General features: G+C 38.6%; 2 protein-coding genes across 9 annotated transcripts; one reads left to right on the top strand and one right to left on the bottom strand.

Annotated features, from left to right (window-relative positions):
• The first annotated feature begins 51551 nt into the window (after window positions 1-51551).
• CUL1 (cullin 1) lies at window positions 51552-101646 on the top strand. 3 transcript variants are annotated; one of them, XM_062510182.1, is made up of 23 exons: window positions 52309-54702; window positions 55611-55946; window positions 64486-64782; window positions 77069-77243; window positions 77950-78117; window positions 79154-79204; window positions 80143-80233; window positions 80922-81085; window positions 84263-84425; window positions 88009-88139; window positions 90820-90927; window positions 91017-91123; window positions 92256-92304; window positions 92699-92830; window positions 93372-93489; window positions 94459-94535; window positions 95308-95439; window positions 96259-96351; window positions 97509-97556; window positions 97650-97732; window positions 99210-99315; window positions 100069-100182; window positions 101107-101646. In XM_062510182.1, the coding sequence occupies exons 3-23, from the start codon at window positions 64643-64645 to the stop codon at window positions 101185-101187; spliced, it is 2331 nt and encodes a 776-aa protein (XP_062366166.1). In that variant the 5' UTR covers window positions 52309-54702; window positions 55611-55946; window positions 64486-64642; the 3' UTR covers window positions 101188-101646. The 3 variants fall into 3 exon arrangements, with proteins under 3 accessions (XP_062366174.1, XP_062366166.1, XP_062366184.1); XM_062510190.1 differs by lacking the exons at window positions 52309-54702; window positions 55611-55946 and adding an exon at window positions 51552-51581; XM_062510200.1 differs by lacking the exon at window positions 55611-55946.
• Window positions 101647-103813: 2167 nt separating this feature from the next.
• Window positions 103814-132533, bottom strand: EZH2 (enhancer of zeste 2 polycomb repressive complex 2 subunit). Of its 6 annotated transcripts, XM_062497705.1 has the most exons (20): window positions 132417-132533; window positions 131790-131918; window positions 128911-129027; window positions 127370-127490; window positions 124980-125123; window positions 124333-124435; window positions 123714-123881; window positions 120218-120228; window positions 117185-117276; window positions 116021-116261; window positions 115431-115600; window positions 114978-115072; window positions 109254-109294; window positions 107981-108106; window positions 107430-107608; window positions 106526-106621; window positions 105813-105894; window positions 104974-105054; window positions 104777-104861; window positions 103814-104026 (listed from the first exon to the last, which is right to left on the bottom strand). In XM_062497705.1, the coding sequence occupies exons 1-20, from the start codon at window positions 132531-132533 to the stop codon at window positions 103966-103968; spliced, it is 2259 nt and encodes a 752-aa protein (XP_062353689.1). In that variant the 3' UTR covers window positions 103814-103965. The 6 variants fall into 6 exon arrangements, with proteins under 6 accessions (XP_062353689.1, XP_062353673.1, XP_062353681.1 ...); XM_062497689.1 differs by lacking the exon at window positions 120218-120228 and having other exon boundaries at window positions 123718-123881; window positions 127352-127490; XM_062497697.1 differs by lacking the exon at window positions 120218-120228 and having other exon boundaries at window positions 123718-123881.
• Window positions 132534-136237: the final 3704 nt, after the last annotated feature.

Below are 136237 nucleotides of genomic sequence, written 5' to 3'. Positions count from 1 at the left end.
ATCTGAGGCATGTGCCAGGTTAAACTCAGCTCTGCATCATATTGACATACACTATACATTGTAGTCGGGAATTAGAGCCAGACTTTGTTTGCCTCTTTCTTCTTAATAGGCTATCATAGAAATATTAGTACTGCTTTTAATACAGCATTTGAACCCATAGACTTCACATCCTATTTTTTTTCAACTTGAGAGTAGCAATTTATTCCTTAAATCCCTTTTTTCAGTCCTTTTGCAAGGAAAGCCTCCACTGGCAGTGTTTGCACAGTCAGGAAGGTGAGGCAGAGGCTTGAAAACTGCCTCCAGAGCATATGAGGAGCACACAGCACATTGGAGAGTTAGTTTTCAATACAGAGATTTACCCAAACTATTTTACTGTCTTTGTAAGGAGTTTTTAAGAATAGCGAGTCAATGCCAAGTACAGCATTGTATCCCATTTTTCCTCTCAAATCAGGAGTGTCATAGGTGTCACCTGAACAGCAGGCAGGCAGCTAGAAGGAAAGACAAAGGGGCAGCTTGAAGATTTAATGTCCTTTAGTGGCAATAACAAAGCTTTAGCTTGCCCTCTGTGGAGAAGCATGGTTCTCCTGGGGTCTTAATTGATAGGAATTTAAGGCCTTAATGGACAGGTTTTGCAGTGGAACAGAATTAAGGAATGAATATACTGCAGGGCTTTGTCATTTGCTGTTTAAAAGAACGGAGATGATACCAGGAATTTCCCTTTAAAAGTATTTATTCTTGTGGCAGTTCTAGATTTGCTTTGTCTTTAATATTTCTGGGTTTAGTAGGCTCAGATTTAATTCATTTTTCTGTGCAAGAAAGATATATTTTTCACCCACACACGCAATCTACTACACTGAGTGGTGCCGGTGATTATTTCCTTATTTCTTTGGTTGTAACTTTCATTATTCTAATTGACACTTTAAAAATTAAAAAAAAAAAAATCACGTAGGGGAAAGAAAATATTGGAGTCTTACCAGACAAGACATCGATAAGCACAATTTGTCAGAAAGGCAGATAGCTTGGGTTTTAAGGATGGCAGCCTAAAGTCCTGTTCTGGAGGAACATTATCATTGAACATAGATATCAAAGCAAATAATTTCTTCTATTTATGGATTTGGAACTAGCATATAAAAAAGTTGCCAGTTTTAAAAGCAATTACTATTTCTCAGGTAACATACATGGCAGAGAGGTTCAGGTAGGTATAAAAATCACCTCTGTCACTCTTGTGCTCTGCAGTCTTTTGCCTTTCCTCCAGTATCAACCTCTCCCTCTCTTGTCTGTAATCAAACAGATGAATCCTGGTTTTAATCACAGCTGTAAAGTAAGTCTTCTCTCCTTGGGGAATATCAGCTGGAGATGGATCTACCCTGTACTACCACTCAGCAAACTACCTAGCAATCACAGATGTCTCTGTAGGATTGAAAAGGCATTAACTTTTCTCTATGATTCTATCTTTCATTTTATTTTAATGGTATTTTAGTCCACTCCAAAAAGCATTCTTGCCTGCAACTTCAGGTTACCAAGACAAGTGAATAAAAGCATCATTTGCATAGATTGGCATTTGATTTGCAGGAAAAAGCTCCTAATCTGAATTTAATGTCTGTAAGGAAGATCAGACTTAGGTGTCCTGAGAGACTGGAGTACTCTGCTACTTTATGTGGGAGAGGAAGATTTAACAGACAGTGCAAACTGCCAAATGCCTCAGCATGGCATTAGAAGGGAAAGGTGGCTTGGTTTCCATGTCTGACCATGTCTGACTTGACAAAGCAAGAGACAGTTGTCTCTGATTATGGTAGTGAGGCCTGTGATACCTACTCATGGATTTTCTAAAAAACTACCAGCTAATCTCTCGCAGTCATGGGAGATTGAGCAAGAACTTCTGGAAAATAAGCAATAGTTATAAATTAGTATCTTAAGTTTGAAAAACAGTTTAAATTTCTGAAATCAAGTCAGGGCATCTGTACCTCTCCATTGACTGGATACCATGGACCTTTTTCAGTGAAATACATTAGTGCTGTGTTAAAATACTTTCATAACTCTAGAAATTTTGAAGTATTTGAATTCTTGTTTCTCCTTAAACTGGACCTTGGATACAATTTTATCAACAAACAGCTGGTCTTTGTGTAGGGATTTGGTGACTTAGGGTGAATTCCTGCCTGTCTGCTTTGTGTTTCATTTCTGATAATTTTTTATGTTTAATTATAGGCACTGGTGATTCAGCATCCTGTGAAGTAGGAGCAGACTCATAAATGTATTTTGCTAGCACTGTATTTATTCTGAGAATTTCTTCCATTGCAAGCCTATCATTGAAGGCTGAAACATTAGTTAATTTCACCCACTCTTGCTTGTGCCAAAAATCCATGTTGTTTAACAGGTATGTGGGAAAATCTATCTGAGGGGAGAGTGGATCCTGCTTTTGTAAAACTCTGTACTTTCCCCAGAGAATATTAAAATAATCAGTCTTTTATCACCTATTTTTTAGCTGTTTCACCTATTTGAACTGTGCAGAAAAATGTAGCTTTCTGTACTGGTTTGGGAACCAAAGTGTTCCAGTTTTGTTTCTAAAGGGTCATTCCTGACACCACAGTAAACTGGCAAAACTGCCACCAACAGTGGTGAGAGCAAGACTGGGCTGCAGATCTGGGCTCTCAGTGTTAGTGAAATAATGTAAGCAATATTTTTTATTCTCATTCACAAGACTTGCAGACCAGCAGGTAATGAGACATGGAGCTCCAAAGAGCCAAAACAGTGGAAAACATTTTAATAGCAACCCAGCCTCAAGGAAAATCTACAGTCCAGTCTGGTGGTTTTGAATCAGGTCTTTCATGCACTGCTTAGTCCATATTTACTGATAGAAAATTCAGATGTATGAAATAGGAATATTTATCTTTAACTCGCACTGGAGCATTTATGCTTTGTAATTTTTGTGTCTTAAACTTTACCTGTACATTTTATATCTCTTCTAGCCATTACCCTTTCAAAGATACAGCAGCATTTTAGGATCATGTTCTAGGCAGCATAATGTATGTGAGAGGATGGTCTTCACAAATATTTTAGTAAGACTGCAGAAGCAGTGGTATATATGTACAAGTTTATTGTACTGATAGGAATTCATTTTAATTAAAACAATGTCCTTTAATGGCAGATGCATCCAATTTCCAAGGCATCTGTTGAAATGTGAAGTTCAACAAGGAATAGCTTTCAATATGATTTTTTCCTGTGAATGATTTTACATTCCATCAAGCATAGTAATCCTGAAAGGGTGTCATTCTTGAAAAGCAGAACCTAAATTCTAGTAATCAGATGTCATTATCCATCCTAGAGAAATTAAACAGAAATCTTGCCTTCTAACAGCAGCAGCATGCAAATTAAAATGAATGAAGGGCAGTGTGTTTATATGCATAAATATTTTCTGTGAATGTCTTTCCTTTTAACTAAAATTCTATTAGAAACCAGATTGGTAAATAAAGAGGAAGAAGGGGAAAAAAAAGAAAAATAAAAAATATGTTTGAAATTGTTTTAATCATTGTAACAGCTGTTTCCTCATGCTTTGTATGTTGTTATCATTATGTGTATTTTTAACATCTCTAGAACCAGGAAATCAATTTGGAAAGGACAGAAGTTGGAAAGTCCTCTAAAGAAAAGACACCCTGTACATGAGAAAAAGGTACTTCAGACCGCAGTTAAACATAAGAGGGGGGAGCTAAAACCAGGGAAGATTCCTTGAAGTGCAAGTATGTTCCTCCTGCATCAGCTCTTACAAACTGTACATCTGTTCTTGTGGAGGTAGGCAGAGGGTTTGAGAGCAGCGTTTGGATAGAAATTTAATGACTGCCTTTCTGCTTTTACCCTTTTTGATCAATTTGATCAGTAAGCAGTCTGCTTTCAGTTCTGCTCACATTTGTTACTGCAGATTCTGTGGCATTGCCAGCTTCACAAGGGTTAAATAGTACAAATGACTGAGTGTGGGCTGTTTGCCTTCCTTTCCTATTGTAACTGTTATTTCATTCATGAATGAGAGCCTTATTGACACCATCAAGAAAAATGTATGCCCAGCTCAATAGACTTGTGTCTGTTCCTTTTAATAAACTACTTTATCAGGCTTTATTTAAAACATTTTTATTACACGAAGCATCTTATAAAAGAACTGTGTCAAATGCACTTGAATAGGAGAGTGTGAAACCTAGGCAAAGAAGCATCAGTGCAACAACTCCCTGAGTCAGAAGCACTGTTGCTCCATCTACAGCATGCATTGCCTTAACCACCCATCAAATCCCTGGATCCGTCCAAGACCTTAAAGAGACTTCCTTTGTGGAATATAATGGTGGCAAAGTCCTGGTGGGATACTGTGTTCAGAACGTGGTCAGACCACATTCTGACCATTGTTTCATGCTAACTGTTGCAATGCCTAGAAGGAGAGCCACGCTTTATGCAGAAATACTTCTCATTTGTATAGAAAAGCTCTAGGACAAAGAGATGGGAGTGAAAGTTCAAATGCAAAGCCTGACTGATACTTAAAAACTTAGGCTGTGCCCTACAGTAGCAGGCACATATGATACCTGAAGTGAGACAAAACTTGGACCTGTAATGGAAAAGAATTTATTTAACAATCAGTAACAGTTCTTTTAACTCTGACTTTCATATATAAGCAGATTTTTCTTGAGATACTATGCTCAAAACTGTTATTATGCCAACAGCTTAAGAAGCAGGAAGAAAATAGGACAATTCATAGCTTTTTTTACACAAGAAATCTTTTTTGAAAAGTCACAGAAAAAGTTTGGTATCAACATGTTCTTTCGCAGAGAAATATTTCTTTTCACTAATCTTCTGTTTTCAAAATATCATGTGAGAAGAGTTGAGCAATTATTTAAGCACAACCAGAACCATTTCAGTGAAAAGGGGGTAAGATATACTCTGGAAATATACATATAAGCAAATAACAAATTTAGTACATCCTGCTTCTGTGATTCAGCAGCTTCCAATAATGTCTATTTGTACTCTCACTGCTGTTGTTTCCTTAAGGAAAAGCATCTGGACTAAACAACAAACATAAAAGTGTGTACCTTTCGTTTTACCATAGATTGATGTTCTCACTTGATACGTAATAGCATATTAAGGAAGAGCAAATTGCTATTTCCTCAGATTCCATAGCATTAATTCTGCTGTCTCCAAGGGTCAGAGATGTACAGTCACCATATTAAATGTTATAATGCAGAGATATTTACACTGATAATATTCAACAACTAGCATTCTGAATTCTAGCAGAGAGCTGCTCTAAGAAATTCTAATTTGTTGAGAAGTCAGGTAGATGACATTTTCTGACAGGTGAGAAATGTTAATAACTGGGATGACACTAGAGCAGAAGCCATTTGAGGGAATGTTTAGCATGCAGAAAAATAAACCCTACCAGAAAGAGTTTCTTGCCTTCCAGTCAGGAACTTGGGGTAGGTACAGTACAGTGGCCAGTTATATATTGCCATGTGTCCATTGCCTTTTTGGCCAAAATATTTGAGCTCCTGTCTTTCATATGCTTTGAAATAGGCTGTTGCAAGGGTACAGCTGAAAATGTGAAATTTGAACAAGCTACTCTAGGCTTCTAGTGAGAGTACAGAGTCACAAGACCCATGCTTTTCTACCTACTTCGAAGACAATTCTCAGATGTGCTGCTGCTTGTCGCTGTCTTTTGTTACCTTTTCCCTATCTTATTGAACATCACAGATTGAAAGGGACCACAAAGGACCTTCTTGTCCAACATTTTGTAGGAAAGGGAACCTAGATGAGATAATCTAGCATCCTGTCCTGTCCTAATGATTTTTCCCCACTGACTCCATTTCCAGGGTGGTAGGCTATCAACAGGCTCTTTAAGATGTATAGAGTCACTGGAGCAAAGCAACAAGCTCTTGAATCAGCCAGAAAACAGTGAATTTAGATGACTCATGTCAGATGAAAGCAGGCTTCATCTGGAGAATTCCCAGCCTAACAGCTCTCCTTCATTTCATCATGGTTTTGGTTAGCAATGGAGCAACTAGCCAAGTCTGTGTATTATATTTCTAAACCCATGTGAAAGTATAGAGGATAAACTTGGTTGAGTAAAGACAAGGTAGCCATTCCCTGTAGGCTAATGTTTGTTCTCTAAAGGGCACATTCTCTTGCTTACAGTGCATGTGTCAGAGAAGGAGTCTGACTCTGCCAATAAATCATTAAAGTCAGTAAATCATTCACAAGCTGAACAAATAGCCTTGCACTCCTTTGTCTTGAAAAACTCCTTTGGGTAAATGTTTAAAAGTAATCTATGATTTGCCATCATAAAACACTGGACACAGTATCAGCAGCTAGTTGTAAGTTATTTCTGTGGTAAAATTAACTCTGTCTTCAAAGTTTTCTTGTGTGTCTTGCACTAATGAGACCTTTATCCCTGGAGCATAAACTACTTCAACAGGGCAAGGTAACAAAGAGAAATTGCCTTTGCTGCACACTCTGAAACGCAGCGTAAAGTCCCTTTCATTACATGGCTCCTGGTAACAGTAGGAAGATCTCTGTAGACACCTAATGTTTCCTTTTTTCCAAATCCCTCTACCCATTACTCCAAGGAAAGAAAACTTCTGACAGTATTGGGTCTTTTCCCATCTCTTTCTCTACTTTGGAAGTGTTCCTTCTCACTGACAAATATACTACCTTTCACTGTCACCTTTAAACTCCTTCCTAGCAGTGCTTCCTACTTTGACCAAGGTGAAGCCTTTCACCTTTCTAAAACGTAACCATTGTAGGGGAAGGGTTAGGTGCCACTCCATTCCTCTCCTGTTTTATATTTGCTGTAGTTTTTATCTGTTCATAATACTCAGTGACTGAAAGTGAAAGTTTGGTTTCTGCCATCTGCAGCATCATTTTATAACTTGTTTGTATTTGCTCCAAAATCACAGCATTGCCTGGCAAAGAGAGTCCAAAAGTTAGGCAGCTGCACTTCATTCCATTCAGCATGGTTACTTTCTATTGCTTGGTTCAAATTTTCCCAAGAGTTATCAATAGTAAAATTAATACCTAGCAAAAGCCAGTATCTATTTTTCTTATGGCCACAAGATGCCAGATTGAGCTCTTAGCCATCTCCTTCCCTTGTGCTTTTGTAGCAGCTATACAAGTCTGCTGGTAACCTCCGAAGTAGGACACCAAAAATTGAATTATAAAAGCCTCTAGTGATTTGAGTCTCTTGGAGTGTTAAAGGTCCAGCTTAATAGGGCCAACAAGTCATCACTCCTACATGTTTCAGTTATGAACACATCCAAGAAAACTCTCAACAATGGTTATAAAATAATTTTCTTTTCCTTGAATCATCTTCTCCAAGGGGAAAAAGTGCTTATCTATGTGGAATATCTGAGATACTACACTCACCCTATTGTAACTCCTGCATTGTATCTTATCTTTTGAAGCTCCAACTGCTTAAGAGAAGGGATCAGAGTCACTTAAATAAAAAAGGCTAAGGCATCACTTGGTTGTTATTAACTGTGAAACACAGAGAACTGGCTTTCCACAGATCTGCTTTGCATGGGCAGTCTCAGTCACACATGATTCACACATGGGGAACTTTTCCTCTGCTCTTCAGTGGATAAAGACCCATCAGTAGACTGGCTGAGCAGGTATCACATAAATAGTCTTAATGAGCTGACTCACACCTTGAGCAGCCTGAGTCCAGGGAGTTCCTCTGACATAACAGCATAATTTGGCACAATATTCCTGAAAGGCTTCAGCTCCCCATTTGACTAGTGCTAATTAAGAGAAGCTTGATGGAAATTACCTGTACTGACTTCATCCTACGTGTGGATGCCAATCCTAACTAAGAGTGCTTAATTTCATGGAGATTAAATAGACCCCCCCACCATGAAGTTCTTGGGCTGTGCTCAGTCTGATGCTTCTTACTGACATATAAATAGAGATATAGAGATGAATAGATATTTTTATGGAGATGTTTTATAAGTGGCCTTTACTTTGTGCATGGTAACTATTGCCAAACTTGTTATTTAGGAGCTACAGAAATGGCTGGTTCTGCAGTTTAGAAAGCAATCAGCTGTCTCTGTTGCAAGGGACACTTGGCGTATGGGCTTGGATTTTGTTTTTTATTATTCAAATATAATTTGCATGGTTTGGATTTGGGTTTTGTTTCAGTGTTGGGTTTCTTTCTTTCCTCACTGGTTCTCTGGCAGGGACTTATTGGGCTCAAGCAGAAACTTATTTCTCAGTCTTTGAGAGATGGTTTGAAGCCATCACTGCCATACAACACTTCAGAAACACCTGTCTTGCACAGCCTGTGATGTAGCACAGTGTGAGGTCTTCAAAACACAGTTTCTTTAGCGTTTAGCATAGCTATTTGGGTTTCACAGCATAATGAGGTGTTCCTATTCTGCTGGGTTTGCTTGACAAGATAGCAAAGTAGCAACAGCTAGGTGCTGTTTTGGGTATAGCCTTGTGAGCAGAAAAAGGGATCATCACAGACTAGGACATGAATGATGGTTCAGAATTAGATTCATGTACATAGCAGTAGCAAAAGATTGTGAAAATTGCTACAGAGGCAGGTCATTTTAGTTCCTTTCTTCTTTTACTCCCTTTTAGTTTTGTTTTGCTTTGGTTTTTTACGTACTGTTTGTATGCCACATCTGAGTAATTCATCTCTACCAGCCAGCCAGCTCTCAATAACCTGGGCTGGTTAGGGATGGAAATGCAGTTGTCCTTTCTTACTGATCTAATTCCTGCTGCTGTGGAGCAGTCTTTACCCAGGAAAAGACCATGATAATTAGGTATTAGGAAAGCAAAAGCAGCCTCTCACCCCTTCACTCCAAACCAGGTGGAAAGCCAATCCCAGGGTTATGTGCCTACGAAGCTGACTTAATTTCCTGTCTGGTGAACCAAGACCTTCTCTGTTTGCAGTTACTCTAGTCCACAGGTTTCTTTCTTGAGCACAATTTTCCCATGGGATGCATAACCAGGAAATGACGGTTACCCTAATCAAACAAAAATGTGTATATTAAAAAACACCCTAATCTGAAAGTATAGTGTATCTGAGATTCCTCTGTTATAGACACTTAGTCTACAAGATTTATGGCTACATTTGCTATGTTATGCTTGAATAAACATATAATTCATTGAAATACACAAGACTGATAAAAGTAATATGATCTCTTTAAGGAGAATAAACTGTTTGTAAATTTATAAAGAGTATAATCTGTTAGGCCTTATTTGAAGTATGTACTGTGGTTTGGTAAAAGTACAACATTAAAAGAGCCTTGCCAGATGAGGACTGGTTTTTTTTGTGTGTGTGTGCATGTGTAGTTCCTTTGTAATATTTCACATCTTCATTTAACAAAAAAAAAAAAACTAAAAAACCCAAACCAACCCCTTTACAGACTGTGTATAACAGCCTGAGATAAAGTGCAGAGGGTTCTTCAGGATTTCTGTCTACAATGACTCCATGGAAGGAACAGGTGAATCTTTCCTTCTGAATAATTTGGACCCAGTTTATTTTGGAAATAAAAGTGGTTGGTAGCATTACTGACTGGCTAAAGATTTTTAAAAGAAGGTTTCATAACATCTATAGAAAGAATTCAGACCAATTCACATGAAAATATTGTTTATTTAATGGGGGAAGATCTAAGGAAGCTTAGGCCCCTTCAGAACAAGAGTTACTGACACGTGGTCATTGAGCAATGAGCGACTCTTTAGGGGAACTGACAACCCAAAGCCTGTTCTTCCTACAACCATTCTCCTGCCCTGGCCCCATGCAGACCAGCAACAGCTCTCTGGCACACAGTGGGCTGCTACTCCTACTTCACCTGCCAGTTCCCCCTCTGTGTGCACCCCAGCTGTGAGTAGAGAAGACATGCCAATGCTTCCCACGGAAGAGAAAACCACACTATTTTACTCATGATGCAATGCCCACTGCCTCTTTGTACAAGGTTTTGGGGTTTCCTCAGCTGGCTCCTAATTGCAGGCAATTTTTCCTCCCTCAGGCCACTACATGAGCCATTCCCTGGAACTCAGGAAGAGAAAGAAGGTCTACCTGTAGGTTTGAAGAGAGAGGGGTTCTCATCTCTGACAACCCTCTGGTTTGCTAGTGAAATCTCAGGAGCTGCCTTCAGCTTTGAGGGATGCAACCCAGGGTAGGTCAGATCAAAGGAGCGCCTCATGTCATGGCCTGGTTTTATCATGCCCAAAAGCAGATGTCTAGGGACAATGATAACAAGGCAGGTCCACAGCACAAAGTACTTGTTCTACTTCCTCAGAAGAGCCTCTCAGCTGCCAGCCATGGGCAGCTAAAGGACTTCTGGGGGCAGAGGTGTTTTTATATATTTAGTCATCTCTTTCAAACCTATTTGCCATGTGCTTGTGCAGAGCAAGTGAGACCTCCTCACATCTCTAGTCCTTCAAAAATGTGAATTGCTGTGCTATTTAATTTTAAAACCCACCAGCAACTGAGCAAGAAGGAGAGTTTTTTCTTTATGTCTACTTGATAATGAAACAACCTCACCATGACTTAAAGCAGAGGTGCAAAAGAAATCTCTCAAATCTGATATGTCCTGCACAGTTCCAATTATATCTCTGCATGTGCCCATAAAGATCATTGCATTTTATAATGCTACACTGAGCACAAACTGCACAGCCTTGATACCCAGATAAATCTGCAGCTCTGTGTGATTTGACTTCTGACTGATACTTCCCATCACCACCTAACAAGATTTCTAGCTTGATCCCACATTGCACATGCACTAGAGAATTATTTTTTATCTGTGACTTCCTCATCTATCAGTGTTCATGGAGAATCATATTGCTTGCATGAGAGGCAGGCAGACAGATACTGCTTTTTTTCCCTTGTTTAAAGACAGGCCCCAGCAGCATGGCTGCAGGCTGCCTGACCCTGCCAGCTTCAGCGTGAGCAGCAGCATCTTTTGGAGCAGAGGAGCGGGGGGAACCTGTGCAAGACAACCTATCCAGGGAGTTCAAAGCAGGGAGAGGCAGCACAGATCAGCTGGAAGGCTTGCTGGAGGAAGAGTGAGACAACAAGCTTCAGGGATAGCAGAAAGAAAGATTTTTCCTAGGGCCCTGACAGAGACTTCGTTATTTTTGCTACACCGCAGGAGGGCATGGAAAGTCACTGATCTGAGAACAAGGATGAAAGAAAGGGGCTGGCCTAGGAAGGCAATGCAGACAAGGGAAAGGCCCGCTTTGTTTCTCCTCTGAACCACCCATCAAAGCTGAGAGGCTGTTTCGTCTTGCTTTCCTTTGTTTTCCGAGGTTCCCTTGTGCTAGTTTGGTTTTAGATGAAACCTAATTATGTGATGGAAAGGCACCCTTGGTATATTCACTGAGAGAACTGTAGGCATCCCTGCCTCAGGGTCCTTACTTATGGGCCTGATCCCATGTAATCCGAAAAAAGCCAGAGGCACTTGACCCCTCCAAACCTCTCCATTCTCATGGATTACATCTGTGATGTTTCATGATGCATTTCTACAACAGTCTCTTCCCAGAGGAGGGGTTTCCTCATCTTGATGACCAGTCTTGTCTGAATCCCTCAAGTATGGCAGTGCCCGGTGGAGGTTTGTGAAACAAAAAGCCCCAGGAGGAGAGCAAAAGATAGCAACTCTGAGAGCTTCATTTCTCCCACCAGCCTTTGTGCTACTCCCTCACGCCACTCACAGTGCTTTGTACATCTCCATTTCATCAATATCCTCAAGCACACAGCAGATTAAAAACTTCTTCTCCCCAAACTGAGAACAATGAACCTTATCTTCGGTCTTTAGAGGACGCGTTGAAAGCCCTGAAGATCCTGAAAGAGTTTCAGCTACTCCTCTTTCTTCCAACAGGTGTGAAGTCCATCAGTGCTGAAAATGCTTCATTGCAGTGCCTGCTCCTCCAAGGGAGGTCAGCTTGGTTTTTATTCCAGGAGCATGAGGAAGGAAATCTTCACTAGGTGGAAAAAAGGGTTCCCACACTCTCTTGTACTGATGATTTGATCACTAAGATGAGGCAAAGGACTGCATAGATACAGCAGGTTCAAACTGCTTAGTATCTTAGCAGGGTACAGTGAAGGGAAGGGTAGAACCAAGGGGTTTAGCTGCTTGATTAGATTTATATGGGCTATAGCAAACAAGCATTTTAAATCCTATCAAACACGAAGCCTCAGAAGTCAATGAGACAGAATATCCCTGTGCAGAATTGTGCTGGTTAAGCTTGTTAATCTCCAAATCCTTCACTTGTTTGATGTTGGGATGTCATAGGCAGCTCACCATTACTGGTTTTTCTCCATTTCCAGGTGCCTGCATGTTTAGCTGGTTAAGAAGTAAAGTGCTACTTTTGTGTGAAAGGGATTTGGGGGGAATACTTTCTACTGTGCTGAAAGAAGGCTTAAATGGCAGAGTTTCAAGATGTAGAATTTATTTATTCGGGGGGCTATAGTTTGGTTTGGCTTGGGGTTTTTGTTTTGGTTTTGGTTTTGGTTTTGGTTTGCTTGGTTTGGTTTTTGGTTTTGTTTTTGTTCTTGTTTTTGTTTTTTTTTTTTAAAGAGAGGGAAATGACAGTCCCTGGGAAGGCAAGCATTTCTCAGATTCAGACACACTGCTGGTTTATAGATTATTCTTCTAGTGGTCCAGTAAGACCAGCTGCAAAAAACCTCCTGCAGGTGTTCTGCCATGGTCAGTCCCCTACCTTCTTCCAACCACCAGACTTCACTCCAGGCACTGGGCTATGTGGAAGCTGTTCTGTCCTCTGCATGCAGGGAGCTGTGAAAAAGGTGAACCTGTGTGCCACGTCATAGGAACCTGGTTGGATGTGGGGAGCAGGGTGCCCTGAGAGTTACCGTCAGGCACATATTCAATTCCCACTACAGAAGGAGCATCACAGCAACTTAAAATGGGATTGTTCCTGCAGGTAGACAACAGAATGCAAGCACATTTTTGTTTGAAAAGATAGGTGTTTGTTAAGGAAGGCAGGAGCCTTTTTTGAAATTGAAAATGTAAACCTTCTCCTTTTGAATTATAATTTTGAAATTAAGGGGCTCTCATGCATAGATATGGGGATAGGAATAACAGTTCTTTACTAGGAAAATTAAAATAAAAATGCAGTAATAGGAAAAGAAAACTAAAAAAAAACACTGACAGAGTCAGAATACAACCTGATACCTTGTTGGTTGTTAGTAGCAGTTTGATTAAATGGTGGCTATAGACTTTTTGGAGTGACAGATGTAGTTCTGTTAAAGTAGTGATCCTGTAGAAGGGTGTAGGGTTTTTCTGAAGGTTTAGCGGTGGTATAGATTGGTTTGGTCTTTTTCTGGGAATCTAGTGGAAAAAGATTCCACTTAGCATTCTAAATATCAGATTTTTATTTAGGTAGGAAATGCTTGGCTCCTCCCCCTGGGTGGAGCATCTCACAATGGTATGATGTAATTTTATCAGTTATGCAGTGAGATTCAATGGCCCATTAACAGAAGATATCTCCCTGGACAGAGGATGGGTCACGGAAGAAATAAAGAAAACTGCCCTACCTGGTTTTAACAGCTGGCATGTTAACAGAGGGTGTCACCCCCTGGAGTTATGAGGGATGGGTCATGGAAGAGATGCTCTACCTGGTTTTAACAGATGGCGATAGAATACATACTGCTGGTCACATGTTGCATTACAACCTAAGGCAAAGGAAATAGGCCAAAACCTTGCTGACACTTCCTGCCACTTCCTGCCACTCAGAAGAAGGGTTTGCAGATGGACAGTGGTATTGTTGACATACAAAAATGCTTTTTTCTTTGCTCAGTTTATGCCAGTTCTAACTCAGCCCCAGTGAGGCTGCCAGCTTCCTAGGCTAGGATGGCTTTCACACACAGCAGCTGCTGGCTTCCCACTACTCACTTGGCAGTGAATGAACTACAGCAGCTGCAAGCACACCTATGTGAGCTGAGGGTGCAATTGCATCTGTTCCCAGAGCAGCCAAGGCCAAAGCTGTTTGAAGTATGGTTAACAAGACACCAGCCCAGGCCTCTGCACCATGCAGAAAGGAAATGGGTTCTTTGACTGATGTTAGGGCTTTCAGACCTAGAAAGGTGTTTTTCCCTAGTCCAGAACAAATTTCTAGACTGCCCTCCTTCCACCTTCCCAATTTTCTCTCATTTGTGAAGTCCACAAGGACTCTTTCACACTGACAGAAAGAATTACTCTGACACATTGCAATAAACTGAAATAAATTGCATTTTTTTTTCTCTCCTTCTGCTACTTGTACAATTGATTTTGGGATGAAGCATGCAATCACAACTCACTCACAGTGTCACAGCAGGGACTGAATTACCTAAGGGAAAAGGGTTGGAGGAGAGAGAAGTCTGTGAAGCACCATTATATCTTCCTTCTTTTCTACAGACTTGAACTGCTTTTAGGGCAATTCAGTGCTGAGTATGCCAAGGAGACACAGGCAGGAACTTGAGCTAAAAGAATGGTGAAAAGTCTTATTGTGATCTGTCACAAATGTGATTAATGACGTCTGGCAGGCAGAGACAGGGGAAAGAAGGGAAGGCAGCACAGAGGATGGAAGAGTAGCACTTAGCACAGACAGTGCAGCCAGCAGCTCAAGGTCAGAGAGAGACAAGGATGAAAGGCAAGGTGAGCCCAAGTACCACTTAAGTTGTGAGCATCATTTCATTTTTAAGGACATCAAGGATGGGAAGACACAATGGCAACCATTTTCTTGGGTGAAGAGGTCTCTGTGGATGGCAGTGCAAGGTATTTTTCAATTTCAGGAGGAGCGCTCAGCACAATAAAACAAGCAGTAATAAAGGTTTGAAAAAGGGCAGTGAAGATAAGACAGAAATGCCAAAATATTTGGCATAGGACAAAATATCAGTTTAGGAGGCTTTGGGTGCCACTGGACACCTCATATTCTCCAAGGATAGGATTTCTAGTGCCAGTGATTGATATTGTCACTAAGGACTCAGCCTCAGTAAATATTACCAGTTTGTTCCCTACATCACACATCTTCCATTAATACTTCCATTTCCTGCAGAGGATGCCCTTGAGATTTATGGTAGAACAGCAATGGCATTTTGGACTTCTGTCAAGAATTGCATTTTATTACTGGAAGCTGAAGGATTGGAGGATAAAAATAATTAAATCTGTTTAAAAAAATGCTAAACTGGAAGTATTTTAAAAGCTTCCAGTAATAAAATAATCATCAGAAGTTAATATGCTAACAACATCTGAGTATTACCTTTTACGCACTGACGGACTGGCTATGATTTAGGATAAAGTCCTGTTTCTTCCTATCACCTACAAGAGCTGGTAAGGAGAAAAGAGGTAAAACCTGGTATATAAAACATATAGTTTTCAATTATTTTACCTCTCTGTAAATCCATCTGACAGAATCAAAACCTGTGGATTCAAACTGCCAGCAGAGCCTCAAAGCAGACTCTACTTCTAATGAAGCACCATGAATCATTTTCTTCCAAAATATTTCCTGCTGTACAATGGACCACCCAGATGAGAGTGTTTGTGACCTGGTATAGGTGTGAGTGAAACAAGATGCCAAGTTAGTTATTCTATGGACTGTCATGACAATCTTTGCCTCCCCAGCACAAACACAGTGTGACTGGCACCCTGCTATCACCATCACAAGCTGATGTGCATAAAGGATTTGCTCCAGTGTCAGATTAGGGTTTTCCTTAACCCTGTCACACAAATATTCATTGTTGTATTACTGCATAGCAATTCCTAGAGAAATCCACACCTTCTACTACAGAAAGAAATTAACTGCGCTGGCCATCTGCTCTCTGGATTCACAGGAATTACAGTACATCAGTTGCATATCTCAACATGACAACAACCTCAGTAGAGTCATAAAGCTCCACAGGTGGAGTTTGCTGTGAATTCAGAAAAGCTCCTCAAAAGAAGATTTCAGGAATAAAAATTAAATTCAAAATAAAACAAAACAAAACAATACAGCAAAAACAAATAAAGCCAAGCAAAAGCAGCACATGGTTTACTTTCCTGTAGTGTGAATTCTAACAAGCACAGTGCTCCTTTATAAGCACAGAGAGCAAGGGCTGAAGTTTGGAGTTTCCCTGGACCTTATCAAAACATTAGGGCCTCCATGGAGCTCATTTGATAGATCAGAAAAAGGAAGATAAAACAGGAGATGGGAAAGTGGAGACCAAGCAGGACAGGCTTTATATAGGCAGTCATTTGTGAGTTTGTGCTTTCCCACTTTTAAAAAGGGTAGGAGAAAATTTATTATCCCATCCCATTATTATACTGGGAACATGTTGGGGAAAAGCTGTAAGAAAGGCTGGTTCTCAGGTTAGCACTGGATGTTCATCTGTGTAGGTAATTTAGCAGCCTTGAAAGGCGTAATTAGAAGGAAAGATGGAAAGAGAAGGTGTCTGTTGATACTAAGGAGTTATAAAGAGAGATGGGAACATTGGAAATCATGCAGTGCAATGGCAAAATCCTGGAAACTAAATTAAACTTTATTCTTGCTTTGTTTGTTTTTTGTTTGTTTGGGATTTTTTAATGGTGCCTAAAGTAAAATTTCAGATAACCAAATTTTTTATTTCATCTACTTTTATGAGAACCAACTGTGTGTGTGTGTGTGCGTGTACATGTGCCTTTTCTATTTTTAAAAAATTTCTTAGAGCACTTTAATCCAAAGAGTGCCATCTACTGCTCACAAGAGCAAGTTGCATGTGTAAGCACAGCAAATTTGGGTGCTGGATATGGCTTCCTGCACAAAGATGGCTTTATGATATGAAGACTTCAGGCATCTCAGACTATTTTAGATCCTTCTTGGGACTAACCCAAAGCTGGGACATCTACTATGGAGGCAAGCACTCCCAGAAGTTTCACAGCTCTCCTGTTAACAACATTGAAAACTATTTTTTTCTTTTGTTCTCAAGTTACTTTGCAGTTTATCATCTCGAGGCAAGCTTAAACTGGCACTGATGCACCTTGTGTGACTGTACACCTACACCATGCAAGACATTGGTTGTCTGAAAGCACAGACACGAAAGGGAAGGGTTCAGGATTGCTGTTTGGTACACTGCTCAAATAGAAGGCTGTAGTCAAGCATAAAGACCATAAATTGCCTCTATGCCTCCATTACTTTTCCCTCAGAGTCACAGATTTTAGGCTTGTCTCAGTATCATCGCACCTATTCTTGCTGGAAAAAAACCTACTGGGATTTCCGGGGTGTTGCACTAAAGCTGGTGCTACCTGTCTGCAAATAATAAATTGAAACATGCATAAATGCATCTTGTGTAATATCTGGTCATATGTTAAAGCACTGTTAAGTGGTCTTCTGTGGACTGGGATTTTTTACAGACTAGCTCAATCTGGATACTGAGTGACATTTCATCTGGCCCTGGAGTACTTTTAGTAGTTGTTACACATCTCTTGTTGCAACTGTGATGGTACAAGATCATGAGCTACATGTGTGAAATACTCTATATTCACATATAATCACGTCCAGCAAAGAGAAGGAAATCTTTGTATGATGCCTGAGGAAAATACAAAAGGGAGATCTTAAAATGTCCTTTATCCCCCTAACTGGATAGCTTGGACATTGTGTATTAAATCAGCATACTCTGTGTCCTCTATTCAAAGTAGATTTCATATAGTTGCTCTTGCATCAGCAATTGTTGGAAAAATAACTAAATGCCTGTCATATCAAAAACATCACATGCTATTATTGAATCATGATAGATCCAGCTTTATTAGCTTACAGTTTCAAAAATACGGTTTTTGAAACACTGATATTCAGATGTAGATGCTTTCCTTTTTTCCCATGAAATTGTGGAACATAAATAACCACTTTATCTCGTCCTGCCAGCCCAAAGAACATAGTACTGTAATATGGATAGCATATTCGTTTCTGGAGGACAACCGGTCCATTCAGGCACAGGTATTTTGTATCTTCAATAGGGCTGATCCATTTAGGAAATACATCAGCATCTCTGCTACCCTTAGAAATCCTAATGAGTATCCAGATCAAAGTTTATTGACTCGAGGAATAAAGAAGACACCATATGTGATCAAGAGTCTCTTTTGCAGCAATGTCCTTCAAAGGGGCTCTCCCATGCAAGGAGTGCTTATTTGGAGAATTGGGTGGAGCATAGGAAGTGGCACCTCAGTGGAGCTGTTAACCAGCACTAACACTCACTCACATGATTAGCTTGTAGCTAGAGCCAGCCTGATTTTTTCACACATCCTGATTTAGATGAGATGTGTGAACTGCCCCGTTCACCTCAATAGATGTTAATCCAGTAATTAATTGTTTATATCAGATATTAATGCTATCTACGTTCCTTATCAAAGAATGGCAGGAAGAAAACATTTTCAGTTAGGCAGAACTTGGCATATAAAATATTTTCCAAGCAAGCCAGCTTCATTCAAAACAGCATTTTCTCGACAAGGTTCAGTTCCCATTAAATGTTTTGAGCATTTTTCACTGAAAATCTCTGGAAGAAAAATGTAACAAAAACCCATTGACATCTGCCCAGGAATAAAAACCTCACCAGGCTCAGTGTCATGGTAATGAAAATTTCTTTAGGTGCTCAGCAGGGCAGGTCTCCCAGATTTTGCAACAGTCATGACTGCTCCACTGAGAAGGGTAGTATCTCTCTCTTAGGGACACCAGCAGAGAAACAGAAAGCCATAGGAAAGGCCCCCAAGGCATTGGCCGTAGTAGGAACATCCCTGTTGAGTGGCAGGCTTTCCTGGGCTACTGCAGGAAGGCATAGGAGGGGTGGCAGCAAGTAGCAAGACCCTCCTTTGCCTTTCTTTGCTGGTTTCTTGCTTCAGTTCCCAGCTCACCTATTCAGATCCATGCCATGACAAGGCCACAGACCGTCACCCTGATGATTATCTGCTGCATGCTGAGAAGACATGGTCTGTATTTTTTGAGAGATGTAACAGGCTGCAAGCTGTTTGCTTATCACAACTGCTATCTGGCCAGCCACCAGAGCATGCCAGCTTATCCTTTGGAGTAGGTCAGTAACAGTCCTGGGAGGAGGATTAAAAGGGGTGAATGTAAAGTCAGGTAGGAAGGGGCATCCAAGCAGGTGAAGTAGTTGGTTTTGGTCAAATGTGTGCCACTAACTGAAGTGACATGCCAGCTATAGAGATAAAAGAATTTAGGTTTCTGGAGGTAACCTGCAAGAAGTAGAAGCCAGCAGATGATGGGATGTGGATGGCTTATGGACAGGAAAAAAGTGCAGCAAGGCTTGAACGTTGGTCTGAGCAGAAGCTGTTCCTGCAGATTTTCCTGTAAAATGAACAGCATTTCAGGAACTCTGAAAATCCCTCTCTATTTTATTTAGTCAGGGGCTAGATGGCACTGTGTACCCAAAAAAATAAGATTTAGTCGCAGATTTCATAGTCGGATGTTTCTTTACAGGCTGTGAAAAGTGAACATCAGTGAAAAGCTAGACAAGACGAGAGCAGCAGCCAGACAACCAGACTTATGATGCTGTGGTCATATATATAGAAGCCTTATTTATGGGGGGAAAAAAAAGAAGGACCAACTTTCTGAGCTGAATGTCTGCATCTCTCGCATCTCTTTCCAGACCTGCACATTCCTTCGCAGTTCTTTGCCAGCATACGTGCCTGGTGTGTCAGGCTGGTTGTTGGTGGTGGGGAAGAGCACCAAGCCCACAGGCCCTTCCTGTCAAAACACAAACTCATTTTCTGCCAGAAGCATGTGGAAGCACCAACACATTTTGTCCCCACCAAGGGAAAGCTGACCTCCACCAAAATACTTGCAGGGCTGCTGGGACAAATACCAGGGCATCCAAGCATATTACAGTGTCCCTTGTGGAGAAAGAAAACTTTTCATCAAAATAATTGTTAAGGTATGATAAAACACAGCAAACTGCTAGGGGGAATTTGCGACTTTTATAGTAGGGAGGAGGTTTTTCTCCCCCTTCCTTTTTAAAGCCATGAAGGCAGACAATTCAACTTGTCTTAAAGCTACAAGAACTTTTCAGAAGCTGACAGTTTATAAAAACATGATATTTGCACACACAGAAGTGTATCTTAGATTGGCAGATTATTTGGGGTTTGTTTTTTTTCTGCTTGCACCCATAACACTCACCATATGAAAAAGTGGAAATGGTTCCCCCAAAATTACCCCACAGTGATTCATTCCAGCAATTACTCCTGCAGCATCAAGTGTTGCTTTCTTGATTGCAGTACATTGGCACACAGTGATGGGAAAGAAAGTGGTATCTTAAGCAGTGAATTCTTTATAGGCTTGACTCTGAAGTTCTACCACTGGTAGAAGCTGGCTACAACAGGAGGAAAAACAGTCTGGATGGGGAGAGAAATCCTGTGTCCCTCAGGTAGTATCTTCTGAGGGGATCATTTGGCATTTGGTACACAGCATTTCAAGCAGCACAGAGTGGGCCAGAGGCCACAAGCATCTATGGATAAAATTACCACCATGCTATTTTTCCCATCCCAAGAGTATTTGGTGTCTGACTTGCAAATGGAAGCCTGAAATGGTGGGGAAGGAGAAGGAGGACCTCACAAGGAAGTAAACTATTCTTTGAACCATCTACAAATTACTAATGAACCCTCCACTGCTATCCTGCACACACATTGATTGAGCTGCTGGGTGCTTGTCCAACATGCACCTGATGATTGCTTTCAGCTATCCTGAGAGGATGAAAGTTTTACTTGTTTGTTTTGGATCAGAAGGACATCCTTTCTATCTCCTTGTTTTAGGGACTGTTGTCTCTGAGTTCCTCAAACCAATAATACCAAGTAAACTGGTAGTATGGCTGACTCTTCTTTGACTTAATGGGCCATGCAGATGAATACACAGATTAGGTGTCTTTAGAAATGCTCTGCCCCACTGAAAATAGTAACATAAACAGGAACATAACACAATCTGAGTTGCTTTTATATAATGCTTTCCTGCAATTGCCATTTAGATTTTTTCTGATTCACCAAGGAGTGATGTTTTGTTAAACATTAGGGAGATGTGTTCTTTTGCTCTAGAAAACTAAATGAGAAGAAAAGTAAATGAAAAGAAAAAATGTCCAAGGCAGTTCATATAAATAAGTGCAAGTGGAATATGAAGACTCAAGTCTTTTGGGGGCCTACAGGAAACAAAAATGTTCCCACCAAGTGGGCAGGATCAAATAGCAACATGACAGTAGGAAATATTCTCTCATATCATCAACATAGGTCTCTAAAACCATAAATCCATTTTTAAAAATCCTCAGTTGATTTTCTGCTACTTCCAACTCTCCTCTTCCTACCTTTATCCTTCTTATTCTCCTATTTACCTTCAGGGCAGTATGTGTAGACATACCTAGAGAAGCCATTAACATAGATAAACTGGTTACCAATAGCAGTGAAGTCACAGGGCATATCAACATGATGTCTTGCAGGGAGTTATGAAGTTACTTGCCCTGAACTCCTGGGTTGAACACAGTTGTCCTCAGCCTGGGTGATATCCACAGCATGACATTAAACATTTGGAGCCTTGAGTGGACTTCTAAAAATTATTGATGCATGTGCTGATGAGTCTTCATGTCCAAAGCATCAGCCATAGTCAGGTCCAGCATATGCCCAAGCCCATTTCCTTGGCTTTCCTTTTTTTTTTCCCCTTTCTACTCATCCCTACACCTTCTAAAACACTGCTATATTAGGAAGTTTTAATGAATTATCAAGTTCAGCTTATGTCTCCAACCATCACTTTTTCTTGCAGAAAGGAATGATATCAAGTATTTGCAATGCTGCTTCATCTCCAACTCCACCCTACTCTCATCTCCAGCACAGGGAAGTTTGAGTTTCAAATTCATCTCACCAAGCACATCACCAAGCAAAAAATATACTTATTATCTTTTTTCTCCAGCAATCAGAGAAACTTGGGCAAAATTAACCAGCAAGCAAGCAATTGCTCTGATAGCTATGGAAATGAGCCATTGCATTTTTTGTTCTTGGCTTGGACAGTACAACCAAGCTGCAGTCTGAGTTCATCTTCAGATGAATCTTGTTTTCAAGATCCTGCCCTGGGCAAGGTGGCAGAGTGAAGCAGCCATGGTATGTGAGAGGCATGGCAGGTGAGTTGTGAGACTGAACAGAGCATTATTTAACTAAGTGATGTGGAAAGGCACCAACAGACTCTCGTTTCCATATGTAAGGGGATTTCTCAAGGGACTGGTTGAACTGGTTGTGATGACTGATTTACATAAGCAGAGCGGTGAGAACTGATCACGGCAATGCCAAAATTTGTCCACAAGTGTGGATTTATCCCGTGTTCAACCATGCAAAATGACAGGACAAAAAAAATTCAGCAACTATTCTGCTTCTAGAGCATGCTAAATCACACCTATTGCTTTAATGGCAAAGTTAAGCAGGGAATCAACTTTCTCCTGTGACTCCTCAGGAAAATTGCAAGCAATTGCCCAAGTGCAGGTTCAACCAGGGTGTGTGCAAAGCTAACACAGAGAGCAAAGGTGTTTGGGCATAGCTGAGGGCTTATTTTGGTCTGGAGCATGGCTATTAACAACAAAAAGCATGATAAGAATCCAGTCAGAGTTCAGCATCCTTGCCTAAGTACACAGGACTCAGAATTAATAAAAACACATTCTTACACATGCAGAAGGTAAATATACACCACCTCCGCAATTTCATAACTAGGATAATTTAATAATTTTAGAGTGTATCAAAGCTTTAGAGTCATCCTGAACTTATAGGTTGCATTAGAGGTAGCATCACCACTGACCTGGGTGATGACCAGGTTAGCTGACCTGGAACTCAGGGGAACATACAGAGAAGTGAGAGGGATTCAAGATTAAACTCAAAGCCTACATCTGCACAGATACTTTTACTGTTTTTTAATCTATAACATAGTTATTCTGCAATACCAATTTTCCAAAGTCTGTCAATTATTTCCACCTATGTAAGTTTAGACCGTATTTCTACAAAGGTCATGAGATATTGTTGCCATGTCATGAACTAAATATTTTGTGTGCTATGTGGATGCTGTCAAAGAATGAATTAATGAGCAGTTATCATGGGGTTTTTTTTGCAATATACCACACAATAATTTAGAAACTGTAGCTCCTGCTAAATTCAATTATTTCTCTTGCAGCTTGGCTTTTAAAGGTGCCACGGTTGTCCTACGTTTAAAGGACTTTTTCTCTGCCATGGAAGAATTAAGAGAATTTACAGGCTGGAGGTTAAGTGCTAGCAGTTAGTTTTCATACATGCACCTGATAATCCCTAAATATTTTTAAGTGTCTCTGGGATGAGGTTTTCTTTCCAGTTATACTGCTAATACAGATATGTAAGATTAGCATAAAAGTTCTTTAGAAGTATTTTTTAATATTACTGAAAATATTGGAAAATGCATAGCTGAATTCACACAGCACCAAAAGCTCTGGGCAGTCATATGTGTATCTATACATTTATACATATACACACTCACATATAGTTAGTATGTGATAGAAGATGTGTATGATACATAGGATATTGTATCCCACACATACCACACATTACATATCCTATAGTATGAATATATAATCTGTATTCTGCTATGCTATGTTGTGTTATGTTATGTTACATTATTTATAGATATACTTACTGTCTTTAATGTTTCTTTGAGAGTTGACTATCTCAGAAATGTCCAGAAAATCATAGAATCAGCTTTTTTCACCATATTTCCTGCCAAACATGCCTTCTTTTACTGGATCAGTCCTGAGAAATCAAGTGCTTTTCTCTTCTGGATGGTTCAGCTTTAGGGAAGGTACAGGAACCACATGCACTGTCATGACAGAAAGTCAACTTTTGCACAAAGTTCATCTGCTCAGTACTCTTCTGTGGGAATGGGATGTGAATGAAAAGGAAATACAAGATTTCAAAGACAAGATCTAAAGCACACAGTAACTTGCCTTCCACATTTCAGGAGCTGCAAGGATATTTTGGTCTGATAACATCAGCTGTCTGGGAGTGCTTCTTTTCTAGTCTATTCTGTAAAGATTACTCTCATGCAAATTTTGTCTTTGGAGTTAAAAAGATGGGCTGGTGTAGAAGTAATCAGGCTGTTGTTACTTTTCAAACAGTTTGAAGAAATTCCAGAAAAGGTTGTGAACAATGTGCATCCTCTCTTAGACTTTTATTTAAACTTTTTATATGATGCATGAGAGAACCCTCTGGGCAAATACCACGGTAATTCAGCCATGGTCTGATGGCTATTCTTGTAATGTGTGGTTGTCTTGATAAGTACATTAGGCCAGGGCTGTTGATAAAGAGCTCCTGAAAGCAAACAAGTGGTAGTGCCGTATTTTTACAGAAGGGTTGTAGTTTACACAGCAGGCACTCCTGGCACTTGGACAATTTTGAGCTAATCTACAGCATGCCTAATCTCCATCAATGCTCAAGATGTGACCCATAACGTTCTCTCATCAGCCTGGCTACTGTTGTAAAATTGTACAACCACTTACACTGTAACATCATGGAGTTCCTCAGCAACATATTCAGGCCAAAAACCCATCAGAAGTGCAGATCAGATGGGGGTTTGAGCAACCTAGTCTAGTAGAAATTGTCCCTGCTCCTGGCAGGAGTATTGGAACTAAATGATCTTTAAGGTTCCTTCCAACTCAAATCATCTGTGATTCTAAGAATGTGTATATAATGGGAGCTTATGTGTATCCTCATATGTGCACAGAACATACCTACATGTGTGTATACATGTGAATCTACCAAAATACATGTATATACCAAAATACATATACACAAAATTGGATACACAATGCACTATTGCAGCCAAGTATTTATAAGCAGATGATCTCATAAACAAAAGGAATTTACCATACTCATCAGTGATGAAAAAACACTTTGTAGGACAGTACTCTGGAGCCTGCAATATTCCCATTACAGACCCTCAAAGGCAGCTTTTGCTCTGCCAGAAGATACAATGCAGGCAAGTCTTGCCCACTTTAAAATATTACTCTCAGACTTTTGGTTTTCTTAGCACAGTTAAGTTTTGTTTTTAAAATTGATGGTAATATCTTAGGCAAATACTTAGCATCGTCCTGTCACTTCATTTAAGCAAACAACACTGCTGCTAATCCAATCTGTTTCTCAATCACACAGCCAGCCATGTACTTAGCATGGTTCTGTGCTAGGGTAGTTTTAGGGATAATTTCTCTGTATGCATCTATAAACCACAGTTAAACATAGAGTGGTATGATGAAGTGACAATGAGCTGCCAACAAAACAAGAGACATCAGCAAAATGCCTCTGATTTCTCACCCAGCCCCCGGTTCCTCACAGAGAAACTTCCTGGGGGTTTGGGAACACCATTTATTTCTTCCAAGCAACAGTAACCCAAAAGAGACCCTGACAGATTTTGCAACCTGGGTACATGTTTTATAGCTATATGCTCTAGCTCATGTCAATGAAGTGAAGAAAAGTGGAAGAGGGTTGCAGAATGGCCCATGGGTTGGATTTTCTTCTTGTCCTCTACAGCACACAATGACCTGAAAACACCTGGCACTGATTCTACTTCATCCTGGAGGCAAATATTTGCTGTGCAGAGTACTTGCAGGGCGAGCACCAGTTCTTGCTACCTGTTGTCAGACCAAAGAATTTACCCAAGGAGATGAAAGACTTCATTATTCCTTCTATTTCAGAAGAAGAAATTTAATAACATATTTCCAGGTTATCCCCCTATCTTGGGGTGACTTTATAATGCTTCTATCCCAAATCATCTGTTCCATTAGTGTTGAATATTGAGTTCTGCAGCTTTAAGACTGGCTCCAGGAGCGAAGGGAGAGAGAAGATGTGCAGAGTTCGTTATCAGAGACTGCACATGCTCCCCTGCATCCTTCACACAGACTCTGTTCTCTGCAGTGGACAGCAGGAGAGAGCTCTCCTTTGCTTTTGGTTGGGTTGTTTTATTTTCTGCCTAGCTGAGGCAAAGTTCCCTGGACTGTGGATTTTCTTTCCATTTTCTTGGAATTGTTCAAACCTGCTCTGGACTGAGAACCCCGAAGAGCACCAGAAGCTCACACCTGTGTCCCACCAGGCCTGGACTGGGCTGTGGCATTTCCCAGTGCCAGAGGGACTGAGAACAGCCTGAGTGAGCTGGGCAGCAATCCACAGAACGGACTCTTCTGAATTTGTCATCTCTTCAGAGTGGCGAGAGGTTTTGCTGTTTAGTATTGTTCATTTTTGTGCTGGGAAGAGCTTTGCCTGTTAAATAAACAGGTGGTTTTTTCCACTTCTATCCAAGGAAGTATTTTTTCCCCAAACCAGCTGGGGGAGGGACTGCTTGAATCTGTTTCCCAGAGGGACCCCATTCAGAGGTTTCCTCCCAAATTTGCCCTAAACCAAGACATATATATATTGGTCCCAATGCATAGCCTGAGAAAGTGGGGAAAAAAAAACTGTTCTGATTGCGTTTTGATTGTATTTACTTGGTATTGAGGTAAAGCAGTCAGTAACCATTGTTTTTTAATTCATAATGTCTCTTGGGGTAGAGGCCTTCATGTGTCTTGGGTCCCTAGTCTCTTTTGAAGTTTTAATACCTTCTTGGTATTTCATCTGGTAAGCTTCCTCTATACAGCCTCTCTAGAATGAGAGCTGAGATGTCCCGAGGAGCTGATGAGACCCCTGACCCAGGAGTAGGTCCAGGCATGGAAAATTCTGAGTGGTGTGGTGGATGGGACAGAATGGGCAGAACCCTGAAGAAATTTTCTGATCCCTCAGCCTGGGAATTTTCACGTGAACAAATTCAGAACCCAGAAGAGGTGGGGAAATACCTGGAAGAGAAGTACCATGATGATTCTAATGAGAAAAAGCTCATTGCAATAAGATGGGCCCTGGCATACGCTTATCACACACTGCTAGATACTCTAGGGCAGCAGATAGAGGCTAGGGGGCAGGGAGATAAATCAGCCAACACCACAGTTACTCAGGTTGTAGCTAAACCAGATGGTGAACCTAAGCCAGCAGCTAAATCAGACAGTGAGCCTAAGACACTGGCAGTTGCTGTGGGAAGGAAGCACACCAGCAAAACTGATCGGCCAGTGGACGATGATGATCCCGGGGAAGAATCCCCAAAGCAGGATCCCGATAAAAAATGAGAAGTCAGAGCAACTGACACAAGACCAGAAGCCAATACTGAGTCTTTATCCCTGAATGATCTTCATGACCTAAGAAAGGATTACACTCGATGACCTGATGAATCAATAATTAGCTGGCTAGTACGTCTCTGGGATGCTGCAGGTGAGGCTACAATTCTGGATTATACTAAAGCAAGACATTTGGTATCCCTGTCACATGATTCAGTTATTGACCAAGGAATGACGAGGGGGACTAATCCTCAGAGTCTCTGGGCACGGGTCATGGGAAGTGTGGCACAAGGATATCTGTGTGCAGATGATCTCTATATGCGGCAAACCCAATGGAAGACCATAGAACAAAGGATTTAACACTTGAGAGAAATGGCAGTGGCAGAGATTGTTTTTTCAGATGACGTAAAAACTAAGAATCCAGACTTGGTACCATGTACATCTGTGATGTAGCGAAAACTTGTACAACTTGGGCCATAAGAATAGACTTCGGCTTTAGCAATAATGAAGCGGGATGACAGGGAGGAGACCATGCTTGATATGGTGAAGAAGCTCTGAGCATACATAGATGTCATACATGGCCCAACACATGCCAGAATAGCAGCTGTGGAAACACATCTGCAGAACTTAGAAGATAAGATAGAGAAGAACCACAAGAAACTCAGGGAGGAGATTAAAAAGGACCGTCTCCAAATCTTGGCTGTACAGATCAAAAGTTCTGGCCCCAAACATAAACGTTCCCCAGAGAGGGAGAGAAGACCCTTCTCATGACCTGAGCTATGGTTTTTCCTGTGTTATTCTGGAGAAAATGTGAAGAAATGGGATGGAAAATCTACTGTTGCTCTGGTAAAACAAGTGCTTGAATTACAGGACAGCGAGATGCACAGAGGAAGTTCCACCTAAAAGGAACTCCAGTAGCCCAGAGCCAAACTGCCAGGCATGATGATGATGACACGTCTGATCCCCTTGAGGGAACTCCCAAGACATATACCCAGGGAAAGAAGAATTACCAGGCTTAGAGGGGCCCTGCCTCTAGTCAGGTAGAGATAGGGGGAAACTCTGTTTTTTGGACTGCATGGATTCGTTGGCCTGGCACATCTGAACCACAAGAATATGAGGCCTCGGTCGACACTGGTTCACAGTGCACACTAATTCCACCTTGACAGTGCACCGCTGGCAGTATTGGACAAATTGAGATGCTGTGACCCCCATCCACAAGATGATCCGTGAGCTGGAGGGACAAGGGGTGGTCAGCAAAACCCATTCACCCTTCAACAGCCCCATCTGGCCTGTGCGCAAGTCTGATGGAGAATGGAGATTGACTGTGGACTATCGTGCATTGAATGAAGTGACTCCACCGCTGAGCGCTGCCGTGCCTGACATGCTGGAACTCCAGTATGAGCTGGAGTCCAAGGCAGCAAAGTGGTACGCCACCATTGACATTGCCAATGCATTTTTCTCCATTCCTCTGGCAGCAGAGTGCAGGCCTCAGTTTGCTTTCACCTGGAGGGGCGTGAAGTACACCTGGAACCGACTGCCCCAGGGGTGGAAACACAGCCCCACCATCTGCCATGGACTGATCCAGGCTGCACTGGAAAAGTGTGAAACTCCAGAACATCTGCAATACATTGATGACATCCTTGTGTGGGGGAACACGGCAATGGAAGTATTTGAGAAAGGAGAGAAGATCATTCAGATTCTCCTGAAAGATGGTTTCGCCATCAAGAGGAGCAAAGTCAAAGGTCCTGCCCGAGAGATCCAGTTCCTGGGAGTAAATTACCAAGACGGACGGTGCCAGATCCCCACTGAGGTAATCAATAAAATCACCACAATGTCTCCACCAATCAGCAAGAAGAAAAAACAAGGTTTCTTAGGTGTCATAGGTTTTTGGAGAATGCACATTCCTGAGTACAGCCCTCTCTACCTGGTCACCCGCAAGAAGAATGATTTCCACTGGGGCCCTGAACAACAGCAAGCCTTCACTCAGATCAAGCAAGAGATCACTCATGTGGTAGCCCTTGGCCCAGTCAGGACAGAACCAGAAGTGAAGAATGTGCTCTACTCTACCGCTGGGAGCCATGGTGTGTCCTGGAGCCTTTGGCAGAAGGTGCCTGGTGAGACTTGAGGCCAACCCCTGGGGTGCTTCAGCTGAAGTTACAGAGGGTCTGAAGCCAACTACACTCCAACAGAGAAGGAGATCTTGGCTGCCTATGAAGGAATTCAAACTGCCTCAGAGGGGATTGGCACCGAAGCACAGCTCCTCTTGGCACCCCGACTACCAGTGCTGGGGTGAATATTTAAAGGAACGGTTCCCTCTACCCACCACACCACCAACACCACATGGAGAAAGTGGATTGACCTCATCATGCAGCATGCCCATACTGGAAAATTGAATCACACTGGATTTTGGAAATAATTACAAATTGGCCCAAAGGTGAAAACTTTGGTCTCACTGATGAAGAGGAACAAGAACAAGTGACACCTACAGAAGAACCTCCACCATACAACCAACTACCAGCAGATGAAACACACTACCCACTTTTTACTGATGGCTCCTGGAGCATCATAGGGATGAATTAGAAGTGAAAAGCAGCCATATGGAGCCCCATAAAATAGGTTGCACAAGCTACTGAAGGAGAAGGTGGATCAAGTCAACTTGCTGAACTGAAGCCATTCAGCCGGCCCTGGACATTGCTGAAAGGGAGAAGAGCTGAAAGACATTGCTTTACACTGATTCATGGATGATAGCCAGTGCTCTGTGGGGTTGGTTGGAAAGATGGAAAAAAGCTAACTGGCAACACAGTGGAAAACCAATCTGGGCTGCTGATGAGTGGAAAGACATTGCCAGTCGGGTAGAGAAGCTACCCGTAAAAGTCCATCATGTAGATTCCCATGTCCCCAAGAGTCAGGCTAATGAGGAGCACCGACACAATGAGCAAGTAGATCAGGCTGCAAGGATAGAGGTGTCACAGATAGACTTAGACTGGCAACACAAGGGAGAGTTGTTTCTGGCTCAATGGGCCCACGATGCCTCAGGTCACCAAGGCAGAGATGCTACCTATAAGTGGGCACGAGACCAAGGGCTGGATCTCACCATGGACAGTATTTCCCAGGTTATCCATGACTGTGAGACGTGTGCTGCCATCAAGCAAGCCAAGCGAGTGAAGCCCCTCTGGTATGGGGGGCGGTGGTCCAAATATAAGTATGGGGAGGCCTGGCAGATTGACTACATCACACTGCCTCAGACACGCCAAGGCAAGCACTATGTGCTGACCATGGTGGAAGCCACCACTGGATGGTTGGAGACCTACCCTGTGCCTCACGCCACTGCCCACAACACCATCCTGGGCCTGGAAAAGCAAGTCCTTTGGAGACATGGTACCCCTGAGAGAATTGAGTCAAACAATGGGACTCATTTCAAGAACAGCCTCATAAACACCTGGGCTAGGGAACATGGCATTGAGTGGGTGTACTATATCCCCTATCATGCACCAGGTACAGGCAAAGTGGAGAGGTACAATGGACTGTTAAGAACCACCTTGAAAGTATTGGGTGGGGGATCTTTCAAGAATTGGGAGCAGCATCTAGCAAAGGTCACCTGGTTAGTTAACACCCAAGGTTCCACCAACTGAGCAGGCCCTGCCCAGTCTGAGTCTTTGCAGAGAGTAGACAGAAATAAAGTTCCAGTGATGCATGCCAGAGGTTTGTTAGGGAAGACAGTTTGGATCAATTCTGCTTCGAGTACAGACAAACCCATTCATGGGATTGTCTTTGCTCAGGGACCAGATTGCACATGGTGGATAATGCAGAAAGATGGGACAATGTGATGTGTACCTCAGGGAGAACTGATTGTTGGGTGAGAACCATATATAAATATTACTATTGGATATCACTGTTATTGTGTGTATATAGCTGCATACTGAATATATATATGTGTGTATAATGTATGTGTTTTTATGACAATATGGGGATAAGGGGTGGAATGTCTTGGTGTGGCTTTATGATGCTTCTATCCCAAATCATCTGTTCCATTAGTGTTGAATATTGAATTCTGCAGCTTTAAGACTGGCTCCAGGAGTGAAGGGAGAGAGAAGATGTGCAGAGTTCGTTATCAGAGACTGCATTTGTTCCCCTGCATCCTTCACACAGACTCTGTTGTCTGCAGTGGACAGCAGGAGAGAGCTCTCCTTTGCTTTTGGTTGGGTTGTTTTATTTTCTGCCTAGCTGAGGCAAAGTTCCCTGGACTGTGGATTTTCTTTCCATTTTCTTGGAATTGTTCAAACCTGCTCTGGACTGAGAACCCCGAAGAGCACCAGAAGCTCACACCTGTGTCCCACCAGGCCTGGACTGGGCCGTGGCATTTCCCAGTGCCAGAGGGACTGAGAACAGCCTGAGTGAGCTGGGCTGCAATCCACAGAACGGACTCTTCTGAACTTGTCATCTCTTCGGAGGGGCGAGAGGTTTTGCTGTTTAGTATTGTTCATTTTTGTGCTGGGAAGAGCTTTGCCTGTTAAATAAACAGGTGGTTTTTTCCACTTCTATCCAAGGAAGTATTTTTTTCCCCCAAACCAGCTGGGGGAGGGACTGCTTGAATCTGTTTCCCAGAGGGACCCCATTCAGAGGTTTCCTCCCAAATTTGCCCTAAACCAGGACACCCTCTGCAATAAATGAATGAATGAATGAATAAATAAATAAATAAATAAATAAATAATTTCAACAAAAAATCATTGTGATCTGTATTTTCCTAAGTTGCACCTAGGGACACTGAGCAGATCAGAATGGTTATTATGCTCTGAGATAATTAAACCAAAAGTATCCTGCTTGTCTCTGCGGAAGTGCATGTGCAAAATACAGATATATTATTTGCATTTGACTGACAGCTTGGAATTACACAAAACAGCTGAAGTCAGTCCATGTATGCCTCTCCCTGCTGATCATCTTTCTACTCATCTCCTATTCTTTCATGGCAGACTAAAAAATACCTTGAAAAAATTATTCAATGATAACTACACATATACTTACACCCATGTCTCTGTCTCAAAAATACCACAGTATTTCCCTGCACCTAGAATTTAAAATAATTGCCCTATATGTAACATTAACATTTCTCTTTTTTAAACACTGCTGGTAATTTGTTTTTACACAGTATCCTAAGAAGCAATTCTTGTGTTGGGAGTGCTATGAAAATCGCATGTTTTTCACCTTTACCTATATCTGTTGTTGAGAATTCATTCTTCAGGATAAATGAGAAAAAAAGTCCACATCTTATCTTCCCAGATAGGAATAATATGAATTTATGGGGCAAGTAAGACCTTTTGTAGGTGCCTAACAGTTGTAAGGGACAGGTCTCCAGTCAGAATTCAGGAGGAGACAGTGAAAGGGTATCAATGGAGCTGGTCTTAGCCACAGGATGTGCCAGTATCTTCTTAGTCCAGGGGCTGGCTGGACACATACCTGAGGTCATCACTTCCATTTCCTAGTGTTTATTAAGTGATTAAATTAAATTAAATTACAACCAAACCTGAAGTATGGAGACCTGAAAATATTCCTCCCCAAGTTGTCCTGCTGTAATAGAGCACTGGCTGGTGTTTTTTTGTGGGAACAGAATTGGCTGGGATGAATAGTGGTTTAGCCTTGATAGCTTATGCAGGAGGTATAAACCTCAGGCCATGGGAAGCAGGATATTGAGAGGGAGATATCTAATCAGGTTACACCGAGAAGAAAGTATCCATGGGAGCTGGTGTGTTAATGCAGTTATACTAAACATTCTATAAATGGTTCTTGTTCTCAGTTGGCTCAGGACCTGTCACATATAAGGTCATGTTCCTAGTTTGCGTTTGTGATTGGACCCCTGCCCTCAGATACTCCTACATCTTGTTATGTTTGCCACCCCCCCTCATCTTTGGATCTTGCCACTCAGATCATGTGGTTTATACATTTGTTATTTTATCCATTAAAATTCTTCATTCTTCGGGCATCATTGCGCTGTTCCCATCCCTCTGGACCAGGCTCAGGGTCACAGCAAACTGGACTGCGACAGTTTTTTAACCAGTTACACTTTCTGATAGCATTTTAAGGGTAGTGACTTTGATTCACTCCCATCTCCATGTCAACAGGAAGATTTTAATCTATTACTTTCACCAGAACATTTTTAATTGCTTCCCTTCCTGTGTCAGTATCTGGAAGTGACACAAAGAAAGAATATTTCCAGTATCCAGTTGCGCATCACAGAGGATGTCCAGCTGTTTAAGTTGTGGAAGTCAACAGCTAATTCATTCATTCATTCTTCATTCTTCAGATGGAATGAAAATAATGATACTGAGGATGACAGGTTGGCGTTTTTGGCTTTTTTTAAGATCTCAAAATTTTATGTTACAAAGTATTTGCTAACAGTAAAAACAATATATAAAGTTTTTTGCAGTTTTTTAAATTAATCACTGTACAGGTACTCATGTTATATATACTTAAGGAGCAGTGATTCTTGAACAAATCAACTGAAAAAAAAAATAAATGGTGTCTGATCCCAAATGCAACTAAAATACAAATATAGAAATTTCTAGAGCATCTTGAAACAAACTTAAGGAACTGAAGGCTCTGTGATTCAAAGTGTGACCAGCAAGAGCTTTCATTTTACTCTAACTAAGGCATGTTCATTTCTGTTAATACCTTCTGGTGCATTTATCACATAAAGGACTGGACTTACCTGACTTGTGCAACAGACTGGATGAATTAAATATGCTATTTGCTATGCAAATGTGTTTCAAAGTCTTTGTGCAATAAAGATAAAAAAATTCCATATTTTTTTATTTGAGAGCTTGAGAGCTGTGTAGGGTAAGGATATTTTTTTTCTTTTTAAAAGTTTTATTACTTTTTCCTTAGAAGTGTGAAGAGACATGCTTATGTTCAAAAGATTTTCCATACTGAGAAGAACTGAAGTGAATTATTACTTAGTGAGATAACACTACAGTTTCATTGAACTCTTTCAAAAAAACTTTTCCATGAGAATGATACCTGAAATTGCTTGTTTAAACATGGCATTTATTTAAACTGTTTAGGCATTAATTTATTCTCTGTTTTATGAGTGTGTTTTCCTTTTTTTTTATTTCCTTAGGATCAGATTCATAGCCAGTTACAATATACACCATTAGAATTGGGGAACTGAAAAGGTCAGTGTTAGATTTAGCAAAACTTGAAGAATAAGAACCATTTTTCAAAAATATCTGGAATATCCTCCATCTTCCAGAGCTCTCCCACTTGAGGAGCTTTCTAGATCTATTAAAATAGATGTGCATACCAGGTTATTGCTTGTAATAGATCACCATTCACCATGGGAGACAGTTCAATCTTTTTTGTTTAGCTAGACTTGATAGACTTGACCTAGAAACATCAAACAGCTGAAAAGGCTGACGCCAAGCAGCTGAAAAATCTAGACCAAGACACTGTCAATGTCTCAGGTACCACTGTGGGCCACAGAGATTTGGAGACAGTCTAGTCTGTGGGTTGTTTCACCTCTTTAAAATGGTCATTTTACTTCCCATTTTCAAGTGGGGACACCACACGTGCTGTGAAGTGAAAGCGGCAGCTGGGCAGGGGATGAGAGGGCAAGGGGGAAGAAAAACGTTTGTCTACAGATCTTTTAAAACATGAGCTTATTGAAATGTTGACATCTATGTGGAAACAGCCAAGAACAGACCAATCTTCTTCCTGAAGAAGCCAGCTGTGGCCTTCCTGGTAAGCTGTAGCATGTCTCTGTGGGGACAAAAATGTTAATGAAAGATTGTATGAAATGTGTGTATATATACAAATATCTTTAGGATCTTAGTATTTCTATGTTCACTTTTATTTGTATCTATAAGATTAATTTTATTTCTATTTGCAACATTTTAAGGGGGGGGGGGGGGGGGAGAACAAAACCAAAACCACAACATCTAAGTTATGGCCTAAGAGAAGGCTTAGAGGGGCAACCAGACCACAATCATAGTTCTATGTTTCCTGGGTATGATAGCATCCTCGGCATCTGCCCTGCTTAGGATGCTTGGGTTATTACAAAATACTCCCGCTAATAGAAACAAGCACCCCAGAACAGGTATCAGTTTTATCCTCATAGCTGGTGGATCATATATAGCTTATGCTAATAATTTTCTATTTCTAAATCATAGCAAATCCATAATTTTCCATTTCTAAATCACAATGTAGAAATCACTGTCAAAGATAAAATCAAACAGGAATCTTGCAGGTGAATAATTCTGTTTCTTTACGCATCTTTTATAGTATTTCCTACGCTTTATTTTAATTCATTTAAGGTAATCCCAAGTAGTGAATGTGTTCTTTCTGTTCTATAGCGTATCTGATTAGAAAGACAGTTAAAATAAAGAGGATGCTATTTTGACATGTTAGTCTTTTTTCACTCTCACCTCCTGCAGTTTCAATCCCCTGAACAACTTAATAAACTCAGGTTGGGGCTGCTTCTCCTTTCCACTCCACAACTGCTATGGCCTAGTGAACATGTCACCTAGTCAACATGTTGAACAGCAAGGATACAACTTCCACTGCCTCTCTCCCTCCTTTTCCTTAGGTAGGCTTCACACAGGTCTCTGCTGAACCCTGCAAAGGCAACACCTCCTGAGGCTGCAACATCAAAGGCAAGTGAGTCCTGACTGAGCTTTCCTGCTTCCATACTGGTCTCTTTCCTGCTGCTGCCACTCACCCTTATCCAGACAGCCATCCTGCTGAGGTCAGGCAGCACGGCCAAAGACCTGCCCAGCAGAAGGAGGGCAAGCAGGTTCAGCATCTGCTTTTGGCTGCAGCACAAGTCAACCATCCTATTTCTCCAGACCTCAATTCTGCCTTTCATAAATAGATGTGGTCTTTTCACAAAGTTTTTGAGATCTGGGAAAGAATTTGATGGAGTTTGAAGCCTCTGGCCAATCCTAGCCCAGTTATTAAGATCAGTGGTTTCACTGAACTCAGCGACTTTAGGCAGAAAGAAAATCTGAACTGATTGTTCAGGAGCTAAAAAGCTTTAATAATAGAAAGCAACAAACAGCAAGCCAAACAGTTTGTACTGAACAATCTGGGAAAGATGGTACAGGGTAGCTAATTCCATGCACGAGGACAATGGCAATAAGTAAATATTAGGGCATGGCAGGGGTGTTTATAAACTTGGAGGAGGGGCAGAATTAAGGCAGAGTTTAGGGATGGGATCCAATAGAGAAGGGCAATTAGGAATATTAAAATTATTGCAGCAAAAAAGGACCAATGGCAATAAAGGAAACAGAAAACTTTCTGGCAATGATCAACATAAGGAACTGGAGGATTCTGGGGGTGATTTTTTACTCACCCCTACTGCAAGGGTTTTCCCACAGCATTAAGCCATGATCATCCACATTTTTATTTGAGTTACCCCCAATAGGAGTTATTGATGCCAGCTATAAACACTATCAAAAGAGGTTTTTGTGTATGCATAGACTTAATCCAGCTTTCAGATGATACGGAGCTAACCTGAAAACGGACCCAGCATCATCCTTATAGGCCTCTGCCAGGTATATTACCTTAGCTTCTGAGATGGTATGTCAGCAGGAATGCAAACTGAAACAGAGCTTACAACGGAGACACCCTATGAAAACTTGGGCATGCCACATACAAAATTATTTGCCTGATTGTATTTTGTAACACTACCCATAGTACCATTGCACTATCTATATTTTAAAAACCCAAGAATGACCCATGATTAATGAACACAGTTAAACATCTGGAAACCCGAGATCTGAATGATGGCTCTCCCAGGTTTTCTATGCAACTTGTATCAACCTCTTGCAGATAAGTATTTCAAAACCAAGGGCCTGACTTTGGCCTGACCAATAAAGTTGGTCTTTTTGCCACAGCCACTGAGTTTAGTTGCTGCATATAAGCTATGCAAAAACTGTTGGTACTCAATAATACTGATTATCAGGTTGCCATTTTTCTTTTTACATTACTAAATTGAGATACATCTCAGCACAATTAGAAATTCATCTTTGTAAACTTTGTTCTCTGTTTTGATTAAATTTGCCCTTGAGAAGTCTCATATAAGCTCCTAAAGCCTAGATGAATATCAAGTTTAGGACCAGGAAAATGATTTTTCTTGTCTGTGTTTAATTGTAAAATGGAGCTATAGATATTAACCTGATTCACCAAAGGCATTAATGAGCACATGTGTTAATTTGTATATTGCTAATCTTCTTTTTGAGGTTTTCCAAGATCAAGGACTTTTTGATCAATTGAAACTGTCCCCCGAGTCTATTCTTCACACCAATGATATCTCTTTTTTGTGTTCCAAGGATTGTCTTTCAGTCTTTGAAGTCAACCTGAACATTTTCTGTTGTGTTCTGAGTGTTATCATTCATGATTCTCAAAGGTAAACCAGACAGAAGACAGAGTTAAACAAGTTTGGAAGACTAAAGAGGTAGCAAAAAGAAAGACACTAACTGGAAAATATAAAATATGAATGAGCAAAATGCAAAAGGGTTACTTCAAATTTCATAAAAGAAACAAAATACCAGAGAAGAAAAGTTCAGAAATTAAAAATATCCAGAAAATCAAGGAGAAGCGTCCAGAACTAGTTTCGTAGTTTTGTTTTGCTTTACTTTTTTTAATAGGAAATGTCATATAGCCTACTAAAACATTTAGGATTTAAATGGTAAAAAAAAAATTAAAAAATAAAAATTGATGTAATTAAATAGAAAGACTAATTTAAAAAAGAAAATTGAGAGAAGGGAAAAAGAAAATGTTTGTGGTGACTTACATTGCTTTTTAAATGACAGAAATGCAGACTGAGAAAGTTACAAAGGAAGACATCAGCCCTTATTTAAAAAGTCATAAATAATGTACAGTTTGGCTGTAATGGCTTTGGGATTCCTCGGCTTTTCATAGCTAAAATCCTCACTGCTCAGTACCTTTGATGGCTACAATACTATAAAGCAATTACAGCAAATTCTGTGATTACTATGCAATAGAATAACTTTTAAACATGTCTTTAAAAATGCAGAAACTTGACATTAATAATTATTAATGAAAAAATATTACTATGTAGTCTTAATGCTAATATTTAATAAAATATTAATACAGAAACAGTATTTTTCTGAGGTAATATAATTATTAATCTTCTTCTGTTTCAAACAAATTTCTTTTCTGGGCATATTTATTTCCCTGGGCATGTCTAGATGTCACTGTTTTGTTGTCTGACTGTGCTAGACCCAGCACAAGAGACAGACTTCATAACCAATTGAAGAAGGCTTAAAATTACCCATGAAAACAAAAAATGGGGGTGGTTTCACAACCATGAATATCTGTCCTGTTCTGGCGAGGAACTGCCCTTCCTATTCCTGGCTCTGATGCCATTTCACAGAGCTAGAACAGGGCAGGAGTATAGCAGGGCTCAAGCATGCTCCTTGCTGGGCAGGGTCAGTGGGACTTATCTTTGCAGCATGAAGGTGAGGTGCCTTGTCTCTCTTATACTGCACCTATGCTCACTGGCATTTGTTCCCCTAAAACTCTCAGCAATCAGTGGCTTAACAGAGGTTAGAAAACTTGCCCAGTTTATTGACAGCTATAGAATGGAAAACAAATGCAATTCACAAAATAGCTCAGTCCTTGCTGAAATACATTCCTGCATCTAGTAATCTCTGCACAGGTTGTGGTTTTTAAGTTCAGAAATATTTGCTTTTGATCAATATTTAGAAACAGTGGTAGTGAACAGATCCTGGTGGTGTGTGAGGCCTGTGATGTTAAATATCAGTTCCCTGCCCATCTCTGTCCAGCTGGGAGCATGTTACGGTTCAGGCAAAAAGGACAGTTCTGTGTTACTTCAGTATGTCCCATTCTCTGTGCTGCCTCCATCTACCAGTAAATCATTTGGCAATGGTTGCAATATATTCTTCCTCTGACTTAGCATATTTTTTTGGAATGCTTTCAGTACTGAAAGTTTCTCTATTTTTTTCCAGAGTAAATTCTGTAGAGCTAGTAAAGAAACAAATGAGAGGGAGGGAATCAGTTCCTGCAGGCCTTTCAAAATTGATTTTTCTGTTTCAACTTGCAAATCACAATTCAGGTAGTATTTTGGACACCCTGTCTATGCCTAACTTCTCTTTAATGCATGAGAGGCTTGGAACCTATGTGCTTCAGGAAATCCCCCTGCATATTTGCCTTCTTCTTTAGATATGAAAGACAGGACCTCAGAATTTCAGTGCCTCTTGCAGTTTTCACAAAAATAGTGCCTCCCTTCAACATGGATGCACCTTGAAAAGAATTGCATAAAATTATCATTGAAAGATTCGTAGATTCCCTCTTATCATGATCTTATAAATTAACCAGCAATGTTAACATGCTTTTTTAGTTGCTGTGGTGTTCCTGCTGTTGGTTTATTCTGGTATGTTGATGGTTTCAATTGGGGCAGCTGATTGCTTTCTGTGAGGCAATATTTCTGTAAATATTTCTGGTATTTTCTACTTAGACTGCAGAAATTCAGACTGCACCTGCAACTAACACGTTGCATTCAACTCCTTCATTGATCAGTTTTCTCTGGCACACACCCCTAAGAGAAATCAAGTGTTTACAATCCATCAAGAGCTGCTGTAAAAACTTGCTTCATAGAATTCTGCACTTTCCACTAGTGATACTCAGCTGAAAATGCACAACAGCTATATGGAGCACACTGCAACCGAGGACTATGCTCATAAAGTCATGGAAGAATAATCTTGCTAAGTTTCTGTTTTTTATAAAGGATCAGTTTCCTGATCAGTTTCCTGTATAAAGGAAAGGATATATATCCTTTTTAAATAAAGTATAAGTTTTCTTTTTTTTATAAAGGATCACATTTTTAAACTTGGTACCATAATTGATAGGCACTTCAATAAAGTGCCTTCAGTGCTGAATACCAACAGCTGGCATAGAAAGTTAGATTTCCTCAGCACCTCTAAAAGTCAATCTACATGCCATTAGGCTGCACAAATATGAGGCACTATACCTAACCCAGCTCTGAAGAGTTGTTCTGTGCTATACAATATACTTCCATCTTAAAAGTGAGACATTTCAAAACCCTCCAGCTATACTGAAATAGAAACTATGTCTGTTAAGATACCATTATTAAAGATTCCTTTCCTCCTCCTATCCCTCAACCAATCTACTATATTTGGAAGCACAGACACCATCCATTCTGGCCACCACTGACTTCCAGTAGAGCAACACTGATCCATTAATGACTTCTTTGATGAAAATATCCTAATAACCAGCACATGGGAACAACAGAAAGGGTGGGAGTCTCATTTCTTCATCACACACCCTCAGACACATGCAGATCACTCATTGTCTAATGGCACACAGAGATTGTGCCTTGTGCTGGAGTCAGAGCTCAGCACCTACCCATCATTTCCTCTCATTGCAGCATTCACAGTTTTTATTTAGCAATAATTTAATGAGACTGATGCCTGGAATTTTGGGGGGTAGAAATGTCAGTGACAGCAAACAAAAACAACAGCCACCTTATGTCCTTGAAGAAGATCACACAAGCCTTCTGACCAGCCTCAGCAATGTGAAGCAGCCAGGACCCAAGTGTCTCCAAGTAATGCTTTGTAAAAATTTCTGCCAAAATTTAATAGGAGAAGATCTGTAGAGCTCGGTAACTCCCACCTTTAAGTAAATTCTCAAAGTCTTAACAAGAAGGAATGAAGCTAATATAAGACAGTTACAGTAATAATAGCTTCATAGAGCTCCTTAAATCCATAAAAATTGAGAGGTCATTACAAAATAGGAAATACTTGACTTTATGTGATCTTTATAGGGGAGATCAGTATTGCTTTGAAAAAAATATTAAAAACTCACATATTAATCACTTAATTAGAAATTAGGATAATTATACTGTTTGTTTAATCAGAAGTAAACTGAGAACAGATCACAATTCTGAAGTAATGGAGGCTTTAGTGATAGTGATTGAGTCAATGAGCAAATGAAAATTTTTGGTTCACTAGAGATCAGTTTAACAAATATTAAGTAATAGTTCTCCTAAGTGCTAGTTTCTGAATATTTCAAAAACCAGATCAATAAGTAATTATACTTCAGTAAAATAAGGTGCAAGAATGTAGATTCACACTTAAAAAATCTCTTCTTCATTTGGACAGTAATAGCTTTTCTGGAGATTTCTGTAATAGGGTGTAGTCTATTGGCAATGGTAGTCTTCTACTACTGAAATAAATCTCAGTTGCATTTCCATTATTAAGCAATATTATTCAGAGGTTTCAGATTAAATGGAAAGTCGTTCACATTTGTGTCAAAAAGGAGTAGCATCTCAAGCATATTTACACCAGCTGCCCTGCTTGAGTACACAGTCTTTGTGTTGGAGCTTGGCTGCAGTGATGCATCAGTTACTATGAGACATTGACCAACAACACTGACATTAAATATTTGGCAAAACCAAAATTATTCACATGGAAAACTAAGTCACACTTAACATTTTATTCACCTACATGTTCTAAACCATGGTAAATATTCCACTTTAGATAACCCATTGGGCACATTTCTTGAACATGACAAATTTAAAAAAAGCCAAAACCCTGAGCAGCAAGCCCAGTATGTTGTCTAGAGCATCTTGATAATTATTAGTCCCAGATTTATCGAGCCATCTTACACAGTATTGAAACAAAAGGAACAACCAGTATTGTATTTACTAGTAAGAACAGAGGAAAAATAAGATGACTGCAGTCCAGCAGCTGGTCTGTATTCAGCCTACAACTCTACAGCTTGTGAATTGATCATTCACAATGTGTACTGTGAGGGTGTACAAAGCACCTGCATGCTTTACTGACTCTGATGTCATTAGAATTATTTCCAAATGTTTTCATGTGTTGTCCCCCAGGGATTAGTTGCCTTGGGAATCACTTGTATTATTTACCATTATTTTCCTTATGGACACAGCATGATCTTGACTGAAAGCCTTAACTGGTGCAGAGGTGGGGGTGTACTTTTGTCTATCAGTCTCATACTCTGATGTAACAAAATTGCCATGATTTTAAAGATAAGTAATCCTTCCCAAGCATATAGCCAAGCTTGTGTTAAAAGGTGGACATTTAGGCTATTTTTTATCTTCAGCAGAAAAAACGAAGCTAAGGGAAGTTAAAAACTGATCTGCATAGTGCTGAGGGGTATGTGTAGTGGTGCAACACTTACCCTGGATGTGGCCTCTGGGCCCAAACACTACATGTAGCTCTTGACAAAAACATTTTGTTTTGTTGTCTTGCTATATTATGTAACTGAAGTCCATAAGGCTCATACAGATAGGCGCATTCATAACTATTATTATTATTATTATTATTATTATTATTATGTGGGAATACCTTGTTTCCAGAAACCAAAATATGAAAATGTTGGAAAATGAGCATATTTTCAGCTTTGGGAGCTATTTTTGTAGGTTTATTTCTAACAGGGGTTTTGGTAATGTCTCTAAGTAGATGACATTCTGAACTGTCCCAGATTTTAATCAAGTTTAGCACAATCACAATTTCTATGATAAATTTCAAGGAGTGGAGGCATTGTTGCCTGTAATTATTGCTCAAGTGTACTCATAATAGCTTTTTGGAGCACTAGGTTTTTCACATACTAATACTACCATTATTCATTTTATGTAGTCTTTTGTTTAGCAAAGAGATAAGAATGTTTATTATCCAACAAAGTGAGCCAATTTTGCAATGATATGCACAAAACCCACTGTACACTGTTGAATTTAAAAAGCAAACATAATGACAAATAACTATGAGCATCAGTCATAAACAACACAATGTACTTGGTTTGTTTTACAACAGCTATTTTAATTCCTTCATAATTGACTTGTAAATTACCTATTTAAGAAAAAAAATGCACATAATCTGTAACTATCTGGGGTTTGTGTACTTCACTCTGAAAAAGCACAAGAGAATTAGGGTAAAACTGATTACTTGCAGTACTGAGTATAAGTCTACCACTTTTTTCTTGCAATGATGTCAAGGTAGTTGCTATTAGCCTACAGAATAGGTCTCCAAGCTAAAAAGATTCATTAGGTTTTTCTCAGACTTCTGAGATAGGAACATTAAGGCATTTTGACAGCTCTCATCAGGCAGATCACTAAAATCTATCTGATCTAGACAAGAATCACACAAACTATTTTTGGACATTTAGTGATTATACTACCTCGATATAGCAAATTAATTCAAGGTTTTGAATTTACTGGACCTTTAATGTCTAGAGACCAAGTCCCTGTGCCCAGGAGGCTGTCCCTGCACTTGGAGACCACACGTGCACAGCTAAGAGGCATCCCTGTAAATTCACCTGGACATCCAGACTACATAAATAAAGGAATTTATACCATGGGTATAAATGAGTTCTCACCAAGGTGTTACACAGTCCACATCTTTCCTATGGAAAGGCTTGGAGCACTTCAGAAATATCTTCTGCTTTTGTTACAGAGGGGGTTTAGAAATCTTCTGGTGCTCATTAACATATGTCTAGTTTTGGAGTTTACCTGTTGTATTACTATTGCTGATCTCAAATGCAACGCTTCACTGATTGCTGCTTAATTTCATGATGTTGACAGATCAGTAAAGCACTTGGATCACAATTTGCTTTAAGCCATGTGAACTGGTTTCCCCTGCAACACTCAGGGAAATCAAATAACCAACTCAGTTGTGTAGATCAGTTTGAAACACCTCAGCTAAACATCACTGAAGGAAAGAGTACCATATAGAGCGTAGACACTGAGACTTTGAGAACATATCACCCCAGCAAGTTTGTTCACACCCTTGGAATGCAAAAGGACTATTGGTCTCTCCCCCAGAAGGCTTATTTCTTGAGTGGTTTATGGGGGAAAAGGGAAAGCCCCTCAGAAGATGGAAGGATTCTTATCTGAAATGAGGAAATGGTTGCGTCTGTCTGAACAAACTGTTCTTCTAGGCAAACACCATTATTCACGTTGAAAACAGCAGCAGAAAAAGCTATTGCTTCTGCCCACTCCTGGTACAAAACAAGCATAATGATCTCTTAGAAACAACCAGAAAGAAAAGATGCGGGCACACAAGCACACACTATACCTATGCCTGTATGTATCCCTCTAGTGAGTTCCTGAGTTAGCGCAAACAAACCTCATATTCCAACAGCTCTGGTAAGTGCAATGGACAGCCTGTGCTGAGGACACCAATTAGAAACAGCAGAGCTTCATTCAGGCAAAGCTAGAGGAAGCTGCAGCAGCAGTGCTCTTGCAAGAGCTGCTCATAAGCAAAGGCAGGAAACAGAAGCCATTAAGGAGTGACTTGTTTCCAGTTCCTGAGGTGTCCTGAATTGGTATCAAAAGGGAAGATGGGTCAACCTTAGAAGTAAAGGCTCGAGGAATAGTAACCTCCCTAGGTGGAAGAAACGCCAGGCCATGGGGGAAAGAGGCAAAGGGTTGAAATCTCTGTGTTAGAGAAACACATTACATATTCAATAAAGGGCAGCAATGCTGAGTTTTGCTGTGCCAGGTGAAGGACCGGTGTCCTCTGGCACTGGCTGATGTGTCTGTTAATGAACCTCACTGTCAGTCCCACACCAAGGGTCTTTTCATGGAAAGAGTAATCTTCAAAGCCTGTAGATCCCTGGGAGGTGCTGGAACTCCTGTCACTGTCATAGGTACCCACAGACCCACACTACAAATATCAAAACCAGGGACTTGCAGAGATTTCTGAGGCAAAGGCTACATTTCAGACAGCTTTTCAGGTATCATCTGATTTCCTGATGACACAAACCACCTGTCTTCTTACCATTCCTGCCAATATTCATCTTACATTGATGCCATGCACTGACACGTACAGATAACACACTAACTTACTACAAAGCATTCTCTTCAGGATTGTTTTAGAATCAAAATATTAAGGGGTCAGAGGAGACCTTAAAGACCATCTAGTTCCAATCCCATTGCCAGGGGCAGGGACACCTCCCACTAGATGAGGTTGCTCTAGGCCTTATCCAACCTGGCCTTGAACACTGCCAGCGTTGGGACATCCACAACCTCCCTGGGCAACCTGTTCCAGTGCCTCATCACCCTCACAGTAGAGAACTTTTTCCCAGTACTTCACTTATATTTCCCCTCTTGCAATTTGTACCCACATATTTAATATATTACAATTCACTAGCTTTACCTGTCAAGCTAGTAAGAAGTTAGCATACAAATACTCCCTTCACCTGTTTTCTGACTAAAAACTCTACAAGACCTAAACCATAAGGTTAAGCACATAAACTGTGAAGTATCATGGCACTGAAGGAAAAATCAGAAGCTTGTCAGTATTTAAATACACTATGAAAAATATTCTGCCATGCTCCTTATTAGACCTTCCTGCTTTTAGGAATTATGTTTCTAGAGGCTAGACCCAATGCTGATCAGAGAGAATCTAATTACCCTACAAGAGAATGTGTCCTGTGAAGCATCTCAGTGGGCTCAAACCAATGAAAGTGAGCCTTGGAAAGTCTGAAGTTTCAGCCTGAGGAAGAATGCAGTATGGATAAACTCTTGTTTTAAATCTGCTGAGTGTGAAAAGCTGAGCTGTGGCTTGCTCCTGAGACACTGCTCTTCCTTGTTCTCCCTCCCTCAGGTAAAAATAGAGTGAGAAACAAGCCCAGACAGCAGTGTTCCTCTATGAAAAATGTTCATACAGAACATCAATTTCCTTTGTTACACATGCTGTGTCTGTGAATGGCTGCCTGTTAATCACAAAATACCAAATAACTACAGAAAACAAAAAAAAGGAATACTAGCTTTACCAAAGATCAATGAAACTTAGAGTTCTGCTACATTAGCAGCATTAGCTGCTACTCAAAATTTTAAAAAGGAAGAAGAGAAGCATAGCCAAGGCTGTCTTTCAGTCAGCAAAAACTCCTAGAAAGAGAGAGCTCTAACAAGTTAAACCAATGCCAAGTCTTGGATCTCAGGCCAAAGAAAAACCTTCAGCCCTATTAAGAACAGGATGGAAAAAGAAAAGGTGGTGAATAAGTACATTATTTACCAAAGTAGATAGCAGACGCATTGGTAGATTTTTGATTGAAATATTTTAGTCTAGAAATGATTGCAAAGAAAAACAACAAAACAAAAAAACAAAAACCAACCAAACAAACAAAAAAACTACCACCATCTTTTTTCTATTATGAATTCCCAGAGCATGTCTGCCTTTAAATGTATGAATACTCTCCATTTTGGAATTTAAATATCCTAAAGTTGAGAACAAGGTGAATATTTGCTCATCTCCTACCCAAAGAGACATTAATTGTCTTTGCTCTGGATAGGCCATGATGCTTCACTTCTTGTTATCATATTCTGCATAATATCTCCACATCCTAATTTGAGATCATAAGTGGTAGAAGTGATTAGGCCAAAGTGCTCATGGAGCAAAATATGGCTGTAGCTCCCTTCTAACTCAAATTTTATTTTCTCTGTTTATCTTCTCTGCTCTAATGATGGAATTCAGACTGCTGCAAACCTCTAAAAAATTCAATCATCCAGGTGACAGAAAACCTGTCAGAGAAGAGAAAAAACCAGAAGGCTTGAGGAGAGCTGCAGTCCTCTGCCCTCTATACACACCTACGTATACACACTGTATCACTCCTGCTGGCCATGCAGTCAGAGGGCTGGACAATTAAAAGATTGGCTTGTGCTTATAAAAGGAGCAGATTAGCCAAAGGTTACCACGTTTGTGAGCATTCCTAGGCTGCCTTTTTATTCAATATAGAAGCCTGGTACTACCTGTCTGACACATCCAGAGACTGGCCTTTCTGAAGAACAATGTGATCTCTGCAAAATGTTTTTCACCTTCCCACAAAGGTTCATAGCGCAAGAGGCAGCAGAGCAATGACTATCATCTGCCATTCACAGATTCTTTTGGGCACCTTTGAATCTGGAAGCACAGAAGGTATCTCTTCAAAGTAACTTTATACAAATGTGCATGACAAACAGCCCAAGACTGATTTGCAAGCAATCATGGAAAATTCTGGAACTCAAATTTTCTATTCAACAAAAAAGCTGAAAAAATTGCTAATTTGCTCACATACTGTACACAACAATATATCCCTTTCCCAAACACGTTGTTTTTCATTTCCTGTACCTTAGCTTGCAACCCTCCCAAGAAGAAACAGTAAGAGGAAAGACATGCCTGCAGCCTCTCACTAGCTCGAAAACACAGGCTCTCAGAGGTAGGAAGCAGACTGCTCAGCTCCAAAGCAGGAATAAAGCATTTAAATGGGGAACCACCACTTAGGTGCTTAGCCAAACATTCTTGACCAAAACACTGAGGAAAACAGATCTGCCTGAAAAAGCAAGAGATGTCCAATACAGCCATGCAACCTTTACCAAATCTGGTCGTCATCTATCCTGCCTATACCAAGCCTGTCCTCCCGTCTGTACAGAGGGGGTGACATAATTACAGTTTTCAGACCGTCACTGCATATGTAACTAGTATCCCTCCAAATCAGCTCAGACTCCTGAGAGTAGTAATAAACTAGCAGCCTCTGCAACTCTGTGTCTTTGAATGACTCAGGCTTTTCTTCTTTGCTGAGGGAGCTACCTACTTAAACTGACAGCAAACATTGTCATGATAATTTTCTTGCTTAGTGTATGCTGATTCATCATCATGCTGATGCAACAAGTGTGAGACCTGTAAGTTGTTTTGAAAACAGGCCCCTCTCAGCAGCACCACAAATTCATTTTAGTAAAAAAGAGTGGATTTCTCTCATGAAGTCTGTCTTTGAAATTCTGGCTACCTCAGTCACTAGTGGAAGCTTCTGTCCTTTCATACAAAGTACATAAATTCCATTGGACAATTTAAAATGCATTAGCCATCCTGATATGCATAATTTGGTAATAGGTATTTTGGTATCCAATTCCCTGCATTCAATTCCCTTTTCTCTCTGTGACCAATCATCCTGCTGCTGGAATTCTTTCAATGGATGTATGGAACCATGTTATGCACCATGTCCAAATTGTCTAGTGAGGATTTTTTATGGCCTACCTTTTAAGAGTGTCAACTTAGCTGCCACTATCATGAATAAAATCAGAGAACTGTGCCTTGCCTCTATAAAGTGAACACAAAGCATAATGCAGCCCTGGGGAAAAACAAATTTCAACACTCCAAACTGCCAGATCTCAGGCTTGTACTGAGGTTAATCACAAAAGCTAAGAAAAAAAAATAGTTTAGTGCAAGATGGTGCCAATTCAATCCTTCATTCTCCCCTTAGTTTGTTCCCTTCCTGTCATTTTCTTTCTTGCTATCTATAGCTCTATTGTCCCCTTGTTTCAGGTTTTAAATCAATGATGCCTTTACCTCTTGCAAAGACAACTGCTGTAAAATACAGCACCAAAGCCTAACTTTTCAAGAGTGAAAAATCAGTCCCTATGTTTCATGATCAGTCCACCCTCCTTTGGATTTGGTTTCTGTCCCACACAGACTATTTTGTTTGCCCTCACTGCCCCAGTCTTTAACACACCACACAGAACTAGCCATGCTGGTGCTGACACACACAAACTCTCTTCTATTACAACTCATGTATGTCAACAAACCAGAAATTTAGTCATGCTTAGGAATGGTGTTTGCAAAGTATATCTACATAGGCAAAATTAATATAAGTGTTGTGATGCCACCCAGCCAACTGAGACCGTGTCCCTGCTACACATTAAACTAGCTCCTAATTAGACTGTGCTCCTTAGTCAGCACTGTTTCACTGCAAGAGCTTTTCCACTGACTTTGCTTGTGTCCACTTCAATAGGCTGGGCCATAGGAAGGCATTATTATACAGGGAAATAATTTTTCCAGCACTAACATGACTAAGGACCATTAGCTTTGAGAAGGCAAATTTTTAGAAAAGGTGAAGAGCTGGTAGAACCAGAATGCAAGTGAAGCATTTTGCAAAGAAAATAAATCTTCTGTTTCTTCCTATTGATTCCCCATTTCTCCTGCCTTTCCCATGAAGGTACTGAATTTCATGGGTTTAACTCTTGATACTAGTGTAAAGGATAAGAACTTTTTATGACATCTTTTATAAACCTTGTTCTTTTCCTTCACAACACTGCTCCAGCAATATAATTCCAGTCTTCAGGAATAAATAAGACAGAACTGACTCCAAAATACTACTCTCCTGAAATATGTCCTAATTTTGGTGTGATTTTGCATCATCTATGTCATACTCTTAGAAAGAAAAAATAACTGCCCCACTTTCAATCCACATACAAGTGCTGCAAATTTGATAGGAGGTTCATGTTTTATCCTCATATATTAAAGTCATCTAGAGTAGGTAGTTTTGCTTAAATTTGTTTGCAGATTGTAAATAGGTTCACGTAACTGTGTATCCCTCAATAAGTCAGGCCAAATACCTTCACACATCTTCCAAGCAGCTCACAGCAGACCAATGTAATTTCCTTTCTTTCAATTTCTACCCTCTTCTTCTCTCCCCAGTGTTGTTTCCAAGTTGTCTTGTTACTACTCTGAAACTCACAATTACAGAAAGATGTTGTGATAATTGATAAAAGATTTGTGTTAATCATAAAAGCATTGGGGTTTGTAGAAGCCAGAATACTAAGGTCTGAAATGAAGCATGGATATTAGATAGAGAAAAATATATATGATTAAATCATTCTGTTTAAATCCCCCTGTTATGAATATTGTGTTTTTTAGTAAATTGTATTTGATACCAATTTGTAAAACGGGGGTTTCCCACGTCCTGAAAGATATTGCAAAATCAGATTTCCTGCCTTTGTATAATCAATTGCAACCAGAAAGATTTTGCAATACCAGATTTCCTGCCTTGGTGTAATCAATCGCAACCTATCTATTAAAACCAAACCCCCCACATCTACTGTTCCTTATCTACCAAGACCACGTGGCTACTTGACAAACTGTCCGGAGACTACAAGGAAAACCATACTATAAAAGGGAGCTGCAAACCAAGGTTTGATGGAGCATGGAGTGGGCGCTGACCCCTCAGGTTCCCCAGCGCTGCTTGCTCCGTCTATATCAAATAAAGCAATCTAAATTTTGCTAAATATCGAGATTTTGTTTCTTATTTATAACAGTGTCTATGTTCTTACAAAAGCCACACTTTAATCAAAGTTTTCAAGGCAATGAATCCTGATATGAATAACTCAGAGGAGCTTCACAGTTTGGTTTAGTACTCACTTGACAAAGACACACTGTTAACACACAGTTGTATCATCCACTTGGGCTCCCAGACTTGGTGTGGTGCCATTCACTGTGTCCAGGGCACTTTAGAAACCCCTATTTCTCATAAATACAGAAGCAGCTGCTTAGCTATGCATGGAGGAAAGTCTTATGTCTACTGATGTCATCCTGAAACACATTAAATTGTGGAATATTAAGGGTTTGGAATGGACCTTAAAGATCATCTAGTCCCAACACCTCCTTCCATGTGCAGGACACCTCCTACTAGACCAGGTTGCTCAAGGCCTTATCCAACCTGGCCTTGAACACTGCCAGGGTTGGGGCATGCTCAACCTCCCTGTACAACTTACTCTCTTGTTCCAGTATCTCACCACCAGCGCAGTAAAGAACTTCTAAACAGCTAACTTAAATTTCCCTTTGTTGAATTTGTACCCATTACTCTGTCTCTTATCACTACAGTTCCTGACAAAGAGCCCCTCTCCAGCTTCCCTCTAGGATTCTTCAGATACTGGAAGGTTGCCATCAGGACTCCACACAACCTTCTCTTCTCCAGGCTGAACAGCCACCCCAGCTTTCTCAGCCTGTGTTCATAGGTGAGGTGCTCCAGTCCTTTTATCAACTTCATGGCCCCCTTTTGACTTGTTCCAACAGCTCCATGTCCTTCTTACGTTGGAGACACCAGAACGGTTCACAGCACTCCAGCTGAGGTCTCACCAGAGAAGAGTAGAGGGGCAGAATTACCTCCCTCACCCTGTTAGTCCAATGCTTTAAATGCAGCCCAAGTTCGATTGGCTTTCTGGCCTGCGAGCTCACACTTGCCGGCTCATGTTGAGTTTTTCATCAAACATCACTCCCAAGTCTTTCGGTTCATCCTTCAAATCTTCTAGCACTGGACAAACTTGGGAAGGGATCGGAGCAACGATCCCCCGGGTAGGACAGGGCCTAGCAGCCAAGGAAATAGCGGGCGGCCTCCCCCGCCGAGCAGCTCATGCGGGCGGGCAGGTAGGCAGGCTCCGCCAGAGCCAGAGCCAGAGCCAGAGCCAGAGCCAGAGCCAGAGCCAGAGCCAGAGCCAGAGGCCAAGCCCCCGCCCCACCGGACCCCGCCGGCGCGGGCAGCCGCAAACCCGCTCCCCCCGCCCGCCGTGAGCCGGGGCGGGGCGGCTGCGAGGGGCGGTGCCTCCGCGATCCCCGGGCCGCGCCGGGGGGAGGTGGCGGCGGCGGCGGATCCGGGCCCGGCGGAGGCGGAAGGGGCGGGCGGACGTGGCCCTGACTCTGCGGGACGCGCGATGCTGGTGAGTGCGGGAAGGCCGCGACGTTGTGTCGCAGCGAGGCCTGGCCCAGGCTGGCCTGACCCGGCAGGACGCGATAGGCGGCGGCGTGGGGCATGGCACTGAGTCACGCTGCGGGGAACGGGGGAAGGGGCGGTCGGACCCGGCCCGCCGTTTGCCTTTCTTCTTCCGGACGCGTTCCCGACCCCGGAGCGCGGGGGCGGCGGTAGTGGCTGCCCAGCTCACTCATGGATCTGGCCCGGGAGCCGTGGGCCGGGCCGGGAGCGGGCAGGCCGTGAACTGCGCATTCAGAACGCATGGCCCCCGTCGGGGTGCGGGAGCGCCCCGCTGGCTGCCTCGGCCCCGCAGGATCTGCCCGGCCGCCGGGGAGCTTGCCCGCTCCTTCCCTCCCTCCCTCCGGCCTTCCCCGGCCTTCCCCTATGACCGCGGACCCCGCATGGCCAGGGCGCCTCGGTGGCTGCCCCGGCCTTTCCGTCCCGCCCCGGCGGCTCTCAGACCTCGGGCCATCCTACCGCAGCCCTCGCTATGCTCCCCTCAGGCCCCGCCACTGCTCATTCCAGGCCCTGCTCGTCCCATGCCTCTGCCCTCTTTTTTCTCTGTGAGCCTTTGTCCGTAACCTCACCGGGCACTGTTTTGGTGTGTTCACTTATTCTCTGTCCTCCCTGTTCCTTTCTGTGCTGCTTCCTTTCACCCTGTTGTATCCCAGCAATCTCCATAGCCCTAGTAGCGCTCAGGTCTGTCTAGGAGCTTTTTGACTGTACTTAGAGACATTCCCTACTGCCCCAGATATCGTCGTGGCTGGGAGATGTTTGTCTCGGTTCATCTTTGTCAACTTCTCTACGTTTCTCTTGCTCTCAAGGACTGTGCGTCAGGCTTCCCCTTGTTGCCACCTACTGTTGTGGCCTTACCAGTGGAGGTGCCCCCTGTAACCTTCTGTTTGTGTATTTATTGTCTCTATCCAGATGACTAGTCCTTAATTTTTTGTTGTTTTGAATAACCAGCTCAGTTGTTTCCCAGTAACTTTGCCACTGCAAGCTAACTGTGTCCTGACTGGGACATTGTTCTTGTTTCCTCTTGAAGTTCTATTCCAGCACCGTCATTATCCTTCTGTTACCTTTCCCCTTCCAGTTTTCTTCTTCCCAGTAACCATTTTCTTAATGCTTTTTTGCCCTTCTGGTCTTACTTTCTTGTCATTAAAACTTTCCTTGTGATCTCACCTAGTACTCTTTTCTTTGCACATACTCCTTTCATTTGTAGATTCATATGCTATCTCCCCTACTTTGTATTTAAATCCTCTAGCTATGCCTTTGAGGGGAAAGGAATTTTATCCTAGGTTATCTGAATACTTGTGTTCTGGTTTCAGCTGGTGTAGTTAAACACTGGAAGGGCAGTGATGACTTACTTGTTTAATCTTATTTTATTTTGATTTTTTATTGACTCCCTCAGCAACCTTTCCCTTGGTATATGTGTTCATATATAATCACATACCACAGCCTTAATACAGACACATGCACTGATGCTGCTCAGGGAGAAAAAGCTCTGTATTGGAAAACCTTTTGGCCAGACTGGGAGGAATGGTCCACACGGGCTGGAAATATACCTAGTAGCTACATAGCTTGATTTAGGCCAAATCATGTTTGTAATACCACATTTTGAACTGGTACTTAGTTCATATGGGATGTATTTGGGATGTCTCCTCTTTGGAGAAGTAGTAAGATACTATACAGGTACCACGGTACATAGATTTTACTGACAATGAACTGCTGTAATGTTGTATGTTGATAATTAGGTGTTCATGTGGCATCAGCATTTTGTGTTTCTGATGGTGACTTGACCAGAAAGAAGTCTTTTCCATCTGCTTTGTAGCTTCTTGTTTTCAGTATTTGTTGTCCAACTTCTTATTTTGTACTGTCTTAGTTGCTTTGGTTCTTAAGGTTGGTTACATTTCGCAGTCGCCTCAACACCACATATTTGAAGTGCAGTTTAAACACTGGACACACTTCCCTCATGGAGGCATAGTGAACACATTTGATCTCGGAAGTAATTTGTACACTTAACTCTAGAATCCTGGTTCAGTGCCTTGTGTTAACAGTGTCTCTGGAGTAAACTTTCCATTGCTTATCCAGGGGTCATTGTAGAAGACAGTCTTAGTTTAGGGACCTGAATTAGGCATGTGTGTTCTCCTCCTTGGCTGACAAAATTGTGGTGGTAGTGGTTTAACAAAATAATTTTTCTTCCACCCTACTCCTTTGTATGCTGATTTGAACTGGCCTTAAAACTTAGGGCTGTTACTCAAACTGTTGCTTTAATTTAAATAGCCTAAGCTAATTTAAGCTAAGTGGATGCACACCCTTATTTCAATACTGCTTTGGAGGTGCCTCTTTTTTGATTTAACTTATTTGTAGTCTTGGTGCAAGTTCTTGGATTTTAGATGTATTATTATGAAAACAATACTGAGTTCTTAGAGAAAGTTCTCAGATACTTAGCTTAAAAAGTGTTATCCTACAACTTGCATGCTAAGATCTCAGAGTACTGCTTTTCACCTGTTATGTTTCTTAGGTAGTGCCTAGTTTTGTGTAGTTACAGATACTTCAGTAGAGCCTAACTTAATGATGAGTCATTTCCCAGGTGCCAGTGGTTTCATGAATTGGGACTACCTGGAATCTTCTCTCTTGCCACGGAAGTTTGATTTTTTTTTTTTTTCAATTTTTTTAACTAGTCAAAAGCCCCATAAAATTCTAGTGAATGAAAGAGCCTTTAAATATACTCCACTTGCACTTATACCACTCTCAACATCAAATATTTGTATTATGAACATGAAGTGAAGGATTTCCTAGTAAGAGGTCAGTGTGTTACCAACTCTGATGTTGTGCTTCCCATGCTGTTCAACAGGGTCTCTCTCTGTGCATCAGAAGGAAGACAGGGCAGATGTCCCACTTGAATGGGATATCAAGAGGATGTGCACAGGCAGTCATAGCAGCCTGCAGGTTGATACAGTCTTCCTGCTGCACAGACCTGGAAGAAAGAAGAGTATGGAAAACTTGGCCTTGGAAGTTCTGCGTGTGCTTTAGGAATACATGATCTCATTTTAAACAGAATACTTAGGTGCTAGCATGTTTTTTAGGTAAGAGTACTCTTGAACAATTGAGCTCTTGCACTAATAGAAATATTTACTTATCTTTATTTTTCAAGCTTATCTCCATGTAAAGAAGCAGTTGTGGGAACCAACATTTAAGAGTGGAACCAACATTTTGGTTACAAATTATAATCTATACAAGCATGCGAACTTAAAACTACAGTTTTTTGGTTAGTTATGGAGACCACTGAGTTTCCCTTGCTTAATAAAGGAGAATTTTCAGTAAGAAAATATAATGATTGGAAAATTATAGAGATGTTTTTGAGCTTATCTACATGAGTAATTGCTGTTTTATTGTAAGAGTTGTAGGTTTTTCAATAGAACTACTTCTAGAACAAGAACAGATTGACTGTTCATGTTTCTACAGCTCTGCAGTCCAGATCTGTTACAGACATGGCTAAATAACTTGGTAGTAAAATTGCTCTGTACTGATGTGCCCTGCTATAGTGCTGTAACTTGTAGCCTTTAATGTAACCACAGATTTAAACACTCATTACATTATCCCAGCTCTGGAAAGAGCACTGCTTTAGGAGATGATCTGTGTTCCAGTGGGTATTTCTCTGTCAGTTTTTTCTTTACACACAGAACCTCTGATGTCATAAGAGAGAACCTCTTCCTGTTGCTGCCTTACCTCTTCTTATAAACAATACAAGTCAAAATCAAATACATATTTTTTTTTACTAAATCAAACATTGATTACATTCCATTTTATTTAATGTAATGTTTTTCAAGTCATTCTTTATCTAGGAACTTTAGAAAAATGAATGAAGGCTACTGTGAAAATAGGAAAACAGCAATTTCATTTTGCACTTCAGGGAATGTGTATAGAGTCATATGTAAATTTTTGCCAGAGTTGGTGTTTCTTTCTCTCCAAAATTGCACTCTTTCTTTGCCAGATGTATCCTGAAATTGTAAAAAGAAGCAGGTCATTCTCAACCTCTGTTCTGCTCTCTGGTGACCCTACCTGGAGCACTGCATTCAGCTCTGTGGTGCCCAGAACAAGAAAGATATGCACCTACTGGAGCAGATCCAGGAGAGGGCCACAAAAGTGATTAGTGATGGAGCACCTCTCCCATAGCTGAGAGAGTTGGGGTTGTTCAGCCTGGAAAAGAGAAGATTCCAGGGTGACCTTATTGAGACCTTCATTCTGTTTATAAAGGCGGACTATGAAAAAGATGGAGACTTATTATGAAGGTCTATGTTGACAGGACAAAGGACATAAATTTTAAATGGTAAGAGGATAGATTTAGATTGGTTATAAGGAAGGAATTCTTTACGGTGGGGGTGGTGAGGCACTGGAACAGGTTAACCAGAGAAGTTGTGAATGACCCATTTCTGGCAGTGTTCAAAGCCAGGTTGGATAGGGCTTTGAGCATCCTGATCTAGTCCAAGATGTTTGTGGCAGAGGGGGGGTTATTAGGTGTTGTTTAAAGGTGCCTTTCAGCCCAAACCATTTTATGGTTCTTGAATAAACAGTGGATCTTCAATGTGATGTTCTTAAAAAATTCCTTTGGATTGTTCCAGTTTTGGAGTCAAAATATTCCCTGCTTTAGATTGGTCTAGTGGATACAAGGCATTGCTTGACAGCAGGAACAAGAATAAAGTATTAAGAAAATGTATTTTCTCTGACATCTTTGTAGTTATTCACTAGATTTGAGTATCAGTTCAATACCATTCACTTCTGTTTTTCTTTAAATTAGAAGTACTTAAAGGTGTTATAAAATTCTTAATGTCTTTGGATTTCATTAGATTTCCTCTAGTTTATGTTGCTGTGTGTCTCAAGCTTGGTGTTATTGTGCAGAAGAAATGGATTTACATGTAGGATGGTGAGGATCATGATGGAAAGTTTCTGTAGTACAGGGAGCTTCTCACTCTGCTCTGGTAATGTACTTATCTTTTGAAGACATGCACACGTTTCTTCCATTTTATTGGAGACTGCTGGCTTTGCTGCTGAGATCCAGATGTATTTGATTCGTTAATATACAAGGTATGCAAAAGTGAAGTTTTATAATTTGAAGCAGGGACCTACAAAAATTTGGGTTATTAATAAGGCAATTTCAGCTGTAACTGAACTCAGAAACTGTGTAATTTTAATATTCATTTGATGTAACTTGGCTTTTTGTTGCTCTGTGTTTCAGGTTGGACTGAATATGGATTAGAGTTCAGAACTAAGGCTGGTGGTGTGACCTTAGTTCACCCTCTTTTGCTCTGCAATTTAAACCTAATTTCATACGTAAATTTGGAAGTTCCTCTAGTCTCACAGACAGTCGCGACTGTCACTTGGAAGTTTTATCTAATGTTTGGAGGACTGAATTAGGGGAAAAATAGGATTTTAGGAACTAGTTCTTAGTTTGTTAGCTGTTAGTCTTTTCATCATGCTTTTCATGGTAGTAATTTCATGGGCAAATGCTCTGCTTGCTGTTGAGCAGCCAAAGGATAAACTCTTCACTGTACAATTCAAAATGCTTTTTTAGAATGCTTCCATTTTCTTAAGAAAGCAGACTGTTCTGTTACTCTCTTTTTTTTTCAGAGGTTTGAAAAATAGGTTTGAAAAAGTTTTGTTATTTCTGAAAGTGTTCCTATGCTAGGATGCCATCATGAATAGGAGTTGTATAAAATCAAAGCTTATATCCTTAAGTAGCTACATTGATTTTGTTAGATTCGAAATCAGGCTTAGCTTTAAAACTTAGTGGTGGAAGCTTAATCAACCGGAAGGAGGATTTAAATAGGGGTGTTAGGGATGGGAGGCAATTTTAACTTTTACAAAATTAAGTTAAATTGTTTCACTGCTGTAGCAAAGGTGCCTGCTGCAGTCATTAGAGATCAAAACTGATGAAAAATTTGCTGAAAATGATACTGAATTTAAGCAGAACTAACTTTTTTTGTGAGGTATAAATTCTTTGCTCTAAGTTAAGGCTGCTAGAATTCAGACTTCCTAGCTGAACCAGAAAAATTACATACTAATTCCTTTCTAGATTTTAATGAGAAAGTTCTCATTCTTTTTTTGGGCTGACTGTATTTAGGCATCTGGAATTAAATGCATAAGAGGTGCACTGTTCATTGCCAACACTGTTTGCAGCAGTACACCACAGTATGAATCAAGATCACTAGCACATATATACATGCACTTAGTGTAGACATGGTTTAAAAGGAAAAATAAGAAAATAAAGAGGGAGTGGCTTTCGCAGGTCGTGATTTTATCACATGCAGGAAATGAATGTAAATAACTGCAGGAAATGAATGTAAATAACTGCAAGAGTCCTTGATTTATCCATTATTTGTCACTTCAGAATGAAACGTTAGTATGAAGGTGAATATGGGAGGAAGCTCTTCAGTATTTAAGCTGTGCTCTTGTGCTATATTCAAATGTCTGAAAATACCAGACTGTTGTCAAAAACAATCAGTGTGACTGTTACCTTTATTTATAAATTGAAGTGGCAAACTGGATTGCCTTGATCAATCCAGCTCTTGCACTAGTAATGAGAGGGAAGAAGTTGTAAAATTAGCAAGCTGTTGGGAAGAGATTCCAGACAGAATTGTTTTTTGCTTGTTAGCAACATGTCAATGGTTGTCTTAAAGTTGTTGGTAAGAACTGCTGCCTTCCAAGAGCATGGAAAAACTCTGTGTTGAAATATTATTTCAGGTGAAAATTCCTGTTTGTGTCTTTAACAGGGCAGTATGAAAGTGTATGTTGTGGTGCATTTAGTGCTGTTATAATGTTTGGGGAATTTGTATTTGGGTTCAGAGGCTTGCCCTGGATGTTCTGGTGGAGGTCATGCTGTGTCTGAAGCAAACTGGAAGACAATTCTAATGTTTCCTTGGTGGAGATCAGTAGGATTATGATGCTTTAGCTTATTAAATTTGATTTAGTTGAAGTTTTGATGTCTGGTAAGATCTTTTGGGAAAACAGTCATGTGGAAGAATTGTCCTTGCAGAATCATTAAGGTCTCTAAACTGGCCCAAGGTATTTAATCTTTTTCCTTTCTAAGAAAACAAGGTATAGTTATTACTCTGTCTTCTCCTTGGCATGTTGGGTATCTAGCAATTTTCGTGGCTTGTCCTCCTTCATTTTCATTTTCTGCATCTTCCTGAATGATTCAAGAAGTGCATCTTCATGTGCATTGTCCTTCATTATTTGTGTTTATTTGGGTTTCATTTGGCTTTGTTTAATCTTTTGCTTTCTTGTTTGATTTTTGTTTGGGCTTATTATGCAGGTTGTATGGTATATATGATTTAAGCCAGTGAGAAAGTGGGAATACTCATGGCTCTTTATTTTATTGTGGTGGTTTGACCCTGGCTGGATTCCAGGTAACCATCAAAGCCCATCCATCACTCCCCTCAAGTAGACAAGGGAGAAAAAAATACAGTGAAAGGCTTATGAGTAGAGACAAGGACAGGGACAGACCTCTCACTGATTACTTTCATGGGCAAAACAGACTGGACTTGGGTAAATTAATTGAATTTATTATTAATCAAAATCAGAGAAGGTTAATGAAAAGTAAAACCCTGCTTCTTGGGTTCTACCTCCTCCCCACCAGGAGCAGAGGGAGACAGGGGCTGAGGTATGGTGAGTTCAACACAGGCTGTCCCTACCACTGCTCAGGGAGAAGAGTCCTTCCCCTGCTCTGATGTGCTCCCCTCCCACAGGAGACAGTTCTCCATAAACTTATCTTGCATCAATCCTTCCCATGGGCTACAGCGCTTCATGGACTGCTTTGATGTGGGCCTCTTTCCACAGGGTGCAGTCCTTCAGGCACAGCCTGCTCCAGCATGGGTTCCCCACAGGGTCATAAGTCTTGCCAGGAAGTCTGCTCCAGCATAGGCTGCTCTCTCCGTGGGTCTGCAGATCCCTTGCAGAAGCCTGCTCCCACATGGGATTCCTATGGGCTCACAGCTTCCTTTCAGGCTCCTTTCTTTCACCTGCTCCGACATGGGTCTCTTCCACGGGCATCAGCTGGAAATTTCTACTCCTGTGGACTTCCATGGTCTGCAAGTGAGTTTCTGCATCCCTGTGGTCCTCCATGGGCTGCAGGGGCACAGCTGTTAGGGAGGTACAGTATTAAACACCCAAAATTTACACCGAATTTATACAACTTGGTCTTAAATTACTGCCAAATTACACATACTTGCTTCTGCTTTTTTTTTTTTTTTAATGCTGCACAGAATTTTTACCACCAAAAGACAACTTCTGGAAGGGACATTCATTCCACCATAGCTTATTAGTGAAATTTGTTTCTCTTCCTGAATGGGTTTGGGTTTAGTATAATTAAATCCAGTCACTTATGCTATTAGACATGACAAGAATATTCTCCTCATATTTGGAATTAGAAAAGAGATAAAATAAGTCTAGAGGTTGTGCCTCTTTATTGCATCTTTAAAACAGTGCTGTCTGGGCTCTTGGGTCAGCTGGGAAGCCTTTCTCTGAATCTGTAAGTTCTTATTGTGCAAGAAGCTGACAAGTTCAAATTCTAACTGTAATAACTGAAGTAAACTATTTTGAAGTATGTAATTTAGAATTAAGGGGTTGTGGGAGAACAACAGATGATGCACATGCCTTGGAGCTGTAAAGCTGAAAGTTGTATTGTGTTAGGATGTAAAAATTAGGTATTTGCTCCAGCAGATGGATTGGGATGCTGAAAATCTGGTGGGGTTTATTGTATTTTTTAGAGAAAAGCAGGATTAGCTTTCACATTTTCCTGAAGGCCTCTTCCAGCAAACATATCATTTTCCAAAGAAGTGTGATATCTAAAAAAAAAGTCTTTATTATTGGATTATCAATAGAAATCAAGCCCAGTGTTTTCTAATGCAATGTGTTCCTTTGCATATGAGGTTTATCTATCATGATGTGTTTCCCCAAGTAATTAAAAAGAGGGAGTAACATTTCTTTTAAGTTCTTCAAGGCTGTTTTAAAGTTTTGGCAGAAGTGTTACCTCCTTTTTTGTTTGAACTGTTTTAATTGCAGTACTTGAGTGCAGGGTTGAAAGATTTGCTGGCATTGGATACTATCATCCTGCTGCATCAAATTGTGCATATATTGCCTGAAAACTGCAGGGTTGATATTTCTCATACAAATATAGCTGCTCCTGAAGCTATAATGAAGTTTGGGTTCTCTGGTCCAAAGCTACAGAGTGGATGTTGCAACTCAGGCAGCTGGTTTTATCCTTGTAGCAGGTCAGCAGCAAGTCTGATCTGTTTGGGCAAGAAAGCACAGTGATGGTCATTTCAAGACCAGGTTGTGCATAGTCCTGCCAAGAGCATGTTGCAAGAGAGAGATCTCACTGATTTAAAGGTCCTGACTTAATTGTGAGGTTTTAATTCAGACAGTTGCGCATTGAGAAATCTGGCTTAAGAGCTCTCTCCCTCCTTGTAGCAATTAGGATGTTGGGGGAAGAGATGCAGCATAACTACTGTGGCCTTCATTTGATCTTCAACAATTCTTTGCCTAGGAAGGGGGTCTTTTTCATGTGTGAATCAGAATAATAGCACTTTTCACATGAAACAGAATTTCATATGTTTGTGTATAATAACAACTGTGCCAAGTAACAAAGCCTTGTGTTACCCCTGCTCTTTCTGTAAATTTAATACCATAGTTTAGTTTAACCATTAAGTACGACTGTATTTTTTCCTAAATATGCTTTTGTAGTTAAAGTATTATTACGTATTGAAATTTTCTTCTTGTTAAAGTAATATATTAATAACTGCCTTTTTTTTTTTTTGCACATGACTAAATCTGGAAAAAAATTTGTAGTACCTTATAGAATTAGTCATCTATCGCTCTATTTTCTGATTGTTAACCAGTAATTAAATGGAAGAAGTAAATTGTTTGAGTCTAGGAAGTTAGTGAGACGGTATTGTCATTCTGTATTTATGTGTTTAATTGCAAAATTCAAATAGGAAGCTAACTAAAGGGTAGTGAAGTAGTGTCAAATACAGTAGAATTATGACTTACAAAGAATATTTTTGTATAGTGGACTGCATGAGAAAATAAAAACCAAAATTAAGTTATTTTTCATAGTGTTGTTTTAATAGCTACATCCTAATTTAAATACAGAGGTTTACTTTAGGGGAAGGGGAGGGAAAGTTAATGAAGTGTGAATGAGGAGCACCTTGAGTTGAGAAGATTCTGGGAAATATGTAGTATTCATAGATACACCAGGGTTCATAAAAACTACAAGATGTTTAATTAGAGAAGAGAGTTAAACATTTCTATCACCACAGAGGGGGAGACTCAACATCTGCTGGTTATACTTTCTGCTAGTTAGCAAGGGGTTGGCCTTTTGTTAGAAGCTTTTATACAGCAGTTAAGTATTTTGTATTAGGAACACCGAAGTGTTTTTACACAAATGCACTCTAACCCCAAGCTGCTTGCTGTTGGCAGATTAATGAGTGACAATCAGTTAATTCTTACACATACTGCAGTTGTTGTGCGGTTGCAGATTCAGAACCATGTACTAGATTTAAGAAACCAAAGTGTTTCTGCTGTCCTGGATTGAATTAATTTTCTTGCTTTTATTGCAATACTGACTTAGGATCATAGTCCAAGACTATTGGGTGTGTAACATGCACAGAGTATTTCCCCCACAGTGGAGGTGAATAGTCACTTGTGGACCTTTGTTCTTCCTGGCTTTTGTTGCTCAGTCCAGAAAGTCCATTGTCCATTGTACCGCAGCAGGTTCAATTTCCAGAAATTAAAGAAGTTTAAATACAAGTAAGGTATGATCTAGATTGCACTTCAGCATCATGATGCGTGATTGTCACGTATTTTTAATAAGTAGCTTGCTGTAATCAGAGAAACAAACATGGCAGGGTTGAATTTTAGGTGTGTGTTTTCTAAGATGTATGTTGAATTCCTACTTTTCTGCCTAATCCTCTGAGTGACTTTCCCCTGTAAAAAAAAAAAACAAAAACAAGCTGTATAATCAGTTGTATGTCAGATTAAAATGAGACAGTACTTGTTGCTGAGATTCACATAATGAAAATACTTCTTGGTGTTTTTACTTAGAGCTTGAGATTTAAATGCGTATGGGTGATGGAAAAGCAAATATCTGAGGAGTGGTAATTTCTGTATTACTGTAGTAAGACGGTCATTGACTGAAAAGAATGGAAAATGTCTCTATCTCAGCTGGAATTTTTAAGGTCCAGAAGAAAAGGCAGAAGAGAACTTCAGGTAATTGGGTGGAGGTCAGGGTATAACAGAATACTTGGTCTTCAGAATTCTGTGAAGCCTGGAGTGGAACGTAGAATAGCCTAGAAGTACAACTTAATGGTAGGTCCTGAAGGAATATATTTTGTTTTCTGTTGCTCAGAGATCAAGAACAAATAATAGGATTTATTTGGTCTTAGCCTAGATTGTTATTGAAATTACAGAAAGAGTCATATGAGCCTTGGATGACATATTTATCATAAAGTTGTATTGCCTGTAGGAAAATGGAAAGCCATAGTGTTTCACTGTGGTTTGAATATTCCAGTCAATGTGCTCTAGGGTGCAGAATGACAGAGTGATTTGGGCTGGAAGGGATTGTCTAGTGTCATCTTGGGCAGGGACACCTTCACTAGATCAGGTTGCTCAAATCTCCTGGCCTTAAACACTGCTAGCGTCAGGCATCCCCAACTTCTCTGGGCAGCCTGTTCCAGTGTCTCACCACCACCTTCACAGTAAAGAATTTCTTCCTTATATACACTCTGGATCTCTTTTGTGAACCCTCTTTTAAATTAAAACCATTGACCCTTCTGTAACTACAGTTGCTAGTAAGAAGTCTTTCTCTGGAAAGACACCAGTAAGATTAAGTTGGTTCTGACTTAGTACAACTCTTATTTGTGGGCTCATTTTTTACATTGTCATTTTCTGATATGTTCTTAATTTTGTTGCTGTCAGGATAAGACATGCTAAAATTGCAAATATGTTTTTATGGACTTGTGTAAAAATGGATCTTCTCTGCCTGATGTTTTCAGTGGGCTTTTCTGGGTAAATGTATTCCTTCTCTATAATATCATGAGGCTGATTAATTGGTAGCCATCTTTTCACTGTGTCCCAAACTTTGTGCACCTAAAACTCATGGGAGTAGTGCATTTTCTTACTTTCTGATAGTTTCATTCATAATCCATTCAATATTTGTTCCGTATACTTCTGTTAGTAGTTCTTTCTTCCCACTGTTATTTAGTGTATGTCCTCTTGCTGGTCAAATGACTCTGAAGGAAGGGGTGTTTTTCTGCTTAGCAAAGAAATTAATGTAAGCATATGCTTGCCAGATAGAAAATTTCGCTGCTACAAAAATGCCTTGGCCTTTCGGGCTACCTGTAATAGAATCTCAAGTCTGGAAGAGTTATTGATAACTGAAGAAAAAGTTATTTGTAGTATCTTCTGGTTAATCTTTGATTCCCCTTAAGGATGTTTGTTAAACAGTGAGCTACCACAGAACCCAATGTTGCTCAGAAGTACTGAGTTTTTCTGTTGAATGGAAAGGAACTGTTTACACTTGCTGGTAAATGCTGCTTGGAAAGCTTTTTACTATTATGTTTTGTTAGCAATGGGGTTTTGTTGTCAGCTGTGCTACACTTACAGTCTTTGGATAATTCTGGGTACTAAATGTCTCATTTTGTAGTAGATTGTTGAATTGCAAAATTATGTTCCTTGGTTTTGGTATTTCACATCTTAAGATGGATTTTTCATGTGTAAATGACAGTATTTCAATGAAATAATAAATTTCATATGTTTAGTGTGGGTAAATTTTGACTGTTGTGTAACATGTATGTTTTCTTTTCCTCTTGCAGGTCATCTTCCTGGGAAACATCTTTTTTTTTTTGTAAAGAATATATTGCTGAGTTGCTGTGTTTAATTGAGTTTAGAATGCTACTTGACTTGTGATTCTGATGGAGGAATAACAAGAGCTCAGGCTGCTGCACTGGAAGACTTTACAGGAAATACAAAATGTCATCTAATAGGAGTCAGAACCCACATGGACTTAAACAGATTGGTCTCGACCAGATATGGGATGACCTAAGAGCTGGAATTCAACAAGTTTACACCAGACAAAGTATGGCAAAATCCAGATACATGGAACTCTACACGTATCCTAGTGCCTATTAAAGTTAATGCTTTCACTGCAGGTAGATTAGAGATAGCTTTTTACTTTTTTAGACACAAAATTGATCCAAAACTGTTTCACTTAATGGTCTTTAAGAATGCATGGTTTTGTTTTGAAGATTGGCCTTTTCTGTATTATATTACTGGCAAATAACAGGAACATTATGTTGTCTGGAAAACTGGTTTCCATAATTATTAAGGCTATCTCTGCATTTCAGGTTTGATTACTATTATCTTTAATAGAGCACAATAGAGATTTTATTAATAGGTCAAATTTTGAGTCCACAATGCACACAAATAGAACAGAAATTCTTCTTTTTTTCTGTTAGTCTTTGGTATTATGCTTCAGGTCTTACTGATAATCATATCCAGTTGCTTGGAAATTTTTCAGTTGTCATTTTCTCTGTAATACTTCACTTCTGACTTTATGGTGTAATTTTCCAGCTGGAGTGAGAATGTCTCCAGTGGATTTTGCTTTAATTCCTACCTTGCATGGGAGAGCTGTTTTCCAGCATCTCCCCATTCTGAGTGTTTTTATAAGATGCTGGAAGGGGGTTAACCTCCTTGTACAAATATGCTGAGGTACTGTTTTTAAGTTTATAGGAAACTTGTTTGTGTTGGGTAGTGTACAAGGATTTTTTAAAACTAATTTAAAGGAGAAATGTGTCTGTTGTTGTACTATAGCTTTGGTGTTTGACTTTAGAACTTTACTGAGAAAGGAAATTCTTTTTATTTATATAAATATATAAATAAAGCATATTTATTTATATATAGGGTGGCATGTAAATGGATTTGATGACCTTTGTTTTGCATCTTTTATTCTGCCTTTACTCTTGTAACCTTGTACTGCTCATCACTGTTTAAGAAGGTGCTGGTTCTACACACTTTGCTGTACATATGATAGAAATGATGACTGAATATATTTCCTATCATTAAGTAGTTGTACTGTTTTTCTGTATCAGTATTTAGAGTTGGAGTTTTTAGATGAAGTTACTATTCTGAATTAGTGTCAATAGCTGTTGCTGGAACTGATTTGGAATTGCAGCATATAAAATTTTAGTCTGTATTAATTTTTTTTAAAGCACAGAACTTCTATAAAAGAGGAGCTTGAAGGCTGTAAACCAGTCAGTTCTGTATTTCCCTGGACTTTCTAAGGAAAAGTAGAAAAGTTTGTCTGTACTTGTAATCTTAGCATTAATGTGTATTATCTTTTCTATCTGTGCCTGTAGAATCCATGCTTCAGGGTGTGGTGGGAGAAGCCCTGAGCAGCCTGATGAGTGCTTGTAGGATACTTCTTTAATAGTGATGGAAGGATGAAATAACATTTGTTTAGGGTCAGAACTTTTCCTAAGATTTAAAAGTAGTGATTTCTTGCAGCACTAGGTTCAGCATTGGTTTTGACTTAATGAAACAAGTCTGTAAAAGTTGAATGTCTGATAGAAATTTGACATGTAGTAGAGCCTCAGAGTTTTTTCTTCTGAGAGCCTTTAATAATCTATTCTTGTTTGTGAGGTCTGTTAAGCAGGGCACTTGAAAACTAAGTACTAATTATAATGGTAATGGTAAAACTGGCTTTTTCCCTCTCCTGACATTCTCAAAGATGTTCAGAATGAAGTTGTAAAAGGGATATGCTGTCTGTTAGTTACTTATTTCCTCCTTGCTTCTGTTTCACGGAGTTGTTGGTTCAAAAATAAGGACTGTTTTTGTTAATTTTGTAAGTGAATTAATTTAGGGGGTAATTTTGGTGGTAAACTTGGATTAATACAATAGTTCAATAACTCGATTTTTGATACTTAGTATTTAATCTACTATGAAGATTAGCAATGTATTTTGCATCCTATACCAAGTACATGTGTTCAAAACTTGTGCTTAAAAGATTACACCCCCTTCAAAGCAGTTACTGTGACATATTTGCTCAGTCTTTGTGTACAGCAAGTCTTGTGGTCTGGTAGACTTCTATTTCAGGAAGCTTTGCTGATCAACCAGCTTAGTTTGGAAGGCAGAACAGCTGAAGATGAGTTTCAGCTGCAGCTGTAATTGGGCTGAAGATCAGCCCTACTTACAAGAATGTCTTGACAATTGACAGTTTAGTCTTTCCTCATCCTCTTTTGTCCTCTTTCTCTCTTTCCCCACACACTCCTTTTTTTTTTTTTCTTGTCAGGATATTGCTCCTGAAGTGGATTTCATTTCACTCCTCTAATTTGAGGGGAACTGTGCATGCAAGCAAATCTACCTTCAGTCCTATATCTACTATCATCTTTTCAATCAAAATTGATTTGAGATGTAGAAGGTTTTGTTGTGCCTTGGTCAAGTCCCTTTGGAAAAGAATTAGAATAGTTATGCAATTCAAGCAGTTCAGACCTCTGTCACACCTGCACTCATTTTCCTTGTTTAGAGGGTCTCTTCTTGTGAAACACTAAATTCAGTCTCTTGAGTACAGGCTGGAGCCTGTGCTTAAGGTGGGTTTTTCCCCTTCATTTCATTGGGAGCAGAAACAAGTCGATTATTCCAGGAGTTTCCTAGATTGGAGAATTCTGAAGAGGCAAATGAAAAATGTTTCTGAATGGTGGTTACCAGGTTTCTCATCCGTACTTCTAGATTTATTTGAGCTTTTAGTTGCAAGGTACCTTTTATTGAGAGACCAGATGATCATGTATTTCCTTCTTGTGTGGTTTGTTGTTTTGGTGTTTCATTTTTTTCTCCCACATGTGAGATTCTTGAAAATGAAATCCTGATGTTTTTCCTGTTCCTTACTCAGATATTATGTAGTTTCTAGTACTGAAGAGCCTAGTCATTCCTACAACAGTAATTCACATCATCTGACCACCAGTATTACAAGCTAGCTCAGAATTACATGCCAAGCATTAACTATTCCAAAAAGAGAAATACTCAGTAAAATTAACTAGATTTCTAGGAACAATAGACATAACAGCACTACTAAGAGTGTGAGGGTGTGCCTGTTTACCCTGTTTTCTGTTTAGTGACTATTAATTTGGAGGCTGTGATCCACAGGACTTTTAAAAAAAATTCAGTATTAGTGGTATATGTATACATAACACCTCCTGGTGGCATTTAGTCTGTCTGGAGGAAACTTCAATTAGTCTGTCCAAGAGAGAACTGTACTTCTGTGTAGCAAGTTTTGACTTTCTCTTTTGAATAGATGGTTGAAAAACGATCGCTTGGTTTACTAGTTTATTCTTACTTGTTTATATTGCTGTAGGCCACTGTCTTTATAGCCACCTCTTCATAATTCCACTTTGCAGTGATAAAATATTCATACATCTTGTGCTATTTTCTTCTCTTTTGGCAGAAAGTGATGTCTGTTTTTCAAACTAATTTTATGGTGAGCCTGCAATTTATTTTCCTCAGACCTCTTGGCATGAGAGGATGAATTGGGTTTAGTCAACATTTGTATTGAAACTCAGTGGAGACAATGAAAGAGTTTTGTTATTTTTCTTGTTTTATGTATATTAAGAAAATTCTCAGGCCAAGTACTAAAATGTCAGAAAACTTTGCTGCACAGTATCAAAGCAGTGTAAGTTTTCACAGTGGCTTAGAGAAAGAGCTGAATATCTTTCCTAAAATACTTACCCTTTTTGTCAAAGCATACCACATCAACAGTTTTCAGATAGCATTGGTGAATGGGAAGATTAGTGGTGTGCTTCTCTGTTGTACCCGTGCACTGGTATTTGAAATGCCAAAATTTTGACATAAGCTCATGCTTTCACTGCCCTGATTTACAAAGCATAACCTAAAAAGCATTTTTATGGATTCTTTTAAACAGTGTAGTTAATTTATGCCCATACAGAACAGATTAACTTTTTTGTCCAAGTTGAATATTTAAAGAAAATTTGAGAAAAATGAGTTCAAAGATTCCAATAGCTATTAGTTTATAACAAATAAGATATATATCTGCATGAAGATGTCTTAAAATGTTTTAATTAGTAGGAAGAATTTATAATACTGTGGAAGGTATGATGTAGTTGTTTAACTATGATATAAATTGCAGTGTACAGATTGCACTGTTCAGATTGGCTTTCAAAGTCTTAAAAAATGTTATATATGTAAAAATTACACTGTTGGTTTCAATACATTCTTAGAATACATTTGAGTAGTTGATTGGCAGCATGGTCATATAGGTCTTGTGTGGAAATTTGAAGAAAATTACTGAATTTATTGTGATTTAAAATTTGCTCATCTTACACCAGTAAATTGGATCTTAAAAAAGTGTTTCTTACATTATTCCACTGTTAGCCATCATTAGTAAATATTTTCAAAATAATTGCTTGAAGTTTGTCAAGGATAGGTAAAGGCTAGGCTCTTCTGTCACATTTCATTATTTTATGAAAAGTCTTTGCTTACTGTAATTCAGTTTTGTCCATTTATTTTAACAAAGTGGTGTCTAGTGAATATCCATTGTATCAAATGTAAGTAGCTGTATATCAGAAAAGGTTATTGTAATCATTTTATAAAACTGGAATTTTTTCTCACATGCTAGCAAGTGATATAGGAAAATTCTGTGTTGAACATTAAATAAGTGTAGTTTAAAGTTTACACTTTAGAAATGCCAGATGACTGAGGATAACCTGTCTGTTCATAAAATAGAAAGTGTAAATATATTTAACTTTTTTTTCCCCTGCATGTAGATTCAGCACCAGTACTGTGTGTTGACCAAGCAAACTCATGAAGCCCTTTTCCTGGCATCCATTTGCCAAAGTCTTTTGTAGTTGCTTCTATTGCAATCTTTTTCCTTTTTGAATTTCTGTGTTTTAGTAGGAGTTTAGATCAGCAGATGCACTGTTAAAAAACTGTTAAAACTGTTAAAATATTTTATTTTCTAATCACATGAATCTGTTGTTAACAGGCAGGTATGTTCCTGGTTTTTTCTTTCTGAATAGATTATTATGCTGTTTCTGTGCCGGAAAGATACTGAGGTGTTAGGGCATGCACTTTTTATTTGCATCTCGGATGCTGTTCCACTTTCTCTTAAGATTCTGTCACTCTAAGCCATCCTTTCACTTCAATGTCAAATTGTTTAAGGTCACTTTGGATACATCAAGGCAGCCTCTTCTGTCTGCTCGTATTAGTCTTATTGTATCTTACTTCATAGGACTTCTCATGTTCCAGTTAATGCTTATATGAAACATGAAGGTAGAAGTAAATATATTTATTGACATGTTTGAAGGGTATATAATATAGTTTTCTTATGTGGAAAGGTACATATAATTGTATGCATTTGTGTGTATTTGCAAAGATTGCATCTTCAGTTTGAAGGAAGGGCAGAATATGTTTATATTTGTGCAGTCATTTCCTTTCTTTATGCACTCTTCCACAATGATTGCTTCCTGTTCTACTTGCTTTTATAGTAACCAAAAATATTCTGCTCAGAACAAACCTCTGTCAATGCAGAGAAAGAAATTTAAAAGCAACCTCAGTTATGGAGGTTCTTACATTCCCATTTGGCTTTTTTGTGTTTTCCTTGTAACTCAGTGCTTCTTTGTGATTCTCTTGCGTTTATGCCGTGGAGAGGGAAACAAGAAGTTATCTTTTACTCTTCAGATGGCATTTGCTGAAAGTGTCTCTGATCTCAGACTTGTAGAAACATGTTTGAGCTGAGTTGTGCCTGGATTTTCATAGCAGCTGCATGGCTCATGCTGTAATAGCTCCTCATATCTTGCCGCAGTCCTTCCCTGACTAAAATGGTCTAAAATTGAGTGATTTAGCAGAGCAGTTGTATCAAAACTAAAGACTTAAATGTACCTATTAAAACTTAATCATTTTTTTGCACAAGTGGTAAACGTGTGGGGGTTGAGTACAAGATCTTAATTTTGTTTGTTTCCTCTGGATTGCTTTGTGGGGGAAACCCACACTTAACAGATGATGAACTGAACATACATAAAAATCTCTTGCTGATACCTCCCTGAAAATAATTAAGGTTTCTGGGGCATTTGTTTTACTGCTGCTCCTCGCAAAGCTAAAAGTGAGTGTTCAAAACACTTGTTCTGAAAAGTGATTGGTTTTTGACAACCTTATGATTTCAAAAACTTGTGCAAAATTCCTTCATCCATTTGATTCACAAAACATTAAAGTCACATAGGCATGTCCACTTCTCTTGGCAGTTTCTCTTATGTCTAGGGTAATCCAGCCTAGTCTTCTAGATTTCAACAGAACTTGAATGGCTTCAATTTTGAAGAAAATACATAAAGCTGTTCTTCAGTAAATGTAATAATCTGTGTGGTTTGTATTAGAAGTGGTTCTACAATAATACAAAGCTTCTGTAATCTTCCCTAGCAATTTTCCTATCAGTGTTTTCAGTAACTCTCTATATGATGTTCTTGCATGCCTTTGGTGTAATCTAGGAAAATACAGATTTTTGACAGAAGTGGAACTAATCTCAGTTTAGTCCCATAAGCCAGCTACTGAGACTGAAGTTAATTACTGCTTAAGGTCTGTGAAACAGCAAATTTATACCTAAAACTGATCTTTATAATAAAGAGATTAAAAGTAATGAGAAAGCAATTGTGATTGGACAGTTGTTCGGCTTGTGTTATGGGCATCTCTGCGCTATAATTTTCTATTGTATTGTGTTAATTCTGCTTCCTTTCAGTTTCTTTAATTTGACATATCTGTTCCTCACACAGACTAATTAGTTATGTTTACTTTTAGTACCAAAGTGGAAGAACTCTGGGGACTTGGCTGTGCTCGTGAAAGGTGAATCAGTTATTACCTCAGCAGAACGGTTTTCTTTTAAAAACTTTAGGACCTATGCAAAACTGAGTGATTTGTACTCATCAGTGTAGACTGTTGAGTTCTTTCTTGTGTGTTGAATTACAAAACTGATAATTTTTCTTATATAACTTTGGTTTCCAGTTACTTCCAGAGGAAAAATCCTATATGGAGTACTTTGGTAGTTTTTGAGGGCAGAGGGTACATTAGAGTTGACCATGGCAAGCTGAAGCTTGTATTTTGTTGGCATACTTGCTCAAAATATGTGTGCAGTGCTGCTGAAAGAGCCTTTTTGCACTTCCCCTGTGTGGACACAGGAGTTCAGATCTGCTTACCAAAGGGTGTGGAGACAGGGAACACAGTTAGGTGTAGTGTTGGTTACTTTTCCAGTCCACATGACGGACTGCCTACATGGAGTCCCATGCTTACTGGAAACTAGCTGGCAAGTAAACTCTCTGGATGGATTGTGTGTTAGGACCATTTCCTTCAGTGGATGTAATTTTATACAAGGATTTAAGTCCATTAGGGTGTGGCAGCAGGGGATGATTTTTTTTATCTTCTGTTGCCCATTTTTAAAAACTGAGCCAAGGCTGTCAAAAGTAGTGTAAATTATATTGATGACAGAGGTGGTAAAATTAATTTGTCTTTGGCTACTTTTTGTTTTGAAGACTTTTGAAGGTGAATAAAGTTCTGAAAAGGATTTTTCGTCTTGACCTGCACAATACTGAGTTATTTTACAAGCTTTCTTGCAGTTTTCTACCTCAAATTTATTTTAGACAAATAAATTCAATTTCTCCTTCACTGTAGGGAAGATGTAGAGGTTAGAGGAGATTGATCTGTTCCTCCTGTAGATGGTTTGTCTGCTGGGCCAAATCTGAAGTTCAGTAGCCCAAAGCTTGGGGATCAGCACAGCTTCACTGTGGTTCAAACTTTTCTATTGATGAATTATCTTCTCTGCTTGTTGTGGTATGCAAATTGCTATACAGAATTGTGCAAGTGCCCCCCAAAATGTTTCCTGGTAGCTGTTTGCATACGTATATAGCTTCCAGCATACAAAGCAGTGAGGGATTTATTTTGCCTTCTGCAACTAGGAATTCTTCTCGTAGTGTTCCCCTTGGGATTCTTAGATGGACTGTTATACACTTTGTTGTAGCAGTAAAAATATGATTTTGTTTTGAATATGTCAGTCTTTCTGTCAGTGGCTTGCTCTAGCAGATGGGGGGCCAGATTTAAACAGTGTGAGAGAGCATGCTTTATGTAGAGTACGTCAGAGTTACACTTGCAAGCAAATTGCCTCTACGTGGGCAAACTAACTTCTGTTTGACTTGTGTGGAACAATGAAACTAGAGCACTTCAAAAGTGCTGTCTTGGACTCTTTGGCTAGCAAATCTCAAACCAGAATAAAAGGCAAAGATGAGCATACTTTTGTTGCGGGTATGAGGTGATTACTGTCAGATCTGGACAAAAGGTCTCAGTCTCTGTGTTTACTTTACAAGCAATCCTGGGTTTAATGGTAAATTGTATAGGTTACAAAAAAGCTTTTGCCTTCTAATCTTGTATTTTATTTTTCTGAAGGCTGTTGTGATTGTACAGATTAATAGAATGTCTTTGTCAGGCAGTACTCTCAAAACTGCAAGAATTACCCTTCATCTGGACAGTCTTCATATTTTCAGGCTTGCTCAAAGCCACTTGGGATAGGAGAGTTAGGGGAAGAAGGAGGTAAGACTGTCAAGAGGATATTTATGAATCAACCCTAAATGCCTAGTATCATGATGGAGAGATTTTCCATAAACAATTTAGAGTAATTTATATGTTAGCTATTTCAAAATTAATCTGTGGGGTAAACCTGCTTTTCTTGTTTGTGGCAAGAAAGTAAGTTGCATATCTAGAGGAAGATGGTGGTGTTCTTCACTTGAACAGGGAATTCTGAAATCAAAGTGTACACAGTAAAAGTAGCAACAGTGCCAGGGAATTTGAACAAACAAATAACTAGGAGGTAGAAGAAATCATTAATGTCCAGGAGATCAGTGGCTGATAGAGATAAGAGGCTGATTAAAAGTTCAGTTGCTTCAATTCAATACAAATGAAGGCTTTATGTTATTGGTTGACATGATGGGAAATGTAGTTTTTTTGTAGTTATTTGGCATCTGGATAAGGTAACAGATAAGAAATAAATGTATGTACACTGTGTATTTTCAAGAAGGATTAATCTTCGGTGAAGAGCACTACTTCTCTGCACAGAATGCAGTGCCGTTCTGGGCAAGCATGTAAATGTAGGCTGTGAGTAGGCTTTCCTTGCAGTTTGATGTGAAGACCCTGAGCCTTTCTGATGGTGGCATGCAGGATACTCTGATCATTAAACCTTGTCGAAGGGTGTGTTTTGTCCATGAAGATTTTTATGAAATTATTTGCAAGGAAGTTAACTGGATATTTGGAGATGATTTTCTTCTTGAGCTTTACTACTTAAAAGCAAATCTGTTTATAATATCTGTAATGCATCATGTATTTGTAGTTTATAATTCTCTTGGTATTTATTTGTGCTGATGTCTTCCCATTTTATTGTGCTGGACTTTGTGAAGGGAAAGATAAAAGTCAAGTCTCTGCAATGTGTTAATTTCCTAATTTATGGCGTGCTATGGAGGAAACGTGTCTAGTAGTTAAAGCTGAATATTCTTGTGTTGGGTGCTAAAGTATACTGGAATGCCCTGCCCAGGGAGGTGCTGGAGTCACTATCCCTGGATATCTTTAAAAAAAGACCGGATATGGCACTCGGTGCCATGGTTTAGTTGAGGTGTTAGGGCATGCATTGGACTCAATTATCTTGAAGGTCTCTTCCAACCTTGTGATTCTGTGAAAACGCAAAGCCAAATTAAACCTTCTAGAATTGGTTAGTATGGTGTTTTTAATAAGGAGTGTGACTCAAAAGCTTGTCCTTGGGCTGTCAGAAGAAGAGGGAGGGCTCAGTAGCTTCGTTTCTGTTGCCTGATTGTTGTTTAAGTCATTTGGGTGATTTTTGTTGTCCGGTCTGAGTCCTTATTGTTCACTTTGGATGGTACCTAGCTAGTATATTTTTCTTGCTTGTGAAATGAAGCTTCTTTAAGGAAGCCTTCTTACTTGAAGTGTTTGGGGCAATGTGACTTCTGCTTACTACTTTGGAAGAACTCTGAATATTTGAATTTTTTAGATCAGAAAACAGAATGTGTTTTTGAAATGTTACATGAGCAGTTACAGCAAGTCTTCCAGGCTGTAGTAGTATAAGAAGAAAAATATTGCTGGCACTTGCTAGGGACGTCTGCTGCCTCTCTGATACCTGGCTTAAAGATGTAAAGAGCAAACTTCCTACCCTGGGACAGTTCTCAGATTTTTCAGGTAGGCAGCAGTGAAGTTGCAACAACGACTGTAAAAGTAATCAATAGACACTTCAGGACTTTGGGGTGACTGGTTAAAAGATCAGAAGATGAAGTAGTTTTCACCTTTCTCTTTCCAGTTTCAAGGAATGATGAAGGAAGAAACAGGAAGAGCTGGAAGATCAGTACTTGGCTCTGAGCCTGGTGTCAGTGGCAGAATTTTTTGTTTTTTTTTTTTAAATCAGACCTAGGTTTATATGATACCAGACCTGCTGGTGACAGATATGGTATACCTGTCTCAGAAAGGGACAAGTATCTTTGCATATACCAGAGTTACCAGGTCTTCTAGAGAAAGGTTTAAACTAGATTTGAAAAGGAAAAGGGGTGAATAACCAGGGGGGAGCATGCCAATGTTTGAGGGATGGTGTGCTAGTGAGGTCCTTCAATCTGATATCTCAGTAGAGGTAGGTGATGGAGATCCATGGCAGCAAAGAAAAAAGGGTCCCTGTGTTAGAAACCACATCATTGCCTTGTCACACAGGAATTAGGGCTTCTAGCCAAAAAAAAAATTGGTGGGATCAACAGCCCAGCCAAGTGCATCTGTATGAAAGCATGTAGCACAGGCAGCAAGTCAAAAGCCTTCTTCCCAAGGGCTCAGTGCTGGAGCCAGTTCTGTTTAATCTCTTCAGCAATGACTGAGACAAGGGGATCAAGTGCACCCTCAGTGATTTGGCAAAGGACACTGAGTTGGTGGAGAGTGCTGATCTCTGAGTTGGTGGAGTGTGGGTGGGCTCTTCAGAGGGGTTCAAAGAGGTAGGACCAGTGAGCTGAGGCCCGTGGTATGAGGTTCAGCAAGGCAAAATGCTGAGTCCACAACAACCCCAGCAGTGCTGCAGGTTGGGGGAGAGTGGCTGGAGAGCTGTCCCATGGTAAAGGACCTCGGGGTGCTGTTTGACAGCTGTCTTAACATGAGCCAGTGTGTGCCCAGGTGGCCAAGTAGGCAAATGGCATCCTGGCCTGTATCAGCAATAGTGTGGCCAGCAGGAGAAGGGCAGTGATGGTCCCACTATACTCAGCACCTTGAATCCTATGTCCTGTTCTGGGCTTCTCACCACAGGAAAGACATTGAGGTGCTGGAGCGTGTCCAGATAACATCAGTGGAGCTGGTGAAGGGTCTGGAGTACAAGGGTGATGAGGAGAGCCTAGGAGGGAGCTGGGGGTGTTTAGCCTGGAGAAAAGGAGGCTCAGGGGTGTCCGCATAGCTCTCTACAGCTACCTGAAAGGAGACCGTAGCCAGGTGAAAGTCATCCCTTTCTCCCATGTAATAAGCAACAGGACAAGAGGAAATGGCCCTAAGTTGTATCAGGGGAGATACAGGTTGGATATTTGGAACACTTTCTTTACTATAAGTGTTGTCCTGCATTGGAATGATATGCCCAGGTGGGTGGTGAAATCAATGTCTCAGAAGATATTTAAAAGACCCTTGGATATGGTGATAGGGAGATGGTTTAGTGGTGGACTTGGTGGTGCTGTATTAATGGTTGGACTCATCTTAGAAGATAAGTCTTTTCTGATCTAAACAGTTCTTTGACTCTGATTTTACACTGAAATTTTGGGATTAACTTGAAGCCTACACTTGGGTTTTACTGAATCTCATCTTACAGTGTGCATTTAAATGTTTGTTTGTCTCACCATTACTGCTTTCCAAGTTCATCTAGTGTGCTAATCTTATGTGGCCAATGAAGGATGGTGTTTGAAAGAGCGCAAAAATACTCTCTTGTGTTTTTAACTACTGAATGTTTCTTGAGGCTAGTGTCAAAATTTTGTTCAGTTCAAATGAAAGCTAATATATTTGTAGAAGACCAGTATAATAGATCAAATAAATTCCATTTATATAATCTTATCAGCAAATCCCACTGCTTGTTTCCTTGGTGGTCTTGTTAAGTAAGCATTAAATAAATTTAACGTTTGGGTCAGTATTTGCAGTGCCCTCAGCAGTCTGTCACAATTTTGCTGCAGATAATTCTGCTGAAAATTACTTAACTTTCTTAGCTGTGGTTTGATTTGATATGTGCATCTTGCAATGCATTAAGTAATTGATAGTTGTATAAATAATAGCTTATTGAAATTAACATTGTTTTTCATTGTATTTTTAATGTCTTATGGTGGCAAATATATTCCTTAACTTCCCTGTCAGTCATGTGTATAACTACTGTACCAGTGTACACCAGTCTAATCAAGCACGGGGAGCTGGAGTACCTCCTTCTAAATCAAAAAAGGGCCAGACACCTGGAGGTGCTCAGTTTGTTGGCTTGGAATTGTACAAACGGCTAAAAGAATTTCTGAAGAACTACTTGACAAATCTCCTTAAGGTAAGATAGGGTATGAGATTGATCTGCACTTGTAGTAGCACAAACTGGGATGAGAAGAAAAGCTGTATCAACAAGCTTAGAGGTATATGCAGCCACTGGAAGTAAACTGAATCATCTTAAAATGTGCTTTTGCCTCTGTAGCCATTAGAATGTTTTGTTGGCTTTACCTCAGACATAGATCAGTCCCTAAGCTTGTACCTGTGTGCTGCTTTTCCTCTTCAAGCCACAACAGCATTCCTGTGTTTTATAGAAGTAATGTTACATGACATCTTAACCTCTCCTGTATTTGAGCAAGAATAGCTAGACTTTCCAAGCAATTAACCAGCATATTAGGAATGCTAAAAAAAATGAATGCCTATAATTTTGAAAATATGTGATGGCAGCCTTTATTTTAGTTTAATAAATAAACTAATAATAGAGCTGGATTTTATCTTGCAGCCAGAGTGACAGGGGTTTCTTCTGGAGCCTTATCTGTGCTGTGCATTATTTTCCCAGCCTTTTAATTTCAAAATCTCCTACTAGCTTTGTGCTTTATTAATGTAGAACTAAATGTATTAGCAGTATGTTTCCTATAAATAAATTGCATGGTGTAGATTTATTACACAGTCATATATGTGTATATATATGTGTATGTATATATACACCCTGATATGTCTTGGTTGTACCTTAAAATTGCACAACAGTAGTGGCAAACTTCTAATTTCAGGATGGTGAAGATTTGATGGATGAGAGTGTGCTGAAATTCTACACTCAACAGTGGGAAGATTACAGGTTTTCAAGCAAAGTATTGAATGGGATATGTGCCTACCTCAATCGACACTGGGTTCGTCGTGAGTGCGATGAAGGTCGTAAAGGAATATATGAAATTTATTCAGTAAGTAGCTTTTTGAAGTGAATGATTGGTCCATTCCATCTGCCATGTTTGCATAATCATCCTATAGGTTGCTCCTTGAATCTTGTAGGAGATTCATAGAAATTTTGAAGAAGTGGGCAAAATGGCATTCTCCCTCCTTTCCCTACTCCTTACCCAGTATATTTGTAAAAATTCCTAGGGTCTAAGTCTGTGAGATGCTTAATCTGCCTTGTATATATTGGGACTTCCAGCAGTAGACTATTGAGGGTGTCTGTTTCTGAGTATTTGCTACTTAGTGTTACCTGTGTGCCTCAGCATGATCTTGTCATCCCACTTAGAATTCAGCCAAGCATTTCAAACACCAAATGAAGCAGTAAAGAATTTTTTTTTTCTGATAACTTCATTACATTTATACAATTTTTTTTAGCATCCAAGCTGCTAAGTTTCAGATGACGTTTGGTTTGTAGTTTAAGTTATTTTGGTACAGTTCTGAAAGATTGATACGTGATCTTGATAATTTTTTTAATGTGAAGTAATATAAATAAGAACTTAGCTGCTGTATCTCAGATAACTAAATGTTTTTTTTAAAATAAAGGATAATTACTGTCCTTACTGGTGAAGCATTAGAGAAGTGCTGTCTATTTTTCTGCTTTACTAAAATAATTTTGCATATGGTAGAAAAACAGTTGGTATCCTTAGTTCCCTTCCTCTTAACTTTAGTAACCTAATGCTAAGGGACTATGTCAGCTTGGAAATTGCCAACAGAAAAAAAGCTGTATGTTTTCAAAGTAACTCAAAGTGGGTTTTGTTAGTTTCCAGAGTTGGCAGTGGATCCTCTGGTAGAAAAAGGAACAACTTAGTAAAGTTAGTGGTAAAGCCGGTTGTAATATTAATGAGAAACAGTCTCATTGCTTGAGAAATGTGTGTGCCAAAATGTAGTTTTAGAAGTTCTGATTAGTTAGCACACTACTTCAGCTTTCCTTAAAGGGAATTACCCTACAAGTGTATGTAAATATTTTCTTTATTCCATCTTTCTTCTCCCTTCTTTTACTTCTAGCTTGCCTTGGTAACCTGGAGAGACTGCTTATTCAGGCCATTAAATAAGCAGGTATATGTATTAATATATTACCACTATAGTGTTATTTTATAGGGTTAATTTCATATTTTGTTGGTAACTGCTTGAAGGAGTCAGGGAAGTGGGGAGTGTGCACAGACCTGGAAAATAAAATTGAGCCTTCTATTTCTCTTTTTTAGCACTAAAAAAAAATATTAAATATTTGAAGGAATAGTGTGTAATTGAACTGTGTGTTTGTAATTGAACTATGATACCAAGACTGTTCTGCTATTTCTCTGCTGAGAGGACCCTTGGCTTTTTTTTAAAAAAGCTAAGGGGACTTGAAGTAGCAATTTACTAAGCAAGGCAGGAGTATGGGCTGACCACAGTGATGACTTAAGATTTGGGAGTCAAGATCGGATGAGAGCAGATTGTGACAGGCTGCGATTTTGGTCTCTTAATGTTTTTTTTAGTTGTTATATTTACATTGATGCTTGGGAGACTCAGGTCAGCCAAATATTTAAAACTAGTAAATCTGCACATTAAAAAGCAAGGTATTCCATCACAATTTTTAGGTACATGTATATATTTATTTTAATTCTTACCAGTACTTCATGATGAAGTAGTTGTGGCAGATCCAAAGAGCAGGTGGTTAGTTCAGCTCTTGCTACAGTGTTTTGTATTTCAGGTATAAAACAAAGAGAGGTTTGGCTTAGATGGTGGGTTTTTTTGAAATTAAAGAAAAAAAAAAAACAACTAAGTGCTTTAATACCCATATACACCTTGCCACTAATCAGACTGTAAATATGTTGAATTACTTAAAGGTGTATCATTTTTTGTAGGAACTTCAAATGTTCAGATCTCTTTAAATATTGTTTTCAAGGTGTCTGACTTTTCTTGAATATGGAAATATACTCCTGATTAAGTATGGTGCTTCATCTACCAGCTGCTTTCTCTGTGCTTGACTTAACTTTTAATCCCTATTTTCTAAGGTAACAAATGCAGTGTTGAAATTGATTGAAAAGGAAAGAAATGGTGAAACTATCAATACAAGGCTGATCAGTGGAGTTGTACAATCCTATGGTAAATGTGATTTATTTAAGATTCTTTTACTTCCTTAAAAATAAATAAATTCATGTACCCTATCATAGCCCAAAAGTAACATTCCTCTTCCTCAGATGTCCAGTAAAGATTTTTATGTATTGTTTGACTTCACATTTGTACTGGTACTTTATGCAGTAGCAGTTATTATACCGTATTTGTAAAATTTGAGAGTGCAACTGATAGACAAGAGTGTTCATTGTTTACTAATCAGCTATTAAGGAGCTAAAACTGGGAGTGAGGAAGGATGATAGTTTGTGCAGCAGAGTGGGGTTGCTTTTTCCCTTTGCATAATATTGAGAGCATTGCTATTCTAATTACTGACTACTTTCATTAATAAAAGCAAAAGTATATAATGTGGAACTCTGAAGAGGGAAAAATGAAAGGAGAATTTGAGCTAGCATTTGAGATAATGAAGTTTTCAAATTCTATAATCCTTCATTTAAGAAATTTATCTAAAAGTGTACCTAACATTAGTAATGTCTTGTACTGATATTTGTAAATGCAAAATCAATGTATTATGTTAAAAGTGGTGCTGATGCAGTCCCGATTGATCACTATTATCTAAGTTAGGAGGAGTGTCCTTGTTTATTTGCAGGAGACCACTTCATAAAAAACAATTTTGTCATTTCTTTGTCTTTTTTGTTTGGTTGTGTTTTTCTTCCTTTAGTGGAGCTGGGGCTGAATGAAGATGATGCATTTGCAAAAGGACCGACACTAACTGTCTATAAAGAATCCTTTGAATCTCAGTTTCTTGCTGACACAGAGAGATTTTATACACGAGAAAGTACTGAATTCTTGCAACAGAACCCAGTCACAGAGTACATGAAGAAGGTAAATGACTTAATCCACTTCATGATTTTTCTTTTTCTGGATACAGATATTTTTAGAGGTAAAGGAATATAAATTCTAGGCTTGGATTATCAGTTTCTTAAAATGATGGTTATTTTACAGGAACAAATAGCTGGTTTTCCCTGTAGTATTTGCTTCTGTGTGTATCTGGTCTGAAGTTTGTCTCCTTACTGCAGTGAAAGTATGGAACTTTCTAAACAGTCAAAACAGAAGATTAAGTTAAAATAACTTAAGATCTTTTTAGACTTAAGACACTAAAACAATAATTCTGCTTGAATACCACAAGTTTGCCATTCCTATTCAAGGAACAGTGTGTTGACGCATTTATTGAAATGCCTTCCTGTGCAAGCTGGCTAAGGAAATACATCATTGATTAGCCTTAATTGTCTCAGAATATTTTAGTGTCATGAATCCTTGCACAGTACTTCTTATCAACAGAGGCCATATTTAAATTCTTAACTAGTCTCTGGTTTTGGGGATCCCAGACAGGGCAATTAAGAGCAAGCAGGGATAAATATTGGCTATTTTTAGTCTGGTTATTGGGTTAGTCTTACTGACCTGGTAATGAATAGGTCATCTTCCATGTTGGGCAGGTGTGATTTATGCATTTTTTTTCCTCAGCACACTTCTTCACTTTCTGAATTACTGCTTGTTTGTTCCCTTTCAGCTTAGTTTAAAAATAAGAGCTTTTCAAGTATGTAATATGTAGATACGCATCCCTTCCTGCAGTATTCTTTGTGTAATGCTTTTTAACAAAGAACACATCCTTTCTTAACTCTTTGCATTAAAGTCAATGTATTACCCAAAAAGCAAAATAAGGTGGGAGGGGTAGTCCTAGAAATAACATAATGAAAGGAATTGTGCCTTTAGCAGTTTTCAATAATTACCAACCAACCTATGTTTACTTTTCTGTTGTTGAATTAATTTTATTTTGCTATTTCCCTGTCAAGTTCTTGTTTTAATTTTTATCCTAATATGTGTATAAAGAGAAAGTAAGGAAATTTCAGTCATTCAGAACCTGAATGGCTGGCTCATCCAGACTTCCTTGGTCCAAGACAGTAAGAAGCTGTCTGAAGGTCATTGCTATTTCAAGAACTAGAGATTACGGGCAAGTAGAAATAACTTATTAGTACCCCAAACTATCCTCAAATCTTCAGAAATACACAAAACAACAACTTGCTTTGCTTGAAGCTGATGTTGAAGGTGAAAGCACATAAAAAATCAGCAGACAGCAAGGGAAATTTCCAGCAGAGAAGTGTGTAGCCTTATGTATCTGCTCAAATTAACATTAGAGATGTATAGAAGCAATTTGGGCACTCTTGGCATCTCCCTTCAGACTAGTGGCTAAAAGCTCTTACAAGTAATCTGATGGAAGCGTGAACTGTGAATGGAATAATCTGCTGTTAGTTCACTTACTTGACATTCTCACTGGAGCACTGTATTTTGAGTTCTGTCTGGCAGTAAATAGCATTGCAAAATAAAAAGAAACCTTGGAGTACCATAGGGCACAGCAGCATAGCATGATTGTTACCGTGTTACAGTAGAATTGTGGTAGTGTCTTTCAGAATAGTCCATTAAATCTTAACTAGAACTAGGATTTGTGTATGTAGTTATATAGGCAGATGTACTGAGTTTAGAAGGATTGTGAACTTTTCTTCTCAGGCCAGAACTCATGAGTAAAGCTGGCATAGCCTGATGTGCTGTAGGGAAAAAGGTCACTATTTCTTAAGGCTGTCCCTTGAATTACAGTCTTACTCAGAACTTTTCATCTTTATAGTTGAAACAAGTGAAGATAATGTTGTGTGAACTAGTTTTTTTCCCTTTTTTCTGAAATGTGACTTTAAAAGGAAAATGGAGTTACAAGAACACACAAAAAAAAGAGAATATAAGGAAAGCATGAAGTTAGAGAGTTAAATATTTCTTTTCATAAAAGAGCTCACAATGAGAGTTGACTGTTAACATTAAAAGCAAAGCTCTAAGGATATTTTAAGCAGCAGCATTAGAAGCGTTAGAATTTTCTGAACTACAGAAATACAGAATTGGTTAAATGCAGGATGAGCAGTTCCAATGTTCATAAGAAAGACTTGCTGCTATTATCAGTAAAGAAGTTGATTGTTATTCCTTACTGGTAAGAAACTGGCAAGTACTCTGGAGATTATACCCCTTCTCAAATTGCTGATTTCATTTCCTATGTTTTGATCAGTACTAGTTTAACTCTAGGAAATAGTAATTCAGGACCATTTCACAAGACTTAAGTGCAAAATATTTACAGAATGAGTGAACCCAACAGTGGCTGAGATGATTTAAAGCAGTCTATATATGATGTAGTACACTTGCAGTGTAACTGTTCCTTTTTTAGTGTCCAGAATATGATCTGTCATGCTTACTTGTTACTCTGGCATAGTAGGAAATGAATTAACCCAATTCCATTTTCTTGATGATGTTGTTAATTTAAAAAACTTGGGCTCATAAGAGGACATACACCCTTTATCCCTAATAATGTGCTGCAGTTCAAATGGTTTGTAATGTGAATCCTTAACACTTTTGCAAGCAAATAGATGTAATTGTTATGTAAACAAATTCACTTTTACAATTCCTTGTAAGCTCTATTTCTTAAGTAACATTTAGAATTGTTTGCCAGGAAGGTATGCATATGTAGCATTTCATATGCCAAATTAAATGGTAGTATAATTTAAATTATTGTAGTTTATTGGGGAGCTTTTCTGTGTAAGAATGTAGATGAGAATATTCAAGTAAATTTGTCACGGGCATAGCATTAAATTGTAGTTTCCTGCCTTTTAGTTTTGTGGAGCCATGGTATACATTCATGTTTGTCTTAAACAAAATTACCTCTGTAGCTGGAGAGTTTGCTGATCCTAAAACTTCCAGCATCTCATGTCAGCAAAAACAGTGTAGCTGTGATTCTCCCCAGCCATTTAAACAGCACATAGTATTTTCATCAACATAAACACCAATTCCAAATGTATATTATGATTCCCAGAAAAATAACTGCTTAAGTAGGTGATCCACAACACCAAATGAGAGAGGCCTGCTTGTTGTTGTTTTCTAGAAGAATTTACTGAACAGTCGCCTGTTTTCTGCTGTTGGATTCATATTCTGCCTTCTCTGAAGGTTTCATGTTTACCTCTTTTTCTGTAGGCCGAAGCCCGCCTTCTTGAGGAACAGCGCAGAGTTCAGGTGTATCTCCATGAGAGCACACAAGATGAGTTAGCACGAAAGTGTGAGCAAGTACTTATTGAAAAACACCTTGAGATATTTCATACAGAGTTTCAGAATTTGTTGGATGCTGACAAAAATGAAGGTAAGGTGTTCAAAACACTGGCTTTAGGCTTAGAGTTCTCCTCCCTCATGATTTGCTAACAATTTAAAATCTGGTGCTAGCTAAATGTAATTTGTTCAGGAATTAGATTAAGAGAGAATATAGTCACTAAACTGATGGACAAGCAGGTTTTGATGAAATCGGGATGGCTGATGATACTGCTTCAAGGACCCTAGCCCATTCCCAGATATTAAGGCAGCACTAGTTTGATTACTCTTAATATGGCTGGAAAAGTTCCAAGAGCACTAGAGCCATCTTTCCAGCAGGAGCTGAAGCTTGTGTGAGAGAGATGGGAGGTGAAAAACAGACCAGTACTCTTTCCCAGCTGTTTCAGTTTAATTCATGGATCTTCCTGAGTCAGCACTGAGAATTTTAAAATCTAAAGTGTTCAGAAGTATGTATAGGAAATGTTAAAAGAGGAATAGATGCAAAGAAGTTGCTTTTAAAATAGAGTATATAAAATCCATAGTACTGCATATAGAGCACAAGGGAAAGGCTGGAAATTATTAATTGATGAGTTAATTTTGGCTGTGGAAGTTAAGTGTTGCTAATGAATCAAGTTTATATTGTCTTAGAATGTGTAGAAAAGAGACTTCTTCAACACTTTCTCTGAAATAAGTGAAGATTATCAGAATTTAGATATCTTTAGGGAATTGTCAATTGTGTTGGTTTGTATGAGTTTCTTCAGGAGTTAATAGAGAGCACAAAATGACAGCCAGAACTTATTCCTGTGAATCATACAAATGATAAGGATAAATGATGATTCCGATTTCCCCGTTGGGGAACAAATTAAATCTGCATTTCAAGTCTGATTATGGATGTATAGCTGTGGTTAAGTTACTAATAATGATGTTGTTCCTTTGAGAGTTTTAAATTGTAACTGTCATTGTGTCTCGTATATCAATCTTAAAATAGCAACTGTGAATTATTACAATTTATTATAGTCATGTTGATAATTAAGAGTTGCTTTGAAATCAAAAAGGGCAATTTAGCGTGATTAGTAGGTCAGAAGTTAGGTGATTCAAATATAAATAATCTCTACTAGTATTTGAGTCAGATGCTGTTTGTGTTTGTAAACATTTACTCCATAGTTGGAAGCGATTTTGATGAGTGTTGGTTTGTGAAATGACTTTATAGATGACTAAATTACTTCTGACAATTGAAATAGCAATAGAGCTAACAAGAAGGTTTTTTCTGGTCTCAGGACACCTTCACAGACTTTTCTTTTTTCCTCTTACTGTATCAAGCTCATGGATTACATGAGCCCTTAGTACAATCACTGGCCATAGTGATACAATTCCATAAGGTTGTCTGGGTGAAAAGAAAACAATTACCTTGTGTCTTGGGTGCTGTCTACTTATGTATTTTTGGGTTTACTTTCATGTGGATTATTTCTAAAATTACTAGACTTTCTTTAAAATGCTTAATTTTTTTTTCTTCTTTTTCAAAATATTTTCTGTTTTCAGGCTTCACTTATGGAAATTGTAGCAGCTCCCTCTCCCTTTTTAAGATTTGCGAAGTTTCAAGATCAGAAAATTTATTTTCAGTAATAGTCTGATAATTCACTTTTTAATCACAGTAATCAGTTAATTCTCCAATTTGTGATATACTAATATAGCCTTTGGTAGACTATCCTAAACATAAAATAAAAGCTTGCTCTTGATTAAAATATTCATTGCTTTACTCTTGAAAGTACACTGATTTTGAGGTCCTCCCATGCAAGCTATGTTTGAGAATATCATGCAGTTACACTTCACAGGCCACTCCTGTTGGCATTCTGTAACTTTTTAATCCATTGTGCAACTAATGCGTAAACTGGTTATAAAGGTGTTGGGACACATTCCTCATGTGTTACGTATTCACATCAGCATGATACCTATAGGAAACAATTGGGTTTATTGGGAGAAGGCTGTAATGATGTAGGTGGAGTTACCATGCAAATTTTCCATGAGATTTTTGTGGCATCTCTTCCTTATTTCACCTAACACAGACACCTTGGTAAAACAGCCTGTGAACACTTGTGAGTAGATTGAGCAGCAGCTTATTGTAGCTATTCATGGCATTATTTTCCTACTGTTTTTCTAAAGTTCTGTAGGGTATTCTTATGTTCATAAAAAGTTAACATCAGGTTGTAGTCATGGTTTTCATAGAGAGAAGTAAAAGCTTTGTTTTCAAATCTGCAAGTTGAAAACTTGAAAAAGTTTTAAGGAAAGTGTTATACAGTAACCGAACTGAAATGTCATCTCTTCAGTATTAGAAGGCATCAAACTCTGTGTTGTATTTACGAGTTAGGTAGAGCACTAGCTCATTGATTGCTCTGTTTTGTTTAATCTGATAGTCCTCTGGTGGTAGTAAATTGCTCACAAGCCGCTGTTAAGCCCAAGAGAAGTCCTTGCATTTTAGAAGAGCTAGATGTATCTGTCAGCCTTTAGATGGGTTCTGCAACGTGAAATATCCTCCTTAGTTTGCAGTAAATAATCTGATTGTTTACTGTTTCACTGGAGTGCCTGTTCAGTGAGGGCAAGATTGCAAGAAGTGACTGGTAGGTTTGTGAACATGGTTTATGGCCAATTCAAAGTTTGCTTTTTTTTTAATTTAATCTGTGCTCAGAAAATACAAAGCATCTATCCTGTTGAAACTAAATAACAAAAACCAAAATCCTCTTCAGTATTAGACTTTCAAAAATTGCTGATTGATTTGGAAAGTCTTGGCTGAAAACTGAGATTTTAATATGAAGCCTTAACATATGTGAAATGATATGCAGTTTTTTACCTTCATTAATTCTATTGTAATACTTTTCAGAACCTCTTTTTTTTTTTCAAATAGTTATTACTACTGGTAATCAGTCGCTTAAAGTTCTTTTTTTTTTAAAAAATGTGTTTTACTGACAGTGTTTTATTGAAGAAAATCAGATTTTATAATGTTTCAATTTATTTGCTAAAGTCATATCAATACATAACATTTTGCCTTAAATTTCCAACTCTTACCACTGATGCTGCCCAAAGTACAAGTGTTGATATGCAAAGGGCTACAAGCAGTGTTAGATCTCTGAGAACTGTCCTGTTCAGAGTAAGATGTAAAGGACAGTGGTCACCTGGAAGATACAGTACTTGTAGCATAGCCAGCAGTAACATTAGTAACAGTTTCAAATTCATGGCAACACCTCAAAATGTTATTTAAATAAGAGAGGTTGAACACCATTTTAAAATTACTGCTTTAAACCTGTGAAAGCTGAAAATCAGAAGTAAACTTTCTGCTATTCAAATGGTGGGTTTTTATTCTTGAGATTTGTTGCATTGTGAAGATAAAAAATAGATCCTAATACAACAGATTATTTTCTCTTTAACTAGTGTTACCTTTCCTGGTGATTGCAAAGGTTTGCTGTACTGTGTAATTGTTTACTGGTTTTTTTCTGGCTTTTTACAGGAACAATTGCATGTGTGTTTTTGTCGACAATGGATGTTTAACTCCTATTGACAACCTGTAAATGAGAAATAGAACTAATAGCCATTATAGATGGGAGATGTTAGCTTTCCTTTTTTTTTTTTTTTTTTTTCTTTTTCAGACTTGGGTCGCATGTATAACCTTGTATCTCGAATCCAGGATGGCCTTGGAGAGCTAAAAAAACTTTTGGAAACTCACATTCATAATCAGGGTCTAGCTGCAATTGAGAAATGTGGAGAAGCTGCACTAAATGCAAGTATCCCATCAAAACAAGTCTGTGTGTGCTTGCAGCCACTTGTACATTGGAGGACAGTGAATGCTTCCTGATAAAACTTCAAGTTTTCTTGTTTTCCCTCTCACTAATTTAATCTGTAAGGACTTGGCAAATCTCAAATGTTAGTAGGCTTAGAACAAAACTTAGATCATTGTCCTTCTACTCTTCGGGTTTTGTGTGTCTTTGGGGTGTTTTTTTTTATTTCATTTGGTTTGGGGGAGGTTTGGGTTGTTTTTGGTTTGGTTTTGAAAGGGAGGGGAGAGTTTTCTTGTGAGATTTTGCTGTCTGTCAAGATGTCATGCTGCTTGGAAAGATGGCTGTGCAAATACAACACTCAACACTTAAAAATACACCTGGCAGTCGAATGTTTCCAGAAGCATTATCTACAGTTGACTGTATTTTATTTCTTCTCAAGGAATTCTGACTTGGATGAGACTAGAGAGTTTCTGTTGGTTTGAGTTTTTTTGATATCTTTCTTGTGTTTGGAAAAGCATGCAAAACAGAAGAAGAAGGAACTGAAATGGTTGAAAATGTCACAATATGAGGAGGAGATCGGGTCTTTGGAAAGACTGCTTTTTCAGTTTTTTATCCCATAATTATGATTTCAAACTTAGTTTTGTAATGATTAGGGTTGCATCTTGGCAACATGAAGTTGTTTAAATCCTTTGCCAAACTTCTTCTGTATAGACAATATGATGTTTTCTGGCGGGGGGGTGGGGGGGGGGAAGAATGAAGCACTGCACAAAGCAAGATCAGGATAGAATATAGATTCTGGTAAATTTTATTTAAAGTGGCATTCAAGAAGCACTTGTACAATGCTCTCAGGCACTGTCACTGACAACATCAGTGTGATTCTCCGGGTGGTCTTGTGCAGAGTTATGGGTTGGACTTTGATGATCCTTGTGGGTCCCTTCCAACACAGGCTACTCTATGATTCTGTGATTAACTTTTATTTTTGACAAAGTTCATTTTAGCCTGTTACTGTCCTGAGAAATTCTTGAAATAGCTTCATGCTGAAACAGTAATCTGTATTAAAGGGTATAGTGCCTGTTGTTCACTTTTGTAGCTTTAAGTGCATAGCTTTTTAGCAATGTTGATCTTTTATGAATCATAAAGTAATAATGAAGCAAGTTCAGGAATCTTCAGTTTCATTTGTAGATGTCTCCATAAATTTGAAATCATATCTGCTCCATGCTTGGCACATCCCCCTAGTGGTCATCACTCTTGCGGTTTTTTTCTGTTTAGGCCTTGAAGAATTAGGCCAGAAAAAAATGAAAGCTCTTTCTCCAGGAATTATTTCACCTTTGAAAAGGAAGGTCCAAGATTTGTATGTATTAGTTGGCTCCAGCCATTTACAAAACTCTTCCTGCCTCTGACACTTTTTCTTGTTTCCTATCTTTCTCTTTTGTTCCTTATTCCACACATTTGTTCTTCATTTTCATAGCAGTATCTCTGGCTGTTTCCCCTGGGAACCATCTTGCCTTTTCTTTCCACATCCCTTATACCACTGTGTTGCCGTTCATCACTGCCTTGTTAGTCCTCTATCACACTTAGGTAGGATTGATTCTTCCCAGCTTCATTTACCTGTACTGTGTCTAAACAGATAATCAGCTGAACAAATGCTTTACTGTTTCTCTGTAGTCAGTGCAGAGAAACAGTCATACCAGCCTGACTCATTTCACCTATTTTAGATTTTTGCTGCAGAAGGAGTTGTTTTCTGGTCTCTGTTAACTGTATTAACAAGATTGCTTTTCAATCAGAAGATTGGCTGCTTTTTGTACTTTTTGGTTTGTTTTGGGTTTTTTTAATTCTTTTAATCAATACTTTCCTGAATGTCTTTTCTGAATGTCCACTTGCATTCCTTATCTCAGAAGTTCTAAATAATATCAGTTTTTTTCTCAGGCATGGCATTAGATTGGTGGTGCATGGTAGTCTGTATCTGTCTTCAGTGGCAACAGGAAATGTTTTTCAGGATCCTCATAAAACCCTGCCCATATTCCATCACTTCTTGCCAACAAGACCTTCTAGTCTCCAAATTAAAGAGTTCCTGCCTTTTTAGTCAGTTGTGGAGTAGCTGTCCTGTGTGCCTGATGATTTACTTGCCCGTCATTGTCCCTACTCCTTGTCTCCATTCCATCTTTATTGAGAAGCAAGATCCATAACTGCACATAGAACTCAGTCTGAATACAGTAAACTTGATGTTTATTGTCATTTGGCTGCCACTGGGTGTTGAGCAGGTAATTTTTAGGAACTACCAGTGGCTAAGGTGTCTGTACTAGTTGTACCTGTTTCATATACACCAGTCAAATTCTTACTACAGAGATTCTCCTCTGTAGCAGCTGCCATTTTATGATTGTCCAGGTCTCTCAGGTGTGACTTGAAATAAGTTTAAGTCTTTGAAAATATTTGCAGTGGTTGAGACTTTGTTTTCTTTTGTGTAATGTGGTACACTCTGGTTTCTGTAAATGAAAGCTTGCAGTAACATCAGTCAGTCCTGGACACAGGACCTGAATCAATCTGGGTACTAGTTTACCTGTAAAATATTCCTAATACTTTATAGACTTTACCCACACAAATTGTCTTGGGCCTGTCAATAGCTCAATTTTGGAGGAAGTAGAAAGTCAACAGGTTGCAAAATCCAGTCTCTTCTTATTGCAGGATCCAAAAATGTATGTTCAGACAGTGTTGGATGTCCATAAGAAATACAATGCTTTAGTCATGTCTGCATTCAACAATGATGCTGGCTTCGTGGCCGCACTAGACAAAGTAAGTGCATGTAGTGGCAGATGCTGGAATTTTATTTCCATGAAAAAAAAACCTGTCTCCCAAATTTCACTGTCTTCTGTGATTTATAGGCTTGTGGTCGATTTATAAATAACAATGCAGTGACGAAAATGGCTCAGTCATCCAGTAAATCCCCAGAGCTACTGGCACGATATTGTGACTCTTTACTAAAGAAAAGGTATGTCCTCAAAGAAAAATGATTCCTGTTGACTTTTATTTTAAAAGGTTTTAGCCTACGAAGTTTTATACCGTTTTCAGAAACAGAACTTCATTTTGCAAGAAATTAATTGCATCAAATTCTGGATACAAAATTTCAGTGGGACCATTCCTGAAGGTTGGTTGTTTACTTTTATTTTTAAGGAAAAGTGGGGACAGTAAGCAAACCCTCCTTGGTTTACAAGAATTTAAAGTTTTTCAGTAAAATTGAGGGAGGGATTTTAGGTAGGTATTTTTGCACTGGAAAACTTAAATTGGGCCATATGTTGTAAAGAGATAAGCATTCCCTTTTTCCATTAAAACTGTCGCTTTCCTGCTGTTTTTTCTGTGCCTTCTTCCATCTGGGCAGAGGTTGAGGAGGACAAAAACAGCTTTCTAACCTCTCATAGTTCATATTTTAATTCAAGGTATTTGGCTTTAAATGATTCAGCAGCTCCTATGCTGACTTAGTATGACTTCAGTTCATACTGGATTGATGTCACTTTTGTCCTTGGCAACATTTCTAGTTGTTTTGGCAGAGGAAAAAAACTACCACTAAACAACCCAAAAAATGGGAGAACTTGCTCACTTTTCCCTTTCCCATCCTCTCCTTCATTCAGCAAAGGGTTTATTTTTCTCCTTTACAAATACCGTGACTGTGTGCAGGGTAGGTATGGGCTTTGCCTGGTGGAGAAGCATGAGATGGAGGAAGACAATATGGTGCCACCTGAGCTTTTACCCAGTCAAATCCTAGCTCTGTGAGCTGGTTTCTTCTCACTGTACTACCTAAGATAAGAAATAAAGATGTCATTTAGCAGCAGGAAGAGAGAGGTCCATTATTTAAACTCATAAATCCTGAGAAGTACCATACTGCCAACAAGTCCCAAGCAAGTCATGGTCCAGGACTTCAGTCTGACATTTGAGAATTTCTGAGTTGCTGACAGGTGGGGCAGTGAACTGTTCATCTCATTACATTGTTTCCTGTTTAAAGAGCCTTTGAACCCAGAATTATTTAAATTTGCATTCTTTTATTTCTAAAGCTTCCATATGTCTCCATATGTTGGTTTAATTATGTTGGCTTGAGACTCATTAAAAAGGCACATCTTTAATTGCAGCTCAAAGAATCCAGAAGAAGCAGAATTGGAAGATACACTCAATCAAGTGGTAAGATATCTATAAATACATATAGATATAAAAACTATTTTATTTTGTTTATTAAAAACCCCTTTACAGCAGATATAAGTGGCTATATTGAAGCTATGCTTTTCCTTAATCTATATATACCTATAAAATATATCATTTCCATGGCATCTTTTTATATCATTATATATTCACATATATGTAATATGCTCTACATGTGGAATATACAGTTCTTCTTAAGAATAGTATCCATATTTAAAGCAAACACACACCACCAGTCCCTACACCCTCCCCCAAAAAAGCCAAACAAAACCCCCAGTCTTTAAAATTTAGGTGCAAATTAAGTAGCTCCTGCTACAGCTTTTTCATGACAAACGTTTAAATATTTTTTCCTTACAAATTTTCTTGGTTTTTCCAGATGGTTGTCTTCAAGTACATTGAGGATAAAGATGTGTTTCAAAAATTCTATGCTAAAATGCTGGCAAAGAGACTTGTGCATCAAAACAGTGCCAGTGATGATGCTGAGGCAAGCATGATCTCCAAATTAAAAGTGAGTATTCCATGACTGTCCCATGATTTACTGCCTTGCAGGTCTTCACACTGTTTTGGAAAGCACTGATGTATGTCCTTGCATTTGTTTATTTTATGCAGAGAAAAATTCACAACCTAGGTTTTTTTTCTGTTGTTTTGGGGATTTTTTTAATCATAGGAACCTCTGGTGCATGTCTGTCTGATGGAGCTAAGCTTAGTTATTATTAAACAAATTAATGACATGGATTTAATTATTCAGGGGAATGAGTACTGAAAACTTGCTTAATTTTTTGACCCGTATTTATGCAGAGTTAAGAAAAATACAGTCAGCTACCCTTTGAGTAGTCTGTTTCATTGTATTTTGCTGAATTTTTAAGCAAAATTTTCTTCAGCTTTCAGTGGCAGTTAAAACTGATATTCCAGGGGGGATCAGCACTTTGAATAAGGGAAATACAGAACTTTGTACAGCTGTTTAGGAAATAAGTTTCAACACTTTGTTCTTCTCATTATCCAATGTCAACAATGTGTCTTCCTGATGTATCTGTGCTTTTAAAATGCAGCAAGCTTGTGGTTTTGAGTATACATCCAAGCTGCAGAGAATGTTTCAAGATATTGGTGTAAGCAAGGATTTGAATGAGCAATTTAAAAAGCACCTGACCAATTCAGAACCATTAGATTGTAAGTAATACCTTTACCTAAGCTACTGTTGCATAGTATAGCTTCCTCTTATTTCTGCCGAATTAAATGTGTGAGGGAAATATTTTACTTACTGATACTACCACAAATTAGAGTTAGTGTTCTTCTGACAAAGATAGCTGGGATGTTTATATTAGTCTTTTATGTCTGTTCTGTGTCTTCGAGTAGCTGTTTATGTATTTTGTGAGTAGCTTCCTCCTGATTTTGCAGCTTATGTTTAGGTAGAAAGCTAAATTAAGTTGAATGCTGTCTTGTCTTTTTTTTCTTGTTTTCTTAATTTTTTGTTTCTTTGAAGAGATGCTTTTCATTTAAGCAGTTTTGATTTTTACATGTTTAATACTTAGACTTACGTGAAAGTATTAAGGATAAAAGTATATTGTTTTCCAGGTTGTTAGAGGTCCCTGTCACTTTTCAGTACTTTTCTTTTTAATTGAACCACCTTGAACCAAATTCTGGCAAGCCAACCAAATATTCTGGCAAATATTTCTTGGATTACTATTAGAATTGTGTACTGTCAGGCTCAAATTTTACTGAGTTTTTGTATTATTCATACTTGACTTGGCCAAAATACCTTACCAAGTATAGGTGTGAAAGGCCTGTTCTTGCACTTGTATACTATGGAGTGATGAAGAACACTTAAGAATTTTCACATTTCTGTGTTAAAAGAGAAACCCATTGTAGGGACAGAAACAGAATAGTAAATTCTCCAAATTAGAGAAGATTGAGTATCCATAACAGTAAATCTAAAGCTCTTTAACTGCAGTGGCATCTCTCATTAATAGCTTTGGTTATGCTCTGACAAAAACAAAACAGTGGTTTAATGATTTTTTTACCATTTTAGTTTGACCACAAAGCCAGAACCATTTCTGTGTTAGAACTGGGACTGTGTTTGAAGGGGGGGGTTAGGAGAAAGTGAGATAATGTAGCTCATCCTCTTCACCTGTCTTTCAGTGGATTTCAGCATCCAAGTGCTGAGTTCTGGATCATGGCCGTTCCAGCAGTCCTGCACATTTGCTCTGCCATCTGAGGTGAGGCACTTGCACTTGGTTCATCTAAACATGGAATGATCATGAGAGAAATTTATTTTACAAGGCTGGTTTCTCCTTCTGTTCTGTTGTGTATCAGAGAGGACTATAAGTGTCTCTGATATTTGCCTATTTGGCCTGAGGATATTTGGAACAAGATAATTGAGTAAGGTAGTAGGAGGATACTGTGTGAAATCCGTGTTTTCATAACTTTCCCATGAAAACTCCCTGGTTAATGAATCTCTCTTCAACATATTCAACAGCAACTAAAGCAAATCTTTGTTAGTGCATTTTTCTGAGTATACTTAATTTAAGAAACTTTTTCATGCTATTGCTTCAGCTTTGCTCAGTAAAATCTTTAGTAAGTATAATCATTAGTTATCTGCGGAGTGCTTATCCAGAAAAGAAAAGACATGAATATTTAACATGAGAAATAAGTTTAATGCTGTTATCTGGAGGATGAAGGTGGTTAAAACAAATTGCTTTTCTAGCCATGCTTAATGTATCCTAAAAGGAAGAATGAACCTGTTTACATTTGTACTGTTAATGATACTTTAAAGGGGAAACTTGTAGCAGAGGGAATTTTTTCATCCAATCTGCTGAATTTGAATACTTTAAGTTTCTAGTTTTGTGTTATTTAGACAACATAGTGCTTGAGAGTGATCAGATTTGATGATCCCCTGTTGCTTGCATAACATGTTCTAGTAACAGTAAATGAAGATAAGTAATATTTATTTATTTATTTAATTAATTAATTACTGATGTTTTTATACAGTTAGAACGGAGCTATCAGAGATTTACTGCATTTTATGCCAGCCGTCACAGTGGAAGAAAATTAACATGGTTATACCAGCTGTCCAAAGGGGAATTGGTTACCAACTGTTTCAAAAACAGATACACTTTACAGGTAAGTACAAGTCATGCCAATAGCAACACTTGGTGATTATTGTATTCAGAAGATGCAACCAGTAGATGCAGCCAGTAGAACCTTTATTGTATGTTTAATTACTGTACTGATACTAAAGATCTGTGTTTAAAAGAAAATTGACTCAGGAAATTGAACATATTTCCTGTGGTTTACACAGGTGTTGAAATGCATTTTGTAAGACAAACACAACCTCTTTGCCTAGGATCTCATGCTGTGTGTATTTTCCTGTCTGCTTTCTCTCAAAAAGTAGATGGGATGGGGAATTCACAATAGTGAGAAGAAACAAGATAATGTTAAACTTTACTTTGTCATCAACATAGCTAACCCTGTGGTGATAGACATGGATAAGCCAGTGATAGCTGCTTGATGTATAAATTTGGTTTCATTATTCTGCTGGATTTGGGAGCGTTGTGAGGATGAATTCAGTAGTCTGTGTTGGGTTTAATGAAGATTAAATGGGTAAGAGTTGGAGTGACAGAGGAAAACAATTAAAACTATATTAGCAAGTAGAAGGATAATGCTTTGATACCATAATAGAAGATGTGATGAAGTGTCTGAAGCAAGCTAAATTATTCTAATCCTGGGGTTTATGTATAGATAATGCTGGAATGGGGAGTTCTGGTTGTAAAAGCAACATCAGATTTATTTTTTTTTTTATTAGCACCCCTTGGGTGATATTCCAGCATATGTGTTTAACTGGTGAATTTCAGGCTGTTCAAATTCAGAAAGTGTTTTTATAAGTTCTCATTTTCTGATTTCACCCATCTCCCCTCTGTTCTCTGTTTTTGAATCTGTCAGGCATCCACATTCCAGATGGCGATTTTACTGCAGTACAATACAGAAGATGCCTACACTGTGCAGCAGCTGACAGACAGTACTCAAATAAAAATGGTAGTGACTTTGCACATTTTACCACACTCTTGTGAGCAAGTGTTTGGTCTTCAGGGCTCTTTCTGCTATCATAAGAAATTTGGATTACACATGCTTGGAGCCAGAATCAGTTTCTGTCCCAAAGGAGACAGATGTGCTCTATTCTTGGTCAATTCACTTTCCTGCTTTACTTTCCTGCAATCATAACTGCCTGGTCTTCTGATGAATCTTAGTGCATGTACATTCCTGTTCATAAGTGAAGTGAATTGTCTAGCTTCTTGCTGAGTTTTCAGTGTTTCAGTGCATACATTTTAATGCTAAAAGACAACATTCTAGCAAAAACAGCATTTTTCCTAAATGATTCATCTGTGCATCTGTCATTCTTTTATATCTCAAGGCTTTTTCACATAACATTGTAAATCTGCAGTTCATTGGCAAACTTTGTCCTGTTGAAAAGGTTCCCTCCTTTTCTTTCCAAGCAGGCTTTATGGCACACAATTTGGCATTTATTTGACCTTCAGCAGTAGGTTTGAATCAAGTCTGCTCTGACTTCTGGAAAGTTAGGTATTTCATTTCAGTAGGATCTTTACTTCTAGAAGTGCATATCTAGAAAGTTATTGTTGCTAATGGATTATAGCAAACACAGAAGTCTTAGGGGGTTGCCATTTATTACAGACTGTGGTAAAATTGTAGCTTTGCAGGCCTGCACAGAATATTGCCAGTAGCCTTCTGGGTGACCAGCCAGCAACAGCAACCAGAATGGATCCCTGTTAAAACAAGTAGATGTTAATCAGAAAGCAGTGAGTGCTTGCTTTCTGAAGTTTAAGCTTTCCATGGTATATATATTTGCATGGTTTGGGAAAAATTACTTCTTAGATATAAATCTGCTTGCAAATAGTTCCTAAAGCAGCAGCTGGAAAGATCTCTTGTTTGGCATTAGTATTTCCTAAGAATTTTATGTTGTTTGACCAGCCACAAGGAGGGTATGTCATAACACCCAAAAAGAATGTCGTTCTATTTCTGTGAACTGTGTCTTTACTGCTTTTTTTTGCCCCCTCATTTTGCAGTGTTCTGCACTCATTAGTTCTTGGTCTAAATTTGTGCATTCTTGTTCAAGTTTTTACATTAGACAAAGGTGCTGTTTATCTGTGCTGTTAATATTTTCTGTAATTTTGTAGGATATTTTGGCACAAGTTCTACAGATACTGTTGAAATCAAAACTGCTTGTAAGTACTCTTGCTTTCTTATGATCTGCTTAGCATACAGTGAAATATGTTAAATACTATTTATATATTTATTTGTTTGCTTATTTCTTGCAGGTTTTGGAGGATGAAAATGCAAATGTTGATGAAGTGGAGTTAAAACCAGATACTTTAATAAAACTGTATCTTGGTTACAAAAAGTAAGCAGCATACAATACTTAGATTTAATGGGTAGCATCCTCCTCTGCTTTCAAAATCCGTGTGAAACTTAATATACTTTAAATGAAAGCTTCAGGGTGCAAGTGCCAATTCAAATGTAGATCCAATGTGTACCAGCATTAAGGGAGAGGACGGGCGAGTGGTGGGGGTTGAGTGTGACTTCAGCTCCTGGACTCTGTCATAAAGTCTGTCAAGGCCTGACATATTTTCATATGTCCTTTTTGTTCTTTGATCCTTGTCTAATTCTTGAATAATTGATTCAAGTGCTGCCGTTTCACCAAGGTGCATTACTTGCATGCACTCAGCAAAATTGATTTTATAAGATTACAATAGTGTCCAGTGACCAGCAAAAGTCAAAGGCATAAATGTTCATCCACTACTGCTAACATGAGAGGATCAGGCTCATTTTATAACCACAGAGGTATAGTGATTTGAAGACTTAATAAACAAAATTTTCAGTAGGTTTTATTACTTACTTTAAACAGTTGTGCTGTTTTAAGCTGTTTACAGCACTGTGGTACTTTCTATCATGCTTACGAGAGCATAGATATAAACACAGATAAATTCAGTGAGGAGTTCAGTACTTCCCAAAGATAAGCTCTCAAGTGAAAGAAACATTTTAAAACCTTTCCTTGTACTCCACCCTTTATCTGCTTTCTATCCCCCTTTACCCATAAGTAAAGGTTTGCGAATTCATGGTCTGTTGCATTACTACAGTGATAGAAACTGTGCAGTGTTGCTGCATTGTGCAGCTGCTGGTTCCCAATTTATGATGGAGAGCACTGTGCTAAATAAATAACAGATCCTCTCCTCAGTGCAGCTAACAGGCTGAGCAGAGCCCTGGGCTTGCTCCCTGGTGCTCTGATGCTGAGGTTTGTACCCCACTTGTGACACAAGACCTTGTCTTGAGAGTGGCAACGGGCAGTAGTGGGCTCACCTCAGTACAGCCATCGGTGCCAAGGTAGCATGTGATAGAAAGACAGAGCTCAGTTCTACAGAACAAACAGATTTCTCCACATTATGGTCAGAATCCAGTCTTTAAATCAAATAGGTGATTCTGTTTCCAGTGACTTCCTTTGTCCGCTTCACTTACTCCAAGCTTCTTACTACACATAGAAATGTTTTGAATACAGTCTAACTGTACAGTGCTAGTTAGATCTCGCAGATCACTAGGATGGATTCAGTAAGCTGTGAAATACACAGACACCCACCAGAAAGGCAATTTGTTTCTTTGGCTGGTTGGTTGGTTGGTTGTGGGCATTCTTTATTTTCATTTGAGTTTTTTCAAACTTGAATAAGTGTCTAAAGTCTTCAGAAGAGCCAAAGTCCTCTATTCTTGTAAAGTAATTATGGTGGTATGGCTTTTATTTTGGAGTTGGGTTTTGTTTGGAGTTTTTTCTGTGTTTCTCTGGTTTTTAAGCAGTCTAGTTGTTCATGAACTTCTGCTTTTCTTTACAGCAAAAAATTAAGGGTAAATATCAATGTGCCAATGAAGACTGAACAGAAGCAGGAGCAAGAAACTACACACAAAAATATAGAGGAAGATAGGAAACTACTGATTCAGGTGAGTTTTATTGCAGACTGCTGTCATGAACTCAGAATCACAGTTTTGTAATCATTTAATGAAGGTTAGTGTAGAGTTTTCCTAATTTTATTAGAAGACAACATGCCATTGCAGTACACTACATTTTGAGTTTAAAAAATATGTTTAAAATTTTCTTAAAGGTGATTGAAGTCTGTAGTAGAAACTGAAGGAAGGCATTTCTACAGACAGGATGTGTTCTTAACATTGTTTCTAACCTGATGTTGATGAGTGTTTGGGTTCCTTGGACATATGTGTTCACCAGACCTTGTCCTGGGTGAAAACTGAAAAATAAAAAAATAGTAATACCCAGGTAGTATGAAATTAACAGTGGTTTTATTATCAGTTCATTTGGAATCCAATTGAGAGGGGAAGGAAATACAGATGGACCACTAAAAATGTGTCACAGTAAGGTTAAATATATAGAGAAGGCTTTTTGCTACACAAGTAGTTTTGTATGGCTCTTGTTGGTGCTATTATTATTATGACTGACTGACTATAAGCACAGTTCTAAAATCTCATGTCTCAAAACCACTTTGGATGACTGTGCTGTGGAGACTTGTAGTCTTTGTGAGTAGCTGACACTCGTGGGCAAGTTTCTCCCCATCTGATGCTCGAGTTGATTGTGGTGGTCCTTCTGCATGGGCAGACATGATCTAGGGCAGTTAATTGGCAGTTTACACAGAGGCACAAGTACTTTGCTCCTAAACACACCTTCACAACTTTCCTGTGCAGGCTGCTATTGTGAGAATCATGAAAATGAGGAAGGTTCTAAAACACCAGCAACTGCTTGGAGAAGTGCTAACACAGCTGTCCTCAAGGTTCAAGCCACGAGTTCCTGTAATTAAGGTGAGACCCACATCTCTGAACCTGGATTCCAGGAGGTGAGGAGTATAAATACACAGACAAAACACATGCTTCTGAATTAAAAAGGAAAGCTAAGGAGATGTGATGGGCAAGGATAGATTTTAGAGTTGCAAGTCGGAAATATTTTAACCGGAAGTACTGCATTTCTCTTAGGGTAACATCCATGTTTCACGTTGTTGGGAGTGGTGCTGAAATAGTAGCTGGATTGCATCTTTTCACATCAGTGTCAGCTTACCACAGCCCTTGATCCAGGCTTACCTTTTGTTCCTGCTCTCTCAGTTGTGGGACAACAGTCAGCCTTGGGGTTGGCTGGATAAAAGTTTCCTGCTTTGCTTTACAATAAGAATATTGGGATGGAGGGCATTGTATTAAAATATTTACTCATAATTATAGATTATATTAATTATTCATTTATGTATATTAATATATTAAAAATTAATCAGTTTGTTTAAGCAAGCTCGCCAGCAGTTTTTACATCCACAACCAAGGAGTACGTGGGGCAAGGGACAAGCAGTGAAAGCAGTTGCATAAACTGGCACCCATGCTGGGCAGTGAAACAGGCAGCTCCTTTGTGCTGCTGTCTTACGTGACCTTACGTAAGCTCTCTGAACCTTGGTGTAGTTCTTTATTTGCTCTCTTACTATGAAGTTGGTTCAGCTGTGATGATCTCCCAGACACACCCCTGGAATGGCATCCAGTAAGTGTAATTCAGTTTACTGGATTAGCAAAGCCTTCTGCTTGGATGTGGTCAGAGAGTGAACTGCTGTGGTTTGTGTCCTTTACCTACTCCTTTCCTCTGCTTGGCAGGGAATTCCCTCAGGGTTTAAAATCAAAGTTTGGAGCAACCCCAGAGAGGGCTTTTATGCCTGTGTCCCACTGCTTACCTCTATTCTGTTCCCCCCACAGAAATGCATTGACATCCTTATTGAGAAGGAGTACTTGGAACGTGTAGATGGTGAGAAGGACACCTACAGTTACTTGGCTTAGCATTTTTATTAGCAATTACTTGACTGTGTGACACTCGGCAAGTAGGTATGTGATGGAAAGAATGCAAGTGACAGAACTTCATAGCAGCCACCCTGCTGCCATTTGGACCTCCCTTTTTAATGACTGAGGCCAGGACTCCATCAGCCAGTCTCAGATTTACATCAGAACTGCTCAGGATTGATACATTTCAAGTATGTAAATATGGACACCAATGCCATTTAACCTAATTTAAGAACAGAAAGGAATCAGACCCTTCTCGTTTAAGGGTTGCATGCTACTGCATTTAAATCAATACATTGGCTATATGATAAACAGCTGCCATCACAGGCAGCACTTATACATGTTGGCAGCACTTGGAGAGCAAGTCTGAATGGACCCATGTGTAATCTGCTATGAAAAACCATTTGTATAGTGTGTTTCATTTTTTAATGTGTGATAAATAATAAAAAAAAATTAAAAGATTTCTGTACAAGTTGCATTTGGTTTTATTGTTTTAAGTATCATGACTTATCTTTCTAAATGTAAATAAAAGGTATAATGGTTATGAAAGCTATTAGAAAATAACTTTGCTTTTCCTCCCCATTTTGTAGACTTGTTCTCTGTAGATACCATCATTTTCTGTGCATGTTATTTCTTTTTGAAGAGGAATTGTCTACACTTTGAAAATAAAAGAAATTTGTGATTTCACAAGATATGCAGAACAGAAAATACTCAGAATATATGTGGTAATGCTTGGTCATCTGAAATTTGAGCTGGTTTTAATATTGCTCACTGTGCTGTAATGTCCATCACACTTGCATAAATGCTGCCTAGAAAAAAGGAGGTTTAGGCTCCCCATTTCTTTGAATGAAGGAGAAAATTGAGTGTGTTCCTGAAGAACAATTCCCATTAAATTAAACTTGTGATGGGAATTAAAATACTTTCAAGTCTTACTACACATACTTTGATTGACCAGGCCTCATTCCATTCTTCTTACAACATTTTATGAAATCAGTATTGGCTTTCCATGTGCTACAAGCAAAATGCTGCCATCCTCACAGGTCTCATTTTTGGTAGTCTATATATTTTCTAATCTTGGTCATGAAAAGTCCTTAAGTCCTGTAGCCATTTTGCCCTTAATGGAAATTGTGATTTGTTCAGTGTTTCTTCTTGCAGGAAAGGAGCCAGGTTTTGTGTTGCTAATGTTTCTCTCTTGATGGAAACTAATGGTTACAGTTAAACTCTGGGTTTAAAACAATAGTATGGAGCCCTACTAGATGTGATCCAAATTGATTTGGAAAAAGGGAGGGATGTCATGTGTACTTGAGATTTTGTATGCTTGCTATTTCTGTTCTGAAAGACTGCCACTAGGAGCAATAGCAATATCTTGCTGCTCAGTTTTGAAGTTGCTTTTGGAAATTCAGAAGAGTGGAACTGGTGATACCTCTTAAATTTTTTTATCTTTTTCTAAGATGCTGTTTTGTTTTTGTAAATCCTTCTTGCAGAAATTTCAGGGCTAATAGATTTTCTAGCAGGATCTATGTGCTGTGATGACATATAAGCAGCCTGAATTAATTTCTTAGTTGAAAGAACAGAAATCATCTGCTCTGGGCTGCCTTTCAAAGCCCTGGGCTGGTTAAAGCAGTGCTCTGGTTACTGTGCATCCAGCTTCAGACCAGGAACTGTGCTCTACCCGAGGAGGAAGAAAATCAGGTTTTTACTTTTGGACTGTTCTTTTACTCATGAACTCTTAAGTTCTTATCTGCGCCATCACCAAGGCAGAGGGCGTGTGGCAGATGCCTGATGTACATAGTGTGGAAGCAGGAAGAGCTGAAATCCACCCCAGGCTTCGAGCCCACTCAGTGCAGGAGGTAAACGGTCACCATGGACAGGACTTCATGGGCTCAGTTAGGCAATAATGCCACCCTCTGCCTGCCCTCCCACTCCAGCTGCTTTGATCAGAGCATTGTGTTCTACTTCAGAAGAGGCTGCTGAGTTCACAGTCTACTAGCACCTAAGAAATAAATGTAGTACCCCTGTACAGACAGCTAGCTGCAATCTAAATGATTCTGGATGAAAATATAAATTTCTCTTCTGCATCTCTTTTAATTTTTTTAATATATGTGTCATTACTGTTGTATTATTCATCATTCAGTTTGGTGCTTCAGAGAAGCCAGTGAAGCTCTGTACCACAGCTTTGTCTTGAAAGTAGTGTTTATCACAGAAATCACAGCTCTTGTGGCAATGGTAGGAGTTTCTGGGCTGCAGCCATGACTCCAGAGAACATGGATGTAGCTGTAGGCCAAGGGAGCTGAGAAGCTGCAAGACCACACCTGTGTCACATAGGCACTGCAGCACCACAATCACCTGACTGACACCTACACAGTTTGCATCTTCACACTGATCTTAAATGTGACCCAAAGTAACAGGAGACAAGTATGGAGCTGCTTTTGGACAGAAGTTGAGGTTAAATTCACATTGCTTCCTCAAGGGGATGAGATAAAATTCCAACTCAGTTCCACTAAAAATGAAGAAGTTCAAGTATCCTTTATTCAAGGTTGAAAAATGTACCACACCACATTATTGCAAAAGTTCATAAGTACAAAACACTTTGCAGCTGGTGAGAAGGCAATAAAAAGTTGTTTTTTTAAAAAAATTCATTACTATAAATTACTGTTACAGTACTTTGCAAATACAGAATTTCAAATTGCATCATTTTTATTTTTCTAAAATTGCCCACAGTACTAGAAATTCCTGAAGATAAGGCAGCTGTTTATTTAAAAGAAGAGGTAGTTGGTGTCAAGGGATTTCCATTTCTCTTTCAATGCCCACATACTTAAGGGCATCAGCTTGGCTATATCTGAAATTTAAAAAAAAAGCAGAATCACAAAAAAAACAGTTATCCTGGAACATTTCAGCTTCATTGTTCTGACAGCATGGCACTGCAGCCTGGAATACTCTCATACTTGGATTTCCCATTGTTTCCTCACTAGCTGGGGTGTTTCCTCCTTGTGTGAATTTGCAGGTAACACTGCTGACCCACTCAAGAAACTACTTTCAGAGGTGTTTGATCAAGAGGAGACAAATCACTAAAACACTTTTTCACCTTGAATCTCTCGGTCCTGAAGTTTATTTTCAGTACTGGAAAGCAACTGCGTTTCTCAAGGTTGACCTACACAGTATTGGCACTGGACAGCTTACTTTTTCAAGTCAAGTGAGATGATTGCAGAGGAAAGTTAAGGAAGGACACATTCTTAGCAAGCACTTGTCGGTGGTAATTCTGAAATTTCATTCTCTGAAATTCTTGCCTATTTCTGAATGATGGGGGACTTAACTTGTACTGGAATCTACAGACCCCAACCAGAGAAAGTCTGTTCCCATTTGTCACTACATTTTGCTCTATATGAGCTGCTGTTCCAAGTTTGCAGCTCTTAACCAGCTGCTTTGCTCAAATCAGTTTTGCTGTGGCATCTGGCTTAACAAAACCAGTGTGGGGAATGGTGCTTCTCAGATACTGAGACAATAGGTTGCAGGGACCAGGCAGACACAGGAATTAACTCTGAGCTGCAGATAACTGAAAGTAAATCCCATCTGAAATCCATCTACCCACCTGTAGTCAAAGAACAGTTCTTCACCAGTCTGAATGGCTCTTTTAGCAAATATTCCTATTCTGTGATCGCCATTAACCATCATAACTGTATTTAAAGAAATCAGGTATGTTAGTACAAATGCTGATAAAATGCATGCTAAAGAAATATTTCACAGTATTTCATACACTGATGAAAAGCAAGTAAGTGTGAAAATTACCTTTTGCATAGCAATTGGGATTTACTGAATGGTTTGCAAATCTTATTTTGTTGCCCTTGCGTGTTGCATCAACCACAAAATCTGCAGAGGGAAAAAAAAAAAAAAAACACAAATTATTTTTTGAGTTTCATACCTAGTGTGCTTGGATCTTAGCAGCTGGAGAAGATAACAGCTCAGCTTCCCCCACGGAAGAGCTGGCTCAGCACCCTACAACAGTTAAACTCTGGTGTTCCACACTGCTTTTCCTTTACCTCCTACCACAGTGGGACTTTAGCTTTTCACTGAAGCTTCTCTACCTTTATTCAACAAGGACAAGCTCCATAACTATACTAAGTCAACACTGATACAAAGCAGCAGGTTTTTTTCCTCATTTCAACTATTTTCTAGTATTTTGATATTTGACACAGTGAAGTCTGTATTTTTCTCTTCTAGTGGCAGCAGCCACATACCACATATCTGGCTTTTTCCCCCCCAACACAATTACTGTCATAACTTACAGCTGATTTAATTCAATAAAATTACTTCAGGCAACACCTGGCAAGCCTTTTACATTCTTTAGTCTACTTAATGTCTGCACATAATTTCACTCTGTGAAGTTCTATTCTTGTATAGTTGCTTGTGCAATAGGCTCCATCACTACATCTAGTTGACTAGTATTTAGAGAAAAAAAAACCCATAAGACTAGCTCTCAACAGGATGAACTCACACACTGATAGGGAAAGGTGTGGAAAAAAATTCTCATTGTTGCCTGCTATCTGCAGAAGAACAGAGCTGAACAAAATGCTGAGCATTAATACTTTACTTAACGCTGCCAAGGGTTGCAACTAATGCATACATACCATTATTCAAGTTAAACAGAAAGCTGCACATGTATTTGTCATACACTTTTCCTCTTCTGTCTGCCTCATCCTGAGAAATAATCTGAAAGAAACACTATTTGTAAAAAAGAGAAGCACTTCTCCGTTGTGTAACCATAGCAGCTTAATGTCAACCCCTCCCCAGCCTTCTGAAAGACAGGTGGGAGTTTTTTTATTCTCTGGGATTCAAAGTATTTCCACTCAAAGTGTTGTTTTCAGCAAGCATTCTGCATTTACCAAACATCCATGCTTTGCTCTTAACATAAATAAACTCTTTCAGAGCAGAAGAAAAGTAAGAATTGCTTCTTGTCTCAAAATCAGGATGGCATACCTGACTCAGGGTTTTATTGCTACAGAATATAGCTTAGTGAAAGCTCCTACTGACTTTCAGTACTATACTAAATCATTTGCCACCAAATTCCAAACATGTCTGAACCCAAATTCCATCTAAGATAAAAAGGACATTCCAGGCTCTTCTTCTCTCCAACAAGAGCCTGTTTCAAAATTTTTGTGACATTTCAATTGTGTAGCTCCTGGGGTCTGAGCCTGTTACAGCAGTTACAGTCTGTAACACTTAGCCACATGGCTCTGTCTGAACGGGATACCAGGTTACAGACAATGGTATCCCTATGGTCAGCCCCTATCAATGCATAACTTCATCAATTAAGCTCATATCCAGTGTTCTCCATCCTTACCTCACCACAGTATTCAGAGATGAATTCATTCTTTTGTACAGGATCTTTGATAAAAATTCCCCAGCCTGCCACATCTGAAGGTGCCAATAGTAAGTGCTGTGGAATAGAAAAACCAAAAAAGTTTAGATTTGCCTGGCTTAGATTTGAGTTCAGCTTTTTTTTATCGTTTTGTATCACTTAGTGAAATATATATGCTGGGACTCCAGGAGAGCAGACAAATCCAGAGTCTTCTAATGATCAAACACACACTAAAATTACAGCTTGTGGATCAGAAGATGTATGTAAAAGAAAAATGACCAGGTATTTGAAAACTACTAAAAATGTTCATTTAACCATCCCACAACACCATGAAATAAGGGGGAGACTTCAACCTGAAAAGGTCTGCAGACAGGAGCCCACTGCTGATCAGCCCAGTAATACCTATTTCATGAGAAGACGTTCCAGACTTTACTCATTGATTAATTGATTAATTTGCCAGAACTGAATGGGCGTTCAAGACTTAGTAGACTGTATACAAGTTTATGCCTTAGAATCAACAACTGAAGAGAGAAACGGCTTCTAAACTCGGGGATAAACTTCTTTATGCTGATCTGGGGAAAGACTGCTGAGGTATCACTTTAAAGCAGCAGCCTATTTGCAATTAAGAAGCAAAGCCTAAATGGGGAAAAGGAGATATTCTGCTGCAGTGCTGCACAGAAAACACTAATTGGTACATGACAAAATGTAGATAGATCTTAACAGCAGCACATGAGCAAGCTAACAAGTGACAACTCCCTTCCTTTATGTTTGGGTTGGATTTTTTTCTTAGCCTTCATGCTGAAGAAACAGAAATTCCATTCTTGAAAATACAATAACATTTCAAAACCCATGCAACAGACATGCAGTTGTATAACTCTGGATGTACTTTTTTGGATCCTCTCTGAATGCTGCAGTTCTTGCAAGAAACATTTTTGCTGTCCCAGTGGTCAGCTGCTCCACAAGTCAGGCAGAGGTCAGGATCGCACTCACGGACAGCCAGGTAACAGGGACACTGCTTGGTGTTGCATTGTGCTTTGCAACGACACCCAGGAAAACGATTTTGGCCTACAAAGCAATGTGCAGAAAAGAAAAAGAGCAAGTATGAAAAAATACAGTGTAAAATTAAGATTCTGCAGATTATAGCATATCAGAATATTGGTAACACAGCCATTGATAGCTGCATAGGACACTCCAAATTACTGCAAATTCTTTCCTTCCCTGATTTTAATTACTTTTCCTCAATTTTAGGTCTGAATACTGCTTCTGACTCCATGCAATAGCCAATTACAAGGGCCAAATTAAACTGAGCATGCTCTCACTGTTTGACACAATTTGCTGCTGCTGTAACACTCTCTGCAGTACAGACAGACTGGTAGTACAGAGGTCGATGGTGAGACAGAGAGAAATTTACAGATAAATTTTAAATGTTTTACTTACATTCTGAGCTGCACTGACAAAACTTCTCACAGAAGTTTTGAGCAATTACACATGGACATGAGCTATCACAAGGCTGACGTGGGTGATCACATGGCTGATAGTTGTAAACGTGATTCGATGACCCATCTGAATAAAAATAGCAACATTTTGTAAAGTTGAAAGTTGCAAACAAACAATATACAGTTCCCCTTACTCTAAGGCAGAAACTCCCTTTTAGTCATTTAACTAAGAGCCCAAACATGAACAAAAAACCCAAACCTACAACAAGTGGGGTTAAAAACCCAAAAGACATAAAACCAGAACTGCAACATTAGTGAGCTGTTTTACACCATTACCTGCCTTCCTAGTGCACCTCGTTCTGCCATTGCTCAGCTGTTTTGAGTATTCAGAGCTGAAAGCTGTTTATGTGGAAAACTGTGAAATGAAACTAAAATGGTATAATTTCCTGTCTGAACATGTTTTGGAATACCACTGATATTACTCAACAGAGTAAATTTGCTTAAATGCCCAAAGCAATTTTTAATGTGGAACAACAGTCAACTTTCAAACAGGTAACACTGGTAATCTAATCCCTTTATTATCCCCACTGTGCTTTCCCAAGTCAATTTTCCAGTACAGACAGTGAAGAAGTATTCTAGGAAAGAAAGGAACTACCAGGGCCAAGGCTTTACCTATAGAGTGGATAGCAGAATTTGGTTCTATATAAATTATATTTTCTATTAATACTTGTGAGCTTGTTTTGGGTTTGCATGAATTTGTAAAAATGCTCAAGTTAGCAATCAGCAACAAAAAAGAAGAGAGACAAACTGATCAATTATTTATGTTGCTAATAGTCCCAACCATTCTCAAGAACTTTTCAGAGAGCTATTTCTAAATTAAGCTGGCTTACAAAAAAAAAATAAATAAAATAAAAAGGCACTTTCTACTGTAGCTCCTATCCTTAACAGCATTTTTACCTGTGCTTCAGTAAGGTCATACTGGAAAGACTGTATCAGCCTCCTTTCCTTTTTACGGAATTATACAGGGCTCTTCCAGCTATTTAAACCAAAGAGTACCTTTTGTCCCTACAATATTTGTAGCAAGCGTTTACGGTTTTAATTTTCATTCTCCTAAAATTTCTAGCTCCCCATGGAACACATATAGTGGCCTAACATAAAAAAAAAAATAAAGAACCAGGCCCCCCCCCACAAACAACCAAAACAAACAAAAAAAAAAAAAAACAATAGTAGAATCTTAAAAGTTCAGGACATAAATTGAATGGAAAGATGCTAACCCTTTTTCAGCTGTATCTTTCTGCAATGAGCAGCCCACAACCTGCAAAAACACAAAACAAAGAAGAAGGTTGACAGGAACTCTTCCTGCAGTGGGCTGGGAAAGGCAGCTGCATCTTTGACCCACACTTGACTTAAGATGGGAAAGTTTCTTTCTGGAGACAAGAGCATCTGCTAACTGCACACAAATCAGGGGGGCTGAACAGCAGAACCACCCTGTCCCAGTCTCTTGGGCTTGACAAGATCAGAACTCTGCAGGCTGCTCCCCCCACTCCCCACACCATTCCTCTAGTCCCAGGATTGTACAAATGAGCAGTCCCCACCCAGCCCAGCCTAGAGATGCTTAAATTCAGATGGCCTTGAAGGAAACCCTGCCAAGAGCAGGCTGCTGGAACTGCTTCTGGCAGGCAGGAGCAGCTGCAAAGAAAGGATATGAAGTTGCAGATCTGGAGGGTCATGCCCAAACAGGGGGGGCAGAAATGGGACAGCTGTTTGCTTCACAGCACTTGACCCCAGCGCTATTCCAGTTGTCTCCTACAGATCACAGCCAGGTCCTACCTACCCTTCACCTGAGAAACTCCAAGTACTTGACAGGAGACACTGTCTGCCTGGCACAGCCACAGTGATGGGACCTCAGTATTCCTTCTGGCTGGTCACTTCCCCCTAGTTGTCCTGGCTGGCAATGCTGCAATGAGCCTTTCCCCTTCTGCTTCAAAGTCTACACTACTTTTTCTTATGTCCTTACAGTTTTCCTTCAGTGTCCCCTTTCTCAGGTAGTTCAGCCAAGCACACCCTTTGCCAGAAGTGGTGTTTTTGTTGTGTGGTGGATTTTATTGTTTGTGTTTCTTGCTTTGCTGTGTTTTGTTGTTTTTTTTTTTTCTAACAATAGCATGCTTTTGGTTAGCATAACACAACTCATTATACTTGAAAGTTCTTGCAAGTTACATTTACCCCTTTATTTTGTATCCATTTCAGATTGCAAGCTCTTTGGCATGGGAATGTCAGCTATTCCATAAACAGTGTGTCAGATACAATCAAGCAAAACACCTGTCTGGTCCTTTAGTACCAAAAGGAAAACCAGACTTTTAATTTCAGTAGCCTTAAAGTTAAAGGAGAAATCAGTTGTTTGTATTCTTCAATTCTATGCATTTTAGTTACCCCTTGTATTTCAGTGAACACACGTAACAAAAAAATTAGATTAAGGATTTTCAAAATTTATACTTCTTGGGCTTCCTTAATATATCATGTAGCAACATAATGACAATACAGGAGAAGTCTCATTTCTTGGCCAAATAATACACTGCCAGCTGCACTGAGCAACCTCACCCTCTCTGTAGATTTACTGAGCTACCCAAAACACTCATGAACACAGGTACTAAAAGATCCCCTGCACAGGACACCTACAAAAGCTGCTCTGCCTTTCAGTGAGTGCACCACCCCTCAGAAGTTTGCACTCTGAAAAAATATCTTCCACTGTAACTACTTAAATAGGACTTTTTAGCTGCTACTCCTTTCAGAAAAGGCATAGCAGCTTTTAATTCAACTAAATGGTGTGCAGTGCCCTCCAACAGGGCAGCTAAATAAGATTCTCTACAAAATTGCCATTCTAAAGCACTACTATGTGATTTAACTCAACAACCAACTTTCTTACAAGCACTGAAGGAGCCCATAAGAGTTAGAAACCCACAATGGGAGATTTGTCCAAGTAACTATGGCTGAGGGGAAGGAAGCCCAGCATCACAGAGTACTGTAATAAACAGATGACATTCCTATTAAGACTGATTCGCTCTAGAAGAAAAGGCTACCAACATATATTTATTAATTATGAGATGTTGACTCTGCAAGAAGACACTTCCCATATACATGAAAGGAGTGCAATTTTGACTTAAATTACTCTAATGCACACCATACTACTTTCTTTCTTGTCTACCCGATATTTGGAAAATGTAACATACCATATATTTGAACAAGTCTTTCACAGAATTTTTTCTGTCACCCCAAAATAATAAGAACCTACTAGCACAGCAAACCCTTAAAAGCATTCTGTGGCCAAACTTCTTAAAATACTCTTTCATTAGCAATTAGTAGCTTTACTTTTTCTCCTAAGGTAAGCACTACCCTAATACTTTAAATGTACAAAAATGTGCATACACATCAACAAAATATTAATAGTAACAAGTCAAATCAGAAAGAAAGCTACAGGTGACAGTCACAATGGGAAAGGCATCCATCTACTCTGTCCCTCTTCTGGAGAGACAGGTGTCACAGGAGGGAGAAGGGGACTGGAGACACACAGTGGCAGCACAAACTGTGGGCAATGACAAGACAACAGGACAGGCTGACAACACTAACCAGCTCAACAGGAGTTTTGACTGGCACAATGCAATAGTACATTCCCTGCCTTGTAACTTCCAAAGACTGCCACAAAGCCCTGCAAGTCCCCCTGGTTAGTGCACAAAGCTGGAGCCTGAGCAAGCACAATGCTAAGGTGCTTCATCTATGCTAAGTGCTGTCACTTTCACATCTGCCCTATATAAATCTGCCATCTCAAACAGAAAAAAAATGCAGGATCTGGTCCCATGCAGCAGGAAGCGAAGGCAAGGAAAAGACAAAGTTGAGAAAGCACTTACAACTTGAAGCTTCATTTTAAAAAGTCAACTGGAAACTCTGTGGCAGGTTTCCAAGCAAGCCAGTGGATTTGTGTATCTGGTTAATGACATTTGCAGGAGAGCCAGCTTAGAGAAAAAGTGTTTCCAGAAGCATCATCACTGAAGCTGTCAAAGATACTGATCTTCTCTCCTAACAACCTACTAGACTTTGCCAGTGGTTTTAGGCAGCAGCAGTGTCAGCTAACTCTTTGGAAGAAGCTGCTCCAGCATTTCTTGCTTTGCACAGGGCTACTCTGCTATCAGAAAGAGCACCAAAAATTCAAAATAAATGCCAATTATGTTGAATATGTAGTAAAGTCTTTCCAGTGTTTGATTTTCTGGCATCTGTCAAAGACTTCAGTCCCCCAGATCATCTTATCCACAGCCTCCCCACCACTCCAAGACTTAGCCTTCCAACCAGGTAGTATACAAGAATATTGGTGCCAATGCCTTAGCTGCACCTTTTGCCTGATAACAGTGAGACTTAAAATCCCTACAAAAACGCATCCTGAACTCTTGACAGAGCTACATAAGCTATTCAAACACATGCAGTGAACATCACTCCAGCAGAATGTAAGAAGAGGAAAATGAGAAAATGGAGGGGAAAAATTTTCAAATAAAATTAATAAGTGGCCTCTGAATAGGGGATGAGGGAGAAGAGGAAAACCAAAATAATAAAGAAGCAGCTTTACATGGCCTTAAAACCAGTACCAAAATAAAGGAAGGAGTGTTGATTAGTTTACAGCAAATTCAACTCAGCTCCCAGCAATGGAAGAAAAACAGACATGAAAGAATGAACAGTACTGAAGCAAACTCTCCCTCCAGCATATACCCATGCTTTTCAGAATTTTTTTTTTGTTCAGGTTTTATACTGGCTTCTATGCAAAATACTCACTTCTCATCAAGGCAGGTTAATGTGATACATAGGCCAGGCTCTGACACTTATTACTTCTCCAAAAAGCAACTATATTAGAAGTCTTCTTCTCCCACTGATCAGCCTTATTATGGCTATTAAAACAAAAATGACATAGGGAGGAGGGAGACAAGACATTTCATTATCCAAGAGGGGTGCAGTCTTGCCAGCTAGTTGTTCAGTACGCCCATTTGACACCAAGATGACATGGGAAATAGGCAAAGGCTTGCAAGAAAAGACTTTATCTGCTCTCAGATCAGTTACAAGAGGCCAGCAAAAGCAGCCTTTTGCTGCTGCTTTTCTCTCTGATGATACTGCTTTAGCTCAAAGCCACACACACACACACGAAAAACATGCAGACAGGTAAAAGCCCTGCAATGGAAAAGGGCAAAAGGAAAGGAAGGGCCTTCCTGGCACTAGGACTGGATTTACTTTAATAGCAAGTAAACTCAACTAAAAGAAAGGTAAGAAACAGAGAGATTTCTCGATGGTTGTCCCAGTTACTTGTTGTGGAACATCTTCAGAGTGCTCAGGTTACAGCAGGGTGTAGGCAGGCTAAAATGCTTTCCTTTTTAAAAAGGCAACTGCCATAGAAGAATGGAGACAGCTTGATTGCCACATATTCTGGAAAATGAAATTTGTAAAATTATCTCCTTCTTTCAATGAGAGTTTAAAGACTTAAAGCCCATTTCAAAACTAAATTGCTACCTTTAAAGTTTTTATATTGGCAAGAAATAAAAAAGAAAATAAAGTCAAGAAAACCTCATGCAATGGAGTGTGCTTTCATCTACTTGGGGATAAAAAAAACTCCTAAACTAAAAGAATTCTGACAACTCCTCCAAAACAATGTCAGCCTGGTAATCATACAATCCATTTCAGCTGCAAACATATGTTTGAGCCTTTTAGCTGCCCTTTTAAAAAGATGTAGTAGCACCATTTTTACAGCAATTTGTGTGAATCTGACAGCAAGCTAATTCTCAGCTGCATATTCCAAACTTGCACCATGGCTAATAACTTAAACAGCCAAACCCACCAAATGCCCAAACACTTGAAAACTGTGCCAAGAGCGTTAAAATCAATAGCTTTTGCTGAGAACAAAATCTTTTGCAGATGCTCACTCAATCTTTACCGAGCTCATGTTGCCTGCCTCTATGCTAAAAAGCAGAAATATTCCACTCTACGTCAACAGGATCTTTGAACCAGTTCAGGAATTTCACTAGGCCTGGAAATACTAAGTAGACAAGCTAAGACAGAAGCAAGAAGAATTGATGGGAAAAGAACTGGAAGGACAAACTTGAAGAAAAATAAGTAAAGTTAAAGGGAGAAATAAGAAATTATATGGAAATTATATTATATTGCTTGATAAAGAAATGCTTTTGCTCATTTTCAGTTAGCTTTTTATGTCCTATGTTCTATATCACAGAATATATATAATCAATCCAGAGCTGCATTTTCCAAGCCTCAGAATTCTCAAAGAAAATGCATTTCACTGACAGACAGTAGCCACCAAGCTTTGCAATTTCAACAGAAATTGTGTCAAATGATCTTTGTGGCTCCAGAAAAGTGTAATTCTGTTCTTCATTGCACCTTCACTTCAAATAATAACTTGTTAACCTGGTTCATTAGTTGTTGTTCTAGGTGCTAATGAAACAGGGTACTACAAAGGAATAGTCTCTCCTAAAGAAAAAGAAGGCAATCCTACTGGCTTGCTATCTGAAGCTTGCTAGAATACACTTCTTCATAAAAAAAAAAGTTTTAATTTTAAAATACCATATAATCATTACTCAATCCTACTGAAACACTTCTAAATTTAATGTTTATCGCTGTAAAAAATCATTATACCATACTATCTTGAATGTTGCAAAAAGCTACATAGGTGATTTCTAATCTAAACAGAGTTTTGACTACTTGTATCAATACACCTACAAGAATCTGGCTGTTAAAGAGCTTAAAAAGAAAGGACAGGGAAAGAGAAGAGGAAGGTTATACTTGCCAATGCAGTAAGACTCGTCTGAAATGAAAACACCCTTTTGTTTTCTTGCTGCAACTTTTGGTTTTGGAAGCAAAAGAAGAGTTGCACAACTTTTCCTCCAAAACCCTTTCTCTTCTGATCCCCTGTATCTCCAATTTACTGTTATGCTAAGGGTATTTAGTAACAGATTTACCTGTGTTTCCTTTTCTTCTTTCTGGGAGGAGTATCAACATCTTCAGCAGGGACTGGTGCAATAATACTAGATTCCTTTACTCTAAACTCATACACCTAACAAGAGATACCATAACACATCCACGATAAATCTCTCACTAATACAAAGTTGCTCATATTCTAAGTTAGCATGATTTCCTCCAACCAACAACTTACAGATTACATCCAGTCATAGTCTCTTTTCAATATATTTAAAGCTGATTATTTTTGATATTTAAGAACTGATACTCTAATTTAAACCTCCTGTAAATTTAATTTTAAAACAGTTTTAAAACTAACTTTTAGGTATTTGTGGTATGAATTATGGACCATAGCATTCTTGGGAAAACCAAGAAAATTAACTATTTTTCCCTTTTAGTAATCAATACTTTAGCTTTAAAAGTAAATCATTATGATTTAGCAAGTAGTTTCTTACCTGTCTGCATGTTTTGGTCCCAATCAGTCTGGCAATTGCACAGAAGTTGTCATAGTAGGTGCCAATAAGAACTCTAAACATTGAAGCTTCTGCACCGCTCCATTCCACATTCTCTGGAGGCTCAATATTTGGCTTCATCTTTATTGGTGTTTGACACCTAGAATTTGCTTCTGTAATAAATAATTAAGAGTAAGGCTACATTTCAAAATTTACATTGCCCTTCACAATGTCAGATCATTAACTGCAGTTAAAAAATATCCCAGGCTTTTTGTTGTTGTTTCCTAAGCGTCAGGAAAAACAAGCACTTTTCACATGCCTCCTACAGAAGCTAACAGTAGCAATTCAAATTAGATGACCTACACAAAAATTGAGACAAGGACATTCTCTTACAGTTTGATTAAACTCATATTATTATTCTGTCTTTTCACTCCGTTCCATACATTCCAAACACGTATTTTCTAAGATTGCACGGCTCGACTTGATTTGGCTTTTCGTTGGTTTTGTTGCATTGGGTTTTTTATAGTTTTGGTTTTGTTTCATCCTCTCAAGCACTGCAGCTCATTGACTGAAGCAGCACTGACCAGCCTTACCAGAGGAACTGGATGTTTCATCTTTCTTTTCTTCTTCCTCTTTGTCATTGTTTTCCCCACCGGTTTCAGTGCCAGCCTCACGATCGCTGTCTGTGTCCTTAGACTCCAGAACGTTTATGGTGGGTGTGCTGGGCCTGCTGGTGTTGTTCGGGAGCCGCCCCCTCCTGCGGCCACCGGGGCGCTTTGGCGGGGTCTTTATGCGCTCTGCGGTCAGGGCAGCTGCAAACTCCTTTGCACCTTCCTGAGCACAAAACAGAACAATTTACAGCAAAAGAACTGAGAAGTGTTTTCACTTGTGATCTGGGCTTATAGGGAGAACACCTTTTACTTGTATACTGAATAACTTCCCATTGTTCTACAAAACAATCACCAAAATTCCAGTCAAAGGCACTTCAACCATGAACACAAGTACTTTTGATGGTACCATGAAAAAATCTACACTTATAAAGTACTCATGTCAGTATTTTGGTTCACCTTTTACTTTGGCTTCCAAGTGGAAAATAATTCAGTAGTAAATTTCTATTTTCCCAGATGAGAGAAAAAAATTAGAATTTCCAACAGAAAACACCCTTAAAAATATAAGAATTCTTCTTGTACATGGCACTTAAACAATGTGCATTCTGCACTTTTTAAAATGCAAGCAGTGGCAACTTATTTTCAAGTGGAAAGGGGTATGGCATAATGTAGCAAGTTTTCAGATACGAAAATTGCATAGTTTCTCATACTAAAAAATTTAGGGGAATTATGAGAGAAATTTGAAACTGTATTACTAAAGATTTCACTTTATTAATTTCTATCTTATTGCTTCTTGAGAGCACAAGATGGAATCAGCCTTTGGCAAACTAAAAAAAGCCTTAGTAATTTTTAGTTGTGACAAGTTTGCAGTTCCTTGACTAGATTGGACAGAATAGTAGCAACACCATTATTAGGGGAGAGTAGTATTTCTTCCTTACAAATATCTCAGGCTACATCTACAAGTATTCCTACTTAAGATGATTGGAAGTTAAATTTTTTCTCTTGCAGCAGCTGAAAGTAACATATTTGACTGCAAATGACCCACAAGCAGATGCACTATCCTAGATCCAGTATGTCATTAGATTAAGTATCCCACTAGACTGCAGCCAGCACCATCACTCAGTGAATTGTGACACAAAATTATCTTACCAAATGTTGATAACAGTGAGGTCCACAAGGCTTATTATCTAATGCCGTTTCTGTATTCTTTCGTTTGTAAGTATTGGGAGTTGCATGGAATGCTGTTGAATCAAAACATCGTATTTTTAAGTTTTCATATAAAAATACATTAAATATGTAACCTCAAACTGTATCCAAAAAAACACAAGGTTACCAAGACTTTACTAAAAACAGAATAAAAATACTAACAAATGAAAAAAAAAAAAAACCACTACAAACATAAAACAAACCCCATGTAGTGACATACACCTTACCACTTAAATACACAGAGACAGCACATAAGTAAGTTTCACATATCATGGAATGGTTTGGGTTGGAAGGGACCTTAAAAATCATCTAGATCCAACCCCTCTCTGCCATGGGCAGGGACACCTTCCACTAGACCAGGCTGATAAAACCCCATCTAGTCTGGCCTTGAACACTGTCAGAGATGAGGCAGCCACAGCTTCTCTGAGAAACCATTTTGAGTGTATCACTTCCCTCATAGTGAAAAATATCTTCCTTACATCAAATGTAAACCTATCCTCTTCCAGTAGAAAGCCATTAAGCCCATTTACATCAGCAAAGACAATCATCACATTTGCTTCAAGTATCAAGGAAGATTTGGTGTATCACCCTTTCCAACAAAATGACAGACTTTACTTTGTTGTCATGTTAAATAGAATTGTTCAGTGCTTCTTCTATTAGTGATCATCTCTTCAATGTGTAAGATTCAGTTATTAAATTTCTATCTTGTCAAAAAATCTGATCCCATGCATGCTTTGGAAAGGTAATAGGACCCACTTTACATTTTCATCAGTGAGAAGGACACATAAGCATTTTTGCTCTATTAGTTTGTCAGCACTCCAGCTAAGCTGACAGGATATAAGAATTCACTTCCTATATCCCAGCTGCAGGGTAAAAAAAAGTTAGCATTGTACAGTCACTCTGGATAAGTGAGCCAAGTCTGCACCTTGCAGAGAATTGTCTGGTCCTGTATCTGACAAACTCTGTATAGCTCTGTAAAAGCTGCGGAACGGTGACTTAGAAAGGAGCAGAACTGGATATGTTACACATGCAACATGAGCACCTTGATAATAGGAGGGCAGAATTTCCTACCAACACCCGTGGCCAGAGCTAGCTCTCCTCCAAGGTAATCCCTGTCTTCCAGCGGGGTGTTTTCAGGGAGACTGATTTTTCATGGTTTTGCTGGAAGTCTTGGGAACTCCTCTGTATCCCTTACAGAGCTCTTCTGAAGCCTGGATAACCTGTCACTAGACTCTAACCAAAACTCATTCATTCATGCTTCCACATTATATTAGGGGCTTTTTGAGACACTACCATTAGTTTTCTGCAATGGTCTTTTTAAAAACAGCTCATCTGTGCTCAAGGAAAAATCATTTTGTTTTTTACAGAGAGATAGACAGATATCAATATATACTTTTTCCCTCTAAATGTGTTAACAATGGCATACAGAACTGCAAGGAACAAAAATGAAGAATAGACTGAAATTTAAAAAAGGAGAGACTACTCAATGTAGCTGTCTGTTTGCTAATGCTGCATGAAGGCCCAGAAAAGATACTCAACTTAAAATGTGCAATTTCCAAGTTATGCAGAAATCCTTATGCTGCAGTTTTAGCAGAGCTGCAGTTGGGCAACTGTAGCTTACAGTGACGGTTATAAAAATTCAGTGAATAAAAAGTGCTAAATGTTCAAAATTAAAGAAGAAATCCTTCCCCTCTTATCTATATTAATCTAAAAGGGCTGTTCCACACCAGCACCTCAGACATCTACATTAAGCCATTTCCTATTAATCTTATTTCCAGATCACGCTTGAGACTTCTCTCCCTATGTCCACTATGCTTTAGAGACTCAACTTTTTAAATGCAGTTCCTTCCCTGTTAAAGCATGTGGGCAGAGCCCACATCTTTCCAGACAAGGCTTCTTAAAGCAAATTTCATTTCAGTGGTCTGGTTTGCAGCACAGCTCTGCAAACACTTGTTTTAGCACCAGTGGAGAGGGTGACGAGTTCCATCTTAGAACTACCACTTCATGTTTCCCTCCCATAAAGGAGGGTGAGTTGAAAAATCAAGTAATAAATTCTATAATATTGTGCCTGTATTAATGATAGCAGCATATGGAAGCCCCCTAGGAAAGCAATGTACTCTTCCAAGGCTTTCTCAAAATGGTATAAACAATATAAAAGTAAACATTACATCCCTTTCTCCAGACAAATATATTTTATAAATCTTGAAATATAAACAAGAATCTAATTTGCTATATATTGGCATATAGATATGTAAAAATTATTTACAAGCAAGTATAGGAATGTAATTTATGCATACTGCTGCCATTATTGTTCTTTCTTCCCCTAGATTCCAGTTAAACCTTTCATTGCTACACCACTTCTCATGTTTCATGTATCCTTCAAGTGCTCACATATTCTGCATGTAAAATATGTTACACTTTGCTACAATGACAAAGAAACCATGCAATTTAATGCCAAGTTATTCCGCTGTCTTCCATCTTTTAAGAAACAATGAAAAGATGGGAGCCCTTTACCCAAAAGTGGTAGGGGCAACTCCCATGTTTTTCAACACTGCATCTTTAAATTTGTACAGTATACCATTTCATTCAGGGCTTTATTCCACTTAAATGTTTTACCTTCTCTTATACCACAAGGAAAAAAATTTTCAGCAATGCAAAAGAACAGTAAAACATTTGCAAGCAATGATTTATACCAGACTGCTGCAATGTACAGAAATCAAAGCTATTCTTTTTACACATCACTGAAAGATGCAATCATTTCTCTCACAAATTCTTTTGTGCAAGGCCCTAAAATGAGTATTTTTTTAAAAACTGTTTTCCTTTAGAAAATGAAGAAATGCTTAACTTGTAATATAATGAAACAAAGCAACCTTTGTTATTTTTAAATCTGTGAGGCCTCAAAAATAGGCTACACATGGTACTTAAAATTAGAATCATATCTTGTGTTCAACTATTAAAAAACACCCAACATGGTACAGTAAAGACAACTACAGTCAAAATCTACCACCTGTATTGTAAGTTTGTTTTTTCTTGGGAGGCTTATTATAAAGAAAGCACCAAGGACAGAAAAAAACTCTTTGTATAGCTGCATTACAAATTTTTAAAATATCAGTAGTAATCTTTAAAAAAAATAATCACCAAAAACTGTAGAATTTCCTAAACACCTAAAGTCTGTATTTCGTTGATGATTTCCTTAAGAGAAATCATTCTAAAATGGCACCACTGAGCATGTTTTCTGTCTTTGAGATTTATTATCTGTCTCATCCCCAGCGGGCTCAACTCCCATTTTCAATAATGTGAAAGTACACAGGCAACAGTTTAGCCTGAAATGTACATTTGCTTCACAGTCAAGCTATTTGGGAAATTCTCCCTACCTGATATTTTTTCCTTCTTCTAAATTCTTTGTTAGTCCAGACATTTAGGCATAATTCCTTGCTGTCAGCAAATGAAGTCGGTACACAAGTTTTTTCAGTTAAGTCATCACCTGCACATAAAGGGATTGCCAGGTCGTCAAGGGGACTTGACACGTTAAGAATCTAATGATAAATTTTCCTATATTTAACTCAAATGTTCTAGAACAAAGATGGGAAACTCCACAAAATAAGGCTAATCTTATCAAAAATAGAATCTGAGAGGGGGGAAATACAAAAAGCAAAACCAGACCTAACAGAATTCCCGTATTTAATTCTCTGTGTCTTCTCAAGAGATTTACACCTTTCAAAATACAAATCTGATCAGTGCAGCCCACCACATTACCAAAGTAATTAATCTAAAATGTCATCTGCAGAAGCGAGGACATCATCCCACAGCATTTGGCAAGTGCATGAAACAGAACATAGAGGCAACTGTAGAAATGTAATAAAAGATAAACCATTAAATTGTTGCAGAGACACTGAAAATTGCTACTGCAGCCTTCCAATAACCAAAGCAGTTTGTTGATTTTTTTTTTCTTTTGATGAATTACTTATTCCCAGCAATGAGCCTAGCAAATTTTGACCAACAGTCTTTAGATTTCACAGAAAACAAAGAGGCCAAACAACTGACTCTTGCTTTTTAACAAAAAAATTCTGTACTCTAGACAGACACGCAGACAGACAGACAGACAGAAAGAAAACATTTATCTTTCCTTGGTGTAACTACAGACAAAAGCAAAAGGAAGTAATGCATCCAAAGCACTGAGCAGCCATTGTTGCAGTGGAATTTGGGTATGTTTTCAGGGAATGGCAACTGAAGCATCAGTTTACTACATTCAGAGTCCAGTGTTGAGCCCACACAGCAAACACCAAGAGATGCGTTTGCAGTGATTAAATATCAAATACATTATTATCAGTGACAATGAATGTGCTGCATAGGCTGTCACAAAGAGCACCATCATAACCGGTAATTTCACCCTCCATCTGACACAAAAGTACATCTTGAATGCCTCCACAGTGAAAGCACTATGCATCCTTCTTTCTGTCAGAGCCCTGAAATCCTGAAAGGATGATTTAAAGTTTGAGCACTTTTAAGTATGAGGCACAGTTCAAACAAAGCCTTGGACATACACCACTTTGGACACACGCTCTTTGCTTAAAGGATGTATCAAAAATCACTAGCAACAAGAACTTAGGCAATCTTTTAGTATAAACACTTTGTCTTCTATCTCAATATTATGACCAAAGAGAAAGAAGGCACAGTACTTTTGGCTTAAAGGATGCTGCTGGTTTAAGAAGTCCAAGACTGTGAACCCATTCTTCACAGCACATAAATATAAGTCTCTCAGAACTGGTGCCTCAAAACTGTAGTCTGGTAAAGTAGCAGGTACCCAATGTAGTCAGAAAACCTTTCAGTTCTACTTCTATCAGTCTGCAAAAATGACCATGAAAGGGAAATCTGCATTTACAATCTACTAATAAAATAGTGAAATACATGTGTGCTTTAGAGGAGCCACCATTTCCACTGAAAAACTGCTAAAAGTTCATAAAATTATTGAGAAAAATGCCTAAAAACACTTCAGAAATAGCTGAAGTCTTCAGAGATGTCACTAGAGTAAGCCTGCTCTCACCACGTCCAGACAATGCTTTTTTGTTGACTGGCAATCAAAACTGGCACCCAATCTCTCTGCTAGACTATTGAGAGTGTCAAGAACTCCTAAAACCCCTGCCAGAAAAATGGCTTGCCAAGAAGCAGCATACAGCTTCAATTCCTTGTCCTACAGACTAGGGCTGCACACAGCACTACTTGGAATGAGTGTCCAGGCACACCACAAAACCTACAGCTTCATAAAACACACTGTTGAAGCTGGCTGGTCAAAGCAGCAGCCTATTCGAGAAACTTACTGTTCTGTTAATTCTGCATAAAGTTTAAAATTCCTTTTATTTTTTTATTATGTATTTTCTAGTAAGGGCTGTCAACAGAATATAAGGAGAAAGTGAAACTAACAGACCCAACTCCAAAATGCTCAAGTACTAAAGGAACTAGGAGCATTAAAAGCTTCCGCACTCTTCACCATCTAAGAACAATTCCAATTCCTCCTCAAACTGAAAGGCAACCAAGGGATGCAGTAGCACTGTGCATAGTCTTCAGCATGGAGTACAAATACAGGCAGATTGCATATATGCTGGATGAGGAGCTGCTGACAAAGCACAAGGATTCCCAAATGAACATGCATGCACACTCACAGTGGAACATGTAAATGAACAGCTAAGTCAAAAGTGAAAATTAATTTAGTATAGAGGGCATCACTGTATGCTGCTACAAGTTGAAACCACTTCATACATGACTGTTAGTTTCTCCTTCACATTTAACTCTCTGTCAAGAATAATTGTCTCAAGTAGCACTTCAGAATCTCTTCATACTTTGCAAGTGAAAGCCAACATCCCTGCTAAGCTCTTGTCAGCTTGTTGGCCCAAAACAATGGGCCAACATGAAAGCAGTTCAGGGGAAAGGATATCACAATTTCTAAAATTCAAATGTCTGAAACAATTCTTCAAAATACCAAGTACAACTAATGTGGCTAGAAAGTAACACGACAGAATAAAAGACAAAACTATTCATGAGTGTTCATTCTCCCTACTTGAAAATGAAGCAAGTCTGATGAATAACCAGGATTTTTAAGGGAAAAATACATCCCATTCTCCAGGCACAAAATGAGAAAGTGTAACACAGAAACAATAGTAGAAAATAATGTAGTTTTCTTGCAGACCATATAAAAAGAGAAGTGGTATTACAGATCAGTCCAGGTCAGGAATTCTATACGAAGTCTTAAATGCAAAAACAATAACAAACTACCCATACAGGTGCATTCTTTTTTCTGAGGTACACTTTTCACTGAAAAATAATGTCAACATGTAGGAGCTGTTTTCATAAACTTTAGAGATATTCCTGATTTATTTTTTCTTCTCTTTCCTTCTGCAGTGTTCTTCCTTCTGTAAGTCTCTTGACCTACAAAAAAAAAAAAGTAAGATATATATACAAGCATACTTAATTGTACTTACGATGTAAGAAGCAATCGTATTTAAAACAGCGTCTACAGAAGAGTGTGTGAAAAGAGTGCAGGCTTTGCTCCCTCTGAACAGATTTAGCATTTGGTCCATCTATGTTCGGTGTGCACTCAGGAGGAAGAGCTCCAGGAAGCTGCTGCTCAGTGAGTTCTTTGTATCTTTAAAGGAAAATAATAGAAGTTAATAATTAAGTACAATTTTTTTTACAAAAGTGTTTTTTATTCCAGTACCACTCTGCATTTTCAATGACAACATTAAAAAAAACACCCTAAGAAATATGTGCCAGATAACAAGGCCAATTTGTTAGAGACAGGACAAACTATTAATTCCATACTCATTAATACAAATTGACTAGGAAATATGACATTTGTTTTCAAGACCATCACGACCTCACCACTCATATCTAATAAACGCTTCTGTATTGTTTGACTTGGGGGAAAGAGCCAAATCCCTTTCCGTGTCACTTGCAGAAGTTACACAGATACCAAAGAACTAGCTGCAAGGGGGACCATTCCCAATCAACAAATATTTAATGAAGCATGCATTCCATAGAGGAATCTTTGTTTCATAAAGCAACACAGTAATATAACCTAAGAAATATGTTCTTACTTCTCTTTCAATTCTTCTGCAGTACCCTTGTCTGGAAACATTGAGGAAATGGCCTCAAATATCTTGTCAGAAGGAAATCTCCGAGGTGGGTGGGTTTCTTTCTCTGCCAAGAAAGCAAAAAATTTGAAAAAATAAAAAAATATATATTTCTGCTCCTTTGCTACCTCAATAAGGTATTCAGAGAAAGAGGGAGTTCACCAAAATTCTAATGTAAAAAAGACTTTTATTTCTTAATCACCTACAATTTTAACTGTGTTAAGTGATCTTTTCTGATAAGAAAAACCTACTACTAAAATTCAGAGAAAATATTATTTCACCAGCAGATGGAGATGGAAATTCAGAACTCTGCCTGCTTTAGAATAACAATACATGATTTTCTGAGGAGTACCAAAGCATGTATTAGACAGATATCTGACTGATTTTTGGTGCATTTGACTGTCTCAGTATGCCAATGAACAGAAATTGGCAAAAGTGCCTTTCATGGTGTTCTCAACACAAATCCTGAATTAAATGACAAAGGAAATTACAAAAATTATGCTCCTTTAGACCTGAAAACTATCACACAGGAAGATGGGTTGGAACAAATTTATTAAGTGGTTAAACAAATCGTTTTGGGTTTAACTTTTAGAGTCTGCAGATTGACATACCCATCCTGTTACCTTCCCGATCTTTTTGCTTGTCATCTCTTTCATCTGGATTATCATCTCCATCATCATCATCTTCATCATCACTATATTGACCAAGGGCATTGACCAACTCAACAAATATTTCGTCATTGATAAATCCACATTCTGAAATCCAGCAAAATTGGGAGTGAACGAAAAAGCAAATGGTGTATACAAGGTATTTTTAATCCTCCCTACACTTTAATTAAATAAGGGCAAATGCTGTTATTTATGAAAAACAATTCTGTAGTTCTTCCCTCTTAAATTGCAGTGTATGAACCAAGACAAGTAAAAAAGGCTCATCATTCATTTTTCAGACTGACAACTCAGAAAGGATGAAGAAAAATTCCAACAATTTTTTCCAATTCCCTGTGCTACATACATATATAAATCTCTCTTCTTTTAAGAGAAAAAAGTACTACCAACTACATTGTTTTAGGGATTTCATGCCAGAATCCCAGTTCCAACATGGTTGGGTTAAGCCAGTCTGGAAATGCATGCTAACAGTCCACAAGCTAATCTATAGGTCTCCAGACAGATTTTTGGTTGGTAATTCCTTAGCATCCAATTCACACAATAGACCCCACTGGCTGGGTGATAAAAAAAATACACTAACATACAAGAAAGTCAAGAGAATACTGAAAGATACAATGCTGCATATATATGTTTATTAGAATATATTCTGCTGTGACATTCAGATGGCAGAACAGATTAAACAATAATGTATTCCTGCACACAGGAAAAATCATAGTTAGTGCTGACAGAGATTATTCTTCCAAAAAAAAAAAAAAAAAGAAAACAAAAAACAAACAAACAAAAACAAAACAAAAAACCAAAAAAAACTCCCACAAACAAAAACATGAACCATGTGGGAAGTGTAGTGCTTATTACCATCCTTTTTGCCTGGTTTGGATGTCAAAATAACTTGACAGAAAATAATTGTTTTATTACTATGCAGACAATGAAAATACCACTCAGATGTTTTAAACAGACTCTTAATATACACACACATAGGTTAGTACAAATTATCTCCCAGAAGTGCAATTACAGAGCTAGTTTAGAATTCTATCTCTTACATGGGAATACCTCTGGATTACAGATTCCCACAGTATTTACATTTAACTACAGTCACACAGTATTTGTTATTGGGAGACTTAAAATAGTCTTTCTACTTCTAATATATTTTATATTATGAAGAACCCATAATAATAGTAATTGCCATCATAAATTTGCAGCTCAACATGCTCAAAAAGGATTAATTTTAAAGGTAAACTCCTTCAATAATAAATTAAATCAATAATAGAAGACATTTAGTAGTAATGTCATAATTTTGACATAACCAGTTTTCTGACAGGGGAATCAGCAATCAGTAAATGTGTAAAAATATGCAAAGGTCAAAGCCCATAAACATTCCATGTTTCTTATGAAATACAAAGGCACCACCTATACTGAGGACATTAACAAGTCTAGTGTAGGGCTTCGTAGCATTTATTATTGAATCACAGGCTTAACCTTCATGAATGGTACACGGTGAACTCAAAAAGGTGGTTCTCTTTCTCAGACACTTCAGCATTAACAGGAACACGATTAATTTTAAGAAGCTATTCTCTGAGTGAAGGGGTGGAGTGTGTGGGTAATATTTCTGTGAAGGGGGAATCAAAGTAGTCAAGAGAAACCTCTGCAACTGTGAAGTTGAGGCTTGTATAAGCCAGTTCTGAGGATGAAGGGAGGGAACACAGAACAAGAGAAAGGTCGCCACTTCACTGAGACTTTAGCAAAGTGAGAGACCAATTTACACTGCAGGTAGTCCAGCTCTCACACAGGAGAACAGGTAAACTACACCTTAAAATAAATATATGTAATACTTCTGTACCAACGGAAGGATACAACTTGGCTCTACAGCTGATTTACAGAGAGATGGTTTTTAAACAGCTAGCAAGTTAATTAAAGAAAGTAAGGAAAAAAAAAAACCACACAAACCTACAAGAGGTTTTCTGTTGAATCACATTTGCAATGTTGTCATTATCAGAGTTTTGTATAATTTTCCTGCCACTTTCTGCTAGGCAGGACACACACACATTACAAAATCCTATTCCAGAGCTCTGAGCACAAAATTAAATACCAAGAATCACTGTATGATACAAGGAAAAAGTTAATGTGCTTAATTTCTCCACAGTACTGCTTAAAACTTTGCAGCCTTATGAAAACACAGAAAATACATTTAAATAAGAAAGCCTGTTATACCCAATGTTTACTCAATGTAGAGGTTGTAGAGATACTACTGTAACAATCACACATCAGGCCTTAAGCAACACTACAACAATAATTTATATAGGAAGAAATTATTAGTATACCTGAATGTTTGGGCTCACCTCTGTCTCCATGCACTTTCCCATCATAGTTTTTGATCAGTTCTTCAATAAAGGTACCATCCTGGTCAAGCACTTCATCTCCCATATACGGAATGTTATGTAAAACAGTTTCATCCTCTACCTAGGAACAACAGTGATAATCAAACAATCTTAAACTGTGTTGTCAAATGACCATTTCTGCATTGTTTTTCACTATCTACAGGAGTCTGCCTGCAACAGTAAATTAATTAGCTTCACTGCTTTAGCATGTTTACCATAAACTAGAAAAACAAAACCTTCAATGACTTTCAACAATTTTTTGCATTCTTGGTGGCTAGCTCAAAATAATAACACTAGCTCCTAATCTTAAGGTTAGCAGAGTGTTTCTACAAAGTCTCTAATATGGAAACTCATTAAGTTACCTGGCTTTGGGAAGCTTGCATTTGGTAATTCATTCATCCCCCCTTGGTTTTCTCTCACAGTAATGTAGGAAACCACAGTGGGAACCACCCTTTCATTGCTTGGCCAGAGATAAGAAAATATGTTACAAAAAGACTCTAAATTAAGGTTGTCTAAAGAGCAAACAGAGAAACATGACTGACAATTTAATCTGCCCTCCACTGTCCCTTTTTTGACTGAAGATAGACTAAAGGCACTAACACTCCCATGTTTTATCAATAGAATTTATGGACCTTGATACTCAGCTGCATCTTCCAATACTACAAAAGAACCTTGTATTGTTAAGAAAATACACTTTACTGCTGATCATGATTCTGTAGCAATCCAAAATACCCAAACACTATTGAACTGAAAGCAAGGAGAAAAATGTGTGGCAAAACTCTGTATGTATACTGATAAAAAAATTGTTCTTTATAGCAGATTATTATTATTATTGTTGTCAAAATAACTAGTCAGCAAAAGTGGTCATATACAAAATGATGTGACAAAGATTTACAATAAGCTAAGCTTTTCAAAGTCAAATACGTATATCAGAAATCTAAGGCTATGGCTTCTGCACACAGTGAAGCTAATCTGAAAAAAACAGGGCATGCTCAGATATAAGAATGACCATTATGTGGGGAGAGTATTTCAGGATTTAGTTCCCTTTATTCCACAAGAATTACTACTCTACTATGAATGTTGGTTGATTGCCTTACATTAAAGTATTCATATCCCTCAGAAAACATTTCTCATTACACTAACTAATTACTAATTAATAAAACTACATTTGTTAACAGCCGCAAAAGTCAATAGGTCACCTGAATTAAATAAACTTTACAGCAAGATTTCAGAGATACTTATACATTGTACATTATATATTGCATATTATATATATACACATACATACACACACACTTATACATTGAGGACAGAGATTCAGTTTTCAACATTGCCTTTTTATTTATTTTATCTGGGGGAGCTTATTTCTGATTATTACTACCCAACTACCAATACCTAAAGTAGGGAAGATAATTGGCAATAGGTTTTTGCTGGCATACTTCTAAAATTCACACCTCCCTTTTGTCCATACCTTTCTACTCCCTACACTTGTTTAAACTTACCATAAAATTCTGTTGAAGGGGAGACCAAGAATACATAATAGGCACAGAAGCAACAGCATTGAGTGTCTTCAGAGGGATGACTTGTTTTGGAAAATCAATGTCACTGGTAACAGAGCACTGAAATAAGAAGTTGAAGTTACACTTACATAGCAACATAAGGAAAAAACAACAGAAATAAATCACAAAACCCTCTACAATGCACAAAATTTAAAGAGTTTCTCAAAATTAGCCATATCAACCTTTGAAAAATGCATCAGTTTCTTAAGGTATAACAGGAAAAATAGTTTTAGCAAGAGAAAAGGACCTCAAGAATTATTTCTACGCCAATACCTTTGCTAATAGATCATGATGGAGTTTTTCCACTTATTATTAAGTGGCTGTGATAGTATTTTACTCAGAATATTCAACCTACAATACAAATTAGTTTTGGTATCTCAAAACAGATTTAGTACCTGTTGTTGCTGCTACACTGATGTTAGTGTATTTATTCAGGCTATCTGAGAGGCAAATGAATTCCCCTGGCTTCAGATCAATACATTGCAGGAGTCATGTATTATTTATGTTATAAAAATAAAATTTTACTTTAATGCCAGCAACTCTTTATATAAATAAAAAATGCATATGCCTTTTTAATTCCTGCCTTGTTACCCAATTATTGTCTGTTTATCCTATCCTCAATCCTTTTATTATGCTCACTGCTTGCAAAGGAAAAATGAAAATTAACTCTTAATGTGTAACTCCAGATACATCAATGAATCTTTCAACTACAGGATTTCTGTTTTGGATATTCAGAGTTTTATGTAGCCTCCAAAGTATAAACAACCCATAGAAATACAGACAATTAGGTTATTCTTGCATCTAATAATCAACGGTTAAATTAACTTTTCTCAAATAATGCAGCATGAAGAACTCTGGGAAAAAAGTTACAAGCAAAAGCAGACAGGAATACACAAAGCTAGGGGAAGTACAATAGAGAAGATTTGGAAGTACGTAAAGCCAAGTTTAAAACAGCTATCATAGCTACCTGAAAGGAAAAAAGTAAGTAGAGACAAAAGATCTTTCTCCTTTCCAGAAGGGAAAGATGAACAGAGCTTCACATTTCTAAAGAAATACACAAAGTAATGTAACAAACAATATACAGGGACAGTACCCTGGCAGAATGACACAAGCCAGATTTACTTATTTTCTTTTTAATCTGCAGCAACTGAAATTAGGTTTCTGCTGTGTATATGAATATTCTAGACACAGTCTATACTACCATTTCATTCCTATTCCAGGTTAATATTTAATTTTCTAGCTAACAGCCACCTAGCATGTTTTTCATGTCTTTTTAAGGCAAAATACAAAAGTGTAATAATTAATTACTTTTATCTTTGGAACTAGAAGTCTTGGGCTTACACATGGGCTATGTCAAAGTGACTTAGTGTTTGGTACTAAGCCTCAGTGATGTTGGTCTGTTTTTCTGGTATGGAATTCAGGTGAATGTCCAGTAGGCCAGTACAGGGCATGTTAAGGTCTCCACTTGATGCTGGCTGTCACCAGCAATGCCCTGCACTCTTCGCCAAACACAGGAAGGTTCTCACACAACCTTTCTATTTCTAGCCAGGGTCTTATGCAACTCTGAAGAAATTCAGCATATTGAGAAAAGATTTTAAAGTAATCTTTTAAAGGCCCCACCATTTATTCATCTCACTTCTCTCACTATAAATTATAGCAATCTTAAATCAAGCATTAGAGTTCTGATTCATGAGACAGAGACTGAAGGTAGTAATTAGTGTGCTCTATCAATACAGGCAGGAAATTAACATAAAGAATATAGAATAAAGAGTACAAAAATAAAGAATAGTGAACACCATACTAGAAAGAGAAGAAAAAACAATGAGGAACAATCATCTACTAACTTAAAAAAGTGAAAGCTGGATGTATACCTGTGTCAATTATTATCAGTTCTGATCCCACACAATATTGCTATTGAGCTGTACAGGAGTTAATTGCATAGTTAAGAACATTTAAAAGAGACTACCTGAAGGTCCTCACCTCCTTACATTTGAACACGCATGCACACAAATGCACCTCTAAAATTTTCAGAAAATAAACTCTGCAAATTTCTTTGCAGATAAAGTACTTTGGTTCACTTTTTTAACCTATTCACAGTAAAGTCTTTTCCTTCTTATCCTACTGAAAAGAGTTCACTTTTCAGATTATTACAGATAAAATATCTTCAAACTTGTTAAGTGTGAAGAAGTGCCTAAAGAGCAACTTAGAAAAAAGGTAAATTAAGATGGGATTAATATAGAAAGCTGGAATTGGCTTAAATCACTGTTGAAGCTACCATGACACAGGACACAATCCTGAGTAACACACTCTAGGACAACCCTGCTTGAGCAGGAAAGATGCACTAGATGACATCCAGTGGTCCCTTCCAACCTTACCAATTCTGTGGAAACCAGTTTAGGTGCTCAAATTATGCCACAACTATAGAAGTGCTTTTCACAAATTTAGCATTCAGTCTGCTTGTGCAACACAAGGATTCATTAAACTAACTCCCACAGGAGCGAGAGTAAACTCCCAGTACCACAGAGACAGAACCATTTGATTAAAGGATGCTGAGGTATGATACAATCATTATCAGAAATAAAGAAGATTCACTTCTGCATGTCATTAAAAGCCAGGTAGCCTGCTACATACTTATTGATTTGCAGAAGTCTTATGATCAAAGTACACAATAAATAAATTAAGACAGTCATACAAAACACACTGAGCTTCCAAGTCATATCATGCTGGAAAATAAATAAAAACAGCAGCCAACTTTCCAGTAATAAAATGAAAACGTGCTAAGAACCTTGTAAGTGGAATTACCACAACACATGTTAACCAACCTCCCTGGTCCCGCGCAATGAGCTCACAGAAGTCATGATGTGAACAGGCTGTATCCTACGTTGTTTCCATTCTTGATTTAAGATTTCAGTTCTTTCCAGTATCTTCTGACGATTAGAATTAAACATACTCTAAAAATTAACCACAACATTATAAATAAATCAAAGACTCTAAATTACTCTTTTGGCATCTTAATGTACTCTAACATTTAACCAGACACATTGTAACAAAAAAAATGTGCTAATAACTCAAAACATACACATTTAATTTAAAAGTCAGTGAGGTTCAATACAGTTCATCATCCCTTTCTTCAGTGCATACCATGCTCTCACAATTAGAATCACACATTTAGAATGGAACTAAATTCTAAATGGAATTTGGAAGAATATGAGGCTAAAGAAGTTGCCATATTAGCTCTCCACAAATTCTTCTAATACTTAACATTCTCAACCCAATCTTATATAGGTGTGTACCTGTTTATAACACCACAGAGTTAAGACAAATTCTCAGAGGGTTGACAAAGTATTCAATGAAATTGTTGTAGCAAATGCTAACTGTAGGACACATACTTCAGAAAATAATCAATACTTGTAAAATTTTATAAGCAATATAACCAAAAGATAAGGTACCTTTACTTCATCGGCACGTCGGAACCTCTTGAGCTGCCTTAGTCTCATATATTCTGATTTTACACGTTTTCTCCAACAAATTGGTCCCTTCTCAGATTTTTTCCCGGTTTGACCCATGATTATCCTACAAGAGACGATGTCATGTTTGTATTACCAAATCTGACACCACTGCTTACAGAGGAAGTTAGACAGGAAAGCAACATTCCTTTAATATCTTTCATACCCAATTCCTTTAATTCCTTTCAATCACACACTTGCAATACCATCCCAATCCAACAGCAAAAAAGAAGGAAAATATCTTTACATGTTAGGCACCAGAAAATAGTAATTTTAATTGCAAATTGGTGGACCCTTCACATTTGCACTTCTAATGCCTCTATACAAAAAGATAGCTGATGGATTTAAAGGGGTGAAGAGGAACAAATCAAGACTCCCACTGCAAAGATAGACACTGGAAACCTTGCAAGTAGTCTTGCAAATTAACTGCTGGAGAACTATGTTCACTGCCAGCATTTTCCTCCTTGCAGGAAAGATCCTCTTTACTAAGACACCAACTCCTACACTAGACTTTTAGAGTTGATCTCAAGTACAAAGAGGTATCCCAAAGAGTACTCAGTCCTCCCACTCAGCCACTCAAGCATGAAAAAAATTGTAGAAATTCAGACAATGAGTTTGGAAACAGCTGGAATAAGAGACTTTGCTCTTTTTCTTAAGTATTCTATAAGATCACAAACTGCCCACTGATTCAACTTTACTGATAACCCTCCTAGTGCCAAGTCATTCATTTTTACGCTACAGGACTCTCGGCAATGAAATTGTATTTTTATGTTATAATCCAAATGCCTTGCTAGAACATGCCAATCTACTCTGTATTTTTCAAAACCAAGGCCCGTATGGTACAGCTATGCTGGCAATGACTATTTTGACAGCATCCTGAAACTAAACCACTACATCAAAGACTGGCTTCTTCTCAAGAGCTGCACTGTAAAAACTACAGTATTTCACTGAATAAATCAAAGTATCATTCACATGGACTGAAAGGCTAAAACATCAGTTGCCCAGGGTTAATGCATTCTCAAACAAGTGTAATCAGTTTGAGAAGAAACAATTCCAGCCCTTCTAATTATCAAGGCAGGTCAACATGAACAGAGTTATCATCTTTGGGCTCAAATCCAATGCCCAGTGCTACCTTTACAGTCCCACACTACAGCTGCACTTACAGTCATAAGTGCATCTTTGTCCAAGTTACTGGAAGCTTACTGCTCTATTTTCAGCAGTTCTACAGAGGTCAGATTTGAGTTCTTTCAGACTTCACAGTGATGATGAGAGGGTGAAATAACCTGTTTATTTATTATACATATATATGAAAAATGCAAAATACATTTACAGTGAACAATAAGGTAGTAAGTCTACAAAAGCCTGAACCCATTTTCATGCAAGACTTAATATTTAATCATAATATTTTGCAAGAAAAAATGATGGGGTTTTAGACTGAGGATGAAAAAATAATCTACAAACAAATAGCAGAATTGCAAACCCAAATAATGGGAAATATCCTTTAAGGAAAAAAGACACAGGATACAAATAACTACATAATGCACCTGACTAGACAGAGGGGGAGAACAGAAAACCACCATGGGGAGATAAATCTAGAACAAAGCATCAAAGACCATTACCCAAATTCCATGCACAAGACAGCAAATAAAATCCACCTGTATCTCATTCACCACAACCCTAGTGGTTACAAAAGATACAAACTAAATGATACTTTAAAAAAACCAATCCTACACCATTCATGTAAGGACACAAAGACAATCAGTGATTTAAAGTGCACTATGATGCTGAATAAAGAGCAGCATAAAAGCATTATGAAGTGTAGAAAATACACTGTATCATACTAAACTAAGCCACGTAAAAATATTGAAAAACAACATATTAACTGGAAATAAATAAGACATAGAATAAGTACCATTAAGTAACAGACAATCTCAATTTGTAAGGAGTATAGAACATCCAAATTGTTTCAGCCAAAAGACATGGAAAAAGCATCAATAAACTCAAAAGATAAATGTAAGCTCAGCTGACAATACTGAAGTAACATAGCCCATAAAAGTGAAACACAAATTACATTTACTTACTCTAATACTGCCCCAACCACAGCCCTTCTTACTCTAGTTTCCTGGATAATAACAAATTATTCCAGCTTAAAAGAAACCTTTCTTAACTGATATTAAATCACCAGATAAGCCCTGCTCATCAGAGGCAGATCTATACAGAAATCACATATAATTGGATTAGAAACAACAGACAAACCCAACAGAATTTCCATCTTTCTTCTGTAAAAGTTAAATACAGCCCCAAGAAGACCCCACAAACAAGGATTTAAGAGCTGAGAGAATCCCCATTAAAAAAAAATCTAATCTATTTAATTTTCCAGTAATTAACATCATTGTTACCTGTTGTATTAAAATAGTAACAAAATAATACTTCATAATAACATGAGTTATAAGAACATTCTCATCTTGCACTAGTTTCAAGTTGCTATCTGGGGTACAGCACCGACAACTTAATGGTCGAGGTACCAAATAACACATGAAAGAAAATTTAAGAAAACACACTTTTGCTTATGTCAAATTACAGCAAGAAAAAGTACTCCCACATAAAGCCATAATGCTACTGTGCAACAGTCAGTGAGATATACATCATACATTAAATATAATGCTACTGTGCAACAGTCAGTGAGATATACATCATGCGTTAAGTCCAGTGTTCATAAACAAATTAGAAACTACATCTTAAATGGCAAATCAATATTAAGAGAAAAAGCACTTAATGGAAAGCAAGCATATGCACAAAGAGTATAGAAAAATTGTATCTAAGGGAAAAAAAAGTGTCCCGGATGCATGTTTGTAAGAATTTCAGAGATTGTCAAAGTTAATATACTGCTGGTCTCTGAGCAGCAGAGCCAAGTGAAACGTGTTTGTATGTTTTTGGGCAGTCTAACGAAACCAAAATAGAATTACTGCGTTACTAACACATGTACTGTGGTAGGAGACAATTGGTTTTGTGTCCCCAATCTCAGAAGAAAGTACCGAATAAAAATAAACCAAGGCAGGGGGCAGGGCAGGAAGAACATATTCAGAGAGTCTCATACTGCAAATGACCTATCATCTTCATATTAGGACCACAGACAAATGCCACTGATGATTTCCCATGTCAGTTCAAAGGCTGTCCCCCAAAACTTCAAATTTAAGAAGGTAGACCTGAGAAACCAGGATAAGAATTTTCACAGGCAACGACAGCTAGTGCTGGGGAGCAAAAAATAAGAACCATGTAAGTAGTGTGCTGGACACAATTTCCCATCCCTGAAAGCAAAAGTAATTTGGAGAATTAAAAGATTTCATGGAAACATCAACATAAACTCAATCTCTGGGGTATGTTCAGTGTTGTAGATGCTGCCTCAAGCCTACTAGTGGTCTACTTGCCTACTACCTACTGTGTGTAAGACAAACCTCTCCCAAATCACTTTCTTGTGCACATAAACAGTAGAACTGATGAAAGTACTCTGAACTGTAACAGACTACACAGTTCCCACTTTGCTAGATAAGACAAAAAACCTGCATATTTTCCTTAAACTGGGAGGCACAGCTAGGACAGCAGAGCAGTGAAGCTAGTGAATGTTAAGATCAATTTGTCAGAACTCGTCAACTTTCCATATAAAGTTTCAGAATATTCACCAGAGTAGCCAAAGCGGCACACACTAAATCCCATCTGTCTGAGAATAGTTAAGCCTGTCTTAAAACAGCACAGCTTGAAACAGT

This window comes from Cinclus cinclus, chromosome 1 (assembly GCF_963662255.1).
Source record: "Cinclus cinclus chromosome 1, bCinCin1.1, whole genome shotgun sequence".
NCBI classification, from domain to species: Eukaryota; Metazoa; Chordata; class Aves; order Passeriformes; family Cinclidae; genus Cinclus; species Cinclus cinclus.
This window is presented reverse-complemented; position numbering and strand designations above follow the sequence as displayed.

Coding starts and splice junctions, on each gene's coding strand:
- CUL1 (XM_062510190.1), top strand. CDS start 64,643: ATGTCATCTAATAGGAGTCAGAACCCACATGGACTTAAACAGATTGGT. Junction 80,234..80,921: donor TGGAGTTGTACAATCCTATG/GTAAATGTGATT, acceptor TTCTTCCTTTAG/TGGAGCTGGGGCTGAATGAA. Junction 88,140..90,819: donor GTGGAGAAGCTGCACTAAAT/GCAAGTATCCCA, acceptor TTCTTATTGCAG/GATCCAAAAATGTATGTTCA.
- EZH2 (XM_062497689.1), bottom strand. CDS start 132,533: ATGGGTCAAACCGGGAAAAAATCTGAGAAGGGACCAATTTGTTGGAGA. Junction 125,124..127,351: donor AGGTGAGCCCAAACATTCAG/GTATACTAATAA, acceptor GCTGGATTTCAG/AATGTGGATTTATCAATGAC. Junction 108,107..109,253: donor AAAGATACAGCTGAAAAAGG/GTTAGCATCTTT, acceptor ATTTTTATTCAG/ATGGGTCATCGAATCACGTT.